General features: G+C 35.3%; 1 protein-coding gene across 2 annotated transcripts; it reads left to right on the top strand.

Moving 5' to 3' along the window:
* The first annotated feature begins 48,346 nt into the window (after positions 1–48,346).
* Positions 48,347–100,641, top strand: LOC124358028 (leucine-rich repeat-containing protein 24-like). Of its 2 annotated transcripts, none has more exons than XM_046810284.1 (9): positions 48,347–48,401; positions 65,652–65,722; positions 80,390–81,325; positions 82,262–82,442; positions 83,648–83,916; positions 89,574–89,772; positions 93,326–93,416; positions 94,105–94,417; positions 96,464–100,641. In XM_046810284.1, the coding sequence occupies exons 3-8, from the start codon at positions 80,392–80,394 to the stop codon at positions 94,414–94,416; spliced, it is 1,986 nt and encodes a 661-aa protein (XP_046666240.1). In that variant the 5' UTR covers positions 48,347–48,401; positions 65,652–65,722; positions 80,390–80,391; the 3' UTR covers position 94,417; positions 96,464–100,641. The 2 variants fall into 2 exon arrangements, with proteins under 2 accessions (XP_046666240.1, XP_046666241.1); XM_046810285.1 differs by lacking the exon at positions 48,347–48,401 and adding an exon at positions 54,845–54,939.
* Positions 100,642–144,179: the final 43,538 nt, after the last annotated feature.

The raw sequence follows: 144,179 nt of genomic DNA, 5'->3' as shown, positions 1-144,179 counted from the left end.
GAAAGAGATTTGCTTATTTTCCAGTACTTATTCTTAGCATCTGTGCCCATTCCGTATAAGACACTCCGATCCGATACGAGTACTTATGTATAGATGCGGGCTTGAACCGTAATATTCGATGAAATTGCAGAACTGGTATAGATTTTCCTCTTCAACATGACAACCGATTTCCTGAAGTGGTTATCAAGTGTGTCCTTACTTCTGTATAACGTCAGAGAGTTTTCAGTTCATCTTTTACCTTCCAACAATAACTAAAGGAACTGGAAAAATATCGTACACTCAGTGGCGGATACAATGGGGGGAAGGGGGGGGGGTATTGCCGTACTGGTCCAATCCAAGATTTTTTTAAAATACGTTTATATTTTGTAGAATAATTACTCCCGTATTGTAACCTTAAAAAAATTCTTTCTAAACATTTTATTGGCTTCTCATCGAAATGCAAAATCACCTGTTGCAGTAAAAATGATGGTAGACTAAAACCAAGGTGTCCCCTTCGAAAATCAGTACTGGATCCACCCTTGGTACAAATAAGTTATCACGATCATTCAACATATGTGTATTTTGAAACATTACGCTGCTATAGATTTGCAAACGAGAATATTGCATTAAATAGAATTCCTGAAGTATCGTGGTGGGAGGTTTGCGTGACAGCCACTTGAAGCAATATTGGAAATCCAAAATATTGCCTTTCAATGAGAAAAGAATTATTTTCCATTTATCTGTCCCCTACTGTGGTATTGTGCAGCTGTCTTAACATTTCAGCAGAACTTTCAAACGATCCTCATTTTTCGAATTATTATTGCTGCAGTTTGCTGCCAAGTTGAGGGAATAATTTTTCTAATAGATTAAGCCCAATTTATACAGTTAAGGAATCAAGTGAGGGGCTTTAATTTACATAGTTCCATTAAGCAGGGCGCCAACGTGCAACAGAGGTCCGCTTAATAGACCGTTGGTGATTGCCTACCTAATCAAGCGTGCAAAATCAATGACCTGGTACCCTCCAACATTCCTGATTTCCCACTGGCGACTCAACATTGGAGACGAGGAATATAAGATTGTTGCGATTTGCTGATGTTCAACATTCACAAACATCATTAGGCCAAAGATCGATATAGTTTAGTGGCTGGTAAAGGACCATCTAAAATTTGTACATACCAAAATTTTTTGGTTTATTTCAAGGCGGGGAAAATCCAGTAAATATTTACATAATGACTATTTTATATCAAGATACTTAATTTCTACTCTTTAACTTTGTCTTCCTATAAAATTTAGGTCACAAATTAAATAGGAGAAAAATTATGAATATTCATTATGTTTACCGTAATTTTTTCCTTGAATAAATGAAAAAGGTCGAAAGAAATATTTTTAGTTTTGTATTGGACTGTAACACTAAGTGTATATTTTGAAAACAGTGTCACATATATGAATATTATTAGATTTGTTGGATGTTTAGCATTAATGTGTAATTATTTGCTAAATTAATTGTTTTTTAATTTGTAAATATTTTCAAAATGTTTTAAGAATACCGTTATCTGATTATATTTAATGAATTTTTAACACAATATCACCGTAAAAACTATATGTTGTTTTATTTCTTTATATTTTTCTTATCTTAACTTTTTCGGGTAATCTTTCAAAAATTAACCTGCCCCAAAGCTCCCCAATCTTAAAAGGGTTAATATTTTGTAACAGAATTATTGCATTGCATTGGTTTTAATTTTTGTTGATATTTTTCACCAATTTTTCCCCAGGGAATACAGAATGAATCAATTGTTGCATTAATGTAGTATAGTTTGATTGTGATTTCATTCGTATAATACAATATATAAATCAGGACTAGCCTGTCTGGCGTTGCATTTAATACCGAAATCTGAAGATTTCATCTGTCTCAGTATATTTTGTTTGTAAATAAATATACTGTTATGTAAATAAATAAACTACCCTCTTCGCTAGTGAGTGATTTTCAACGAACCGTTTTTATACTGATTTACTGTCAGGTTTGACTGTACCATCTTTGAACAGTAACAGGTTGCAAAAACTAGTCCGCCAATGTAAAAGACTCTGGAGTGATAAGAAGGGCAGTATCAGAGAGAAAAGTGTTAGGAAAGCTTCCGGGACAACTAAATAATAAACGATGCAGTGCCCGGGAGACTCGGTACAGAAGTCGAGGGGAGCTGGGCGAGGGGAAATTGCGTTATCGCTTCTCTTTTTCATAACACATTTATGGGCACCAAATAACATCTCAATACCCTCTCACCCCTTGAGCAAGATCTCGCCAATTTGTGATTTAGAAAAATGTACAGAGTGGTCGCAAAAGGGTGTCACAAACTTCTCTGTCTGATAGTACTCATCATTTAAAAAAAAGTCCTGTAAGCGTAGGCCGAGTAATGTTTATTGCCATTTTTTATTTATTTTTTTTTAACAAAATTAATATCTCTTAACTAACATGTCACAGTTGAGAGATATCATACTGATTGTTGCTCCAGGCTTGTACAAGCGTACCTGAAAAGAGGTCTTGCTCGCTGATGCGTACCGTTGGAATAGTTGTTATAAATATTGCAAAATAGTTAGCATTTTGTAGATTCTTTATAACTAATGTAAAACAGCTGATACTTTTCAACTGACAAAATCTGTGTTGCTCCGTGCTTGTCAAAGCATACCTAAAAAGTGTTCGAGCTCGCATATGCGTTGACGGATTCCACCGACAAAAGTACCGTTGCAGTCGTTATAAAAATAAAAAATAGTGGGTAACTTTTACAGTTTTTATAACTATACTGGTTTTATTGGTTATTTGACTTCAGAAATTGTCAACAGGCGCCATTTTGTGAATAAAAAAGCAAATCACACTAATATGTGTATAAAGTTTCCTCTTATTTATTATTTACCTAATGTATGTGCAAAATTTGGTCTATGTAGCTTTACTAAGTCTACAGATATTAATTTTGTTATAAAAAATACAAAATGGCGGCTAGCGGCTAAAATACACGTTGTTCGAACTATATTTATAGGTTTTTTTGTTTGGTATTATGAGTACTACCAGGCACAGAAGTTTTTGACGCGCTATATGAATACTGTGATTTTCAACACGCCTTCGAAAAGAGTCGTTTCAGGTAAAAGAAAGAACTGTAAACACTTTTAAAAATTTGTGTTCAACACTTATAAATATTATAATATTTAACATAATATTTATATTCAGCATCGAAAATATTAAACAATTTTATTAGATTCTTTAATATTACGATTATTTAACAAATGTTAATGTAATTTTGCCAAAACAAAATTACAGAAGCACGAATAACTCGAGTTATATCTAGGTATAGTACTTCGTAAATTGGATAGTATCAGCAAGTATAAATTAAGTTTTATCATGACTTATGCCTATAAATCATATTTTACAAGTGCATTTTTACATAAGTGAGTAAAGTATGAGGTCGGAGTAAAATAGGTTATTCATTTCGTCTCAATAAATAACGTTCAACCTAGTGTTGTCACATTTATGGCACTGTATTCCTCTTTTATTATTCATATTTAAATTGTTATTTTATTTGAGGCAAACATTTTGAAAATACCGGCATTTATAATCTAATAAATGTACTTGTATGTTTTATGTGTTTTGCTAGTAGATAACATGGTTTACACTAAGCTTTCGTTTACTTCTAATGATTAATCGTAATTATAAGAAATGATTTAGATATAATAAATATTCCGAAAACAGAAATATTAGTTTATGGCATTTCACAAGAAGCCATTGCCTCCAAGTATAAGACAATTTTTGGATTTATCTAGTGTATAGGATTCGAAAAGCAGATCGTAATTATTTCACGATAACAGCCTACAATACAATTGTCCTTGTTTTATTTTGGTGGTAACTATATTCATAAAACTTTAAAATGATACTTTATTAACGTACAGATGAACTCCTTTGTTCTGAGCTATGAGATCCACGTGACTTAATACAACTTGACAGTATTTAAAAATAGAAACATCGATATTTAATCACCGAGAGATAAACTGATATCGTCGACATTTTAAATAGTTACTGTTAATTGCTAAACAACGGCGTCAAATTACATCACTGAATCGTGTGTACAGGTCAAGATGAAAGTTCGCACACCGTGCAATCTAGTAATTCTCAGAACACTAAAGCGAATTCCAACGATTATTTCTGCATAACAATCCATTTTGTTTTTATCGTTTTGATTGCATCGTTTAGCACCGTGCGAATTGCAAATTTATTTTAATGGTTTGTTACGGACAAAAGCATTATTCAAACTGTGACGACCGTTATTTTAATTTCAATCTATTCTAATTCGGTTATACTCGGTTGTCGATTACTCGCTTATCCGATTATCAATCCACTCGACAATAATTTATAAAGAAAATGTACACTAAAACTTGTACTTACTCAGTATACTTGGTTAGACTTTTTATAGAAGAAAGATTTTTATATATATAAGATAGTGCTTGCCTTATAAACTGTACGCTACTCATTCACCAAAGTTTATAGATCTAAGAGAAAAGTATTAACTAGCAAATTAATTCTTTGTTTAAAGTTTGTTATTGACGATGGAAGGTTTGAAAGGATTTGAAAGGATAACAGGATTTCGGACATTTGCCATCGTTATAGGTTATAGATCTTATAACACAACGTTTCCAGGATTGGAAGAGCTGACATCGCCATTCTTGTTAGTATCCCACTGTATCCTGTGCTAGTGTGATGTGTGATTGTGATCCTCGTACTTGTGATTTATGCTCGGGACTTGCATCCTGTGCAGTGACAACGCCTGGACTGGACTGCAAGCAGTTTTTGGGTATGTTACAACCCTTTCCCTTTCTTTCCCTTCTTTACTTCATTCCGTTCGTTATTTTTGTATGTATTATTAATACCTCCCCCACCTGACGAAGAGCGTAGATTTAAATCCTCGAAACGTTGTGTTATACATTTAATAACCTATAACGATGGCAAATGTCCGAAATCCTGTTATCATAGCAAATTAATGTTGTGCAATATTCTTAAGTTTATATTCGTAGCTTTTTAAGATAATTTGTCTAAAAATAAAAAAGTATCTAGATCCACGAGGAATTAAGTTTATTTAAAGTAGAAGCAAATTTACTAAAAAAAGACTGAAAATTAAAATGTTAATTTTTGCTGTAAGTACACGAGTTATGATTTGAGGGAGTGATATGTTCTTAAAAGATTTATTACTTAAGAAAATTATATTTACTATATTTTTATATTGTGTATAAGTTAAGGAAATGACTTTTTTTCTTGAGGAAATTATTTTTATAAATAAAAACATGTAATTTCCCTCAGTCATTTTTCGAGACATATTGTAAAATGGTTTTACTCTTATCTTTGGGCCTGATTATAAGATATCTCAAATTTCTACTTCGAATTCACAAAAAAAAACGAAATACAGTAATGATAGTCTGTTTTGGACTCACATACACTCGCACTGACTACACAATTAATAACGTATTAAAAATTTTATTAATTTTGTAAAGGTTACTTCGCTTTCTTTACGTACTTCGTTATCCACAAACATCACTGTTTAATTTTTATTCGATTCCCAGTATTAGGATTAAAATAGGTTGTCTAATGATCAATCAATCACTCTTAACAGAGAAACCTAATAATGTCGGAGTTTAATTGCATTCTTAAATACTTAGAACCTAATCTCCTTACCAAAACACTGCAGTATACAGTGGCCGTTAAGAAAATGTTTAAATTTTGAAACCCACAAGGACAGCCCTTTAGGATTGCCTGAAAAACGGAATTTTCCCCTATTAAAAAAAATCTAAATGTTATGTAGACCTACAGATAACTTGCCACGAATTACAATGCATAAAGGCTAATGAACAATCAAACGATCTTGAACGAAGGCAGGTAACGAACTGACTTCTGACGTCCTCGCGTACGCGACATATACGCTAGACTTCTGAGCGCGTGTCGTCTAGAAGTGACGTCACCGTACCGAACACGATGACACGCAATTGTTCCCGCCCAAGCTATTTCGGTAGCGCTAGGCAGGTAGCGAACTGACTTCTGAGCGCGTGTCGTCTAGAAGTGTCGTGACCGTACCGAACACGATGACACGCAATTGTTCCCGCCCAAGCTATTTCGGTAGCGCTAGGCAGGTAGCGAACTGACTTCTGAGCGCGTGTCGTCTAGAAGTGTCGTGACCGTACCGAACACGATGACACGCAATTGTTCCCGCCCAAGCTATTTCGGTAGCGCTAGGCAGGTAGCGAACTGACTTCTGAGCGCGTGTCGTCTAGAAGTGTCGTGACCGTACCGAACACGATGACACGCAATTGTTCCCGCCCAAGCTATTTCGGTAGCGCTAGGCAGGTAGCGAACTGACTTCTGAGCGCGTGTCGTCTAGAAGTGTCGTGACCGTACCGAACACGATGACACGCAATTGTTCCCGCCCAAGCTATTTCGGTAGCGCTAGGCAGGTAGCGAACTGACTTCTGAGCGCGTGTCGTCTAGAAGTGTCGTGACCGTACCGAACACGATGACACGCAATTGTTCCCGCCCAAGCTATTTCGGTAGCGCTAGGCAGGTAGCGAACTGACTTCTGAGCGCGTGTCGTCTAGAAGTGTCGTGACCGTACCGAACACGATGACACGCAATTGTTCCCGCCCAAGCTATTTCGGTAGCGCTAGGCAGGTAGCGAACTGACTTCTGAGCGCGTGTCGTCTAGAAGTGTCGTGACCGTACCGAACACGATGACACGCAATTGTTCCCGCCCAAGCTATTTCGGTAGCGCTAGGCAGGTAGCGAACTGACTTCTGAGCGCGTGTCGTCTAGAAGTGTCGTGACCGTACCGAACACGATGACACGCAATTGTTCCCGCCCAAGCTATTTCGGTAGCGCTAGGCAGGTAGCGAACTGACTTCTGAGCGCGTGTCGTCTAGAAGTGTCGTGACCGTACCGAACACGATGACACGCAATTGTTCCCGCCCAAGCTATTTCGGTAGCGCTAGATCCGGGTTTGTACATTGAACATCGCCTAGTTAACATTCTCACATTTGTACTATGACGTAATCACCGACGGGAAGCTGTTAACAGGCTGTGCTCCATCCTCGCGTACGCGACATATACGCTAGTCATAATTGTATTTAGTGTGAACGCGCTCATCCTAATTGCTGGCGGAAATGATAAATTTACGCTCGAGGCTTTGCGAGCATTCGGCATAAGAAACAGGGCCATTATTTTTAACAAACGACATAGACCTCATTTATTACATTGGAACACCATTAAATGTGTTGTATAGGCAAAATACATTTATTTCAATCATACAGAATAGAAACAAACCCTTTACAAATGTTTCTGTACAATATAATTAGTTTGAAATAGCACACTATAAAAAGGTCTGCAAACATGATCTTCATTACATTTTTAGAAAGTATTCTACCTTATAAATTAATAATAGTTTTGATCAAAATTGGTCAAGTAGGCCGAATTGAACACAAATATTTTGATTTTGTGCCCCATAAAACAGCACTAAATCATTACAAACATAGTCTTTGTTGTAGCTTTTGCAAGACATGCCAATTCAGTAAAACATGTTATATAAACACACCTAACTTTGCCTTTGCTTTCATAATATCAGTAAAATGTATTAAATTGATAATTTTTGGAAGACATTATAACACAAATACCCAATGAAGAGTTGTATTCAGTGGTGTAACAATTGAAGGGGAAGGCTCTCCGATTAAAGAGCAGAAAATGCAAAATAAATCTCAATTTGAATAAGTTAAATAAGTCTAATTCAAATTAAAACATTTAATGCTGTAGTTCTTTTTAAGGCTCTCGGGGATACCCCCTTCACCCACACCATAGAGACGCCACTGGTCGGATTTGTATAAGTATATTTTCAAAATGGTGCATGTAACAGAACTTTGTGATCACATTTCTGGGTTTGACATAAGTAGCCGTCTCAGTATGGGCAACTTTTAAAGTTGAATTAAAGTAAGTTGGCTAGTTGTGAAGTGACGTGAACTTGGTCACTGTACCTAAGCTTTGCCTTACCGGATAGTTCAGGCTCGATCAATGGCGGCAAACCCTCTGGGAGCTGCCCGTCATTGTTGTTGATTAACATATCCCTCTGGTCACCGAACTGTAGTTTCTAGTCATAGTTACTCCCGTACCGGGTATTATAGCTAAAGGTAAAAGATTATATAGTTTTAACAATGTTTTACATGAGTTACGTCATCGAAACTCGTTAATCCGAATCTCGATTATCCGGACAAACTTTCTTAATAGTTGTGGAATGTCAAGGAATCAAGAAATCACTTAATTCTCCGATGATATTCATATTCAACTTTTTATCCCTTGGTTAATTCAAGTCGGGAGTCAAAATAACTCCTTTGTCAAGTTAACCCTTCACACGGCGACATACAGCAAACTGCCTTTTATAAATTTCAACGTATCTTGATAAAGGTAATCATTTAGTTAATTTATACTGATGAAAGTAACCTTTTTTAATGTAAAAGGCATTTTTTATTCTTCCACAGTTTTTATTTATTTAAAAAGCGCTTTCACCGGTTAAGGCATCATCAGTAAATCAAGGAATCAATGTTGTTCCCCTTGACAGCATTTGATTGATTTGATTGATGATGATGATGCCTTAACCGGCGCGGCGAAAGCGCTTTTGAAATAAATTAAAACTGCGGAAGAATAAAAAATGTCTATCTTAAAACCTGGTGACTTCCATCAAAAATATAAATCAGAAAATGAAAGTAACCTTATTGCGTTGGTTAACTTAACCCATGGCTTAACTAAATCTGGCATTTGGATAACTCCCAAATCTAGCTAACACTGTGATAGTACAGAAAAAACAAAAAATAAAATTAATCAATAATATTTACTGCGTTATATGTATTCCGTACCAATCAAATAGAGCTTTCATGTCTACATCCCAGATAATAACCAACTACACTTCATTACATACTTATGCACATAACTAATTAAATTATAATTCACATCTTTTTACAAACACATACAAATCAATGATAGCGTATTTTGTAGTGATGAATTCCCAAAATATTAAATTTTGTAGAGACTTCCTCGATCGAGATGGTCTCTGTTGAGAATTCATTAAATTGGGCACAAGGAAATGGCGGGATCGATTAACCCGTAAGTGGCCTTTGTAATAGTAGGCAGATCATTATCACTGGAACGGGTGTTATACTGGTGAATTTGAATCTGAACTCCCCCCCTCCACGAGGTTTTGTAAGAGCAACAACCTCAATGAAATTCAGTCAAGTCAGCGACACAGCTGTCGAAAAGAATCTCTGACAGAATCGTACCTCTTCAGGCATCTTAATTACAAAATGACTATTCCGTAAGACTGTTTTGAAGTTGGGCCAAAATAGGATACAGTACCTTAGCTTTGACATAGTGATTGAGAAGTAGATGCTTTTATGAATTTGCAGATTCGTATGTGAAGTAAAAGGACTTAAAACGAAGAACGCATTGGAGGCTTTCTCATATACGGAGTCGGTGTGGGGACCAGCTATGAATATTTATAATATCCAGCACAGACTTGCAAATTCTCGGGAAGTTCGATAGATTTCACAGTATAAATGTTTTTATTTGGTGATACTTTGCATTACAGACATACTGTTGAAATATGCTAAGCGTTTCTCATACATGGTGTTAACGAACTCTCCGGAGATATTTTGAGGATTTGTTTTTATGTTTATTAATTATTACAACAAATCAGTTAATAATTAAAATTGTGCTGTGCATTAAAAAAATACCTAACAGATTTTTTTATGTCATAGTTTGCATTTTTTTTTAAATTTTGTTAATATAAACTAATCTCTTGCAGATGATCATAATCCTATTAGATTTTTACGTTATTGAACTTACAAAACTTCAACTGTCTGTCACCCTAAAACGTGATATGATAATATATAATACATTTTTCCTGGTTTAAGACTGGAAAAAATTTAAAAAGTTTCCAAATTTTTATCGTATTTTGTTTTTTAGTCAGGAAAACGTTAAAATAATGATTTTGGACTCATAATAATAAAAATATTTTTATTATATATTTATTGCCTTCATCCCAAACAACAAATTACAACAGATCTTTTGAAAGTTTTAAAACACCAATGTATACACGATATTTCTAATCTGTTCGTAACATTTAAAACCCGAATAAATAACTAACTATTTTGTATGGCAATTTTGTTTTTAAGAAGTGAAACTAAGAAGAGGTCAGTCTTCTGTTTGTCTTCTGAAACTAAGAGGTCAAGACCAGGGCACCAGCATTTATTATAATTATTTTCAACTGTTCACATATTGTCACTTTATCGTTTGCACACCGGAAAAATGTATAGATATACGTAATAAAGCTACAACATCTTTTAAGAACGTACTGGCTTTGAGTAGCAAAATCGAACGTCTTACTAAAAAATGTGTTTATATAATCACTAAATATCTCAGACAAACGTTTAGTCTTTTACATTTTTCTAATTCGCCACCTACAGTGTATTTATGCCGAGTGCCTGTAAGCAGAGGTCAGCAGAACAGCGTGGCGTTGTGCTGTGGTCATTAGCTGTGAGATAACATGAGCGCGATGGCGATAGGCTTGGCCAACACATTTCCATTAATTACGACCCAGTTCCCGGAAGTATTGTTCACTCTCGGTGACGCCACACTTCCGTCTCCGCTCAATTAAGTTACACTCCGCGATAACGTTTTGTGGCTGGTTTGTAAACATTCCTGCTCGCCGCGCCGGTTTGTTTGTTGTCGCAATTTCTGCCCATTTTACATAAAGAAATAATTTACGTTTAAATAGTTTCCCTGTTTCGAATGCTCTGTTTGTGAAGGCACATCCTTTTAAAATAATAAAAAAGAAAAAATTATACAACTTTTTACATATTTTTGGATTAAAGCCACGTATTTTGTACAATATAAGGAACGTTTCATTTATACTGTAAGGGACATTTTTTGGAGTCCATATACAGGAAAGCCAGTGGTAAAGCGGTATTGAAGAATGCATGTCCTATTTAGAGTGAGTGCTCTCGTTAGGGTTTATTTTTTAATAAAAAAATGTAATTTCAGTAAAATTTTTATTTTTGCTGCATATTTTAGCTACGTTGAGCACAGCTGCATTTGTAATGAATTACACCCTAGAATAAGTAACGCAACGTAATTTGTTATTGTACCAAGCGAAGTTAGGCCTAAGAAGCTTCCTCTCTAACACTTAACCTGGGGACCAACAGCTTAAAGGTGACTTCCGAACCACCACCAATGGCCGGGCAGGCGGGTTGCTTGCAAGGACAGGGTCACTCAGCGGTCACTCATCCAAGCAGCAGCCACGCTCGACGTTGCTTGATTCGGTTGTCTCGCGATAACCGCCGTACCCACTAGACTGCGCCATTGTCAGTACACTAAATGTTGAGACTGCTGAACGGATCTACCTACAGATCAGCTCATCACAAAGAAAATCTCAACAACTAAGTACGATTTTGGCAGATTAAAATCTTCCTGACGTCACAACAGATACAGTTTCCAGGCTAAAAATTATTTACAAAACTCAATGAATGAGGAGAGCGGAAGCGACCAATTTGGCTTAACTGGTGACGTAATTCACCAGAATAGATTGACGAGCGTTTGCTTTTTCAGTGAAGTAATACTTCCAATAGAAAGTAGACTGAACCTGAGTACTAAGGACCTAGAGTATAAAAAGTGCTTTTATTGTATTTTGGTGGCAATTTCGTTGTCTAAATTTTATTAAAATTTTTTTTTAAAGAATTATATAAGCAAATTTGTTTTTGTAATTAGAAAATAATTACAATGGTGTAAAAATTGGACTTTTCATGGGGAGTTACGGGCTGAGATGGGGAATTGTGGGCTCTGACGGGGGTTGTGGCTTCCGTGTTGTGGGAGTTGTGGGACTCGTAGTAGGGGAGTTGTGGGCTCCTGCTGCGGTTATTCTGGAGTTGTATCTTAGCTTCAAAATAAACAAATCTGTTATGGATGTAAAAATATATTGCTCTAAATTTCAAGGCCTGTGTAAGTCCAGTTAAATAGTCTAAAAACTCGAGGTTCCTTTATAGACTGAATATACGTTTGTAAACTAACCCATGCCTTAATATGCAACTCATTGAACTATAGGGAATAACGTGAAGGAAACAGGATTTTTCCGGACATTGCAATCGTTCAATGATACAAAAAATCAGTAGTACTACGTTTCGAGATCTGCAATCTGATCTCTTCTTCAGGTAAATAACTAATGTAACACATAATTACAAACTAGGTTAAAATTTAGAAAATCAAACCAGAGCGTTGTGACACGCCTGTCAGGAATCACAACCACTAACTGATGTCCACTCACTCTAAAACATGCACTTAATGCAGACGTATTGTGACCTGTATTCTGTAGTTCAGTTTTAATAAGTAGTGTTGATGTTTAGTTTTATTAAGTGCATGCACTTAGAGTTAGTGAAGTTGACACAAAGGTTAGTGGTTGTGATACCTGACAGGCGTGTCACAACGCTCTGGTATGATTTTCTAAATTTTAACCTAGTTTGCAATTATGTGTTACATTAGTTATTTACCTGAAGAAGAGATCAGATTGCAGACTCGAAACGTAGTGTTACTGATTTTTGGTATCACTGAACGATGGCAATGTCCGAAAAAATCCCGTTTCTTTCACAATACTATCCATTGTCAAAAATAAACTTCAAACAAAGAACGAGTAATGTATTAATACTCTATTCTTAGTACCTATTATTTTGCTTTATATCAATCTCTTCATATAGACAGTAATAATAAATGCAGCACATTTTGTTAAGAAAATACCAAGGCTGTTTACTCCTCTGGTTATTTACATATCTAAGGGTAAAATATTATAATTTTTTGCTTGGAAGGAATTTAGTGTTTTCAATTAGAATTGTATTTATTCAATGACTGTGTCACCTGGCCAAGAGAACAGTTGCGGTGCCGGTGTAAGGCCAAACTCGGCGAGGCCGCAGGACGCTCAAGTTGACAGTGTTTCAACTTTTTCAATCACAGTTCTCGACTCTCCGTTGGATCTGAAATATTCCCGAGTCGACTACTTCGCGGTGTTTTTCTTTCATTCATCATTTCGGTTAAGTAAACCCGAGTTTCTATTAAAGTCAGCGGCCCTTCGACATTTGCCCTGTCAGCTTCCCGGAGCAACGACACTTTGGCCCAACGACCTCCTTTTCTTTTATATCACCGATCGAAGTAAGGGTGAATATTTATAGGGATTACTGGTTATCAGTATTTTTCCGCGCTCGATTTGAAACAAAGTATTTCAATACTTTCACATTTAGTTTAAATAGGTAGTAGGTCAGGAATGTATGATTAAAATACCTGTTCACTTCTGTTACTACCTATTCAAGTTCCTTGAGGAAATACGAGTATATTTTTTGTGATATTTTATGATAATGTATATTAGAAGTCCTACTCTTTGTAATCATATGTTCATTTTAAATTATGAATGCGTTTACAGAGCACGATTCAAACTAATCAAGTTACTATTAAAGACACATCATCATATTATATTCTTCCAGTTGTAATAGATGTATCGGTCGTATTCATATATTCGTATTGTAATAGATATATCAGACACATATTCGTATTATTGTATTGTAATATATGCATCGGTCATATATATTTATATCTCCCTATTTTAATAGATGCATGGATCATATTCATTCCTTTTATAATATAGACATCGGTCATATTTATATCTTTATATTTTAATATATACGTTGGTCATAATCATATCTTCCTATTGTAATATATAAATTGGTAATATTCATATCTTCCTTTTATATTATAGACGTCGGCCATATTCATATCTTCCTATTGTAATAGATGCATCGGTCATATTCATATATCCCTATTATAACTCTCAACACTCGGTGAATGGATTACAAACTCCCATTCTTGTTGTCTTTAATGTGTCTAATTGTCACGCCGTTGTCCGGTTAATCATGACATAATCAATTTACTTATTTATATACTGTGCCTCTAGATCGTGGAGTATTTTGTGCGAGTTTCTCCTAAGAAACTGAGTTTGAGGTTGGCGTTACATTTGTGATTGCGACAATTCTGCTGCCAATATGACGTTTTAATCGTAATGTTTTGTTGATTTATCAGTTTTCAGCATGTTTTAGGTTTCTTCACCTGAAGAAGTCAACAGATACTAGTTCTCGAAACGTTGCTTCAGTTTCGTACAAATAGCAAATATCCGAAATCTTGTTCCCGTTTTAAATCATCCATCGCCATTTAAAAAAAGGCTTAAGTTCATCCTGAGGTATTCTACCTTACACTTTATGTATAATTCATACATATAGCTCGTTTGAAACTGTCTCTAGTAAAATTATGGTAAGTTGTCAGCTTTGCTCTAAAAGACTTTAATTAAATTTAATTTAATTTCCTGTAAAACTTTAATTGTGTAGTTATGAACTGTAGGAAACGATAGAGGTCTTCTAAGTTAATGTTATTTTGACGCAAGCCTTTTTTAATGTGTTAAAAAAACCCACGACTACCACTATAACTATGTTTAATTATTCAGGTAGAACATAAAGGAAATGGCACGACATTCCATGCTAGGGCTCCTGTTACAATACAACCCCTTGTCTCAGCTCAGTGCAGTCATCTATACAAATAGTCGCCGTCATTTACATCTCCGTAATTGGAAAATGTTATTCCCCAGTTATGTAAAACAAACACGTCCCGTTTAAGCGCAAACAATACCGTTGTCTCTATCCCGCATCTGTTCCACACCACGCGTCTAGTTTGCACAAAACGAGTACGGAACATCGATAACTCGGACCGAGAGTCTAAACGTAACGCGATACATCGGTTTATTCCGGACCCACTTTTACACAACATTGTAGTTATATTGAATGGCCCCGCCTAAGTAGCGCTCCGTGCTGAATAGACTGGGCCCTTTGTTCTTGGATCCGGGTCTGGCCACGCGTCTCGCTGCCTGACAGAAATGCAAGGCTGGTTGTCTTTGTTCACGGAAATGGAACGAGTGTTGAATGGCCAACTGGGATAAAATTGACAGTTAATTTTCGTTTTAAGCTTCCTTTTGCTCCGAAATGGCAACTTTGTTTTGTATGAGAATAAAAAGAACACCTTGTCGTCGAGAAACTAAAGATTTATTTTACAAAATAAATGTGGAGGAAGTTTTATCTGTGACATATTATTAAAAATCCAGGGAAAGATTCCTTACATCAGATGTTTCTTAGTTGGTGATGTAGTGCTGGATATTCAGTAGGAGGGGATTCCTAAACCTTGTAAGAAAATAAGTATCTTTCTTTTACTAATAGCTTAAATAAATCAAATTGCACATAATGTGTGAGTTCAGTTCATATACACGGTGGAAAACGATCATGGAAAGTTCTACCTACGGGTATTATTCAGGTAGTCGCTGTCCTATATGTATAGCTATATAAATGCATTACGAATAAGTTTTTGTGGCCCAGTTTGTCGGTGGTCCTATGAACCTAGAGCTCTAAATGCAAAGTGGTCCAACTTACTCCTCAATTTGTTCAAGATTGTTGGCCACTATTGGATATTTTCCTTGGTGACCAAATTTGTCATGATCCACATATTTGGAAGCTGTCCAAATTTGAAGTGATCCACATATTTGGAAGCTGCCCAAATTTGAAGTGGTCCACATTGTCACCACCCAATCGTGAGAAACCGGATCGCTTGGTTAGTCAAAGAAACGCATAGTGGCCCAAATTACGGTGATCCACGAATTTGGTAGCTGACCCAAATTGGAGAGGTGCAGATTGTCACTCCTCGATGCCTGAGAAACCGGATGGCGTGGATATTCAGGGAACACATAGTGGTCCAATTTACGGTGATCCACGTAATTTGGAAATTGGCCCAAATATATGTGGTCCAGATTGTCGCTCCTTCTTCCCTGAGAAACCAGATATCCTGGTTAGTCAGAGAATACATAGTGGTCCAATTTACGGAGATCCACGTAATTTGGAAGCTGTCCAAAATATAATTGGTCCAGATTGTCACTCCTTAATGCCTGAGAAACCAGATAGCCCGGTTAGTGAAGGAAACACGTAGTGGCCCAATTTACGGTGATCCATGTATTTTTAAGCTGGAACAGTAATCTCCATCTGCCTATTGCCCAGTGGTTCTATTTTATGTGACTAAAGCTCGAAGGGTGTACATATGCATGCATCTCAGCACCGTCTGATGTAAACATGGAGTCCTTGTCACAGTCACTTTGACATCAGGCGGTACAAGTATGTGGTCAATATAATTAATTAGATCAATGATACTTAAGTGCCCTGCAACAAGTGTTAGAAGGACCTGTTGAACAGGCCTGTAATGGGCGGTGAGTTGTGGTCAATGGGCCATTAAATAATTGTCCCTTTCTAAGGATCAGTTGCTCTTGAGTAACAACAACATTATAAATGAGGCCAAACCACGATCTATTCATAATGCGTCTAATACAAGTTTATTTTAAAGTTCCTTTCTTACAATGGAAAGATTTTGAAGATTACAGGGTGTTTTGGACATTTCCCATCGCACAGTAAAACAAGAAATCAGTACCACTACTTTTCAAGATTTGGAATCTGAAATCTTCATCAGGCGAAGAACTAACACATGACTTCAGTCAGGGTTAAAAGGGACAAACCATATCAAAGCGTTGTGACAGGTAAACTTCGCAAATCTAGATATAATAATTTTAAGATATGCTTTTAATAAAATAAACACTAACTAATAAAATCAAAACTGAGAATAGAGACCACAATACATCTGCTCGTGATAACCAACCACTGACAACTTCCCAGTAAATGGTGATCGAATTACCATAGGCTGTTTTATGACTGAATTACTTTATGGAAAACGTCTAAAAATACTACTGGCTTTGGTGAAAGGAAACGTTTTGTTACTTATAATTGCATTTTTTCAGGATAGGACATTTATCGTTATCAAGATTAATGGCTGAGTGTTTCTTGGTGATATCGGTATTTCCTATTAAACCAATAATAATTGTGAAATTTGCCACCCAGGTTTCAAAGGAACCTGGTATCATATACGAGTATATGTACAGGGCAGTCAGTATTGTTTCATTCTTCTCGTCGACCTATAGATTGAAAAATCCACCAACAGCTGCACACCTTTTATGTTTTGATCATTTTGCTAAAATCTACTCTCCCTGTAGCTCGTACAGGAATCCTAAATTAGGATTTGTAATATTTACTGATAATATTAATAATAATAAACCCATTTGAAATCATGGTTTTGTTATCAGAAGTTCATCTAGAATGAACAAATAATCAAAAGATCGCCATTTTCTGTTGGCCTCTGGTCAGTTCTATGTGGTTGGTCGGTGGGTGCAGACCTATTGTGACCTGTATTCAGTAGTTGAGTTTTAATAATTAGTGTTTTGTCTTCATTAAGTGCATATTTTAGAGTCAGTGTGCATGGAGTTGACATTCAACATAGTTGCTGTCATTCCTGACTGCTGTTGTGTCACAACGCTCTGGTATACTTTGTTTATTTTAATTTAGATTTTATCATGTGTTACGTTAGTTATTCACCTGAGGAAGAGATTAGATTGCAGATCTCGAAACGTAGTGTTACCCGAGTATGTATATCACTGAGCGGTGGAAAATGTTGTGAAAAAATCTGTTTCATTCACAATCCTTTAATCGTCTACAATAAACTTCAAACCTTTTGTATTACGTGAATATTAAGAGTGACTTGGGACTTAAACTTTGAGATAGTAGTGTAGGTCATTTTCACGCCATGAATCTACTGCGGTATACTACCATGAAAATTATAGCCCCAAAATTATTTTATTACATACTGGCTGATCATTAGGAAATGAAAGGATTTCGAACATTTACCATCGTTATATTTCACAAAAGGTATAACACTACATTCTGAGGATGTAAGTCATCCCACTTCTTTAGGTGTCAAAGACTTTAATACATAAAACAAGTGGTCCACCTTCATTAGTGCTTGAGGGACACGTTCTTTGCGCTCTCTGCCGCATTTTATTTCTCAGTTTTTTTTTATGTATTAGGGTACCTATTTGACCTGAAGAAAACGGTAGATTTTAACCCTCGAAAATGTTTTGTAACATATAACGATGGAAAATGTCAGAAATCCGACCATCCTCACTAAAGTTACATAGAAATTTGATAACTTGGATATTGGGGACGGTTGGATTTAAAATACGTGACGAGCATCCAAGAGCGGAGTTCGTGAGAGTTTTATGCGGTCGTAACAGCTGCCGTAGAGTTTATCAACTCAAAATAGTAACAGTTCATGGTTGGTGTACAAATTACGTCATTTCCAAAACTACGGAATATTCCAACTTATTTACAATACAGTTCTTGGAAAGTTACAATACGTTTTAACGCACCATTAGCTGAATTGCTCCAAGGAGAAACGAAACCCTGCAAAATTGATACATATGATAAACTACGCACAGCATTAGGCACACGGAGAAAGAGGTAGCAAGGGGTGGAGTTGGGGGGGGGGGGTACATTAGGAGATAAGTTGCTGCGATAGCAATGTTTCATTGATAATGTCCCATGTCTCCACTCCCTACGGCAAATTCTGGCAACGCAGCGAGAGTATGTCGCGTACCACACATTTGTAGTCTTAGTCGTGTTTACCAACTTGGCCTAGTTAGTATGATATTGCCTCTTCCCAATTTTATGTTCCGCTGAAATTACTGTTTGAAAAAAATCAGGTGAACGCAATTGATGTAGGAGTGTAAGATTTCGACCTTTATTGGAAATCACATGGATTATATATCATAAACGCATGCTATAACAAATGTGGTATTAGCTACTAATTTACTATACAATTCATGAGATTTTATCAGTGTTTATTATTGTGTACTAATTCAGCACTGAGTTATTACAATGTTCAATAGTCCAAAACACCTAATGATGTGTTGCAGATAATATCGTATACTACTATAGCTAATGAGATATTTTTAGATAATATTGAATAGTACGACGAGTAAGTTATTATTATTCAAAATCGTATAAACAGTTAATGAGTTATTGTAAATTAACATCGTATACAAACAAATAATTGTCATATAATATTTTATACTACATCTAGTGAGGTTATAGTACAGCTAATTAGTTATTTTCAGTTAAACGAGTATACTACAGCTAGTGAGTTATTGCCATGTAACATAGTACAAGAAATTAACGAGGTGTTGTCATCTAGCTTGTTTACAACTAGTGAGGTATATTACAGCTAATTAGTTATTGTCAGTTAACAGAGTATACTACAGCTAGTGAGTTATTGTCGTAACATAGTACAAGAAATTAACGAGGTGTAATCTAGCTTGTTTACAGGTATAGTACAGCTAATTAGTTATTGTCAGTTAACAGAGTATACTACAGCTAGTGAGTTATTGTCGTAACGTAGTACAAAAAACTAACGAGGTATTGTTATCTAGCTTTTTTACAGGTATAGTACAGCTAATTAGTTATTGTCAGTTAACAGAGTATACTACAGCTAGTGAGTTATTGTCATGTAACATAGTACAAAATAACTAACGAGGTGTTGTCATCTAGCTTGTTTACAGGTATATAGTACAGCTAATTAGTTATTGTCAGTTAACAGAGTATACTACAGCTAGTGAGTTATTGTCCATGTAACATAGTACAAGAAATTAACGAGGTGTTGTCATCTAGCTTGTTTACAACTAGTGAGGTATATTACAGCTAATTAGTTATTGTCAGTTAACAGAGTATACTACAGCTAGTGAGTTATTGTCGTAACATAGTACAAAAACTAACGAGGTATTGTTATCTAGCTTGTTTACAGGTATAGTACAGCTAATTAGTTATTGTCAGTTAACAGAGTATACTACAGCTAGTGAGTTATTGTCATGTAACATAGTACAAGAAATTAACGAGGTGTTGTCATCTAGCTTGTTTACAACTAGTGAGGTATAGTACAGCTAATTAGTTATTGTCAGTTAACAGAGTATACTACAGCTAGTGAGTTATTGTCGTAACATAGTACAAAAAACTAACGAGGTATTGTTATCTAGCTTGTTTACAGGTATAGTACAGCTAATTAGTTATTGTCAGTTAACAGAGTATACTACAGCTAGTGAAAACAAAAAACTAACGAGGTGTTGTAATCTAGCTTGTTTACAACAGCTAGTGAGGTATAGTACAGCTAATTAGTTATTGTCAGCTAACAGAGTTTACTACGGCTAGTGAGTTGATGTCAGATAATCCATGATACGGTATAAGCTGATTACTCGGGTCGTAGGATCCTGCCCAGCATTGTCTAGTAGCGCTCTAGGGGTAATATACCGTTACACCTTAGAAAACTGTCCGCTATGGGCTTCATTTTGATATCTGTTGACTAAACATGGTTATTCCACAGTGATACTGAAAGTTTCAAATATTTAGCCTAATTGTGTAAAGAAAGTTTTTGCCTCAAATATACAGGAAACTTAGATGAACCTCTACCGCGCCACTCAGATATTCTGTACACTTATCCACGGGACATACCGCGTCACTCAGATATTCTGTACACTTATCCACGTGACATACCGCGCCACTCAGATATTCTGTACACTTATCCACGTGACATACCGCGCCACTCAGATATTCTGTACACTTATCCACGTGACATACCGCGCCACTCAGATATTCTGTACACTTATCCAAGTGACATACCGCGCCACTCAGATATTTGTACACTTATCCATGTGACATAACGCGCCACTCAGATATTCTGTACACTTCTCTGTAATAACTAACATTACTAATTAATTCAAGGTGTCAGTACATAATAACATATTACTGGCCATAAACTTGAAAGTTCCTAAATTACTTAGAATCGATCGTGTAGACGTGTTATATCAGAAAACAAAACTGAGGATATCCTTCATTAGTAATTTATTCAGCCAAATTGACAAACGTTGTTGGATTATCTAAACCATTAATAATGTTTGTAAAAATTTAAAAATTGAAAGTCATTATGAATTCAAACAATTATGGACACTGTGAAATACTTGTCAGAAAGATACTTTTTTAGCTGTATTTTTTAAATTTTCGATAGTTTGAATGTTAGGAAGGCTGTTAAAAAGGGTTATGCCATTGTAAAACAGATTGTTTTAGAAAAAGTAGCAGAATGGACAGAAATATTTGTTGTTTGTTCTTAAAGTATGTAAAAGTAGGTTGGATGGATGTAGCCATACCAGCAAGGGGTACCAAGGGGTCCAGATCCCCCAAATTTGTAATTTTCACAATGATTTTTATTATTATTTACATAATTTAGTATTACTTACATGCACTGCTGAAAGATCGTTTTCAGCATTGAAACGGGTCAGGAACCTTTTTAAGGAACAAAATGGGGAATGAGTGGTTGACTGCACTTTCCTTACTTATAATAATAATAATTCTTCTATTACATTTTGGCAATAAAACATTGCATTGCGAAAGTCAGTTTGATATTATTAATTAAAATACCTACTATACACATTCATACTTACAATACACATTCAAACGTACATCTCTTGCCCATTCACGCCAACATTCATTCAACATGATACTCGGAGCTCTAACTAATTAATTTCCATTTAAATTTTGATTCTCCTAGCATCCAGCCATGAACTCTTCGGCAGAATAAAACGCATTTGACACCAATAGGCGCTGTACTTCGGATGACTGTACTTACTGTCCACAACGGAAAAATATCAGTCATCTTGACCCCCCTAAAAAAAAAATAAAAAAAAACTGGCTACGTTCTTGATTGGAGGGTCTCTAAAATAAAAGATACAAGGAACATTTGGGATTTTGATTGAACGGAGTTTAGAAGATTTAAGTTTTCTTAGAGAACAAATAACCCGGTTTGCGTTTTTTGGGACGTGAAGGATAGAAAGAAGCGCCAGCGGGTTCCTTGTGGCCCTCACGGGGGGGGGGGGGAGGCGATAATTTACTTAACGCAGATTGTAATCAGTCGTATTTTTTAATCACTGATAGTGAAGCGTTAACAAAGGTCACATAACGAAGCGTGAGCTGCCCGCCGCACCGCCCAGATTCCTCCACACTAAAGAGAGTTTACGGCTGTTTTAATGGTTCTGGAACGTAAAAGTTTTTGTTGGCGTCTGTAGGGTTCTCGATAGCCGCCCATTATTCAGCGTCTCCAATTAATCCCTTTGTTTAACGAAATATTTCCAGACATTTGTTGTGGCCTTTCGAATAAATGCTCGTAATCGAGGTTCTAATTGGGCCACCGTAATTGGCCGCTTTCGTCTCTTTTCAATTTGAAGTGTTCGCCCTGAATGGATGAATGGAGGGATAAAAAGGGCGCGAACAGCTACTATTGATTCCTAGCTATGACGTACAAAATGGCGAACGGACGCGTAATTAGGCCGTGCAGCACCACCAGCTCTGGTGAGGGCCGGCTGCTGTTGTAAATGACCTTGAGTCTTTTCCCATACCAACAATGTTAAACCCCATGTAGTTTACGCCCCTAGTTTTGATCATAGCGTTATGGGAGATGTCTCATTTAAAAATACAATCAACACGCATCCAAACACTATAGTTTTTTTATTTGTTTTTACTTTCACCCGTAAACTATTCAACCGACTGTTCTGAAATTTCACATGGACATTCTTACAGTACCTGGAATGAATATAGGCTTATTATTAATTGGATATTCCCTCCGGGCTACGCCCCACTGGTCTTCAAAGTAGCGGAAAATCCCATCTTGGTCTCTAAAGTTGTGTAATATTAATTGAATGATCTTGTCAAATGTAATAAACTGTTCTTTTACATTTTGTTTGCAAATTGTTTACATCTGTTGTGAGTAAACGTTCTAATAAGCAACTGAACTGTTTAAGGCATTTTAAATTTAAGTACTAATCTACCTTAGGAAATATCCTATAAAACGTAAGAAGGTCAGAATTTGACTCCTTTAAAAGCAGTCGACAAGAACTATGCTAGATGAAATTTCGCTGGACTGCTGTTTTCAACGAATGTACCAATTCCAGCTATAAATCTTATAAAATACTAAAAAAACCTTTACTATAAATTTACAGACAGGTATAAAACACTTTCTTCTTTCAGAAAACGTTCTCTTTTGACAGAAGTAGGCTTCTCTGATCATTATTATATGTCTTTTTGAACGGAAAACAAAACTAAATCAACTATAGAACAAAACATAGGCTACTAAGAACGAAGTAAATTAGAATGGCCCTAATGATAAACTCTTTGACGTATTTTCTTGACCGTGGCAACAAGGCAAACTCAAAATTGGCTTGCGAGGCTGCGGTAACTGCTAGTTCTTTTTTTATATTTAAATAATAGAGGACATATGCACACCTCGTCCGTACGAATAACCGTACTAAATGCAATCATAGGTGCAACTCGCTATATCGATAACGTAAGTAAATCATAACCATTACAGTGCACAACACAGAAGGATTGTAAAGATGAGATAGAATTTTACAAGCATCTCTGAGGAAGAGGATTGAGTAGGGCACTGAATAGAGACGTGTCTGAGAGGGATGAACTACCAATCACGTGGTGGTGGGGGGTGGGGGGGGTCGAGTTGACATTAGTATGCTGTTTCCTTATTCCTCGGCCAGGTGGCGTGCTGGGGTGGGGTTTACATGGCGTGTGTTATAACTACGGTGTGTTATTGTAATTTGTAATTGTCCTTCATGGCGACAAAAATGCATGGAATTCGAAACACGTGACCTTTGGTTGAACTAGGTTCTTTCCGTCCACTCGACAAAATACGAGTCTACTTTTTTATTTCAGCAATTTTTACGTTAGAAAACCAGAGCATTATAAGACACAAAAAGGACTCTTAAGTAAAGGAAATACGGGAAAACAGTGCTGTATCAAAAACATTTAGCCTGTCCCTTACAGGAGGGAGGCATAGAAAAACTATTTACTGTAGATTATTCTATTTATTATTCTGCTCTACCAGATTGACCTAACTGTGATCTTATGTAGAAATGAAAGTTCTGGTGGAAAATTCTGGTTTTAAATGGGAGTAACTTTTGCTATTTTTTATCTTCCTAAATGGGCGATTTCGGAATTACATGAAAAATGTGCTTTTGGAAATGGAATAAACTGTAACCTAACTTTAAACCGCCAATTTCCAGAAGCTAAAACATATTTATAACGGATCTGCGTGTAAGAGTAAAAAAGAAGGAAGTGTGCAAAAAATACGATAGTTTTATATACATCTTAAATACAATATCTAATATATAACTTCCTAAGCGTACTAGGTTAGTTTAGTTTTCCATTAATGTCATGTATGCAGTCATCTGTAAACTTGATAATTTCATTATTAGTCGGTTTTGTTTCTAACTACTGTGCAATGTACATGTCATATTTTTATTATAAATTTGCTTTTTTATATCTCTCTTGATAGATTTCTTTTTCGCCTTTTCTTTTCTATGATAATCTATTAATATGTAAGTTCCTGCGTTCAAAAAGGACGTTCTATGTCAATAAAGCGTAAAAAATACAAGAGGATCTTCTCCAGAGCGGAAACAATTAATATTCAATACATTAAAATAATAAAATTAATAGTATTTAATTGAAGTTGGTTTCAATATTGTTGAGTATTTTAATGAGCTCAATCACATGCGCATTCAGGCAAAGTTGTTGCTGTTTAAACAGCATATCTATAAGGCTGGATGAATATTCATAAGGCCTTTATTGCCACTTGGTACATGGCCGGTCGTATAAGCTTAATTGTCCTTAAGTCTGTAAACTCGGTATTGACAACTGCTGTGTTTAATTAATGTATGGCTTAAACTCTAAATACTTAAATTTTTAAAAACTCTGCTTTAAAACTGTATTGTAAACTCGGTATTGACAACTGCTGTGGTTAATTATTGTATGGTTTGAACTCTAAATACTTAAGATTTAAAAAAACTTTGCTTTAAAACTGTATTGTAAACTCGGTATTGACAAATTCTGTGGTCAATTAATGCGTAAACACTACTTAAGTTTTTAAAAACTCTGTTTTAAAACTGTATTGTACATTGACAAATTCTGTGGTCAATTAATGCGTGGTTTAAACACTAAATACTTAAGTTTTTAAAAACTCTGTTTTAAAACTGTATTGTAAACTCGGTATTGACAAATTCTGTGGTCAATTAATGCGTGGTTTAAACACTAAATACTTAAGTTTTTTAAAAACTCTGTTTTAAAACTGTATTGTAAACTCGGTATTGACAAATTCTGTGGTCAATTAATGCGTGGTTTAAACACTAAATACTTAAGTTTTTAAAAACTCTGTTTTAAAACTGTATTGTAAACTCGGTATTGACAAATTCTGTGGTCAATTAATGCGTGGTTTAAAACACTAAATACTTAAGTTTTTAAAAACTCTGTTTTAAAACTGTATTGTAAACTCGGTATTGACAAATTCTGTGGTCAATTAATGCGTGGTTTAAACACTAAATACTTAAGTTTTTAAAAACTCTGTTTTAAAACTGTATTGTAAACTCGGTATTGACAAATTCTGTGGTCAATTAATGCGTGGTTTAAACACTAAATACTTAAGTTTTTTAAAAAAACTCTGTTTTAAAACTGTATTGTAAACTCGGTATTGACAACTGCTGTGGTTAATTATTGTATGGTTTGAACTCTAAATACTTAAGATTTAAAAAAACTTTGCTTTAAAACTGTATTGTAAACTCGGTATTGACAACTGCTGTGGTTAATTATTGTATGGTTTGAACTCTAAATACTTAAGATTTAAAAAAACTTTGCTTTAAAACTGTATTGTAAACTCGGTATTGACAAATTCTGTGGTCAATTAATGTATGGTTTAAACTCTAAATACTTAAGTTTTTAAAAACTCTGCTTTAAAACTGTATTTGATATAGAAATTATAAATATATAATATAACATTGAACTTTATTTTAGAAAAAATAACAATTTTATACTATTACTAGCAGTTATAATATAATAAACTAGCAGTTACCCGCAACTTCGCACACAATTTCGGAGGTTTTGCACCAATATGATCACTTCTGGTTGGAGTGAATTATATTCCCAATTCCACTATTCGGTTTGTATTCTTGGCACGATAAAGAAAATATGTTAAAAGTGTATATTTTGGGTATTGTAATTTACTAGTATATTTTGTTCCAAAGTTGTTTTCAATTTTTCTAGATCAAAAAATATATTCATACACAGATCTGAACCTACGTCTGTTTAAAGACAACTGAGATGGATTTAAAATTTATACTATAATTTAGATGATAACTTTGTATTTTATATCTAATTCTTAATATTTGCTAAAATCTACAGTTAAAAGCACTTTACCAATGACACGTCTTTGTCTTTTTACAGACAGAACAAATATGTTTAATATTTTAGAACATTTAGAGCTGGAATGGTACATTAGCTCAAAAGCACAGTTTAGCTAACTGTGTTCTAGTATTTCTTGAAGACTGCTTCAAAGGGACTTTCCGGGGTCAAAATCTGACCAAATTATGTTTGAGAACATTTTATAAGGTAGAGTACTTAACTATTCGCTGAAATTCAAAAACGGGGGGAAAAAACTAATGATTACCCCTTAGAGAATTTACAAACTATATATGTAAACCAATTGAAAACAGTGGTTAAATTAAAATATATGGTTGTGCTGTCATAAAACAATGTTTACACATAACAGTTGATCACATTTGACATGCTCATTCAATTAATATTTCGTATCGAGGAGGGGTTTTTGAAATAAGAGTCGGCCTATATTCGTTCCAAGGACCTTATGAATGTCTTTGTGAAATTTCGGTACAATCCGTTGAATAGTGTACGCGTGAAAGCAAAACAATAGAACAAAGGCACTTAATAATAATAATTTATAATATTATTAGGATTCAATATTGAACATTCTCTTCTCGTCATATGTTATCATTCCTTTTTCTCGCGGTATAAACATTGTTTGATAATATAATACACTCTTAAAATTCCTCTTTGTATATTTGTACTGTACGTTTAAGCCATCTGGCCTCAAAACACATCAGGAGGACGCATTAAAAGCGGTACTATTCTTCTTCCTCTATGGGCGGCCTACTTTTACGCACTTACCCTCAAGGGCCTACAACACACCTGAAGTGTGAAATGAAGCCCTACAGGTTTATACTTTCAGAAATTCTACAAAATGCGGAATACAACCATCCTTATCCACAGTTTTATACATGTCACAATATGGATAGCTTAAATATAGTAGTCCATGAATAAGTACAAGAATAAACAAAAAAACCACAATTTGTATGAATCAGTTAATATAGTCATTACATTTATCAGTTTTCCGGATAACTGACAAATTGCTATAACATGATTCAAAAATAATACTAAAATATGACCAAATAAATATTGATCAAATCTTGCGTACATAGGGAAATTGTCTATGTCTATTTTGAGGCCTGTCATCTCTAAGAATTTCCAAAATTTGTATAGGCATCGTATTTAGTATTGAAGAAAAATGTCTACCATTTCTTAGTTTTTTGTTAAATTTAATTGTAATATTTTTAAAAACTGTATTGGTTAAATTTGATTAACGCATGTGTTAGTCATATAACGTCATTCCTGTTATCACGTTAAATAAGACAAAGATATGTATATTATTTCCATAATTTTAGCCTGAAGACATCTTATTTGCGGACATATTTAGAGTTTTGAAAGTAATGTCCTAGAACGCGGTAGTCAAAAGTGTACTTTATTAGTTTTTTTTTTTTTTTTTTTTACTGGCGGGAATGTCTGTAGAAGGGAATGAGTAGTAAAAAATTAACCAACAAAAAGTATTGTTTTGTTTTTAATTGTATTTTTTTTCTTGGAGGTTTACATTTTTTTAATGTGATTCATTTTCTCAACAAAAATACTATTCGAATTGCAAGAGAATTTTTCTTATTTTTTAAGCATGTTTTCCAGTTTACGAAGTTGTATACTTGTGAAGAATGGACCACTAAAAAACCATGACATCATGAAAATGTATGGGCACAAACAAACGTTGACTGTTAGATGTGAAAAAGGCAATAGGATTTCGGACATTTTCTAGCGTTTTATGTTGTATAAAACATAACACTACGTTTCCAGGATTGAAATCCACCCTCTTCTTTAGGTCTCAAAAACCCTAATACCTCACAAAAAGTAAAAAAGAGCAAGATTTTTATACCTGAAGAAGAGGTTGGATTTCAATCGTCGAAACGTCGTGTTATACTTTATACAATATAAAACGTTCACAAACGTCCGAATTGCTGCTACCCTTTCAAATCATTAGTCGCCAATAACAAACTTTAAACTCTTATATTTGTTGCTTTTTAATAATTTAATTTATGACGTAGTTCAGATGTAACCTTCTCTCTCGCAAGATGAGCTGTAAAAGTGACCTACTAGCAATGTGTCTGGCAAGTTACTGCTTCAATTCAACATTAGAGCCCACAACTCACTCTGGAAAGGACGAAGATTGCTTTGCTACCGAGTTTCGACACGAATGCAGCCGAGAAATTTCCATTACTAAACCATCGCCGCTTCCAACTTTGCAATTCCGGGAACAAAGTTGGCTCAGAGTTTTTAATTTACTTAATTAATTAAGGAGAAAAAAGTCTTGGAGGAAATGTATTGGTAAGCAAATCTGTAGATATCGCAGCACTTCCAACTACTTTAGTACAGTTCGGAACTCATCGATAGTTCCACTAATGGAATTGAACTTCAATTAGCTGAGAATCAAATAAAAATACAATACATTTCTGTCGACCAGTAAAGTTTTGTAGGAATTCTCTCATTGTGGTAGACTGTGTTGAGTGAATATAGCATTACGAAGGAAACTTTAAAAATCTATTCAGGGAATCAAAGCAGAACGAGGCCGTGCCGTCTCCTGGGGATCGCTAAATCAATAAAGTAGCCGAGAATCACTGAAGTTAGTTGCAAACGTTTCAACTCCGTTGATAACGTCGTTCTCTGTCTCTATTGAAGTCAATGTAAGAGTTTACATTGTTGTCGTAGTTAGTGTTGAGATTGTGAATGTAGCATTACGAAGGGAACTTTAAAAATCTATTCAGGAATCAAAGCAGAACGAGGCCTTGCCGTCTCTTGGGGATCGCTAAATCAATAAAGTAGCCGAAAATCACTGAAGTTAGTTGCAAACGTTTCAACTCCGTTGATAACTCCGTCGTTCTCTGTCTCTATTGAAGTCAATGTAAGAGTTTACATTGTTGACGTAGTTAGTGTTCAGATTGTGAATGTTACATTACGAAGGAAACTTTAAAAATCTATTCAGGGAATCAAAGCAGAACGAGGCCGTGCCGTCTCCTGGGGATCGCTAAATCAATAAAGTAGCCGAGAATCACTGAAGTTAGTTGCAAACGTTTCAACTCCGTTGATAACGTCGTTCTCTGTCTGTATTGAAGTCAATGTAAGAGTTTACATTGTTGACGTAGTTAGTGTTCAGATTGTGAATGTTACATTACGAAGGAAACTTTAAAAATCTATTCAGGGAATCAAAGCAGAACGAGGCCGTGCCGTCTCCTGGGGATCGCTAAATCAATAAAGTAGCCGAGAATCACTGAAGTTAGTTGCAAACGTTTCAACTCCGTTGATAACGTCGTTCTCTGTCTCTATTGAAGTCAATGTAAGAGTTTACATTGTTGACGTAGTTAGTGTTCAGATTGTGAATGTTACATTACGAAGGAAACTTTAAAAATCTATTCAGGGAATCAAAGCAGAACGAGGCCTTGCCGTCTCCTGGGGATCGCTAAATCAATAAAGTAGCCGAGAATCACTGAAGTTAGTTGCAAACGTTTCAACTCCGTTGATAACTCCGTCGTTCTCTGTCTCTATTGAAGTCAATGCAAGAGTTTACATTGTTGTCGAGTATGTTTTCCTACCTTCGTGGGGCTTATGTTTTATTCACGGAGCGGTATCGCGGTATTGCGCGGTTATCACAGCGACCTTGACAGATATCACCACAACACGAGCTCGCACGCCACCGCTTTATCTACACAGGTTATCGTGCTGCAATCGGCAACATCTTAGCTTTATATTCAAGTACAAATTGTTATTTCTCTTTCTTTCTTTATTATCTCAGTAAAATATAAATAATATATTTTGCAAGGTCACACTAGTGCTTCGGGTAGTTAGTTGGTGGAATGTTTGGTAGTACCCTTTATATTTGGATCAGGACCAATTTTAAATATGTTGGAGTGTATGAATTTTTGTCTCACAAATATTTAGAGCCACATTTGTTTATGACTGTTTTCATATTGCACCATGTTTCCTCTCTTCTTTTCTTCGCTTTAAGTTGCCTTCCGGGCTAATCTTAATCTTTATTTTACAGACAAATAACGATCTAAAATAATTCCATACATTATTCTTAGCTAATGCCCGTATTGTTCGGGTTTTGAGATAATCGCGAGATAACCGAATCAAGCATCGTCGAGCGTGGCTGCTGCTTGTATGGGTGACCGCTGAGCGATTCTGTCCTTGCAAGTAACCCGCTTGCCCGGCCATTGGTGGTGGTTCGGAAGTCACCTTTAAGCCTTTGGTCCTCAGGTTAATTGTTAGAGAGGGCTTTTTAGCGCCAACTTCACCTAGTAAAATAAGGCATTCTTTACTTTTCTTTTACTCTGTTAAAGATTCCTAAGAATCAGTTGTAAGGCGTTATCAGTGAAACTATCAAATGTCTCATCGCTTTAAAGATAACGAACTTGCAACTGATCAGTCGGGCTTGAAACTCCACCTTTTTCTATAGAATACATTAATGCAAATGATGTATAACCCTTGATTGCTCTCGCTTGCATTTGTTATCAGATTCTATAGAATGTTATTCTGTTAGTGTTATTTTACCGTCTCTAGGAATGTTTTTAGTTTGTCGACATCAGTACGAGACAGTGTCAGAATATGATCTTCTTGCTCCATACTAATGGACGAAAGCTTTTGGGGTAAGCCCATTCGAATTTTATTGAAACTGGTATAATGCCTCTTTTCCTTGGTTTGAATTATTATTTCAGTAATTATAGACAGTTATTTGTATATAGAAAAAGTCAAGATTTATAACAATTTAAAGTTTATTCTTCTAACAGTTCTGGTAACACTCAGCCTTATCATACAAATTAATATGGATACACTAATTAAAGGCAGGTTTTTATAATCGCTTCACTCCACATTTCTTGGCGGTACAAAATTATTTTCCATTTCGGTGGTTCCATACAAAGATAAAGCACAAAGAAATATGGTGACTTGCAAGATATCTAAATTTATTTAAATCTTCCCTGGAAAAGTTTTAGTAACCAGTTTTCTGAATGACAACGCTTTATCATATTCTATGGAATATGAGGTTGTGTATAATATAATATTATATATGTTTATAATATATTATGAATATGATATTTCTATTGTGTAAGTCTTATTACGTATACGGATTTATCAGATCGCCAAAACGCCGCGGCAGCATCCTAAAAAATATGGCGTTATGATTTGTTTCGCTTCAGAGAAAAACTGTCGTATTTCTCTCTCTGGAGAAGAAAGTTTCCAGTGTTTTACGGGTTCCAACAAACTTGTATTTTGTAAAGCCCTCTCAGTCGCTGTCTGTGATCCTTTGACAACTTTTTCTCGCGAGGTATTTCGCCGCCATTTAAGGTTAAATGCTCACTAAAAATTGAATTGTACATAATTCTCATTTATTTCGAGGCACGAGTATCTTTTTGTGCCATATTTCAAATGTTCGGATACTTATACATTTATTACAGTATTAGCAACATACAAGACAAAAGGAGAAGTGACATTTATCTCACAATATTTACTCGTTTTAATTTAGTCAGCCACCACACTTATCGTAAGTAAACCTGACTTACATTACAACATTGATGTTCGTAATTTGTAACCCCCATCGATTCATAGCTACCTCAAAACCCCCTACTAGGTGAGGTAATCCCATCTAGTCCAAACGGCAAAAGAACTTTTTTTAAATGTTTACTTTTCATTTTATTTGTATTATTACTAAACCAGATAGGTTTTCGTGGTGCAGTGTTCACGCCTAAAAGTTTAGTTTAGAAAAAGTCCCTTCCATGACTTCAAAGTCCATTTTGAAAGATTAACGCGTAATATTGCGTTTAATATTAGTGTAGTCTGTTCATAGACGATTATTAATCGTGTAATTAATAATGAAGTGGGTGATGGATTTTAAGTTTTCAATGTTATTGTTGGTTGCGATGGGAAAAAGGTTTTGACAAAGTAGCTATAGATTTGAATTCTTTTATGCGTCGGGTCGTGAATAAAGTTTGAAACAAAATAGACCCGATCACTTATCCCTGTGGTACTCCATTACTTATATTGAGTGTTACTGAATATGAATTATTAAATCAATAATCGTTTGTGTACATTGTGTATGAACTAAATCATATACCGCAAAAATGTTAAATCGTGCTGATTATAAATCCTGAATTAAGTGCTTTACTATAACGTGAAAGAGTTAAAACAGTAACTTATGTGTTGTTTTCACCTTGAGAACGTCATCCGACAACATAACTGTTATTTCATGAAACAACACACAACAAACACACACATGAAACAGTGCACATGTGCAGGATGGAGTCCAGATTTAAAATAATTAGTGGAATAATCAATAATTTGGCTATAAATACCCCTCTAACATTTTATACGGATCAGATATTTAAAATTTGTGCGTGTGTGTGACATTAAATAAAGTGCTCATTTCCAGGTTTTCCTCCTTGTTGGGCGTACTATAATATCCATGAAACAATAAACATGCCCATTCTACCTTTAGCGACGAATTGAAGGGTAAAAGTATAAACATGTTGGAATGTTTCTTGCAAAGTTCTAGGAATTCTCGTGTCTATCATGCCTTTGGAGGTGTTAGTCGTAAAAAAAGGAATATTCTAGCTTTTATGCCGGCCAAATTTGCATACTCCGCGTGAAAACGTTTGTTTATGTACGAAGTGCAACTGGTTATATCTAATAATAAAAGTCGCTCTAGGAACAAATCTCTCAAAAAGTAGTAAAATACTGGAGAGCCGAGTTATTAACGGTGAACGGGTGACGTTTTATTGGCTGTAAAACGATGTTTCTCTCCCGTCGTTGTGTTGTGCTCAGTACAATCCGGCTCGTTTATTGTTTTATGAAAGGGGATGAAACAGATGTTCCCGGAATATGATAAGTTTCTAAGAAATGTTTCTCGGTGGAGGAGATCCTTCGCGTCGGCGGCGCTCGAGAGCGGCTTCTACCCACAAGTGTCAATTAAACCCGCCAAGGTCGGCGAATTAGTGGCTTCATAATACGTTTTTATTGAAATGTAAATGTTGATCCAGAGAGTAAGTTATTAAATGAAACCTCCTTTGTAAATCCGGTGTTCTAAATGAAAATGTCAATCGGGAACTATTTACTTTAAACTGGGACTCTATTTCTGGTAACGCCCAGGGTAAGTTTGCCGCTCTCTGAACAAACCAACTTTTTTAATTAAATGAATATTTATTATTCAGGTGAAGTTCAACGCAAATCTATTTGTGTCGCTAGATAAAGTACAATACAACTTATCAAATTATTATTTTAAAACCGTTTACAATTGCCTTGTGTATACGTAATCAATGTACATTTCGACCGTCGGCCTTATTAAGTTTGTACGGAATCGATAATGATAATATTATAGTTCTGAAAATACACCTACAATCCTACAACAATTTTTGTTGTTCGTTGCATAATTTCAGTGCAAAACTTTAAAAACTAAATGTAATTTATATTAAAACATTAGTTAAAGAAATAACTGACATTTCGTTGAAAATAAAAAGACCTTAACCGTTATTTTTCATATACATACTGCCCAAACTTCGGGCCTAAACCTTCAACCGTCCTAAACTTTAACCGTTTTTTTTTCCTAAAGACTGATTACAATATATCACAAAGCACTATTTTATAGGGCAAATTTTTAAGTTAAATGAATTTTACCCTCAAAAATGTATCTTGCAGGAATGTAAAAGACCTATTTATAAACTGCTTTATAAATTACTCATCCGAGTACAGTTTGCACAATCACTAGGAAGATAAACGAAACAAATGAAAAAAAAAATAATTTCTTCAATCATTTTTCAAACACAAAATGAAAACTCTTCAGCAGTTTACCTGTTGGTTTCATTGCAAGCTCCCCCACATATGTGTTCAATGGTTACAATTTGTCGTGGAATGAATAAAAACTAAATAAAATATTATTCTTGCCCACAGAAAATGTATGTCAAGATCTGCAACAAAATAACTCAAATAAACCACCTTAACTACCAATGGCGTAGTGTAGCGGTTACAGCGGTTATCGCAAGGTAACCGGATCAAGCAACGTCGAGTGTGGCTGCTGCTTGGATGGGTGACCGCTATCCTTGAAAGGAGCCCGGCTGCTCGGCCATTGGTGGTGGTTCGGAAGTCACCTTTAAGCCGTTGGTCTCCAGGTTGAGTTAGAGAGGGATTCTTAGCCCTAACTTCGCCTGGTAGAATAAAACTACTTTACTTTTAACTACACCACACAGAGGTCTTGGGTCTTGGCATAAGGGGCAAAGTTATTGAACATTTGCGGGGAACGTTCCATGGAGCCAGGCTCGAACTTGGGACCTCAGCCGAGCCGCAGCGGACTGCACGGTACCTACAGGATTCTGTTGCACGATGCTTACAAGATTCTGTTGCACGGTGCCTACAGGATTCTGTTGCACGATGCGTACAGGTTTCTATTGCACGGCGCGTACAGGATTCTGTTGCACGATGCTTACAGGATTCTGTTGCACGGTGCGTACAGGATTCTATTGCACGGTGCGTACAGGATTCTGTTGCACGATGCGTACAGGTTTCTATTGCCCGGCGCGTACAGGATTCTGTTGCACGATGCTTACAGGATTCTGTTGCACGATGCTTACAGGATTCTGTTGCACGGTGCGTACAGGATTCTATTGCACGGTGCGTACAGGATTCTGTTGCACGATGCTTACAGGATTCTGTTGCACGGTGCGTACAGGATTCTATTGCACGGTGCCTACATGATTCTGTTGCACGATGCGTACAGGTTTCTATTGCCCGGTGCGTACAGGATTCTGTTGCACGGTGCTTACAGGATTCTGTTGCACGATGCTTACAGGATTCTGTTGCACGGTGCGTACAGGATTCTATTGCACGGTGCGTACAGGATTCTGTTGCACGATGCTTACAGGATTCTGTTGCACGGTGCGTACAGGATTCTATTGCACGGTGCGTACAGGATTCTGTTGCTCGGTTGCCTACAGGATTCTGTTGCACGGTTGCCTACAGGATTCTGTTGCACGGTGCGTACAGGATTCTGTTGGGAGCTGAGCCTCATCAATACTCAACGTCAGCTCGTATATGAAATATTACCTCTGCGAGCAAATTAATAACCACCATCTGCTGCATCGGTGGCAAGATAAGGTGTGGAACTCCCTGCTAGATCCCCCCTCTCGCTCAATTTCCAGGAAGAAACCCACAACTTTCAATGGATGTTTTCTAAAAACCTAAGAAGTTCCAAAGTTTTATCTAAAATACTTTCGCGTAAACAGCAGTAACTTTGTATAAAACACTTAAGTACAGCGTAAACTTTCAAAACAAGACTAACCTTGGTAAATCATTACAGTTGAACAAAGAAACGAGCACCTTAGGACGTTTTAAAGATTTAAGAGATGTTTATAGAAACATTTATTTACTTTTGTTTATACTTTCTTTCCAGTTTATGCAGTCAGTCTTTAAAAAGTAAAAATTATATTTTCATATGTGTATGCCCGGAAGTAGACACTTTTTGACCGAATTAGGCTTCTCAGTCCTAAGTAGGTAAATGTTTTTTCGTCGGACAATGAGGCAAACTCAACTTGGGGACTAGAAATATTTTATGCCTGAATTAGATCACAAAAGCTGGAAATAAGCTATTTTAACCTAAGTAAGTTATATTGTACCTACGTATAAATTTTCTTTTTCAGGACAACAAAGCAAATCCAGATTGGGGACCATAATATTACATCATAAATGTGTTTACTATGAAATCTCCCTTCAATATTGAAATTGGGTGCGAAGCTGCGGATAACTGCTAGTACACAATGAATAGTCAAAATTTGCAAAGGAATCACAAACCTAATGGTAAAAATCTCCAAAGAATGTTTCACACACATAATTAGTTTTTTATTTATCTTTTTTTTATTTTAATGCTCTGTAAAAATTTCTTAAATATTGGTCACCCATAATAAAAAACCCTGTATTTTGGAATATTATTTAAACGTCATCATTATTGGAGAGATTCCAAACGTGTAAAAATATTAAATGGACCGATTCGATGGAAACAAAACCGACTGTTGTGCGAGAAGTGAAAAGTTATAATAATAACAATAATTGTCGGGTTCACTGTTCGAAGTCGTCAACACTTCCGCTGAATTGGACAAACGTTTCCAGTTGCTGACGTTGTGCCGTTATTGTCGCGGCTGTACAATATAAAACCTGCAATTAATTTGACACGGGTTTAATTAAAATTATTCTGGTCCTTTATTACATGTTACTGGTGCGGACCGTGACACGTGAAGTGTCAGAGGATGTTTGTTCTGTGTGACCAGGGAATCGGTTCTGCATAGCTATCACTGAATCCTGTCCTAGTAATTACTGCAAATGCTGGCCGAGTAAGGTGGACCTTGGGTCCGCGTGAAGTGTCAGAGGATGTTTGTTCTGTGTGACCAGGGAATCGGTTCTGCATAGCTATCACTGAATCCTGTCCTAGTAATTACTGCAAATGCTGGCCGAGTAAGGTGGACCTTGGGTCCGCGTGAAGTGTCAGAGGATGTTTGTTCTGTGTGACCGACCACTGGCTCACAGAAATGTGACCACGGAAACTGCTCTGTAAAGCTATCACTGAATCCTGCCCTAGTCAATTACTGCAAATGCTGTTCGTGTAAGGTGGCCCTTGGGTCCGCGTGAAGTGTCAGAGTATGTTTGTTCTGTGTGACCAGGGAATCGGTTCTGCATAGCTATCACTGAATCCTGTCCTAGTCAATTACTGCAAATGCTGGCCGAGTAAGGTGGACCTTGGGTCCGCGTGAAGTGTCAGAGGATGTTTGTTCTGTGTGACCAGGGAAACGGCTCTGTAAAGCTATCACTGAATCCTGCCCGGGTCAATTACTGCATATGCTGTTCGTGTTAGGTGGACCTTGGGTCCGCGTGAAGTGTCAGAGGATGTTTGTTCTGTGTGACCACTGGCTCACAGTAATGTGACCAAGGAATCTGCTCTGCAAATGCTGGACGAGTAAGAAATAACTGGTCTATCACTCAATTTAGTATTAAAATGTCTCACGCTCAGACAGTCACTAATGCAGAAAAGAAATGTTTACTTCTCCGGCAGACAAAGGAGATATTGGTCCAGTCTACTTCGTGATGGTTTTTTGACGTTCAGTAGAACCACATTGATAGACATTCCTATCTGTATATGACGTTTTATGGAAATTTTAAAAGTCTACAAATAAAATACTTCTTTACATATATTGCAGATTTTTAAGATACACATATTTCCATCTCATGTTAGAAATATCTTTTTATTGTACTTAGTTTCTTTTCAAACTTCTCGTAGCCATTATTCTTACTCTATTTGACCAATTTAAACATCTTTTATTTTAATTTTAGACCACAATTTTTTATGTTTGAACCCTTTTATTTCCTTTCTTTTTTTCTTTCTGTTTTTTTTGTATGGTATTAATACCTCCCCTACCTGATGAGGACGATAGATTCCAATCCTCGAAACGTTGTGTTGTAACTTTTGTAACATATAACAATGGCAAATGTCCGAAATCTTGTTATCCTTTAAACCTTCCATCACCAACAACAAACGTTAAACAAAGTGGTGTACTAAAATTTTCTATCAAAATAAAGAATCTAGCTTTTCATTTCAACATCAACCCTGTCCTGATTTGTGTGCGGACGACTGACTCGTACGCATGGGTGACTTTACTGAGGCACCTTCCACTCGACAAAGGCTGAATTAGTTTAACACATATCAAATGCCGAAAGTGGGTTTCACCGAAGTGTGGCTCTTTTTACATACAAAGTGAAATACACTTACGAAAATCCGATCAAACAACGGGACGTAACATATGGATGTGTTCTCTGTGAAAAAAAAACAAAAATAAAGGAATGTTTGTGCTCGATATTTTTAGTATACACTGTCAATGTTGCTTGTGGTTATAAAATAACCGGTGAAACTATCGGATGTCCCTTTTGACAGGTTAAGAATGACAGGGCCGTACCTAGAGTTGGTGGACCCGGGGAAATTTTTTTAGGCACCGCGGAATTTTCATCTTTTTTTTGTAAACATCAATTGATAGTTATCATCTAGCTATGGTGAGATGAAATGATCAATTAAGATGAAATAATTAATAAATCTTTAATATTACAATAATGTTAAATAAACGAGTATATTTGGTAAACAACTCATTTTTACTTAGTTCTTTTGGTTTACAAATGGTACACCTTAGGTTTACGTTTTAAAAGCTTTCGTATCACAAAGTTACAAACAAGTACGATACTATCAGCTGATTATTTATAAAAAGATTATTTCTGTTAAAGTAAAACCTGAAGAGACGTTCTTTTCCCCTTCCCCCCCACCCTCGAGCTGATTTTATACTACCTACTAAAGCTCGGTACAAATATACTTAAAATACAAAACTAAAACAATTTGTTGTAACTACCTAGAATGAATGTGCCATTGTTTTCCAACAGAACGGAAATGTAAGCATCCGCAAGATACTTCCTTTTATTCTATATTGTATAATAGTTGTCATCATAATTTTCTCGCTGCCATCATACTACACATTAAACCAACGTAAAAACGTTCGCTAACGCTCAGCTAATAACTTTTCATTTGATTTTGGACTATAATTTTGCCTTAATTTACTAAAATTTAATCGTATTAAAATTTTACGATAAAATTTTTAAAAACGTTAAAAATAAAACTTAAAACCCCTGTTTTAACCTAATGGCTGTTTCAGAACAAAAAAGTGTTTAAACAAAAGTTGTTTTTTTTTTTTTTGCAATGTACAATATACTTTGTTATTATTTATAAACATAATATATTAGAATTATGAATTTGTATTTGAGCGTAGACATAAAGAAAATCATTTATAAATTATTATTTTACATATAAAAATAACCCTGTATTTATAATCGGCCCACCGCATTTTTTTGCAACAGAGCGGAAATCTAAGTAACCACAAAATACTTCCTTCTATTCTGCTTTATATAATCACAGCTTCTGGTTTCCTTTATTTAATTCACCAGTTGCTTAACTCATCGACAGTTCAGGAACAGATATTTACGCAACGTTGCGTACTATATTACGCATAATGCATGAGGTTGAGCCAAGTAACACCTGCGAGTGACGTTGTGTGTAACAAGTTAATTTCCTAATGCAACAGTTGCACACACTACTTTACCTGTAACTATATACAGTACACTACAAGTCTTTATATCTTTAGCATAATGTCCACGAGAAATATGAAATAATATTACTTAAACATCGTATGATTATTATCGAAATCTTTACGTGAACTTGAAATTATTTAGAAAGAAAGAAATAGTGTATCCATCTTTTAGTATTGATATTCTATTCGTTTTCCATAAATTTGTTTAACTCCATTAGATTCAACATTGTTATAAACATTTTTGCAGTGTGCTAAAGAATGTACTAAGCAACGTAACATTGCTTGGAATTCTGCGGAAGTCGGTCATTGAAATTGATATGCCAGCCCTATTTGATTTTGTATAACATATAGTGCTTGTATAATTGTATATTTAAAAGATTTTATGTCTAACTCTTTAAGCATGTTTATAAATTTTATACTGACTGGAAATTATTGTATATAGCGTTACTTCTGCTGTCCATGAGAAATTAAGGGAGTCATGATCGTGTATCCTTACATGAATCGCGAGATGTCCCTAAACATTTTTGGATCAGTGATGGCCATTGAGAACGTCCACACCCCAGCATATGTTCCTCCACCATTCGGAAATCCTTACTGAACCAATGTTTCTAATAAGAACATGAGAGTGAATATGCAAGAGAATATGTGGTAATCTGTTGTGTTTGGAATCATTATAGATTTAAATCATAACCATTTAAGATTACTTCCCTGAGACAGATAAAAATGAACACTCCACAGCGATTTGCAAATTAATGAAGGAAATGTTTGCAGTCTTATAGCCAACCCGAAATCATCGTTGAAGATAATGTAAAGCGATAATGGTATGCACTCAATATTTTAAGTAATCTGTTTGAATGATTTGTCACTGAAAAACAACATCTGTCTTGAAATGTAATTAAAGGAAATGCACGTTTAAATATTATTTAAAAAGTAAAATACGTCATCATTTCTTTTTATAACATATTTTACAAAATTCATGTCCTTATCATTAACATTAATTTAGGATAAAATGTCTCTAAATTATATTCAAATGCCTTCAGCCATTCTTGGCATTGTTGGATCTTTAATATGTTCTGTCTAACAACAGTATCTTAAAGAGCTGTTACAAATTTGTTCACAAAAAAATGTTCCAACCCAAAAAGGTTTTTAATATTTTAAGCTGTGGTATTATTATTCTCACAAGAATGAGTTAAAACATTTAAATAATATTGAGCTTAATCCCGTAGTAAAATGTAAACCCGTTTTTATAGAACATCCAACCTCGAGGCATCCTACAGGAACATCTTGGGTAGTATGTGTAATAACGAGTTGGATGTAATAAGCAGTTGGTACTCGAGGAAAGTGAATGCACTGTAATTACTGTTGCCATCAGATAAACATTGGAAGTCTAAAGGCCAGTGGCTAGCCTTGGAGCCGGAGAGTAAATCGATTCACACTGAATCAACCTTTCTGATTTATTCCTATGTTTTAACAGCGGTTAAATTTTATTTTACGTTATTTTATAATGTATAAGGTAAGTACATTGAAAAAGCTTTACATTTCTAGTGGTCAAGAAATTTAAATTATATAGTATGTAAAAAAATGTATATGCCACTCACTAAGTGTATTGCAAAATGGTAATGTAAAACTTATTTTAAACGCACGCTAATTTCTAGAAATTTAATTTGGTGACATAACCACACGTCTTTTTTTTAGTGACTCGTTGCGGTCTCGAGTATTTTTACACTTTTAAAAAATGTAGTGTGATACGTGAGGAGTCAATATCATAACTTTTTTACACATTTAGTTAACTTTGTTTATTATGGTTGTTTTCAAAATTAAATTCTCTACAATCTGTATTTGAAAAAACAATTTGTTTATTGGTCATTTAACAATGTTATTCGACATCAAACATTTAAGACGGTATTTTTTTTTATTAGATTTTTGGCAAATTTCATGCTTTTTCTCAAAAAACTGTTCACACTACAACCTCTAGAGTGGTTTTATTTGATTTTTCAGATGATTTTCTTTATACATCCATCTTATTTGAGTTAAAAAGTGAGAACAAAACCTTTCAGAATCACTTAATTTCACCAGGTGAACTGAAAACAAAGCAAAATCTTTCGCCAGCCATTACTCAGTAATGGAGCGTTTCCGGACCTACCTTTATATAACATTTTTTTCTTATTTTTAGCTCTACAATCACGTCTTAAAATATTTTACCATATTTCTGACTCACCCCGTAGTATGTAAAAAAATGTATATGCCACTCACTAAGTGTATTGCAAAATGGTAATGTAAAACTTATTTTGAACGCACGCTAATTTCAAGAAATTTAATTTGGTGACATAACCACACGTCTTTTTTTTTAGTGACTCGTTGCGGTCTCGAGTATTTTTACACTTTTAAATACTGTGCATAAGATGTTATACACTCGTAGTAAAAAAGTGCAAGAATAGAAAAATTAATGTCACTAAGTGTGGCAACACGCCGATGTAAAAATGTATTATGATTTATTATTTACACAACTATATTTAACTCTTTTGACGCAATTCAGCCCCACATATTTTTATATTTTAAAACGTATAAGATAGTACAAAATATCTATGTACTATTCATATTCTTTGTTTAAAGTTTTTTATTGACGATGGAAGGTTTGAAAGGATAACAGGATTTCGGACATTTGTCATCGTTATGGTTACAAAAGGTATAACACAACGTTTCGAGGATCGGAATCTATCCTCTTCGTCAGGTGGAGGATGTACCGTATGACGATAACACAAGGGGGTGGTGACTTCTGAGGTCGTAGTAATAAATACTAGAAATACAATGTTTACTTATAAGTTCAGTTTAATTACGAAAACTTAAAAGCACCACTTTTAGATGGTAAAGGAAAAGTTATGTAATGCCACGTTGCTGCCAATTAGAATATAATAACTAAAAAGTATATCTTCTAGGTGGGCCTAAAATATCCAATGTTCTGTTGAATTATGCGTACGACGTTTTACTTTACAAAACAATAATATTTCACTTCCCTTCGCAATAGGTAGACTCACAACCCGGGTATCGGCGTCTTGGCACGAGACATTGAAGCTGTAGTCTAAGAACGGTTATTTCTAGAAGAGGTGTAGAAGTTGGGAAGTGGTAGCCATCTATTCAAACAACACGTGAGATACATCAGCTACGTAAACTCGCCTAAAACAAATTCGCGACGGTATTAGCCATTTAATGATACAAATTACTATTTATAACAACGTGCTCGTCGCCATAAGGACGACGCCACCATCTTTATCTATCTCCATCAAGCAAATAAAAGATCTTCAAGGGTAAGTTACTTTACTATTCACATCTTTACTTTACGTTAAATTCATTTTATACGTTTGGCATCAAAGGGCTAATTTAATAATACGAAAAGATAAATTTTACTTACGGACAAAGCGCGCGAGGTCTGATCGGTTACGTAGTTGGGCTGCTACAAAGGGTTAGAAGAAAAAATTCATACGCGTGCCAATTAGGTAGTTACTCCGCGCAATAATTTAGTTCCGGAACATTGGATGTAAAATAATATTATATTATACTGGCTGATTAGGTTGCGAAATTTACATTGTATGTAAATTTAATTAACTAATTTACGGTACAAGGAGTAAAGTAAAGGGTTCAAATATACCTAAAAACTGCTTGAAATCTAATTCAGGCGTTATCACTGCAGAGAATGCAAGTCCAGAGCACAAGTCACGAGTACGAGAAACAACCACACATCACACCGGCACGGATGAAAGTGGGATACTTTTTTCTTTCTGTTTTTTATTTTTGTATGTACTGATACCTCCCCCACCTGATGTAGAGGATAGATTCCAATCCTCGAAACGTTGTGTTATACCTTTTGTAACCGTAACGGTGGAGAATGTCCGAAAAGCCTGTTATCCTGACTATTCATATGTTAGTATTTTATCAAGTGTGCTTTGAAGGGAAAGGATTAAAAATAATATATAACTATTTAGGTTGTGTTTGAGGTAGTAAAAACTGTTTTAAAGACTGGAACTTAAATCATTCAAAGCCCAAGGGACTAATAAAAAATGTGGAACTAAAAAAGTGATTGTATTATTAAACTTTGTCTCATTTTTAATAGTACACACGAAAATTTTTTACGCAATTCATAAACTTTTAAGGTAAGGACACTCTTTAACAGATTGAATTGAAGAAGCTATTCAATTATCACTCCAATATAAAATTCTCTCATTTACAATTCATTAATTTACCAAATGGTTGAGACTGAGATGAACACCCTACCTACGTCAGTGCTACGTCTGATGCTGTGCTGAGACGTAATCGTGGTGTGATCTGTAATTTGTATAACCTTTGAAAGGGGAATACATAATGACAGCAATCACAAGTCGAGGGCTGGGCGTTAATAGTTTATCCGTCATAAACCATACAGCCGATTGAAACATGATTTCCCTTGATGTCCGACACGCCCTGTAATTGATGGCCACAAAATCCGTGCGACAGATTCGGGGTATCTCTTGATTGGGCATCTCTTGATTTAGTATCTCTTGACTGAACGCTTCCTTCCAGTGTTCAATTAAATACCAGTTCAAGAAGAGCGTATCCTTTTTAAGTTATTAAGGTGATAAGTACACTGCTATAAAAATCTTAAAATTTGGACGTCCTTAAAAAGTTTTGGATTTAGGATACAGAATAATATGTATCATTTCATATACTAAGTGTATCTGTATAACCAAATATGCTGAGAGCCACCACTTGGACTTTTCTTCAGAGTTATGACCTTCGCCGTAGCGTAATGGTAAGGCTCCAGCCTCCTAAGTGTGGGGTCACGGGTTCGAATCTCGTGGATGTCAGTTTAACTTTGCGATTCGGTTTGGACTGGTTCCCGTTAAATGTGTAGTGTGGTCATCCAAAATTCCATTGACCTACCTCATGTAACATTAAACATGGGGATATATGAACTATGATAAAATAACAACAGCTGACTGTAAAGCAATACAAGTATAGAACTCAATTGGGAAAAAAACCAGTTTTAAAGTATTAGGGGAGGATAAAAGCTCAACGACTTCAAGTTAAAGCTGTACTTACAGTTTTATAACAGTACTAGAGTTGAACTGTTTGTCTTCACTCAGAATCAAGTACATCTCCGATCATTTGGCTTAATGTGGTGTAATCCATTTTGAGGTTTGAAAATATTCTTTATATTAAATTCATAGCACTTTAAGATAACTTCCTTGAATATACAAAAATTAGAAAACTTTTTTACCACTGCCTGTAAAGTTGCAGAATTTAAGGTAAAAAATGGAGGCAGTTTTGTAATCAAGCTCAATTAAAACGGCTGAAGATAAAAATGTGAAATATATACAGTGTGCACATGAAGTATCACTTCGGAGAGTTAAATTCTTTGTATTAATTTACGGCTCAAGGAAATTATATATTTTTTAACGCATGAGGTTTTCTTAATTAATATTATTGCTTTAACGAAATTAATTTTTTTAATGAATACAAAACTGTTCCGTGTAGAATAAAAACATTTGTATATATGTATTTTGTATTCAGATAAATTATGTTAAAAAGCTATGAATTTAACAGAAGAAATATTTTCCAAACTCAAACCTATTGTAGTCTATTTTAAGAACCGACTGTGATGAAACGATCATGAATTTTACCATATACTAACAATTTTACACCTAAGAAACGTTTTATATCCATATTTATGATTGCAGAATTATGTCATATTTAAAATATGGGGCGAATACGCACCCAGTCGTTTTTTAGTTTTTTAATAGTTAAGTAAAAAAAGTGTTTTTACAAAATCGGTAAAAATATTTTTTAATCGAAACAGTTTATAGTTACGTATTAACCGTCTTTATAATGGAGACAATTCCCCATAACTCTAAGACAGCAAATAAGGTTTTTATGGGGATAAAGTCAAGATGGCCGGCTCTTGACCGTCAACAAAGCCGTAACAAAGTAAGGAACAGTTTTATTGACGTTTGTTGTGTCATGCATTGTTTTACATCGCTACTTCCACTTTGATATTCAAATCAGACATGTCTCAATATATCTCGATATATTTATGTGTTCTGTATATTTTTGGGGCACTAGTAAGATACTTTACTTCTTTGTTTTGCAGTTTATTATTATTTCGGGTAATACATGTTTTAACAATCAAAACCGCTTGTAATCCGGATGTTTTTAGAAGGTGGATTTCTGCCCTAAACAAAATGTTTTTCTCTTAGGACAAGAAGCTTATAAATTGCACTTAAACCTATAAGAACCTTAGCGCTGCTTCCGGAGTGACAGGATATTCAGGATGGGTAAGGTTAGGGGGTGGGGACCGCCTCCTATCGATATCCTTGAGGAAGAATTAGGGCACTAATCTTAAAGTCATGTCCTCCCCGGAAAAAGGGGATGCCAGCTCTGAACCAGCCTCTCCAGTCAAAGCAGTCAGGGGCTGGCACACCCTTATATCTAGGCTTTTAGCCTTAGAACCTTTGACACATAGGGAACGAACACCACCAACTCCGTCATTTCCGCAGTAGACTAGACCTATCGAATTACCCTTGCATCCCAGAATCTAGACATTTACGTGATGTGCCGCTCCTGGACATCCATAAAGTTGCCCAGATTTAAGTGACACATCGGTTTTTGCTGTGCCCAGTGGTGGGTTCAACTGGAAGGTATAAACCAGCTAGAAGTGATCCCTGCTGGGTAACCTGGACAATCTTAATATACGTACGTTATCCTAAATTTTTTACTACAAGAACTTCTATTCCAAGCGCTTTGTAAATTCAGAGAGTGACCTTATGTTTATGGTAGGCAGGTAGGACACAGCCTTGCACTGGAAGAATGAAATCACAATTGTATATCTTACTTAATTTGACTTCAGAGTTGTGTCTTGAACCCTGAAATTCCCGGAATCAAGGTCCAGAGCGTGTCAACTCTCGGCTGGCACGGACCTCACACGAACGTTAAGCGTGTCACACTCCAGTCATGCGTGTCACGCGTGGGGCTCACAGAGAGCTCACGTGTTTACACGTGAACTGCATCTCATCAACGCTTAATTGTCGCGGCTAGTGACTATTATGTAAATGGTAATACGCAGTTAATTAGGTGTGTGATGACGTTAAGTTGACTTTTAGTTAACTATTAGTGTTGTATGGCAATTATTTATATACTTAGCAAATAAATTACGTTTATTAAATGTATTTAGTGCAAATATAATTTTATGTAGCGTAATTTTTAATTAATTTGAAAATCCATTTATTAACCACTTAATTTATTTTACCGTTTACGACGACTCAAAATGCATAGTGAATCCTGCCAGTATTTGCTTACTTAGTTTGGTTTTAACTGCAAGTAAGACTTATTAAAATGCATTATCAATCAGAGTCCTTTACACATAAACCCGTGGTTTTCTAATTTTGCAAATATTAAAAATTCAGCCCCATTGCTAACACATTGACCAAAGTTTCCATACAGACAATTCTTAATTTTTTTGTTTAAATTTATATATCTTACGTATATTTATAAAAATTGGTGTAGCAATCACTACAGGTAGTACTAATTGAAACTAATTAACTACGATTTAATACAATTTCTAGTCTTGAATTTCACAAAGGTAAAGTGGTCCTATACTCGTAATGCATACCGATGCATACTCGCCCTCCATCTTATCGATTCATGTTTGACTTGACGTGGCATTTCCTTCTAACCGGATTTCCCGCCGGCTCTGCTCTTACGTGGACTGCTACAGTGCACGACAGTGTAAAACCCAAGAATAGAATATTAGATAACAATATTTGAGTTCATTAGATCCTTCTCGGCTGAGTCGGTTAGTCAGCACTAATATGTGTTACAACTGAAAATCGCTACTGGTCAACTGAAAATCGGTCTAATAGCTACTGGTCATCATTCATCCTGTCCCGTCCAGTGACTAATGATCACAAAGCAATCAGGAAACATGACTTTACAAAAGGCATACTATTCGTAGCCCCGTCTATGATGGTCATCATAAAAATCGCCAGTGATTCGGCACGATTGTGGCCCACTTTGTCGGCAGCTGGACAAAATTGAAGACTCACTTTTGGATTCCTTTTACCCGATAAAATAGACCCATCCCACCCTATAAAATTGGCCTGTAACAATTTAGGTGGTAATTTGTAAAATTGGCTCAATTTGACGGTAGGTGTCCAAAATGTGTGACCAACTTTGCCACCCCCTCCATCCGACAGACGCATTTACTTATAGCTGGGTGGTTACATGGTCCATCTTAAAATCGGCCCAATTTGTTAACAGCTATCCAAAATTAAAGTGGCCTGGATTGTCTGGAATCTTCACTGACAGACAAACTGTTGCATTTAGAGCAAAGTTATCATTTTTAACGGTGGTCCACTTTGCAAACAGCTGTTAAAAATTAAAGCGTCTCGGTTTGTCTGGTCCCATCACAGACAGGCTGATTGTTACATTTAGACCTAAGTGATACATTTTTACGGTGGTCCATTTTGTCAACAACGGTCCAAAGTTTAAGCGGCCCAGTTTGATCATTTCCTCCACCCTCCAGATGGATTGATACTTATAGGTGGCTGGGTTCATGGTTCATTTTCAAATTGGTTTACTTTGACAATAGTTGTCGAAAATGTAAATGGCCAAGATTGACCGGCCTCTCCACCGACAGACAGAGAGTTAATTTAGAGCTAGCAGATTAATTTTGACGGCGGTCCACATTGTCAACTGCTGTCCAAAATCGAACAGTTCCAGATTCTCATGATTATCGGAGAGTTAACTAACGAATACCGGCTACACACTCAGTTGATTAATAATTAAGTTTAAAGACGTCACAAACATTAAAACTATATGGTATATGACATGTTAATGAGTGTATAATGTTTGCTTTTTGTTCCAGGCCGGACAGTCGAACTCGCTCCACTCATGATCCTGTCCTCTCAGACTGCGGTGAGTTTTTACCAATCTGTCTTTGTTATATTTCACTTGTCAAAAGCTCAAGGGATTCAATTTAATACTAAAGTACCGTCCAAGAGACAAGAACTCCGACTATAAGGACCAATCAGACTCTAATTAACCTAATATTTCTCTTCGGGATACCTCGAGGAATTCAATTGATTGTAAAAGTACCGTCCAATAGACAATAACTCCGACTATCAATAACAATCAGACTAATTAACATAATATTTCACTTCGCGATACCTCAAGGAATTCAATTGATTGTAAAAGTACCGTCCAATAGACAATAACTCCGACTATCAATAACAATCAGACTATTTAACATAATATTTCACTTCGCGATACCTCAAGGAATTTAATTGATTGTAAAAGTACCGTTCAAGAGACATTAACTCCAACTATCAATACCAATCAGCTATTTAATATAATATTTCACTTCGCGATACCTCAAGGAATTCAATTGATTGTAAAAGTACCGTTCAAGAGACAATAAATCCGACTATCAATAACAATCAGACTAATTAACATAATATTTCACTTCGCGATACCTCAAGGAATTTAATTGATTGTAAAAGTACCGTCCAAGAGACATTAACTCCAACTAACATACCAATGAGACCTCTAATTAACAGAATATCTCACACCAATTCGCGAATACCTCAAGGAATTTAATGGATTTAAAAGTACCGTGCCAAGAGACAATAACTCCAAGTATCAATACCATCAGCTTTTAACATAATATTTCACTTCGCGATACCTCAAGGAATTTAATTGATTGGTAAAGTACCGTCCAAGAGACACTTCACTCAGAACCAACTATCAATACAATCAGCCTAATTAACATAATATTTCACTTCGCGATACTCAAGGAATTCAATTGATTGTAAAAGTACCGTCCCGAAGAGACATTAACTCCAACTATCAAGACAATCACTATTTAACAAATTATCTCACTCCGATACCTAAAGGAATTTAATTGATTGTAAAAGTACCGTCCCAAGAGACATAACTCCAAACTATTCAATAACCCAATCAGCTATTTAACAATAATATTTCACTCGCTATACCTTCAAGAATTTAATTGATTGTAAAAGTACCGTCCCAAGAGAACAATAACTCCAAGTATCAATAACACTCACTATTTTAACATAATATCTCACTTCGCGATACCTTCAAAGAATTTATTGATTTTAAAAGTACCGTCCAGAGAGACATTAACTCCAACTATCAATACCAAACAGCTATTAACAAATATTTCACTTCGCGATACACTCAAGAATTCAATTGATTGTAAAAGTACCCGTCCAAGAGACATTAACCGTCCAACATCAATAACCAATCGCTATTTAATTAACATATTTCACTTCGCGATACCTCAAGGAATTCATGATTGTAAAAGTACCGTCCAACAGAGACAATAACTCCAACTATCAATACCAATGGAGACTCTAATTACATAATATCTCACTTTCGCGATACTCAGGAATTTTAATTGATTGTCAAAGTACCCGTCCAAGAGACCAATAACTCCAAGTATCAATACCAATCAGCCTTATTTAACATAATATCTCACTTCGCGATACCTCAAGGAATATTAATTGATGTAAAAGTACCGTCCAAGAGACATTAACTCCAACTATCAATACCAATCAGCTATTTAACATAATATTATTTCACTCGCGATTACCTCAAGGAATTTCAATTGGATTGTAAAAGTACCGTCACAAGAGACATTAACTCCAACTAACAATACCAATCACTTATTATAATATAATACTTTCACTTCGCGATACCTCAGGAATTCAATGGAATTGAAAAAGTACCGTCCAAGAGAACATAACGCCACCTATCAATACCAATCAGCTATTTAATAAAATTTCACTCGTCGATACCTCAAGAATTCAATTGATTGTAAAAGTACCGTCCAAGAGACATTAACTCAACTATCCAATACCAATCAGCTATTTAATATAATATTTCACTTCGCGATACCTCACGGAATTTAATTGATTGTAAAAGTACCGTCCAAGAGACATTAAACTCCAACTATCAATACCATGAGACCTCTAATTAACATAAATCTCACTTCGCGATACCTCAAGTGAATTTAATGATGTAAAAGTACCGGCCAAGAGACATTAACTCCAACTAACAATACCAATTAGACTCTAATTTAACATAATACTCACTTCGCGATACTCAAGGGAATTTAATTGATTGTATACAAGTACCGTCCGAAGAGACATTAACTCCAACTATTCAATACCAATCAGCTATTTAATATATAATATTTCACTTCGCGAATACCTCAAGGAATTTAATTGATTGTAAAAGTACCGCCAAGAGACATTAACACCAACTATCAATTTACCAATAGACTCTTATTAACATAATATCTCACTTCGCGATACCCTCAATGAATATTAATTGATTGTAACAGTACCGTCCAAGAGACAATAACTCCAAGTATCAATACCAATCAGCTATTTAACATAATTTTCACTTCGCGATACCTTCACGGAATTTAATTGATTGTAAAAGTACCGTCCAAGAGACATTAACTCCAACACTCAATACCAACTCACTTAAGTTTTTTTTTTGTTTGTTTTATTTGTTTTTTTTTTTTTATTTAACATAAATATTCACGTTCGAGCGATAACCTCAAAGGAATTTAATTGATTGTAAAAGTACCCTCCAAGAGACATTAACTCCAACTATCAATACCAATGAGACTCTAATTAACAGAATATCTCACTTTCGCGAATACCTCAAGGAATTAATTGATTGTAAAAAGTACCGTCCAAGAGACATTAACTCCAACTCTCAATACCAATGAGACCTCTAATTAACATAATATCATCACTTCGCGATACCTCAAGGAATATAATTGATTTGTAAAAGTACCGGTCCAAAGAGACATAACTCCAACTATCATACAAGAACTCTATTAACATAATATCTCACTTTCGCGATAACTCAAGGAATTTAATATGATTGTAAAATACCGTCCAAGAGAACATAAACTCAACTATCAATACAATCACTATTTAACAAATATTTCACTTCGCGATACCTCAAGGAATTCAATTGATATGTATATGTTTGATAATACCGTCCAAGAGACATTAATCTCCAACTATCAATACCAATCAGCTTATTTAACATAAATCACACTTCGCGATACTAAAGTGTAATTTAATTGAATGTAAAAATACGATTACCCCAAGCAGACATTAACTCCCAACCTACAATACCAAATCAGCTATTTAATATAATATTTCACTTCGCGATACCTCAAGGAAATTTAATTGATTGTACACAAAAAAGAAAGTAAAAACACCCGTCCGCAAAGAACATTAACTCCAACTATCCAATACCAATGAGACCTCTAATAACATAATATCTCACTCGCGATACCTCAAGATTTAATTGATTGTAAAAGTACGCCAAAGACATAATTAACTCCAAGTATCACTACCAATCAGCTATTTTAACATAATATTTCACTTCGCGATACCCTCAAGAAATTTAATTTGATTGTAAAAGTTACCGTCCAAGAGACATTAACTCCAACTATCATACCACTCAGCTATTTAACATAATATTTCACTTCGCGATACCTCAAGAATTTAATTGAATTTAAAAGTACCGTCCAAGAGACATTAACACCAACTATCAATACCAATGAGACTCTAATTAACATAATTAGCTCCACTTCGCGATACCTCAAGGAATTTAATTGATGTAAAAGTACCGTCCCAGAGACATTAACTTCCAACTATCTAATAACAATGAACTCTAATTAACATCATATCTCACTTCGCGATACCTCAGGAATTTAATCTGGATTGTAAAATAACCGTCCAAGAGACATAACTCCAACTATCCAATACCAATAGACTCTAGATTAACATAAATATCTCACTTCGCGATACTCAAGTAATTTATTGAATTGAAAAAGTACCGTCCAAAGACATTAACTCCAACTATCAATAAATCAGTACTATTTAACATAATATTTCACTTCGCGATACCCAAGGAATTCAATTGATTGTAAAAGTACCGTCCCAAGAGATCATTAACTCCAAAACTATCAATACCCTCAGCATATTTACATAAAATTTCACTTCGCGATACTTCAAGGAATTCAATTGATTGTAAAAGTACCGTCCAGAGACAATAAATCCGACTATCAATAACAATCAGACTAATTAACATAATATTTCACTTCGCGATACCTCGAGGAATTTCAATTGATTGTAAAAGTACCGTCCAAGAGACAATAAATCCGACTCTCAATAACAATCAGAACTAATTAACATAATATTTCACTTCGCGATACCTCAAGGAATTTAACTGATTGTAAAAGTACCGTCCAAGAGACAATAACTCCAACTATCAATACCAATCAGACTCTAATTAACATAATATTTCACTTCGCGATACCTCAAGGAATTCAATTGATTGTAAAAGTACCGTTCAAGAGACAATAAATCCGACTCTCAATAACAATCAGACTAATTAACATAATATTTCACTTCGCGATACCTCAAGGAATTCAATTGATTGTAAAAGTACCGTCCAATAGACATAACTCCAACCAATACCAATCAATGTCATTTCCAGATAAACCTTTGTGTAGATTTATTATGTCCGAAGTTAAATTACAGGCTCTGGCCAAAAGTGCGAAAGAAGTTGTTTGTTATCTCTTTCTGTTTCTGGGAACAATATTTCCGTTAGAATTTGTTTGAAAAGAGTATAAATAATTCTATTGGAAATTACAAGGCTTTCGCATAAAACAATACTGGCTGACATTTTATAAATTCACTGAGACAACATTACAAAAAGGTTTACGGTCGGAAGGAAACTTCCTTACAGCCTTCAGTTGATTGTGTCGTATCGTCTTTGTTATATTCCGCATAAAACAGTACCACCACCGGTACTTTATAAGTGTAGGTAGACAAATTTACAAACATAAATATTTGTCAGTTATAAATACTATGTAATACCACCAGACAATTCTACAGGTTTACAATAGGACGATAACAGTGACTGAACATTTAATTGATTTTATCTTCTCAACAGTATTATATTCTGTGTAAAACAATACTATGGACATTCACTTCATTTTATATTTTAAACTAGTATTACATTCATTGTAAAACAATACTACGGACTTTCGGTTGATTTCATCTTGTAATCAGTATAATATTCGTAGTAAAACAATACTGCAGATCTTCACTTGATATTATCGTATATTTATCGATATACATCAGTATATTATTCTTTGGGGAAAAAAAAAACTTCAGACAATCACTTAATTTTATCTTATCAGTATTACATTAATTTTAAAACAATACTGTGGACCTTCGCTTGACTTTATCTTGTAATCAGTGTTACATTCAAAGCAAAACAATACTGCGGAACTTTACTTGATTTGATCTTCTTATCAGTACTCCATTCGTTGTAAAACAATACGAGTATTGCGGATCTTAGCTTGATTTTATCTTATCATCATTATTACATTCGAAGCAAAACAATATTACGACCTTTACTTGATTTGATCTTCTTATCAGTATTCTATTCGTTGTAAAACAATATTGCGGATCTTAGCTTGATTTGATCTTATCATCATTATTACACTGTATACTGCAGACTTTTGATCAATTCTCTGAGTCGGTTTGATAAACGGAAGTATGGTTGGACGATAACGTTAACTGGACCTTTACTTGATTTTATATTCTCATCAATGTTCCATTTGTAGTAAAACTACTGGGGACCTTGTATAAAAATTCCTTGGGACAGTTTTATAAAGGATTTGTGGTCAGAAAATTACAGCGAATGGACCTTCACTTGACTTTATTTTCTCATCAGTATTCCAATTGTACTAAAATTACTGGGACCTTGTATAAAAATTCATTGGGACAGTTTTACAAAAGGTTTTTTGGTCATAAAATTACAGCGACTGGACCTTTACTTGATTTTATCTCCTCATCAGTATTACGTACATCATAGAACAACGGCATTGTTCTTTTAGACTTTAATTTCTCAATCAATGGTTAATTACTTGTGTTTTCAGTGGTTCGCGTGTTTCCTTTCATGTCTTATTCATTTAACTAATTATGTAACTGGATTTTACCAGAACTTTCTTTTTTAGTTTGCACTTCAATACAAAAAACAAACTGTTATGTCATCGGAGTACGAGTACGAAGATGGTTGTTGTCCTCCACCTGGCATACCTGAGGTTGAACGCAGCGTCATCAAGAACTTAGTTCTGGTTTAGCCTGTGACCTTGGCCGGCCGCAGAACGACCTGTGAGTGTGTCACCACTCGGCGGCGTGGCGGTGGCGTAGCCCCGGAAGTCGTCGCGACTCCTGAGTCAGCTCGCGGATGACGTCATGCATGTGACGTAGCCGGTGTCACTCTTATCAGTAATGTTACTCAGTGTGCCGTGCGATCAGGCGCGCACCGCTCGTGTCGGGAGTGACAGTGATAGTGACAGTGAGTTGAGAGTTACTCGTATACTTACGTAAGTAGGCGTCTCACTGTACCATTGATCCTCTCGGTTCTGTAGAATAGTCTAGTTGGATTGATTAGTGGCTTATGGAAGGTTTAGTGAATAGACTTAGGAAAGCGAGGTTATAAATTTTGAACAGCCTATTATCATCGATACCCATCAGCACTGGAATGTTTGGGGGGGAGGGGGCGGTTCCCAAGGTATTTTTTAGTGTAGAACATTGTTCCTACTATACATGACAGTGGTAGGGGAGATCTGTGAAATTATTTGGTAAAGACATTAGTTTTTAATGGCAGCCCTAAATGTTCTAACCGCTTTATTTTTAAGGTTTGCAGATGGAATCTAAAGGGATTTTGGCAAAGTTTATAAAAAGAAGGTAATTTGTTTTCAACGTATTACTTGTCGTTAAGATTCGTAGACAAAATTTCAAGTTGTGATTTTTTTGTGATCAATTTGAATTTTTTTATAGTACAAGTATGGAGGATTCTCATTTTATATCATTTCATACATCCAAAGGTTCCTTAGGCATTGTTTCGAATTTGTGCTAATCGTGTGTTTAAAATGGAACACTACCAAAAGTCTGTGGGAAAATAAAATATCAAAATAGAGCGTTTGAAATTTAACATTGCCCTTATGTGGTAGAACTCAGTCCACATTCACTTGTGTGGTTTATCGAACGAAATTGAAAGGAGCCAGTTTACAAACTGAGTAATTTGAATATTAAAATATTCGTACGTACATTGTACTGCATTCATTAAAGTACTAGGGAAGTCTTACTCGCTTTGCTACCCCCCTGTTTGCATGAGAGGTTCTGAATCAGCGTTTCATTTCAGTAGGTTCACCACGTTATCTAAGTTAAATTAAATTAGGTTAGGTTACCAGTATGTTAGGTTAGGTTATGTTACCAGTATGGTAGCTTAGGTTTAGGTTACCAGTATGATATATAGATTATTTTACCAGTATGTTAGGTTAGGTTAAGATAAATTAGGTTAGGTTACCGGTATGTAAGGTTAGGTTACGTCATCAGTATGTTATTTTAGGTAAGGTTAAGTTAGGTTACGTTACTTTTAGGTAGGTTAGGTTAAGTTAAATTATGTTAGGTTACCAAGTATGATAGCTTAGTCTTAGCCATAGAGATGGATTGGTCACAGTTATACTCAAGTACTTTATTAGGACTAGTTGGTTTTTCTTTTTGACCCGTATTAGGGTCTTCCAATTTCGTGTCTTCGTCTTATTTTCAAGAATTGCCAAGAATGGGCAAATCGGCTACATCGCAACATTCGGAAAGCCGCCTAGCGCGGAGACTGGTGCATGTACAATTAACCTAGATGTGTAGCAACTCGCTATTAATCACGATCTTTGCGCAAGGCTTGTTTTCGACCTGAACTGCGCAACGGGTGCTATTTTACTAGCCCATAACTCCTCATGAAATAAAGCACACTTTACTTGTTAAACGTGGCTTCTCATGATATATTGATTTATAATGAATAATACACTATATTATGTTATTAATTTCAAATGAGGCGAAATCAGTCAGTTCGTTGAATAAGTACTTTCCTTACGCTCGTAAAGTAATGTACGCATATTCTGTTAAATAGACATTTTACATACTCTAGTTGGATCCTATTTGATCAATTCTTTTTCCTAAATGAATGTTTTCTAAAGGACCAAATTAGAATTTTAAATCAAAATGTACCAAAGTAAATAATATGTTTAAATATACAGACTCCTTACAGGTATCGTATTTAAAAATCAATAATACAAGAAAATGTTATGGAATGTGAAGTTATAACAAGTTAATTTTTGATCGCCATGGAGACACTCCTTGTCTCCCACATTCCGCTCAAGTTCCATTTCGTTTTTACCCTGTCGATATCCTGACTCTAGTTTCGAACGACATTCTTCACGAATGTTCTTGCCACGTTGACAATTCTGGACTTTCGGTTTCCGACCATGTTACACTCAATCTCGCCTTGTGGACAAAGAAGTACAGAATTCTTGGATATTTTTATGCTCTCAGTTTCCGTTTCTCTTACCAATACCAAACCAAGTTTTATGGTAGATTTACGAATGCTGGCTTTATTTATGTAAGGCTTATTTTCATAAATTAATCCGTAAAAAATTGTATTCCCATTAACTTAGTTTGTACTAAATTTTAAGTATTTAGGTGGATTATCTCATACATACATTTTTAGAAAACGGTTAAAGTTGTGTAAATGTATATATTGTAAATTTACATATATATATATATATATATATATTTAATATTCTTCTGTAAAATTAAGTTGCGAAGGTAGGAATCGGATGCAAGAATAGGAGCCCTTCTAGGGACTCATCGTTCTGCTAGTTAATTCCCACTCGAAGAGATCAGGGCTGACAAAGACAAGTCGGATTGCACACCCCTATAGTAAATTCTAGCACGGAACCGCAATAGTAACTGCCTGTTTTTTTAACTGCCTGTTTTTAAAAGACCAAGTTTATGTGTAGGTTAACGCATAAATACAGGAAGTTTTACACTCCTGGAACTTGACGCACATGACACAAACAAACCATACATAGATGAAAGGGTTCTGGTGAGGAGGATGGGGATGGGGTGGATTGGCTCTTCACAAAATTGATGGTTTCTGTTGCGTTAAATGTCACACATTTACATACACAAATGTGATACTCAATTTGATCGCGTTGCTCTTCCTCGCGTTTGTCAACTTATGTGCCGTCTTTTTGTTGTTGCTTGACACCTTTCCTTTAACAGTCGGTAAACACATGATGGCGAGCAATACTGATGATGAAAGTTCTCTTTAGATGTTTTTGTAATATTTACTGTTCCTAGTAGAACCTGTTTTAATACTTCATTGTCGGTAACATAAAGAGAATCACGGAAAGGAAGGATTTGCAAGAAAGAACAACATGGAAAGGAAGGATAGGCAAGAAAGGGAAACCTTGAAAGGAAGGATTGGCAAGAAAGGGAATCATGGAAAGGAAGGATTGCCAAGAAAGGGAATCATGGGAAGGAAGGATTGGCAAGAAAGGGAAACATGGAAAGGAAGGATTGGCAAGAAAGGGAAACATGGAAAGAAAGGATTGCAAGAAAGGGACACATGGAACATAGAAAGTAAGGATTGCCAAGAAAGGGAAACATGGAAAGGAAGGATTGGCAAGAAAGGGAAACATGGAAAGGAAGAATTGGCAAGAAAGGGAAACATGGAAAGGAAGGATTGGCAAGAAGGTCACGCTGGATGTACTCAGTACCGATCTGTTTCAAATCTTAAACTTTCTCACGTGTTGCGGTATAAATCGACGAACCGGGTGGAACAGCTCTTTTATGGCCAGAAAAGGTCGAGAAAGGGTCCACAAATCCTCTCATCCAAACTACGCCACTTCCACTTTAGTTGAAAGAGCGAAAACCTCGTGTGGAGAATGGACTTTTCTTGTAAGGTCTTTATTGTAATAGTATTGCGTGTAACATTGATGCTGAAGGTTTATATTCTAGTATATCCGTATCCAACCGAAATGTGTAAATGATTTTATGTTCAGTGAAAATCATTGATTGGCCTTAATTATTTAGCACTAATTTTAGAAATATACCTGCTTTGAAATACAACAATAAAAATGTTCTTTATGTAAGCGGCACATATAACTTTAAAATTCGTAAACTAAATTTTTTGAATCAAGAAGGCAAAGCTAATAGATTTTAAAAATAATTTGGGTATCACAATAATTTCAAAAAAAGGTACTTAATGTTATTTAACATTTTACCTGTCTATGTCATAAACATGATTTTCTTAACTGGAAAATATAATTCTCTAAATGGAGGTAACCTTTCTCTCTTCTTATTAGTCAACAAAGACTATGAAGATTTCGTAATTTTCAACAAAACAATATACTATGATTTTCCAATGAAAAAATCTGATTAAATACGACCGCGGCTCCTGAACAAAAGGTATTGAATGTTGAGCCATTACTGGGCAAAAGCCGGACTTCTCTCGCTAAGCGGTATTTTCTGCAAACAGCAGATTCTAATTTCATTTTACCTTAATTTAAATAACAATGGCAACCTTCTCCCCTTTCTGTAAGCCCTCGCCATTCACTCGTTTAGTGTATTCACGTTATCCCTCGGTTATTACTTTCTCTGCTAACTTGATACTATGGGTCGAAAATTGTTGATAATGATAATTTCGCCATAATTGTAACAAGTGTTCTACCTAACCAAGCAGTACTGTTGCAAGGTCTGTCGCTTACATTCCACATCATTAGGGCCCTCTTGATCTAGAGATCTGTTTTAGTAACAATATTAACCAATTAGTTCATAACGAGGTCTAGTTGGCTAATAATTAAACACATCCTGCATCCGGTTTTGAAGTTGAGAACCTCCAAAAATTGTTATCAAGTAATGTATAAATGTTTATTTTTTAATTTGATAACTTTAAATTGTTTCAGATACTATATCATGTTATTTCATTGCTATCGATCTATTTCCAGCAATGTGGTTTTGCTTATTCTTTCTTTTTTAATTGATATTCACACCATAGTAATTTATTAATTTTTTGTTTTCACAATTTGCCGGTAGCCCTCGCGGAATTTCGTCCACCGAATGCTTAGAGGTTAGCTATAGGAAAACGTGGGAATCCTCGAAAACTAGGTATCACATTCTATACAAGTGCTCAACAAAAGCTTCACCTTTTCAAACTACGTTTTCTCATTAAAGATTTAAAAAAAGTTAATGGTTTTATTATAAATAAGGATCTTTTTGTTATTAAAAATATTAACTAGTTTTATAAGTTTTATAAGGTTTAACACAAGCTTGGATTATGTTGTCTTGTACACCAAACAGTTTCAGTTTCATAAATAACATCTACTAATTTGTAGGGTATTCTCTCTTGTATTATACCTTATAAGTTAGGGGAAACGTTATCTCCAGTCTCTCTACTTCTGCGGTGCGTGAAACGTGTAGTGCAGTGTTAGGGTGTCTCCTCATGGTGATCACTCTGGTCATACAGGCATATACTTGTTATTTTAGTAAAAATAAATAAAAGGTGATTTAATTGCTATACTTCCTTTGTTTTTAATTTTGTATCCTTGTTTAACGTTTGACACCTGAGAAAGAGGCTAGATCCTAATTTTCGAAACGTGGTGTTCTACTTTTGTAACGTAGAACGAATTCCAAACATTCCAAATGTTGAAAATCATCCATCGAAAAAAACCAAATAAAGTATACAATCATAATTTTTTTTATTAGTCCATATTTTCACACATAATTGTACAAAGCATATCTACCCCAATGTATTGTAAGATTACATTCTGCGATGAAACAGCCCTCTCGGATCAATCGAGTGACCGCTCTAGGGGTGTTGACGGACGGTAATCAACTCCATTTAAACGTTAATTGACAATCAGCTGGCATTAAATAAACAGTTGTGCGGGGTAAACACTAGTTGTACGAGTATTGTGAGAGTAAATACTAGTTACAATGTGACACGACTGTACCAGAAGTGTGGCGAGTACTGAGTATATTTCACGTTATTGAGGTAATAATCGAATTGTTTTTAATAATTTGCAAATCCAGGATTTCACGAATCAAGAATATTGTCATTGGCATTGGTGACTTCCAGAATAGGCCAGTTGATGATGAGGAATGCCCGGTGTAGTCTTTGTCGAGTGTTGCTGGTACAAAATCCTGACGAAAATTAAACATCTGAGTCATTTTTTTAAGAGCCGACTGTACCGGCGGCCATTTTGATCGTAGCTCCGTAAGCACTATGTACGGTTTTACGACCCCATTTTTATTTAGTATTAGAATTATGGTAGGTGTCTCTTTTAAACATCATATTTTTACGGTCCCAAACGCTTTTTCGTTTTCTTGATATTTAAATTGATCACGCAGGTAAAGTCCCAATTTTTTTCGTACCAAATCGTTTATATATTCGTTATATATAATGTATCAATATATCTTTAATATGAGATATCTTCAATACGGTACGATGAAAATAAGGAAGCAAAAGTGCACGAGGTTTAACATTGTTCTTAAATGAGAAAACTCAAGTTCGTTTCACTATCGAAAAAAGGGGGCTCCCCGAGAATCGAACCCGTTACCTCTTGGTTTGTGAGTCGCAGCGTTAACCCTCCGGTACGGAGAAGGTGAAGCATTGGAATAACAAGATATGAATTGTATATACTTGGGTCGTCCGGAAAGTAAGGTTCGTTTCGCGGTAACTATTCGAGCGGCGAGCGAACAGCGCAATGCGCATGCGCGCCGACTCCCAGCATGCCTTGCGTACGGAATGACGCCATTTGCAGTGAAATCATTGTAGAGTGCTGATTACTGTGCGAATTTAAGATGTTCAAAACAATTGATCAACTCGCCAACTGCGAAATACGATGTTATCCGACAGCAAGGAACGTTCCAGCAGCGGATATCCATAGACAGATAAATGAAGTGTACATTCCTAATGGGATGAGTGAGAGCAAAGTGCGGAAGTGGGTGAGAGCTTTCAAAGATGGACGAGAAAACGTCCATGAAGAACCGCGATCTGGCCGGCCATCAGTGATGATCACGGAAGATTTCGTCAATGTCGTTGATGAAGAGATTCGTGAAGATTGTACAGCCCAGACTTGGCGCCAAGCAACTTTCACTTCTTTCGCTATATAAAGGAGTCCTTCAGTGGTAAGCGCTTCAACACTGACGACGAGGTTAAAGAAGCAGTTATTATTATTATCCTCACAGGTAGCAGACTTCTACGAGATAGGTATTCAAAATCTCGTAGAACGTTATGGACAGTGTTTCACCAAAAATAGAGACTATGTTGAAAAGTTAAGAAAAAGGCCAGGTATGAAATAAAACAAGTTTTTTAAAACATATATTGTTATTTATTTTTTTATAAGAAATTGGACCTTAATTTCCGGATTCTCGTAAGTTAATAGCTGTTCGTTTTAGAGAACTAAACAATGGCCGTCGTTGTTGAATAGGTCCATCCCTCATCATTAATCGAACAAACCTTTTCTTTAACATAATACAAACTATAGCTTAAAAATAGAGGGAGAAATGGCGATATTAAGACAGAGTATTCAGTATAAACAAGCTGTCTAGTTAAGGTGTGATATACCACGTCTATACAATAAAAAGAGTTGAAGAGACGCAGTACAGAGCGAATCAAGCGAGAGCGACCTAATTATCAATTACGGAGATATAACGTTCTTTGTCTGCAAACTTCCAGTGTTATGACTCATTACGCTTTGTACGGGTTATCATTTCCAATGTGATGGTAATTATTAGTGTTATTAATTAGTTTAATGCTGATATCGAAATACAAAGATCAAATCGCGCAGTGACGCTATTGTTCTGTGATTTTTATTTTACGGTTTCTGTTTGTGACAAAGAAGCTGTGTTAGTTCTTTAAATTAGATGAATATATATATATATATATAGAATAAAATATATATTCTATCAGTTGCATATTTACTAATGAATACCTCAGACGCATTATTGTGAGTCGACTGTATAGAAACTATGTTAAGGTTTTCACCAAAAGAACAATCTTAAACTTCTTGCACTTTTGTTTATTTTTGATCGGGACGTCTCATTTTAAATATGTATTTAATGCGCATTAAAACCCTTTTTAGTTAATGTTGTATACCTTTTTAATATTCAAACGGTGAGGTACAAAAAGGTTGAAGAATTTCCCTGCAGAATAACGTATAAAAATAGAAAAACTAAAGTGTTTGAATCAATAAATTATATAAAAATTATGTTTGGTGTTTCCACCGGGGGGGGGGGCTTTGAAGTATGGAATAACCCCCCCCCAAGCATAAAGTAGGGTCAGGGCCCTCCCCCTGGGCAATCGTTTTATAATAGTACACTAAAAGTAGCCATTTAACTATTCAATATGCTGAAAAAGTTCTATAGAAAAAGCTATTATTACAACCAAATCTAATGGTCTGCAGATTTATATATCTTATTTTAAAAGATTTGTTGCCCTGGCAAGTTTTGTGCTTTAGTAAGCTAACTTATTTATTCAATATAGTTAAATACATATAATTTACGAAAACATTTTACACCGTATTAGTGTGTTTTTCACACACCAATCATCCGATTTATAGCTCTGAATCTGATTCAAACTAATAAGGTGAAGATTTTACATTTTTATTGTTTTGCGAAGAAGTACAGACATGATATGAACTCCAGATATTGAGTAATAATTTTTCCCCAAACCATTAGTCCTAAAAATACTGTTTTTATACAAACATTTCCTCGTTTATTATTATCTAGGCACTGTTTTCCTCGTAATGTAGACTATTTATAAAAGCTAAACACCATTTGGCTGAATCATCACGAGATTTCCAAGACTACAGAACGGATTGACGTGTATGTAAACAGTGTACAGATAATCGTCCTACTTCTTATGTGCTCGTTAAGAAACGGGTTTGAAAACTTTGTAGTCTACAAAGACTACATCTACAAAATACGAAGATCCACAAAAACCGTGATACTTTTAATGAGAATGTTTTTATTATATTCAGAGACGTTGAAACATTAAAATGACCATTTTGGTCCCATATCAAATCAAATCAAAATCAAATTTATTTCAAAATTTGCAAACAAGCACAGTACACATAATATAAATGAAATTAGTCCCACATGGGCCATATAGGCTTGTGCGTGGTGACGAGTCAGTTTCTAGTTGCTGTGCACAGCGGTATCATACATAATAGTTATCCCTAATAACAATAAATTATTTTATATCTATTTTCAAAACAATTATTAAGTATGAAATCTGAAATAATCTGTGTAATTTGTAGGCCACAGACAACATTAATTATGCCACAATACCCAATAGTCTAATTATTTGATATAAAAGATCATATAAAAATAAGGTATGTTATTTGCTATAGTGCAAATAATTAAAATGGAACAAAATTAATTACTAACGATACTTAGGTCAAATTTGGTTTATTAGAGGTGTTCAAATCCATCGGAGAGGCGAAACGGCGCAAGACGGCCATCGCAACAATAGTGAAAAACAGTTTGTTGCGTGTAGTAAAGTAAGTTAGTCCAGTAAATAAACGTGATCATATATTTTAGTCTAGTATATAGATGAGAGCAGCGACTCAGCGTGTTCAGCGCCGACCTCCAACAGCCAGTTAGAGACAAGATTTCTGTATGCGGACAGCGGGACCTGCAGGTCCCTTATGTGTTGCGGAATATTTCTGAGTAGGAAATTTGCAATGTAATAAGGATTGGTGTAATTATACGATTTTACTACTCGGGGAACCTGCAGGCCCACGCTAACAGCATTCCTTGTAAAATATCTATGTGTGACAGGGGTGACTATCTCTTGCCTGTGAGATGTGTGGGTGACTATATCAATTCTGTTTGTATATACAAGACTTTGTATGTTTCATAACCAATCGCGAGAACTCGTGAAAACCTTGATAATACTCTTCGTAAATATTGGATACTGAGAATTGAAATATGAAGTATAGTTTTCCTTGGGTAATACGTTTATTTACACACTAATAAACTATTTGAAACATTTCCCAAACTGGTGGTGGAAATTTGGGGAAAACGCGATATATAATAGAATGATAATTCCAATTATATCTTACATTTAAATTTGCGACCACTTTTGTCACGCCTTTATAGTCAATCGTGAGAACTCAATGAAAAACCCGAAATACCCGTTCATTACATCACAGAACCTCCACCACTATTGGACTCTAACACTGAAAAACGCATTTGGACATAAGTAATTTATTAACAAGCAAAACGTAAACGTCTTTTGATACGGATTTGGACATAAGTGATCACTGAAAAACAAAATTTGTTTTAATTCGGATTGAGACATAAGTAAATACTAGCAAGTAATATTTGAAATTTCGCGATGGAATCTTAATAACACTTGCAACCCCTTCAACTTATAGCCAATTTGTTGGCATTTTGATGCATTTCAAAAGACTGAAAAATAACATTATGATATTTAGTGAGTTGAATCCCAGATAGATTATTCAAATTTTTAAATGATTGTATATCTATAAAAAATTTAATTATTAACAAACAAATCCAAAACTTAAAAAGTAGTTTACCTGTTGTAAATTACTCTGTTCACTGAGAAAAATGTCAAAAACTGATCCACATACCTTCTTGTAATATGTTTACTAAATTAAGGGAAAAACTACATTTAACTTTGGCCCCTAGAGTTGCAAATTAGCCTAATTTTAAGGAAATTTTTTTTTGAAAAATAAAAATATTAGTTTTTAGATAGTTTGCAAGGCAAGGAGGTATTGAGTACTTAATAGAAGCCAGTGATAAAAAAATCTACAAATAAAGACTCGGTTAAACATACTTTCCATTTTTTGAATCAATATAAACGATGATTCCACAATGGCCTCCGAACAATGGGCGATTTCTCCAAAGGAAGATCATATCACAAGTCAATAGCGTGACAGAGTTTGGATGACGGTCGCATCCGATTCGGAGCTTGATGAATGAAGATGACTGGGATGACTGAGATGACAGGCCCGTTGTGCCGCTGTCATCCCCTCGTTGACACAATAATGATACAACACTGCGGCGAGCGGCGACTGTACCGCGGTCCCGTATTGATGAACCATAGCGTGATACAATATGAACCGTGGTACAATACAATATGCAGCAACATTTCCAATCACTGCACTACATTGTAGATTCCATCTATAAATACACGTTTTAATAAATCTTGTTTTATTTCCAGATCTGTACCTGCATGAAGTATTTCTTCCATCGAACTATTAAACTTAAGAAGGAGCTATAAGCGAAGATTAGGTGAGTGTTTCGAATGCTTCATTAACTGCATGATTCTTTTGTTCGGTGAATGTAAAATAAGAAATGTGACTTCACAATGCATGACGTCATCGGTAGAGTGAAGGAAGTGATACATGTTCATGTAAGAATATGTGCACACGTGTTGTTACCAGGAAGGCTTTAAAACTCCAAACGTACCAGTTTCCTCATTGTGATTCTTCAATTGTTCCAACCCAATGAGGAAAGGCCAGACCGATTTAGTGTTTCCTCAAAACTGAACCGGTTTTCTGTCAGCTCATACGAAACCTTTCTATAGGTTTTTATACATTGTAATATTTTATGTCTCTCTCAGCCATTAGTGAGCAGACACTGTACAATATTCTGTCTCGTAATAGTCACTATATGGAGTGGTGTTTTTCTTCTTCCATTATCAGTACACATTTCGCACTTGTGTCCGGATGCATTTGTGGATAAGATAATACAGGAACTTTGCTTAACCGCAATTCCTGTAAAATAAGGTAAATTATACTTCACACGGGATATAATATCTTCTATAAGAATTTGCAAGTTATTTTGTGGCATAAAGAATAGATTCATGTTCTTTCTACGTTAAATTTACATTAAACATTATGAGCAAATATTAATACTTAACATTTTTATAAATATTAATACTTAATATTAACAAATTTAAAATGGATAAATAAATTATTACCCCACTAAAGTACCTAATATTTAAAATTTCATTTTCTGTTTGAAGCTATCGTATGGGTGTTCCATGTAGTGAAAATTCTGGCTATTTTGTTAATTGGTATTTTTTTTATTATCGAGACAAAGTATGTAAAGATCATGTAAAATTTGTTCTGTCTGCATGTTTTTAAAGTGTCAATTTATGACACGCTTAAAAAAAATCAATTTATAGTAAATATTTATGTTCACTAAAAGAATATGTTCACAGAATGTTGTTGGTGATGGCTTAATTTAAATATGGCTTTACGAATCTTAACCTATTTAAGCATTTCCGAGCAGCAGGTGGTCACATGGGCTTCGTTTATTAAAAAGTTTAATTTGGTTATGAAAAACTATTGTAATCTTTAGCCATTATTATAAAAAAATCGCCTATATTTCATACTTAAATTGTATTTGTTTTTTCACATTGAATGATAGAAACAGTTTCGTACTTATTGTGTCTCTTAAAGGACCATGAATTTATCACACAAAAAAACTTTCTCCAAATTCAGAGTAGATTGCACTACCTTAAAGGAGTTTGTGATTAAATAATCCTCAAATAATCATCGTTGAAGTCTGCGATCAAGCAGAAAGATTTGTGTTATCGCTCCACGTAAAACGGTAATTTAAAGTAGGATGTTTATAAAGATTTAAATCACCATAGTAATTATCAATACATATAATGTTCTTAAATTGTATGGAATTAACAAATTATTGTAAAGCCATAAATGTATAAAATATATATTTCACTCCCTGTTTACTTCTTTTTCGGTACTGAGGGAAGTTTTGAGTGTTATGTATTTATCATAAAAATTAATTTCCCAAACCCAAAACCAATTGCTCTACCTTAAAGGCATTTGATCAAATGATGTTCAAAATGATGCAACTTTTAAAAATCAAACGATCAGGAAAAAATGTTGAAAATTAAATTAAACAAAACAAAACCCAAGGTCGTTTCAGTAGAGCTTTTAACCCATTCATACATTCAATTTATTCAAAACGCAGCTGTGGTGGGGAGGGTTGATTCAATGCAAATGTTGAGTATAGCCTCTTTGATGAGGAAAGAGGAAGGTAAACTGGAGCTTAACTAAGCATTCGCACTAAATTTAATATTTCGTTATTTCTTTTTATAAATGTTTACATTATTACCGACACGGTTTACTGTTCCGATAACAAGATCCCAACTACACTTCCACCCCATTACGTATGTCCACTGCGATAAAGGTGTGCGGCGCTCGCTTATACAGAAGTAGAATGGTTCCCACAGCTGCAACTGCACCGATACCGTATATGGCCACGTGTGGGTAGAGATGTGACTCACACACCACACTCGTGTGCTCGGTCAGCTCGAGTCGGACTGCGGATGTTTAGTCGACTCTTGTTTCTCTTGTTCTCCCGATGTTGATGTTGCCGACCTCCTCATTAAATCACACTAAACAAGCCAATTCTCAACACAACGCGGTTAACACGTCACCACGCTGTGCACATTTCTGCTGTTGTCACGGAACTAACGTCTCTGTTATGAGTTACTAATGTAGCAGGAAGTTGTTGGCCGTTGATGATTGTTTTTTTTTCTCGGAACGTTCTTTCGTCAGTACAGGCGCGTATGGTGAGGCATCGGTGGTGCAATCGTGTTTGGGTTTGGAATTTTTTTTTAATTTATAGCACTTCCCTAAATACAAAAAAAGTAGTAAAACTTGTTTATAATCACTCCACGTGAAGTTTTCGGGATTTAAAGTAAATAATATACACATTTTTTAATCAGGCCCAAATACAAATTGTTGAAGACTAACATTTATAATTTTTGCAGCATCTACATGAGTTATAGCTTTATTTTTTATTGATTACAAAAATAATTTCGTTTAGAAAAATATTGATAAATAGTCAATTCTCTTAAGTTAGATTTAGTTTAAAAATATAATTTTTTAACGAATAAAAATATGCCACTCCCTGAATACCTCATATATATATATTTGTGTGTGTGTGTGTGTGTGTGTGTGTGTGTAGACAAAATTGATAAAATAAATAAAGACTTATATATTTTACAGTTTTATATTTTCGCCCATATTTATGGTATATTTTTCCCGTTTAATATCGTGTTGTAAAGAATCTTAATTTTTTTAGTTTTTTTTTAAATTTTTAAGTCATTTAAAATAATCATTCCATCCTAAACTAAAATTTTATTAGGGATGCCTACAGTTCTTCCAAGAAAACTTAAATTTTTTCTAGTTTTTATGGATTGTATATGACTAAAAAATATTTAAAACGTTAAAAAAGGTTGTACCAAACGAATACGATAACACTACCTTAAAATTGTTATTTGGCTATCTCGACACACTAGGTCATTGGTAATTATTTTGAGGATAAGTATTTAGTAATAAAGTATTTTATGCTCCTCTCAGAACTAAATACGACCTACATCATTGCGTGTTGAAGTAGGCGTGTTGTCAGATATCATGTAGTATATCAGAACATACGGCACAGCATTGATATACACCCTATCAGTACATTGATATACCACCAGCGTCGTCAATACCGTAGTCTTAACCTTAATGAGACCGAGTCGCTGCCAAGTTTGTAGCACGCGCCGGTCTTATTGGATCTGTGATATCCATACAGTATTACTTGGCCGTGCTTCGTTAGTACCGTAGTCTTAACCTTAATGAGACCGAGTCGCTGCCAAGTTTGTAGCACTCGTGAGTGTTATTGGATCTGTGATATCCATACAGTATTACTTGGCCGTGCTTCGTTAGTACCGTAGTCCTTAACCTCAATGAGACCGAGTCGCTGCCAAGTTTGTAGCACGCGCCGGTCTTATTGGATCTGTGATATCCATACAGTATTACTTGGCCGTGCTTCGTTAGTACCGTAGTCTTAACCTTAATGAGACCGAGTCGCTGCCAAGTTTGTAGCACGCGCCGGTCTTATTGGATCTGTGATATCCATACAGTATTACTTGGCCGTGCTTCGTTAGTACCGTAGTCTTAACCTTAATGAGACCGAGTCGCTGCCAAGTTTGTAGCACTCGTGGGTGTTATTGGATCTGTGATATCCATACAGTATTACTTGGCCGTGCTTCGTTAGTACCGTAGTCTTAACCTTAATGAGACCGAGTCGCTGCCAAGTTTGTAGCACGCGCCGGTCTTATTGGATCTGTGATATCCATACAGTATTACTTTGCCGTGCTTCGTCAATACCGTAGTCTTAACCTTAATGATACCGAGTCGCTGCCAAGTTTGTAGCACGCGCCGGTGTTATTGGATCTGTGATATCCATACGGTATTACTTTGCCGTGCTTCGTCAATACCGTAGTCTTAACCTTAATGAGACCGAGTCGCTGCCAAGTTTGTAGCACGCGTGGGTGTTATTGGATCTGTGATATCCATACAGTATTACTTTGCCGTGCTTCGTCAATACCGTAGTCTTAACCTTAATGAGACCGAGTCGCTGCCAAGTTTGTAGCACGCGTGGGTGTTATTGGATCTGTGATATCCATACAGTATTACTTTGCCGTGCTTCGTTAGTACCGTAGTCTTAACCTTAATGAGATCGAGTCGCTGCCAAGTTTGTAGCACGCGTGGGTGTTATTGGATCTGTGATATCCATACAGTATTACTTTGCCGTGCTTCGTCAATACCGTAGTCTTAACCTTAATGAGACCGAGTCGCTGCCAAGTTTGTAGCACGCGCCGGTCTTATTGGATCTGTGATATCCATACAGTATTACTTTACTTGGCCGTGCTTCGTTAGTAACCGTAGTCTTAACCTTAATGAGACCGAGTCGCTGCCAAGTTTGTAGCACGCGTGGTGTTATTGGATCTGTGATATCCATACAGTATTACTTTGCCGTGCTTCGTCAATACCGTAGTCTTAACCTTAATGAGACCGAGTCGCTGCCAAGTTTGTAGCACGCGTGGGTGTTATTGGATCTGTGATATCCATACAGTATTACTTTTGCCGTGCTTCGTTAGTACCGTAAGTCTTAACCTTAATGAGACCGAGTCGCTGCCAAGTTTGTAGCACGCGTGGGTGTTATTGGATCTGTGATATCCATACAGTATTACTTTGCCGTGCTTCGTCAATACCGTAGTCTAACCTTAATGAGACCGAGTCACTGCCAAGTTTGTAGCACGCGTTGGGTGTTATTGGATCTGTGATATCCATACAGTATTACTTGGCCGTGCTTCGTTTAGTACCGTAGTCTTAACCTTAATGAGACCGAGTCGCTGCCAAGTTTTGTAGCACTCGTGGGTTGTTATTGGATCTGTGATATCCATACAGTATTACTTGGCCGTGCTTCGTTAGTACCGTAGTCTTAACCTTAATGAGACCGAGTCGCTGCCAAGTTTGTAGCACGCGCAGGTCTTATTGGATCTGTGATATCCATACAGTTATTACTTTGCCGTGCTTCGTCAATACCGTAGTCTTAAACCTTAATGATACCGAGTCGCTGCCAAGTTTGTAGCACGCGTGGGTGTTATTGGATCTGTGATATCCATACGGTATTACTTTGCCGTGCTTCGTCAATACCGTAGTCTTAAACCTTAATGAGACCGAGTCGCTGCCAAGTTTGTTAGCACGCGTGGGTGTTATTGGATCTGTGATATCCATACAGTATTACTTTGCCGTGCTTCGTCAATACCGTAGTCTTAACCCTAATGAGACCGAGTCGCTGCCAAGTTTGTAGCACGCGTGGGTGTTATTGGATCTGTGATATCCATACAGTATTACTTTGCCGTGCTTCGTCAATACCGTAGTCTTAACCTTAATGAGACCGAGTCGCTGCCAAGTTTGTAGCACGCGTGGGTGTTATTGGATCTGTGATATCCATACAGTATTACTTTGCCGTGCTTCGTCAATACCGTAGTCTTAACCTTAATGAGACCGAGTCGCTGCCAAGTTTGTAGCACGCGTGGGTGTTTATTGGATCTGTGATATCCATACAGTATTACTTTGCCGTGCTTCGTCAATACCGTAGTCTTAACCTTAATGAGACCGAGTCGCTGCCAAGTTTGTAGCACGCGTGGGTGTTATTGGATCTGTGATATCCATACAGTATTACTTTGCCGTGCTTCGTCAATACCGTAGTCTTAACCTTAATGAGACCGAGTCGCTGCCAAAGTTTGTAGCACGCGTGGGTGTTATTGGATCTGTGATATCCATACAGTATTACTTTGCCGTGCTTCGTCAATACCGTAGTCTTAACCTTAATGAGACCGAGTCGCTGCCAAGTTTGTAGCACGCGTGGGTGTTATTGGATCTGTGATATCCATACAGTATTACTTGGCCGTGCTTCGTTAGTACCGTAGTCTTAACCTTAATGAGAACCGAGTCGCTGCCAAGTTTGTAGCACTCGTGGGTGTTATTGGATCTGTGATATCCATACAGTATTACTTGGCGTGCTTCGTTAGTACCGTAGTCTTAACCTTAATGAGACCGAGTCGCTGCCAAGTTTGTAGCACGCGCAGGTCTTATTGGATCTGTGATATCCATACAGTATTACTTTGCCGTGCTTCGTCAATACCGTAGTCTTAACCTTAATGATACCGAGTCGCTGCCAAGTTTGTAGCACGCGCCCGGTGTTATTGGATCTGTGATATCCATACGGTATTACTTTGCCGTGCTTCGTCAATACCGTAGTCTTAACCTTAATAAGACCGAGTCGCTGCTGCCAAGTTTGTAGCACGCGTGGGTGTTATTGGATCTGTGATATCCATACAGTATTACTTTGCCGTGCTTCGTCAATACCGTAGTCTTACCTTAATGAGACCTAGTCGCCTGCCAAGTTTGTAGCACGCGTGGGTGTTATTGGATCTGTGATATCCATACAGTATTACTTTGCCGTGCTTCGTCAATACCGTAGTCTTAACCTTAATGAGACCGAGGTCGCTGCCAAGTTTGTAGCACGCGTGGGTGTTATTGGATCTGTGATATCCATACAGTATTACTTTGCCGTGCTTCGTCAATACCGTAGTCTTAACCTTAATGAGACCGAGTCGCTGCCAAGTTTGTAGCACGCGTGGGTGTTATTGGATCTGTGATATCCATACAGTATTACTTTGCCGTGCTTCGTCAATACCGTAGTCTTAACCTTAATGATACCGAGTCGCTGCCAAGTTTGTAGCACGCGTGGGTGTTATTGGATCTGTGATATCCATACAGTATTACTTTGCCGTGCTTCGTCAATACCGTAGTCTTAACCTTAATGAGACCGAGTCGCTGCAAGTTTGTAGCACGCGTGGGTGTTATTGGATCTGTGATATCCATACAGTATTACTTTGCCGTGCTTCGTCAATACCGTAGTCTTAACCTTAATGAGACCGAGTCGCTGCCAAGTTTGTAGCACGCGTGGGTGTTATTGGATCTGTGATATCCATACAGTATTACTTTGCCGTGCTTCGTCAATACCGTAGTCTTAACCTTAATGAGACCGAGTCGCTGCCAAGTTTGTAGCACGCGTGGGTGTTATTGGATCTGTGATATCCATTACAGTATTACTTTGCCGTGCTTCGTCAATACCGTAGTCTTAACCTTAATGAGACCGATCGCTGCCAAGTTTGTAGCACGCGTGGGTGTTATTGGATCTGTGATATCCATACAGTATTACTTGGCCGTGCTTCGTTAGTACCGTAGTCTTAACCTTAATGGAGACCTAGTCGCTGCCAAGTTTGTAGCACGCGTGGGTGTTATTGGATCTGTGATATCCATACAGTATTACTTTGCCGTGCTTCGTCAATACCGTAGTCTTAACCTTAATGAGACCGAGTCGCTGCCAAGTTTGTAGCACGCGCAGGTCTTATTGGATCTGTGATATCCATACAGTAATTACTTTGCCGTTGCTTCGTCAATACCGTAGTCTTAACCTTAATGATACCGAGTCGCTGCCAAGTTTGTAGCACGCGCCGGTGTTATTGGATCTGTGATATCCATACGGTATTAACTTTGCCGTGCTTCGTCAATACCGTAGTCTTAACCTTAATGAGACCGAGTCGCTGCCAAGTTTGTAGCACGCGTGGGTGTTATTGGATCTGTGATATCCATACAGTATTACTTTGCCGTGCTTCGTCAATACCGTAGTCTTAACCTTAATGAGACCGAGTCGCTGCCAAGTTTGTAGCACGCGCCGGTGTTATTGGATCTGTGATACACATACAGTATTACTTTGCCGTGCTTCGTCGATACCGTAGTTGTTGAATCTACGATATGCATTCAGTGAGATTAAAGATTGTACTTATATCATTCTTTAATCTTTAGGATACTTTTCTAAAATAAATTAGAATTAGATCGTGAAAAGTTTATATATGGACAAATTAAGATAATGATAGAAATGGTACGGCAGATGATTCTAATCATATGGCAATCAATACAGTTCAAGAATTTTTCACCCTTGGCCTCTCCTAGAGATGTTAATGAATTTGTACACTCATTCATTAAAGGACAGTTTTTGTTTTAAAATATTCTTGAACACTAACCTGGCATAATAAATTTCTCCAAGATTTAAAGTAAAAATCCAGCTAATTTCCAGAAGCAGTTAACTGTGTAGAAGGGCTCGAGAGTGGGCCGTAATTAAGGCCGCGATCACAAACCCGTTGTTTTCCAATTATCTTTGAAAAATAAAAGAAAGAAGAAACAACACCGCGACTGTTATATTTTCTCATGCGTTAAACTTTCTGCTCTAAAGTTGTTTGAATATTTCAGAAGTAAACGGAACTTTTTAATTGCTTCCTGGTCTGTTTGAACTCTGGAGCATTATTTGTGAGCGACCCCGGAGTGAAGGCAATTAATTCCCCGTTTATTGCGACCCCGAGAATTAATAAAGGAACAATGGACGGGGAACATAAAAATCGTTATTTCAATAAGGAGGAGTTAAAGAGCCAGTCAGCATTGAGTTATGGCGTAATATCCAGCTGCCGCTAACGAGTGATTCAATAAAGGAAATTCCTCGTTTAATGAGGACGTCGTGAATATTCGTTTAGTGCGCAGTCGTTCGCTTTATAACCGACAATCGTCCGTGTCGTTTTGTCATCAGCCGCAGGCCCAGTCATGTGTGAGGGGCAACAAAACTTTTAGTTACCGGACTTTCATTTCTTCATCGAGAGAAGTAACCCAAGCTTCGTTGTCTTTAGCTCGAAAATTTCAAGTCTTTAGTTCATTTCCTTTTCACTCTCCGGATAGACAAGCAGACAATCGCACGGAAAAGAATCGCAAGTTTTTTACCTGGCAGACAAAAGTTTAATTGTATCAGCCTACTGCCAAATTCCATGGTTGTATGCACCATTATATACCTCATTTTTGCGTATGCAAAAGTTAGATTAATTACAAATTAAATAGCTCTCGAAATATCATAAAATTGTGTACATTAAATAAACACCATTAAGTCACCAAAAGATTGTATATGTGTTGAAGTGGTTAAGCCACATGTGTTAATATGTCTAGTGTTAGAATCTCATGGTTGTAGTTAGTTTGTTTATAGAATTATTCCGCTATTGTCTTTGTACCCGTAAAACCAATTTAAAAATTCGCTAACGCTCAGCCCAATCCCATAAAGTGATTGCACTGAACTTAGCATTGCTCATATAGAAATGAAGCTTCAATCAAAATTTCGATTCTGTAGGTGATTTCGTTTTGGAGAAACCGTGTGAACTGACGGACACAAATGAAATTTCCAGCCTCTCTCGTATCAGACTTCGCTAACGCTCAGCTAATTACAATAATAATGGACTTGAAAAGACGCTTTTACTATTGTTGGAGTAACCTCATTGTGTTTGTATGAAAGCAACTTTCACTCTTTGGTCAGTCTAAATCATTACAATTAACGCCCAGAGGTCAGAGTCTGAAAATGAGGAAGCACTGAATGGCTGAGAATTATACTGTTATACATTATTATTTTTGTTTCTTTAAAAGTCGCCAGTAATAGTAGCCATTTGTTTTTTTTTTTTTTTTTTTTTTTTTTTTTTTTTTTTTTTTTTTTTTTTTTTTTTTTTTTTTTTTTTTTTTGCCTAAAAGGAACGATACTAAATCTTGTCTGATATTTAAGTTTTCATTAATGAATTACGAACACTAATAAGTTTTGTTTATCCTGTTGTTCTTTAAACATCGGGGTTTTCATTATTTTAGAATAAAACAATCCAATTTTTATTTTTGCAAGGCCTTTCGCTTTCAATGAAAGTATCATCAGACCCACATATTGAATACAATATGTCTTATCGATTAATTTTCCATGAAAATTCTCAAATAAAATATAAATGTTTTTTATGAAAAATTTTGTTCACAAAAGAAACAACAGGATGCGTATAGGCTGTGTACATTAAAATTGAGAAACTCTACGACCGATGTACGTACAAATTGATCTTGGGTCAACACTTAATTGGGGTTTTAGTAATATTTTTACGATAATTGGCAGTTTTAACTGATTAAAAGGATTTTCAGAAAATTTAGGGTGATGAAGTTTACACATTTTTGTAAGATGGCCACGTGAAAAGGGGTAAGCGTCAACTCGAGTTCTTCCGTAGAAACAGCGGTGAGTTTTAAGTTTACACGTGAAATAATAATTACTACCTGATATGATATGGTCTGCATTCCAAATACGCTCAGGGAAGTCCTAACTTGTCAACAGGTTGATTACTTTTTTATTGCTATCGACATAGCGTTTGAAAAAGTTGAGAATCATCTGCCAGATGGCTCGGAGACAAACAAGCCGTTATGGCAGAGTTGTAGTAACGAGTAGATCTAGCCGCTGATAACGTTACTGTCATTGTTACACAAGTAAATATACATGTTCTAACTATGCTCTTATCGCTAAATCATATAGATTTATGAATTATAAAGGTGTTGTCATCGCTTAGGTGTTCTAATCTTATCAAACAATTGTATATTTATCAAGTAATTCTGACAGTGCTGCATCGCGAAGTTAGGATTATCCAATCTAGATTTAATAAATCGTGTAGAAACTGCTTCATTGTAGAGTTAGCCATCCTGACAGTGGAAGGATCGTGTACGTAGCTGATCCTACTTTGCTCTAATCGCGTAGTTACGTAGAGTTAGCCATACTGACAGTGGAGATATCGTGTACGTAGCTGATCCAGCTTTGCTCTAATCGCGTAGTTACTTAGAGTTAGCCATACTGACAGTGGAGAGATTGTGTACGTAGCTGATCCAACTTTGCTCTATTCGCGTAGTTACGTAGAGTTAGCCATACTGACAGTGGAGAGATCGTGTACGTAGCTGATCCTACTTTGCTCTAATCGCGTAGTTACGTAGAGTTAGCCATGCTGACAGTGGAGATATCGTGTACGTAGCTGATCCAACTTTGCTCTATTCGCGTAGTTACGTAGAGATAGCCCATGCTGACAGTGGAGAGATCGTGTAGTAGCTGATCCAACTTTGCTCTAATCGCTTAGTTACGTAGAGATAGCCATGCTGACAGTGGAGAGATCGTGTACGTAGCTGATCCAACTTTGCTCTAATCGCGTAGTTACGTAGAGTTAGCCATGCTGACAGTGGAGAGATCGTGTACGTAGCTGATCCAACTTTGCTCTAATCGTGTAGTTACGTAGAGTTAGCCATACTGACAGTGGAGAGATCGTGCACGTAGCTGACCCAACTTTGCTCTAATCGCGTAGTTACGTAGAGTTAGCCATGCTGACAGTGGAGAGACCGTTTACATAGCTGATCCTACGTTTGCTCTAATAGCGTAGTTACGTAGAGATAGCCATGCTGACAGTGGAGAGATCGTTTACGTAGCTGATCCATCTTTGCTCTAATAGCGTTAGTTACGTAGAGTTAGCCATACTGACAGTGGAGAGATCGTGCACGTAGCTGATCCAACTTTGCTCTAATCGCGTGGTTACGTAGAGTTAGCCATGCTGACAGTGGAGAGATCGTGTACGTAGCAGATCCATCTTTGCTGTAATCGCGTAGTTACGTAGAGTTAACCATACTGACAGTGGAGAGATCGTGTACGTAGCAGATCTATCTTTGCTCTAATCGTGTAGTTACGTAGAGTTAACCATACTGACAGTGGAGAGATCGTGTACGTAGCAGATCTATCTTTGCTCTAATCGTGTAGTTACGTAGAGTTAGCCATACTGACAGTGGAGAGATCGTGCACGTAGCTGACCCAACTTTGCTCTAATCGCGTAGTTACGTAGAGTTAGCCATACTGACAATGGAGAGATCGTGTACGTAGCAGATCCATCTTCACTCTAGTCGCCTAGTAAGATATAGTCAGTCAGCCTACACCGTGTAGTCTGATGGTCACTCTCAATTAACGAACCATCAGATATCTCGCATTATCGGCAGTTAGTTGAGCGTGGTGTTGTAAGGTCACCTTGACACTATCAGCCAGGCCTCGGGTGACATCTCTGACATGAGTAATGGTCATCTGATAACGGTATAAATAACATCTGCCCATATTCCCTCGACCGGTTGCGCAACATTCTTGTTAAATATTGAGGACTCTCGGTTAGTTGCTGCTGTTTTTTTTTTTTTTTTTTTTAATATATATTCACGTTATAGCTTCTTTTATACATATGTTGTTGACAGTGTTGTTTTTTTTAACATATTACCTTAAGGACAGACACACGGATTCGCAAAAAAAAAAAAAAAAACTAATGCAACGCAGTATCGGAGAACCCGACAAGGCGTGACGAAAAGGTCACAGATGGGCAAACAAACGGAGGGACTGATCTAAACCTTTTGACTCAAAAATCAACAGAGTGCTTTATTGGACCAAGAGGACAGCTTTGTACAAGTGTAAATTGTCTATGACCTTACTACTAAGAGTTATCGCAAAGAATGACTGCTGGACGTTTGTCTCTATGACATTTCTATCTAGAGTTATCGCAAAAAAGAGCTGGAGGACAGTGGGAACGGACTCCAAAGCAATTTTGTTACATTGGCCAAAACATTTTGTTACACTTTAGCTCCAAAATCAATAGGGTTCTTACTTGGAACAAGAGGATCTATCTGGCAAGTTTCAACTTTCTACGAAGAAGTTATCGCACAAATGGGAAAAATGACGATGTCATGAAGGCCCTGTTGGTCCTTAATAAACTTTACTCAAATGGACGGAGTACGTGCGATAGTCCATTAAGACTTTACGTTCCACCAATCCATATTCTGAGGAATCCACTAGAATAGTCAGGAGAAAATAACAAAACCACTTAGAAAATGTGCGTATACTAATGATTCAAGTATTAAATCGAGTTGTACATTTGATGCAACTATTACCATTGACTGAAATTCTTTCTATGTGCTTTCACTTAAATAAATGCTGTGAAAAGAAAAGTAGTGAGCGATTTACCTCAAAGTCCTGCATCAGGAGCAGTGGGTAAAATTTATCCATCGTAACACTCAAAATTTTGTTTTTTATTTCATTATGTGATGATAACTCATTTTTTAATAAACCTGTTAGATACTTTATTTTGGGAACCATAAGAAATCAAATTATTACTAATAGGTCTGTCTTTGTTAGCTAAAGCATTTCCCTGTTTGTAAAATGAACATAGAAAAGTTAAGCTTAGGAATTCCTATTAGTTATGGAAAATGGAGACAGGTTTTACCGGAAAGGACGTACACGTTTGAAATTTTCCTATGAGACTTGGAAGTAAGTTCTAATTATAACATTCTATTAAATTGCCGTATGAAATAAAATGTTTTGTTTGCAGCTACGTAAATACACTTTAAATTTATGTATACATTAGAGGTGTTTAATTTCTAATGATGCACTGTACTATTAAACTTCATAAAAAGATTCTGCCGCATGTTGGTACTTCCCAAGTCGCTTCCTTCACCCCTCAATTTTTCCCTACTGCGCCGCGGCAAATATACACCTACACAACACTTACTGGCAGACACTGTTCTCAAGAGAAAATTGAGGCAACTTTCTTATGTAAAACCGATCCACGGCACACAGACTACAGTAATGGCCAAACAAACAACGATCGCTCGGCACGCAATATGTATTACACTTTGTTCTCTTGGTGAAGAGACGGATGATCCAACTTCAGTACTTGCGTGTAACCTACTTCTCCCTAGAGCTGTACTTATTTTATAACTGGACGTGATATTATTTATTGTTTACCTCAGTTAAATGGAAAAGGGCTTTTATCTGTGTGTTTAAGTACCGGTAACTCACTCCTTTGTCTCGAAATCGTCCCTTATTGACGTTGTTTTCCTTTACCTCGATTCCCTCTCGTCCGTTTTTCGTTTGGTATTTACTGTCCTGCTTATAGAATTGTTCTGGTGTTGATAGGGGAAATTAATGAAATGATCCAGGAATATTCAGTGAAAGTAATCAACGTAATTTAATTGTTAGCGTTTTGATGATATTTTTTTCTGTCTTAGGAACATTAATAAAGAATTACACATTCATAAGTTTTATAATATCAGATGTCCATTCTGACATGTTTTATCGTCTTATACTGAAGCTCTTCGTACATTTGTAAAGAGTCCTAATTTTCATCTGTTTTTCTAAGTTATGTCACTATTGCCTTTCCATTTTAACCCTTCCAAGAATTCAATATGATATCTCTTATACTGTTTCTTACTCGAGGATATAAAAAGGTGTTCTTGGATATAAATTAAATTTCAATTAAAGACTGTCTACACCCATACTTTTAACTGAGAATAATAATGAAGTTAATGATAAGGACCAGTCAACATGATGCGCGATGGGTGACCTGCCAACAGTAGTCCTAGGTCTGGCCATCGAATCGCGCTATCAACTTATGTGATTAATATTTTCTGCGATTTTGGTCCTTCACTTTTCCTTGTGATTATATTTATTATAACTTTCCACTCAATCGCCTCCTAGTGTTTTGTAACTCCACCTTCTTCAAATTTGTTATTTTCCGATGGGTTTACAGTCACACTTGACCTTTCACTTTAAGCGGACCCTCTTACAAGTTTTACCACACCATTGAATACTACTTTGAGTAGCTGAAGTTCTCTTGTGTTGCAGAAATGAAGGTGTGTTGGTGGCTGCTGGTGCTAGCGCTGGGCCTGACCCGAGGCGACACAGACTGGAGCAGTAACTGCCCCAGCATCTGCAAGTGCAAGTGGAACTCGGGCAAGAAAGTGGCGGAATGTACAAGTCAAGGACTGTCCACGGTCCCGGACCGTCTCAGCCCCGAGGTGCAGTCGATAGACTTGTCGGGCAACACACTGCACTCTCTGCCCAGCGAGGCCTTCAGGGCCGTGGGTCTGGTAAACCTGCACAAGATATACCTCCGCGAGTGCGGCATCGTGGAACTGCACAAGGACGCTTTCAAAGGTCTCGAGATCCTGATAGAACTGGACATCTCGAACAACAGGATACACAGTCTCCACCCGGGAACGTTCCGGGACAACGTGCGTCTCAGGATACTGATGATGCACCACAACCCCATCACCAAGCTGGAGGACGGTCTGTTCACCAACATGACGTACCTGCAGACGATAGACGTCACCAACTGCCACCTCTCCCACATCGGCCACAAGACTTTCGTCAACGTACCGGTGCTGCACAACCTGCTGTTGGCGGACAACGGTCTGGTCCATATGAAGGTGGCGGTGGTCGAACCCCTGACGCGGCTCGTAAGTCTCGACCTCCGCAACAACCCCTGGCGCTGCGACTGCCACCTCAAGGCTTTCCGCGACTGGACCATGGAGAAGAACCTCTACGCGGACCCGACCACGTGTGCCGAACCCTCCTACCTTGCCAACCAGAAGTGGTCCGAGATCGAACCCTCCAAGTTCGCTTGCAAACCGCAGATCATCTACCCGCCACCGGACAAGACCACGACGGTCGAGGCCCTCGGGGAAGAAGTGACGTTGAGCTGCAAGGTGGCAGGCAACCCTCAGCCTGAGGTCTACTGGGTTGTCAACTCCAGGATCATCTCCAACAGTACCAGATCTAGTAAGTTGACATTGCTACAAATAGGGAAATAAAGCACAGTTCAATTTAAACTTAACCCCTACACATGCACACACTTGCATACACGTCTTTGTGGTTTTCAATCTAGTTTGAAATTATTAGAAGTGATACCAGTAAGAAGGAAACAAGATTTTTTCCGGACATTTGCCATCGTTCAGTGAAACAAAAAATCAATAACACTACGTTTCTAGATCTGCAATCTGATCTATTTTTCAGGTAAATAACTAACCTAACACATAATTACCAATGTCCTATTGTTTTTAGAAACATTCGACATTCAAACTATAACTGAAATACACTTAAGGAACCAATTTCGTATAAAACTTTTTTGGTGAATTTTTACTTTCGTATATAATACTTGCTTATGCTTAACCTTATGATTGGGAATTTGACAATGCAAATGAGCATATATCCACTTTGTGTCTCATATTGTGTATTAGTTAACGATGGCAAATATTGGTTAAACCATCAAAACATTTATTGTTACTAATGAACTTAAAAGGAACAATTAACCATTTCATTAAAATTCATCCACTATTTAAGTACGAAACGATTGCGTAATGGCTTTTGTAATGCAGATTATCAAAGAGACTTTTCTTGTCACATTTTTATTCATAGATTCCTGTATAAACTCTGAATCTGCTTTAATCGCCGTTGCAGTTTTCTTCCACGACTGTTAAGCGTACAAGTTTTGCCACCGTGAATTGCGTGTGGCCTTTGCCTTGAGATGCAGGCTCTAATTGGTTCATTTACATAAGGCTCGTTTTAGCTCTGTAGACCGTGTCTAAATCACGCTATTTCAGCACTTGCTGCTGTTTGTGAACATTTCCAGAGAGCTGTTTAGACATAAACAGTATAATCTAGTTTTGTGTGCGTTCTGTAGTGAGTAGTTAGTTTCTAACGGTGGTATCTGTCAAGGTTATGGAGATTCGAGGTACACTGTTCGCGAAGGCGGCGGCTGGGTTAACTTGACTCTCGGCAGAGTTCGAGTCCAGGACCGTGGAGAACTGACCTGCGTGGCTAAGAGTCCAGGGGGTGTGGACGAGCGCAATGTCACCCTACTCGTCCCTCCAGGCTCCGGACATCCCCACTCCTCCAGGTAAGTGTGGCGAGCCACCTGATTAACATTTAGTTTTCACGAAATTTTAAACTAGAATTTAGAATAACTTTTGGATTTCGTAAAAATCATCAAGCAATTACTTTGTTTAATTTATTAAGATAGGCAATGAAGAACATCGTCTGCTTTCCACAATATACTATATTTATTAGTCTTTTTATATCAGTATATGGTCCATGCTATCCAGGAAAATTGTAAGCTTTATTTAAAATAATAAAAACATTGTATTGTAAGTAACTACAGCATCAGTTGAAAGTCATGCTTGTAAACCAAATTTGTAATGTTGAGTTAACGCTGTAACAAAAGGTGTTTATAGTATTAACTCTTCTAAAGCAGTACACACCAGAATAGTCCAACGACATATGAGGTGGTGTTGTTTCTGTATCGCTGACCATCAGCTGATCCTCGATGTTGAGCCAGATCAGTCAGTACTCAAACACGTAAAAGTGGCAATAGTGTTATGCGCGGGTTGTAGAGGGAACATTAAAACTGATCGCACTGCTGGTCGTGGTGCTGGTGCTGTTGTTAATGCCCTGGTATATGATCTATAGAGGTGGAGAGAACTGGCCACTGATCCTGGGATTGATCACGGGTCTGATCGTACTGCTGGTCGTGGTGGTGGTGCTGTGCTGTTGTTAATGTCCTGGTATATGATCTATAGAGGTGGAGAGAACTGGCCACTGATCCTGGGATTGATCACGGGTCCGATCACTCTGTTTGCCGTGGTGCTGTTGTTAATCCCTGGTATATGATCTATAGGGGTGGAGAGAACTGGCCACTGATCCTGGGATTGATCACGGGTCTGATCGCACTGCTGGTCGTGGTGGTGGTGCTGTGCTGTTGTTAATGCCTTGGTATATGATCTATAGAGGTGGAGAGAACTGGCCACTGATCCTGGGATTGATCACGGGTACGATCACTCTGTTTGCCGTGGTGCTGTTGTTAATCCCTGGTATATGATCTATAGGGGTGGAGAGAACTGGCCACTGATCCTGGGATTGATTACGGGTCTGATCGCACTGCTGGTCGTGGTGGTGGTGCTGTGCTGTTGTTAATGTACTGGTATATGATCTATAGAGGTGGAGAGAACTGGCTACTGATCCTGGGATTGATTACGGGTCTGATCGCACTGCTGGTCGTGGTGATGGTGCTGTGCTGTTGTTAATGTCCTGGTATATGATCTGTAGAGGTGGAGAGAACTGGCCACTGATCCTGGGACTGATCACGGGTCTGATCGCACTGCTGGTCGTGGTGCTGGTGCTGTGTTGCTGCCTCTGCCGCAGGAGTCGCCGCCGCCCTCCACCCAAGAAGATGCCCGACGCCCCGAACGGCGATCTCGCACACCCAGAGAAGAGCCTGCTCACGGTGGTAAATCCTGTGCAGAAGCCACCGCGTCGCTACGAGGACAGACCGGCTGAACTGGCCGAGGTCAACCGAAACCTGCTGGACGACACGGGTAAAGCGCTTATCTTATCTCCTTATTTCTGTTGAACTTCAAAACATTAAATGTAAGATGAGATAAGATAAAGGCTAAAACAGTTTCTTATCTCCCTATTTCTGTTAAATTTCAAAACATTAAATGTAAGATGAGATAAGATAAAGGAGTTCTTATCGGCACAGTAAAAGAAAGATCCACAGTACTACTGGACAGTAACACTGTAGTTTTACCTGTTTTATCACACATTATAAAACTTAAGTCTCGCAAACGGAATTTTTCCTGAAAGTTTAAAACTAAGCATAGTCGTCCCCATTTTTAAAAATAATTCAAGCAAAAAAATTGATAACCTCCGCCCAATTAGTCTTTTGTCAGTTTTTTTCAAAAATATTTGAGAAGATTATGAAAGTGCGATTAGTTAGTTCAGTATCTTAATAGTATAAATTTTTTTAGCACTAAGCAATATGGTTTTCACAAAGGGAAAGTCTACTGAAGACGCTCTTATCAATGTAACAAATTTTATTTACAATAGTTTTTAACGAAGGTGAAAAAGATTACGGGATTATTCATAGATTTTAAAAAAAGCGTTTGATTTAGTAAATCACAAAATACTTTTATGCAAATTAGAATCAATAGGAGTAAGGGGAAGTGCTCTAAAAATGGTTTGAAACATTTCTAACTGGAAGGAAGCAGCGTGTAAAAATACAAAAACTCTTTAAGTAGGCCCTACTGTTGTCAGAGCTGGAGTGCCCCAAGGTTCCATGTTGTCTGCTACTCTTTTTTTAATATTTATAAACGATTTACTAGAATCAAATTTTCTGTGGAATTCCAAGCGCTTTTGCCGATGACATAGCTATTTTTTATTCTAAAAAAAATATTCAGGATATATTCGTTAACATCTCAAATGATTTGCAACTTTTGAGGCTTTGGTGTTATAATAATAAAATGGAATTAAATGTAAAAAAAAGACAAAATATGTAAATTTTCATTTTAATGATTCAGTTTCTTGTCAAATTTAAAGTACCACAAAATTAGACTGCGTTGACATAAATTGTGACTGCTTGGTCATAAATAAAGAATTTAGTTTCAAATATCTTGGAGTTATTTTAGATGAAAGACTTACATGGGAAAAACATGTACATTCGATACTTACCACAACTGAAACCAGCTTTGAGAAAATTCTATTTTTTGAAAAAACTTTTGTAATGAAGTTTTATTGAGAACTCTTTTATTTTGCGTTAATACATTCAAAATTACAGTACGGGATTCAATGCTGGGGAGGAACTTTTAAGTATAAAATTGAAAAAATACGTGTTCTTCAAAACTATTTTATAAGAATAATTCTTAGAAAAACAAAAGAGAGAAAGTTCTTTTCCATTATACCATCAATTAAAAATTTTACCAGTACAGCACCTGTTTGTTTACAAGGTTCTACGCTTGTTTTTACATTAAAAGTGGTGACACAGGAACAAACCAACTTTTTTACAGTACAAGAAGTTGCAGTAATAATGTTTTTAGAGTGCCTAGAGTTAGAAAATCACTATTCAGACAATCTTTTATTTATGTGGGCCCAAAATATTTCAATAAACTACCAATTAATATAAAAGTATGTTCAAATATTAGAGCTTTTTCTCGGGAGGTGAAATACTGGCTGTTTGGTTACGATGACTTAAATTTTCTAAACAATGTGATTATGTAAGATAAATATAGGCTACGTTTTGTTAAAAGGAAAAAATGGAAGATTCGGCAGTTATATGATTACTTTAAATTTTGTTTTTGTTTTCTAATATTAATAATGTTTTAGTTGTAGAATGTATAGAATAAGTAATTTTAAGTTCTCAATTATGTATGCAATCTTCACACAGTTGGTGTAGCATAGTGTATATAGTGTATAGTGAGCACAGACGGCACAGAGCGTGGTGCTGCTCTTATCAAAGGACAGTTACTTTGCTGGACTGAACAATATTCATGTTTTTGTTTGTGTAGCGCTGCCACGCTACTTGAAACTGTGGCAGTGTAATTCCTGTCTACAACTCTGTAAAATACCTGTATTTATTCTGGAATAAATCATTATTATTATTATTATTATTATATTTATTATTATTATTATAGTACAAAAATATTAGTGAATCACTAATGTGCAATAAAATAGTGCCAAGATGTGGGGCACATGTTTAACATAAAAACACTAGCTTTTTTTAGTTCAATTACACTGAAACCATTTTAATTTGTTGTAGATCGTTAATCTTATCAACCTCTAATTGAACTTATCTTCTTGAAGCCATTATCCTTAGTTTAGTGGTCTCCTTAATTTCTTCAGGAGAATAAAACATTGTTGCTGCTTTAATGGCCACATCCATATAGCAGACTATTCAATTCTAAGGTTTTATTATTTTATTTATTGGTATGTCCATATTCTTTTTCAGTTCATCACAATTACAATAATTTACAATGCTCATATGGCATTATTATTGTAAAGATTGAATCCACTGTTTAAAATATCATCAGTTAGAAGATCTATCAAACAACTTGAAACAATAAGATAGCCAACACAACAAAACATGGTGTAATGCACTTAACAAAGCAACTGCGAACTATATAACAGTGTAGTTATAACTCATAGTTTAGACACCAAGAACCAATTTGTACTGTATAAACAAAACAATCAAGTTTTCATGAAATCAATAAAGGAATTTCTTTAAGTGCAAGTCAATCACTTAAAGATTGTTATAAGCACACTAGGTTGGTTGTGAGTTGAAATGGGATAGTATCAAAAAGAGAAAGGAGTTAAAAATATCAAACAACAATTTTTCCTCAGATCTTAATTTTTAAACTAGACACACTTAATACAAATTCTCTGACTCTTAAATAAAATGTTAATCAGTGCCAATAACCATATGAAGACCATGACTTTCATCTCTTTATCCCATTTGCTGACGGGTTGTATAATGGTTTTATGTGCCATAGGGTTAATTTTAAGTGTTTTAAGCTGAAAAAATATGATCTGAGAAAAAGTCCTTTTATATATTTTTTAACCCTTTTGATACATTTCTGTTTTGACCTTCAGCAAAACTATAAAGTCTTTTGATTGGCTTCTTTCTTAAGAGAAATTCCTTTATTGATTTCATGAAAACTAGGTTGTTTTGTTTATACAATGCAAATTGGCATTCAGCTCCTAGACTATCCAGCTGAAATAGCTTTTGTTCATGAATTTATATTGGTTATATCTACAGGCACTTCATGGAGAAAATGTCTTAACAGCTGTTGAGGTGGCGTTCATCTAAAAAATTCTAAGAATTGGAATTAAGACTGTTATTTATTTAAACAATGAACATTTTATAATGCAAATATGAGAACTATATCTCACACATGTTTAATTATGATGAAGCCATGCATTTTCATGTTGTTGCAACAGCACAACAACAAATTTTAATTTAAGATTTTGAATAATTTTAGATTTTGCTTAACATATGTTATTAAGATTATGAATTTTAACTGGATTTATTTAAAAAATTTTGCTCATCAAACTATTGCGCATTTTATCACAAACTTCTTATTATGTAGTTTGTTTTAGGATGTTAGTATTCACATACATATTCATTTTGATTTTTATTGGCTGAGCGTTAGCAAAGCTAATTGCTAGAGGGACTGAAAATATTTTACTTCTGACTGTCTGTAGCCTAACTTATAAGATATTGTGAGAAGGATTTCGTCTGTATACATTATATGTTACATGAAACTTTATTTCTACATAAGGAAGAATGAAGTTGGTGATGAGATTTGGCTGAGCATCAAAGAAGCTTATCACACAGTAGGAGGCACAATATCTCTTCTGTCTGTCTGTCTGTGGATTGTAAATATTTCTTTTCTGAATAATTATCTGTCTATCCATTGGACATCTCAAGAACAAAAGGAGCTGTGAATTTCAAATGTTAGCCTTTTCGGAATTTGGAATATTCCTACATTGTAGTATTTTGAGAACAAAGAATGATTCTTTACATGCCTAGAATTGTAACTACCTGACTATTCATTATCTTCTTCTTATAAGTATCACTGTTATTTATTCAAGGTAAAAGTAAACATGAATGAATCATCTTTTCTTCTTGGAAGAACAATACTTTGATAACCCATATTAGTCACTTTTTATTCTTAGTGACTGAGTTATCAAAACGTAAACATTGCTCTCATTCTCATCTCTTGCAGACTTCAGAAATGACACACTTGCTATAAACACCTGTTTTGACAACACTCAAATAAATCATGATAAGAGACTGTGTAGATATTCCTGCTTGTCATAATTTATCTTGCTATTTTATAAACGTTTTAAGAAGACTTCAAAGACTTCGGTGTTAAAAATTCCTGAAAATTAAAATTCTGATGTAGCCAAGAATCTACATCTTTGTTTTCGTAGAATTTTTGAAGCAAATAAAATAATGGCAAAGTAATTTTTCCTGTTTTTTTGTTGTTGTGGATCTTCTTAGAGATCTGAGATGTAGAATTTGAGAGTAAGAATCAGGGAGTTAAGTCTTTGGATTTCATTGTAGATCTTATTTTATTTATGGAATAAAAGAGTTGGGGTCTTCAAATAATTCATTAAATGATGCAGATACTAGCTCAGGATCACCTTTAGCCTGGATGACATTGTTTTATTTCTTGTCCTGACTGGCAAAGATAAGATAGAGACCTTGGGTGAATTCTCTTATTTCCCAAACATCTGCTTCTAGAGAATAACATTATCTTGATCTTTATTTCGAGACAAGTCGGTACCAAAGAAAATGGGTGAGAATAATCACTTGTATATTGTGGGTGAGAAAATGAAGGGTTCTTTGAATCCCAGCACTTCACAATTTCCCAAGCTCTTTCCTCGTCTTCATTATAATTTTGAACGAGAAGTCATAATTTTACTGAAATTTAAACAGAATTTTACTGTCATAAAAGATTAAGTGGATCACTTTGTTTATTCATCTATTGATGACTTCAGCTACCCTAAGATGTCCTTTACTGGCTTTCACTACAGTGCACCTGGTGGGATGAGATCTCCCCTTTCTTTGATGGTGACTGCAAATTTTGTATCGTCATTATCCCCATCTATTACAGTTGTTTGTGATTATGGATGGGTTGAGAAGCAATTGTTTTGGATAAAAATGCCATTATTTTCTACAGTGGATAACTATTTACTAAATACATGCTGAAGTGATGGATTTCTGAACACTTCACTGTTTAACAAATGGTTTGGAACTGAGGGAGAGTAATTCTTAGCTCGTCAACAGCCTGAGTGGACTTGATTACCTTGGAAACCCAAGTTGGAAATATGTTTAATTTAGCAGATTCAAATTAACCAAAATAACAACAAGATATACTTCCTGTAATTGTCCAGAGCAAAGCCGGATAAACACCACAAGAATATTATTATGAGGCAGCTACATGAACAACATGATCATCAGAAGTTCTAAGTGAACAAAATATGTGGTCTTGGAGTATAAAGGCACAACCAATTTCCATGTACTGGTGTTAAGGATGACTTTGAGGTACAGTTCCTTGTCTGGTGTCTCCTCCTGACATTCTGATCTTCCGTGGAGGTTTGAACGATTTACCACATTTAGCCTGAAACATTTTCAATAGTATACCACATTCTAGATCTCAGTCACCTGGAGTATCACAACTCAAACATGTTACAGGTACCAGTGTTGGGGGTGACTTCGAGGACAGGTCCACTGAGTCCGCAGCCACAACTCCCTGCGTGGAACCTCCCCACTACCCTCCCGACTTGTTGGCCTTTCCTCGAGGCATGAGCAGTCCGCCACACCTCTCTTCACCCACCCACGGCACATTGCCATACTCCAGGTCTCAGTCACCGTTCTCACCCACACGTCCCGGGTAAGTCATCTTTGGTTATGAGATCACTTTGAAATGCTATGATGTATTCATTGATATAGAAGTTTGTAGGGAGTTACTCATCTCTCAGTTTCGTTCCCATGCAGATTTGGGAAGGGTCAATATTAGAGCACTCAACACTTAATATAACCCTCTCAAACAAGCTTTTTGTTGGGCTCGGTACTTATCGTTAAGCAACTAAGTGTTTGTGAGAACAAGTTTGTGGTGTTCATGCCATCAACTAGGCTAGTAACAACTTACTTGTGTAACTAGTTAGCGTACCACTAGCAGTTTACTGTTCTCTTCATTATCCCCATATTGAACATTCATGGTTTTATTTCAAAAGTAAGGGTGGCAAAAATATTATGATAGTAACAATTTAATTTTAATCCTCAGGTAAAATGTTGGTTTTGGATATTTTCAAAAAAGTATGTCTGATAAATATTTTTCCACGTATTAAAGTACTGTCTGTATAACCAAATTAAAAAATAAACATTCATCTAATTTGTCACGTTAAAAACGTTTTATTAATTTATGAATATTTTAAATTCTACTTCCTACCCCTTCCAAAACTGTGCACAATTAACCACTTTAACCATTAAAATGGTTTTCATTACTTAAAATCTTATCTGCGTACTGTAAGGACACAAATTGCATATTTCAAAAAAACATAAAAAAAAAATAAAAGGTTGAATTTTTTATAAAATGTAACTGTATACTTAGTACAGCGACAGGAGATAATACAGGATATTTCTTTTTTTTTAAACTTTTAACATGTAAATGAATTAATAAACACCACTGATATACCTTTTTATCACATTCATTGTGGCTATATACTGAGTTGTGTTGTCAAGCTTTAAAAGGATCGCACCTTAAGGTTTCTGTCACAGTCAGTGTTATTTTTAACTTTGAAGGTTTTAAAACCCAACAACTCATGTTGATTTAATTGAAATAACAAAACCCTTTTAAAAAATACATTTTTACACTTTTTTATTGACATTTTAAACGCGATTTATTTCACTTAGTTAAGTGTAATGTAAGAATTATTCATTTTTAATGTAACTCAGAATTATCTACCTCAAAATCTATCCTGAAGTGAATTACAAGAAATGATGCAAACTCGAAGTTATTTATTTATAGGTTAGTTTTTGCAGCTTTCAATATGCCATTACTTATCCAGTAATGCTTTATCTCCCTCATAAAAATGTAAAAGTTAGTAGTAGATAAAGCCTGTGTAAAGAAGTGTTTCACTATGCGGTTATGTCATTAGGCGGTTATTGACAAAATTAAACACCCTTGGCTCGTAACACCGATGATGTTTATGAGGAACATTTCCCCTCTCATAATAGTTACATTCCTGGCTGCATTTACAGCTTTATGGGCATTACTCTGGGCTGTGGACCAAAACTACTTGGTGGGCCAACTGTTGTGGGTTACTGCTGGCAAACACACACAAACAATCTGCCTTGTGTAGAGGGGGGGGGGAGAAGGGGCAGTTAAAACTGCACCAATTACAGACTGAAGAACAGACTGGCTAAAGGCTGAAATAATACAAATTTTTATCCAAAAGAAGTCAGTCCTTTGCGTTTTGAAAGTCATGCCAAATAGTCTATTAAAATTTTGTTGTAGACCAAAACTAAAATAGATTTACTTAGTAAATCTGCTAACCCTACAAGCTAAAAATCGGTTTTAGTTTTACCCTAGAATTGACAATTCTAAACTTACACATTGGGGAGCATTTGTTATGCTTCTTCACAGGCTCTATTTAAAACAATGTATAAATACTATAGTAGGTTTACTTTGCCATTTTCTACATTGATTGCTTCACAATTAGTTTGATTTTCAAGTTTGACACAATATTGTGGTCCTATAATAGGGTAGTGTATCTATATAGGACTATTTATGTAAAATATGCATTTGTCCAAAAGAATTTCTTTTACCAACTCTTGGATAAAAATACCCAATTTTTATTTTTAAGAATGTATTAATTCCTTTAAGAAAGTAGTAATCAATTATCAGCTACACTAATTTTGGGAGGAGTCAAAGTGTGATGGTAGTTAAAGGGTTAAACATACCAAATGAACATTTTGCACGTAATTTTTCTATGTTGATAAACTTAAAACCAACCATCAGACAATTGGTGGGTTGGTGGTACGTGGTTGGTATATCAACAAAATAAAGAGATTGAAAACGTTGAGGTTTGTCATTTTCAGTCCCTTTATCTTTGATTCCAATCATACAATCATATTTGTTGTGTTAGAACAGCATTGTGGTAGTAGAATAGGAATAATTTATTACTTTCATGTTCACTCAGAGATATATTCTCTCTCTCAATGAAATCCCAGCTTTAGCCTGTTTGCAAAACACTTCAATTTCTCTAAAGTTTAATTTAATTGCTTATAATTGATTTTATGTCATTTCCGTTTTATGATTTAAATCTGTATAAACATCAATTTTGTAATGTACAGCTATAACGATTATTCTGATTAGCTTCCTCTAGCACTAGTAAAATATTACTGACAACTATCAGGATCAAACTGATAACCATGCTGACACTTATAAGATATAACTGACAACTATCAGGATCAAACTGATAACCCTCCTGACACTTATAAGATATAACTGACAACTATCAGGATCAAACTGATAACCATCCTGACACTTATAAAATATAACTGACAACTATCAGGATCAAACTGATAACCATGCTGACACTTATAAGACATAACTGACAACTATCAGGATCAAACTGATAACCCTCCTGACACTTATAAGATATAATTGACAACTATCAGGATCAAACTGATAACCCTCCTGACACGTATAAGATATAACTGACAACTATCAGGATCAAACTGATAACCATCCCATAAGATATAACTGACAACTATCAGGATCAAACTGATAACCATCCTGACACTAATAAGATATAACTGACATCAGGATCAAACTGATAACCATGCTGACACTTATAAGACATAACTGACAACTATCAGGATCAAACCGATAACCATCCTGACACTTATAAGATATAACTGACAACTATCAGGATCAAACTGATAACCATGCTGACACTTATAAGATATAACTGACAACTATCAGGATCAAACTGATAACCATGCTGACACATAAGATATAACTGACAACTATCAGGATCAAACTGATAACCATCCTGACACTTATAAGATATAACTGACAACTATCAGGATCAAACTGATAACCATCCTGACACTTATAAGATATAACTGACAACTATCAGGATCAAACTAAACTGATAACCATGCTGACACTTATAAGACATAACTGACAACTATCAGGATCAAACTGATAACCATCCTGACACTTATAAGATATAACTGACAACTATCAGGATCAAACTGATAACCATCCTGACACTTATAAGATATAACTGACAACTATCAGGATCAAACTGATAACCCTCCTGACACTTATAAGATATTACTGACACCACACTTGACCATACAGGAATCCATCTCCCCAATCACCAACTTTTGCCACAATCCCTGGTGAGTGATGTGTGATTTGTTGTGTGCAGGTATGTAACCATACCCAGGAGGCCCAGGGTGCCCAGCTGGTCCAGTGCTCCCACCCCGACACTACTGGAAGATCCCCTGGGACTACTTAAGGTAAGGAAGGGTTAGACATTGTACCGACTTGGGTCAGGCTCACTTTAGAATATAGCCTCAGAGAAGAAGAGTGATCCGATCCTCTCTTTGTCTGGGTCATCAATATTTCTGATAGAACACAATGAAATTATTATAAGAACTTAGTTTTTCAACTTTCAATATATTTTGTCTCAAAACTGCTAGAATTTGTTAGTATTTTATGTACAGTGCTAGCAGATGAAAACAAAGCCTTGTTATCAGATCATTTAGTTAAAGTTGATTCTAACAAATACATTCTTCAGTTACAAAGAAAAAAAGTTAAAATAATTGAGTTTTAAGTTTATCATTTTGGGGTTAATGTTTCTCATACAAATTGTATCACTTTTAGATGGAAACATTGTGAACACACAAATGGAAATAGTGTTTCTCAACCTCGTTTGTGATCTAATTACACAATATGATGCCAGTACTGGAACGTCTTACTACTATTACTTCAGTACTATTAAATGTAGCATTCAACAGCACACGATACATTTTGGGATTAAACTCATTACGATACATTCTGTATAAGCTGTTTGAGTTGCAGAGCTCATGTTGCTGGTAACAGTTGGAACCCTGGCACACGATACATTTTTGATGTTAGTTAAACTCATTACGATACATTCTGTATAAGATGTTTGAGCTAAAGAGGTTGTGTTGTTGTTAACAGTTGGAGCCGGTGTACGACAACCTGGGTCCTCGCACCACGGCAGATGGCAGCTCTGTGTTGAGTCTTAACAAGAGTGTGGCAGAGCCTCAAGCCAGGCCTCGACCTCAGGTCCCACCTCAACACTGCAGTACTCTGCCCACCCCGCGCAAGGTGCCCCGCCAGGCCCCCGAGGGTGCCCCGCTCCCACGCACAGTGTCTGCTGAGGGTCCGCTCTCACCTACTAGGCCCAAGGTGCCGCCCAAACCTCCGCCAAAGCCCAAGAAAAACGGACCCCTGTACGAGGACGAGGGAGAAGATGGCACAGAAGTCTGAGGTATTTCTTCTTATGTTGCTCTTTTTAGAATTTAAAAAGCTACATGAAGAGCTGTTATATGTATATAAGTGATATTTTTACTATATTAATTATTTTCTTTTAAGAAACACTGAATGAAAGATTAATTACCAGAGTGACTGTCATGTTACATCCACTCTGCATGGAATTACTTTAGCCCCCTCCTTTTATACACCCCTGACTGCCACTAATAGGGTTAAAGTAAACTTAAAGATTTTGTTCTACTCCAGTTGTGTGATTGGAGTTAAATACATTAATAATGCATTTAATCAGAAAGTTGATGATAACTTTACCATGGAACATTGTGAGTTTGAGAGAAAATGTTTAGTAGGTACGCCTTCATAAGGGTTTAAGTTTTAATTTATGTTGCTTGAACTATCACAAGAATATATATGATTCCTTCTAAGCAGACTGTATCTGATTTTTTTACTTAAAAAAGTATTTAAAGGAAATCAATATTGTTTTAGTTCGTATTCTATTGAATACTAAAACATCATAAAAATCTAAACACTAAAATATTATATTGTGTTTCTCGATACATAATATTATTATAATGCTTTTCTCGATAATTTATATTGTTACAGTATTCTTCTCGATACACAATACGGTAGCATTATATTTCTCAGTACATAACATGACATTATCTTTCTCTATACATAATATTGTTACATTATCTTTCTTGATACATAGTATTGTTACATTATCTTTCTCGATACATAATATTGTTACATTATCTTTCTTGGTACATAATATTGTATATATATTTCAATTATAAAATCGGAAATATATAAAAATAACGGTTATGACCATCAATTAATTTATTCTGGTGAGATGTTTTGTTCTGGCAAAGTCTATATACTAGAGTTATAAAATTCTGTCATTTTCTATGTGACACAAACTACTTTTCTTTTCAAGAATTTGAACAATGGGCCACTTTGTGTTCCCAAAATAGAAATTTTACTGGCTTGGATTAGTTTTAGAAAACACTGTTTGTTGGGTATTGTTTCAAAGCACATATACAGTATATAAAGTGGCCAAAAAAATGTTTGTGTCCATTTTTATTGTTTACATTTTTCAGATATTTTTTGCTGCAATATGTTCCAAACTATCTCTAATATGAACAGTACCTAATGTTGAAATTTCCATAGATTACAAATTTAAGACTCTTATGTTTCTGTAAAACCCTGTTGTTGCTAAAATAAAAATAAGATTCTTCAGTACTGGAAAAGCATTTTGAATAATTGTTTTAAATAAAACAGAAGTTTACTCATCCAAATTCACCAAACACTACACTACGTGTTGTATTTCTACATCTAGATGTTAATATGAAACACCTCCATGTATGAGAAACATCAGTGGAAACATTGTCTCAGTAAAATTATTATAATATTACGTTTAAAAAAAACACAGTATAAAATATTAAAAGTGCAATTTTCAGTTTAATATTTCAAAATATCACCTGGATGACAAAAAGTGTATAACATGTAATATCTGTCTTCATGGAAATTTGGATGAGGTAACTTATGTTTTTATTTGTCATACAGTTTTGGAGACTCGTAATTGAACAATGTTCCAAGCATTTTTTTGCTAGAGGATAGTGGACGGGTGGTTTGATATGCTGTACGTGAATGTTGAGTTTAGCTCCAGTTCACCTTCCTCTTAGTGCATCATCTGGAATCTGAAGCTGTCACAGACTTGACTCCTGGAATCTATTGTCATTTCATCTGAAGAGATGAAAAACAACAATAATTAACAGCTCTCTGTAGTTCAATTTGAGCTTCTTCGTCGTGACTTTTTTTGGATCACTTCAGATGAACATGACTCCAGGTCCCAGGAGTCGAGTCCGTTACAGTGTCAGATTCCAGATGCTGCACTAAGAGGAAGGTGAACTGGAGCTAAACTCAACATTGACATTGAATTAACCCTTCCTAACATAGCTACATTATATGTAGATCACTCTAAATGGTTTTCGTTACTATTTATAATCTCTGAAGATCTATCTCTATTTTCCGTTTGTTGTTGTGGCAGGTCTGGTGTTTCCTCGTCTGGGTAGCTGGCAGATAGCAGCTGTGTTCCTGGCCTGAGGGGTGGCACTGTGCCGGGGGTGTGAATAGTTACGACAGGGTACAAGAAACATGACATTTGTGTTAGGATTACGGCAGCTAATTATTCCGGAAGTCTCATCAACCTTATGGCGTCGTAAGATTTCCGTGATGTAGTCGAGTATGAAACTTTTACTGCATCGGTAGCTAGACCTTTCCCGTGCACTATGAGGTGGTTCATCGGAAAGCAGCTCACCTACTTTTAGTGCAGACAAACGAATAGCAAAATAGTGTAAAATATTCTCTACTGAAATGATCTATTTGATGACAACAAATACTTGTGTTGTTTCTGAGAACCATGACTTTTCAATCAGTATTAACTGGGTGCATGTTTCAAGGTTCTTCTTCAGAGTATAGAATGCAGTTGGGAAATTGTTTTCAGATTATCTGCTCCAAGTTTGTTTACTTTGTAAATAGTTCCCCTCAGAGATAAAGATCTCACTCAGACAAATGTACCAACTGCATTTCTTACTTGGAATAACCTTTGTGTGAGCTGCTTGTAAATGAACCATTTAAATTGATATTATATAATTTCTAATTCCTTCAGAAGTTAAAAACTGTGTTTTTCAACTTTCTAATATTTATCTTTAGATTCGTTTAAATTTCTAGGTGCTTTGAAGTTTTAATTAAACCGTTAGTAAACAGTAAAATAAGTAGTAAAACTTGACGAACAAGCATTGAGTTTTAATTTACTTGTTAGGTGTATGTTGGTTGATACCAGTTAGAAAATTTATCACGGTGCCTCTGTTTGGTGACAAAATCTACTTTTAGATTTGGAGTTAGATAATATATGTATGTTGTAGCATAAAATGACATAGTTTTTAATTTTCTTCTCGTATTAAAGTGTTAGTTTCACCATTTTTGCATAAGTGATTCAAAAAATTGCCAATGATTTTCACTTGCTGGGTGCTAGCTTAAAACGAAACAGAGTATGATGAGCTACATTATAAAACAATGTGGCTTGCTAGAAAAAAACCACATTTATTCCAAAGCATGTATGTCCTTTAACATCACTAAAATATTTTATTTTGTAAAATCTGATCAAAGATTTCTGAATAACTCAAAAATAAGAGTCGAAAAGAGAGAGTGGTTTGTTGTTGTTAAACTATTAAGTTTAATGAAATTGTTTAGCCCTTTTTCATTTCCAAATACCGTACACGGTATTAAATCAAAACGTTTTAAATACAACTACTGAGTAAATATAAAAAAACAACTCTATCTTCTATACTACAATTTCTCTTGAATGTTACTACGACTCGTAATAAAAACATAAGTGCAGTGTAAATGTAACTTCCATTCTGAATCAAACTAGCGAAGTTGAATGAAACATGAAATATATTAGAAGTGGGAGCTGGGGTTAGTCCCTTTGATTGATGTATTGATTGTTATGGAACATTATAAATAAATGAGGTTAATACAACATAATGCAGATGGTAATGTTGGGGTTGATCTCTTTCAATTTACATGACGCTACGTAATTGATCAACAACGATTTGTTGCTGTAAGTCAGTATAAAAATTCAGTTCCATGCGAACAATTACAGTACTATATATGTTTTCACAACATTTAATTCAGGTAGATTTGGCTGATCCTAAAAAATGGACAGGCTATTGTTGTTGTTGTTTGTGTAATGGTAGCAATTTTAATTACAGTCAAACTCCATAAAATTAGGAACACATCAGTAATTCTGTGATGATCAAATATAGCACAAGTACAATCCGTGGTTCACAATAATATGAATTAATTCTAGAATCATCAGTTTTAAAGAGATTTTATGTCTCTGTAATACTAAACTTAATATGAAGGCATTGCACAGAAATTTGATCTTTTTGTTCTTAGGCTTACGCGGCGTGTCATAATTAACACGAAAGTCTTCCGGTTCACACCGGGTCAAAACATTGCTTACGCGATCTAATACTCAAAATATTTTGGCCTCGTTGTCGTAAGCCATGATCAGTCAACAGATATTGAACCGAAACACACTCGCCTCTGAAATATTTTAAGAATGTGATTATTGTGTAAGCAATGTTTCGACGTGGTGTGAACTAAGAAGACTTTAGTATTTGATTTTTGACCTAGACAGGACATTTTTAAATCCGTGTTGTATGTCTATCTGTTTGTACGATAATACTTGATAAAAAGGTCTGAAAAACTTGGTACTTAGGTTTCACATGGTCTAAACAAGAACCTTATTGATTTTGGGATCAAAAGGTCAAAATCAAAGGTAAAAATAAAACTAAAAATTTTTATATTAGTCTCATGAATAGCCATAATTGCACCAGAAAATGCAAATAAAATAAAATTGATATTAAAAACCAAGTGCAATCATATGAGTTGTATCATGTGACGCAGTTACTTTGTTGGATTGTTTGGGCTTGTTACATTCTTCGATACTCCGTTGTTTGGTACGTTAATAAATTGTTCATTATTAAATTACTTAAAAACTGAACAAGGAATCAAACCAGTAAAACTTACCCTGCAAATTCCATAATCTTGTAAAATAAATTTGAAAAACTGCTGTTGCTATTTGTTTTTATCTGATATGATTGACTCTTTAGTACATTTGATTTTTATTTTACTCTAGCTTAAGTTGGTACACTGGTTAGCTATTGGATGCTCATCTGAGGCTTCGCTTTAACATGGAGCTAAAGTTTAAAAATGCCTAATAAATAGGAATTTGTCTCAAATCCTTAAATTTTCTATTTTAGACATGTTTATAAATTATTTTCAATATAGAGTTTCTTATTGGAAAATCTATACTAAATATAAATTACAAACAGTATTAACAAATGACCGTAGTTTTTACAATTCATGATAATGGAGATACAAAATCTCACTTTCTACATTGAAGAATTTTGGATTTGACACGAACTTTAGCCCCATGTTAAAAAGCAGAGCCTCAGATGCGTGGTTGACAGCTAACTAAACTACCTTTCCCTCTTAAGCTTAATCAGTGGGTTGTACAACCAATAGTAATTCACAACAACAATTGTTGTTGTCATGGTAGTTATTTTTCTATCAAGGGAAGAAAGTGTAATTTTACATTATATGCGATTTCTCTTTACCCTACGAACAATTTATGTGACTAAACTTTACATTTATGTCTGTAATCTGAACCACTATAATTTTAGATAACACTAATTTACGTCTCCTCAGTAGCTAAAGAATATTTTTTTGGTGCTTGTGTAATTATAATGGCTGTTTTACTTTATCCACAGGGAGACAAAATTACTTCGCTATGGAGTAATTAAACCTATTTATTTAAGTTTTTTAATTACCTAAATTTAATTATAGTTCGATTTAAACCCTTGCTCTAAATGTGCTCCTGTATTTATTAATTGGTAATCTCATACTTGCCATTATATTTAAATAATCTAGGAGTCTACGGATAAATACAGCATTTTAAGTGTGTAATACAGTAAAAGATTGTGTGCGTTAATCTGTAAGGTATCTGTAAATGTTGTGTAGAGGCTTAGGTGCAATTGTGGATATGTTTAATTTATATACAGGCACAGTGTAATAGAATACAGAGTTGATGAGACTTCCTCTCTGGCATGTAAAACTGTACAGAAGTATCGCTTCAGATAAATATGTGTATTTTATAAGTTAACAAAATGAACAAGTTTCCATTATTTTTTATATACGCTTCCAAAATGGAACTTTCAGTGCCTTCTTAATGAATTGTACATAAAAGATGTAAATACATAATTTTATATTGTAAATAACGAGTCTCATAGTTATGTTTATTTTTGTGAAGTCGTTCCTTTTATGTTAAGACTGATATTGTTTTGGTTTATGTGGGACCACACCTCTGTTACTCGTTTGGACTTGAGAGCAAAATAATCGTGTTAATTTGTGTAAATAGGATTTTATCGTATGTATTATACTTGTCTCTGTTGGCAACGATTGTCAGTTTACTGTAAAATCGTATGTAAATAAGGATTATATCACAGTTATCCTGCTAATAAGTCAATATTTATATACATTAGGAATCTTCTTTTTCATGTTTATTCCATTTTGAAACATAAAGTACCTTATTTGTGTCGACCGAACGCAAATTGTGAAACATTCATCAGATAATAAAAGCTTTTTGATTGCCAAACACTGTAGAGTGATTTTATTTTTGCCTTATTTATCTGCTTTAATCCTTGGTATGTTCTCACTGGTACATAGTGATCCACTCCAGTCATCCTATAATAGTTATTTAGCACTCTAAAGGTTTAAAAATAGTTTAATACCAGTTGGTGAAAAAGGACTCCTTGTTATGAAAATTCATAAGAACAGTACTTGTTAAATGGGAATAATAATTCTTTGGCTCTGTTGAGCATACTGTTAAGTTTTATTCTTGTAAGTTGTACACCTGTTTGACCTAGAGCGCAACAATATTGCAACTGCCAGGACACTCGACTGTCGATGCAATGACTACTCCACAGCAGAAAGTACACGTCACTTGGTTTTTGTTTCTCTTAGGACAAGAAGCTTAGAAATTACTTTGTCCTAAACGGACCTTTGCACTGCTTCCGGAGTGTCAGGATATTCTTGATGAGTACGGTTGGGGGTTAGAGGCCACCTCCTGTCAAGATCCATGAGCAAGGATTTTGGACATTAATCTCAGTCATGTCTCCAAGGTAGAAGGGAAAGCCAGCTCTGTATCAGCCTCTCCAATCAAAGCAAGCAGAGCTGGCATGCCCTTATGTCTTGACTAGCAAGAACCTTTAACACTTAGGGAGCCCCACCAACTCCCAACAGTCATCTCCCGCAGTAGACTAGCCCTATTGATCTACCCTTGCACCCCAAATCACGACATTTACGGTTACTGATGTGCTGCTCCTGGACATCCATAAGATTGCCCAGATCTAAGTGACACATCAGTTTTTGCTGCACCTAGTGTAGGTTAAACTGGAAAGTATAAACCAGCCAGAATTGAACCCTACTTGGGGAATGGTAGTCAGGTTGGTACACCTGTTTGACCTAAAGTGCAACAATATTCCAACTTGTGCCACACTCAACTCTTGACAGTCAGTGAAATGACTGCTCCACAGCATAAAGAACAATGTATCGTTTGGTTAGTGGAAACAAATTCTGTTACTGTTGTGCAGCGTAACTTCAGACGTGAATATGGTGTTAATGCACCTGGTCTTAAGTCAATTCATGGTTGCTTAAAACACTATAAAGAGTTTGGTAATGTTTTAAAAGGAAAGTCACAGAGAAGCCCAATTGTTCAGAGTTTCATGTTCTCGCAGCCTTAAGAAGTTACTAATGTGACGTAGTCTACAATTGGGATTATGGAAATGTACTGTTTATGATGTGGTATGTAAAAGGCTTAAATTACATGCGTACAAAATTGAATGGTTTATGAAATGAAACCAAAAGAATAAATGCTTAAGGCTAGATTTTGCTTTTAAAATTCTCAACAGAGTTGATGATAATCCAGATTACACATAACGTAGCTAAGGTGGGATGGGTTGATTCAATGTGAATGTTGAGCTCAGCTCCAGTTCACCTTCCCTTTGGGCAGAGTAGGAAATCTGACTTCACAGACTCAACTCCTGGAACCCGGAGTCATGCTCTTCTGAAGAGATCCCAAAAAAGTCGGCAACAAAGAAGCTCAAATTGTGCACCAATAGAGACGATAAGAATATCTCTTTAACTAGATTACACCATATTTTTATATTAGTAGTCGTGGTGTTACTGATGTTCAAACAATGAAAAGAGTTTGTAAACAGCAACAATTGTCGAGTTTGGAGGTCTGAGAAAGGTCCGAAAATTGTTCAATACCAACAAGACTTGCAAAGTGTGGTCAGCCGCAAAGAACAACGAATTTTCGAATTTTCGTAACTTTTATCTTTGCAGATAAGACTATAAATGGGGATATCTACTAACTTGGTGATAACTAAACTGTAGAAGTTTTCTCAGTTGGATGACATTAAATCAAGAAGGATGGGTAGAAGGCTGGTCGTGTGGGTTCCAAGAAATCTAGATATAACTCCACTGAACTTTATTCATGGGGTTATATCTAGAACTCGGTGTAAGCAGAAAAGGGATATCAAGTACCTGTTGGATATCTGCAGGGCTACAAATGGATCACAATCCAAATGTATTAGTGTTAAAAAACCAGATTATTCCCTCTTTCATCTCATTTATTAGTCAGAAATATGTAAATTCTACATTAAGTAACAGTTATTAAAAACCAGGGAGTTCTTTTTCGGACACCCGGTATAGTAAGAAAAATATTGTCATTTAACATTTGGTATGGTTTAAGGAGACTATCTGACACATGTAATCCTTTCCAGTCACCCAAAAATAGTTATTTTGTGTTCTAAATTTAACATTCTATGATACAAGTTAAGTATTGTTAGATAATTGTTGTTATTGTACTATTTTGTCTTCCTAACGGCGAAAATCAGTCAGGGTCTGATAAGATTTGAACCCGTGCTTTGTCTAACTCAGACCCAAAGTCTAGATTGTAGCCTTAATCTAAGGAAGTAAAAATGAGAAGGAACTAGCAAATAATATAGAATAAACTAGCATTTTCTTCAAGTAGAAAATGTCTTGCACAACAGTTTTCAAATGTTATAATTATCTGTATATCTCTTTTTAATGGAAAATTTATAAAATAGTAGAATTTCAGAGGCTTTTTGAATCTTGTTTGGTAAGGCTTTTGCTCAGTCAGATTCTAATGGAAGTAAAAACAAATCATTCAGAAACAGTGAATGCTCATTCATAGGTTTTCAAATTTACAAGAATTATCTGAAATATTTACAAAATAATTCAGTAACAGTACTTTGTGTGATGATGGGACACTGAAAGATAATGGTTCTGACTAGAAATACTACTAAGTTTTAAAGCTGGGAAAGCAAAAAAAACTGGACAACAACCGTACAAAAAGTTACAAGTTACGTTTGACTTTAAATCAGTGTTGAATAAAAATTTTAATTTGGGTCGATTTGTAATTCAATGTATTTAAATCAAATTCCAAAATTCAATTTGTTAGTTATTCAATGTTGATTTTCTCTTAGGATTTCAGGAGGCATCTAGCAAATTAAAAAGGCTTCAAAACAGTAAAATTAGAATAAAGTGGAAACAAAACGAAAAGTCTGAAATTCTTACTTTTAGAGTGGCAGTCAACTTGAGTACTAAAACAATCATAGTTAAGTACGATAGATCTACCGCCACTTTTAATAATGAATCAGACTTTGACGAAAGACAATTTGTATGATCACTATGGCGAATGGACATTGTACATATAAGAGTAAGAAAAGGTATGAAATTACAGATTAAAATTTAACATTACACTAGAAATTAACAATCAGTACTTTGTTTAAAAAGATGGAAAATACCTTTCCAAAGCCTAAAAAGGAAAAAAAAGAAGAGAACTAAAAACATCAGACTGTACCAGATACAATTAAAATTAGTTGTATTGGGTCTAAGTATTGCATTCATTAACATGGAGCTGATCAAAAGGCTCATGCATTCAGACATAAAGATGTGAACGAAATATTATACACATAACAAATAAATAATACATGACCAAGACCTGCAGTAAATGTTTTGAAGGTTTCCATACATCTGCATCTCTAGAAAAAAGGTCTACTGTGATGAATACATACGCATGTCAAATGTAGGAACATGAAAAGTAATATTGTTACTACAAAGCACAAACGAATTGAGGATTGCCAGTGGAAGGAGTATTACCAAGGTAAGAAAATTAATTGTACTCATTCTACTCATTTTGTCGTCTGCTTCGGAAATGGCAGATTTTGGTCACAGCCGCAAGTAAAAATGGATTAAAAATAACTGAGAAAATTTTTATTATTGTAGAATCGCATTTCAGTGAACTTACATAAAATATATTTTTAGTTCATTTAACCAGAGTATGAATAAGAAGCTAACAAACCTTTTTGGAACTTTTTACATCATGATAATTTTTTGTATCATGCATTTCATAAAATTTAGCTTGTAAAGTTTGATATGGCCACTATTTCAATGCAGGAAATATATATTTTGCATTGTTTCTGTGCTATTAAAGCAAATGCCCTTGCAAAATACTGTAAGATGGACCTTTTATAATTTATGGAACTGAAAAATAAACATGGAAGTTTATGAAAACTTAATCAGTGCACCCCTATTTTAATGTCAAGTATATTTGCTGAATCAAGAGTGCCAAACATGTTTTAGAAAGTTTCGGGACCTTCTGTATAACCATTTAGAAGTTTTAATCGGAAACAGAGTAATTAGTTATAAATAAATCGATGTAATGCATACGAAAGTGAAAGTGGCGAGAGTGGTTTAACAGATCTGGTTGAGAGATAAATTATTATTGTAGTGAACCATGATTGTTGCGTGAATGTAGAGGATTAGTGGGGAAATAGCTAGGGAATTAATACGCGAGTCATTGTTATACTTGTGAATGATAATTAATTGGTTTACATAAATTTATACACACAACTGTCAATTTTTATGTTGCCTCACCCAACTGTGTTGATGCTATTTTATGTAAGTAAATCTACGCTTGGATTTTCTATTACTTTCTCACCAACATAAATTGAAACAAAAGTAAAATAATATGCATAGGAAGAAAAAGAATGGAATGATGGAAGTCAGTAGCTATGATGGTCTTACATGAAATTGATGTCCAAATATCCTGATCTTCAGTACAACCTGCAGCTCTGGTGACTTTTTTCTGTCCTAAAGTTCGTACATTAGAGAGCCATGAGCCAATTTGAATAAACATAACCTAGTTTACCGTGAAATCAGTAGACAAAGTTTACCTGAGAAAGATATCAGTCGTTAGAGAATGGATCATGATGGCAGTGGACAGTGAAGACGATTTGTGCGGCGAGTGCAATATTTAATGATTAAAAATAGTGACCAAGTGCTAATTTGTGCTGGATTTTGTAAATGTAAGTTTAATTCGGTGTGTGGAAATATAGATGGCGGTAAATTTCAAGTCTGCAGTTTGTAGAGTATAGTGTAATGTAGATGTGTGAGCAGTGCATCATGAAGCTCACAACATATTTTCCCAATTTGTGAACGCGGATGATTATTTAAATCTGCATGAGATGACGAGAAGACTTCTTGTATTGGTGAAAGGATTCATCATTGATAATAGTTTATTAAATAAGAGAGTTAACTCAATAGAAGTAAATTTTAGGTTAGCCCATGACGGCATAATCGTGGTTGCAGACGACAACCTAGAAGACACACAGGATGCAGGTTTACCATCCGTGCCAAGAACACGTCGCTAAAATACATGTTCAAAGTCAAGGACTAATAGACAAAACTATTCAAACTTACATACCGACAAGTCTAATTATGTTGAAATAAATCTATCGAAACAAGGAAAAGTCGATTGCAACAATCGAAACAACGGAAAATATCAGAAGAAAAGAACAACCATAAAAATGACGACATGAAGGAAATTTCGAGGAAACAGGCCTGTGCTTTGGAAGAAAACAACAATATTCTTTTGAAGACAGAGTGTGAGACATACCAGTAAGTACGCCGGGGCGGCAAATCACGAATTTGACGTTACCAACGTATTCTGCTCACCCTCCTGAACAAAAAAATATATAGTACTATGGGGTGCAAATGACAAATAACATGATTTTAGGGGGTATATTGATAAGTGGTTAAGTTCCTAATGTTTTAATGTTCAGTTTGTGTGCTGTGTCTGGATAATATGTTTACTTAAATATTATCTGCGGCCGGGACTGATAGCAGCCTGATAACGTACCTGTTATCTGAGTTCTCCGGGGCATGGGACAATGATGAATCAACCATCCACTAGTTCAACCAACCCTAGTGAATTGTGTGTGTCGGAGTGTTTCGTAGGGCACGTAAAGAGTTTTTAACCGAAACGAAATTATCTCTTTTTTTAATTGAACATGTAATTTTTAAAAATGAGTGTATGTGTTCGTCGTGCGGTCGAGTGGTGTTTTTAAACCGGGAGACTTTGTCGTTTCGTTGTGATAGACGACTTTTTTGTTGCTGTTGCTACAGCTGTACAAAACACTAATGGTATGTGTTCTCTGATCCATCTATATATTTGAGTTTTTCATGATTTATTTAGTTTTTTAACTTTACATAATTGCCTTTGCATTACATTTCAATTTATATTTTTGATCAGCCCCTCCAGTATTTTATATTTTACTGATAGGTACTATCTCGAGGAATGTTTTTCTTTTATTGACATCAGCGCGGGCTTCGGCAGCACCGAAGGATGGCCGGAGGCACTCGTAATTAATTTTTTTCTCGAAATTAAGAAAAACATTATTTATTTTGATAAAAATTCTGCTCATTTCTGTATTATTTTTCATTTACGTTTGCAAAGATGGCGGCGCAACCGATGATGTCATCACGAGATTCAATCATTGGCCACAAAAGGTCACGTGACGCTAGACGTTGATGTAGAACATGGAGATATTACTGAAAGTTATTTAATTTTTTCATTTTCTAGAACTTCGTTATTTCTCATTTCCACCCCATCAAACCTTATACTTTTTGTTCTATATGACGATTCCAATAAGTTTTTAACGCAAAACTCGTATTTTTCCGCCCCGGCCGTTAATATGATAATTACCGAGTGAGATACTTGAAATAGTGGAAAATATATCTAGAAAATATCGCTGAGGAAACTGCACCTGATGTATCACTGCAGAGTGTCATCACGTACGCCGGTTGTAATAAAGGTGGAGAATGGACGGAAGTCAAGAATCCGAAAAATTGAAGGAAAACTATAGTACTACTCTTAAAAGCAACCACACAAACAGCGGAAGCAATGGTGGACGAGATCATGGAGGCGCTGCATCAAACATTCCCAATCATAGATAGCACTATGACAGCAAACAACATAACCTCAATCTTGTATCAAAGCCGAATTCTGCTAGTAGGAAAAGGTAAGACTGTGTTGTGGGCAGTGGTGAAGCAAATTCCTTATTAAGTGGAGATATACGTGCTTGGTTTCGTCTTGAGAAGTTGAAGAGAGGAATAACCTACCTTGACCCCTCCAAATCTCCCCATTCTCGTTCCGACAGTTGACCTGTTAAGTTACGAGTGAGAGTTTTGTGCGATGTCTCAAGATCAAGGCGAAGGATACCCCTCCCAGAATAGTTGGAAGTGGAGAAGGTAAGTAAATTTAATTATTTGTACTTACTTTAATAGGTAATTAATAAGTTAGGCAATTAATTTATTATATAGTGCTGAGAAGAATGGTTTGAACTAATATGTAGGAAATTCTTGTTGTAGATCAGGGGTAGGGTACGATAAGCGGACCCGGTTTTTTATATCGAAGAATGTAGTCTTCGATACCTAATATTCGTATCTCAAATCCTAGACTATCAATCGATATAAAAGTATCTATAGTCCTCAATAACAATCATATGTTTTAAATTAAAATATGAATTTAATATTTACAGTGATCAAACAAATTATTAAAACAAAAATTAGGAAAACTGAAGACGACCATATTTGCTCCTCTCACAGTCATAGTTGTCTCTTTGCCACAAATTTTACGTAATGGGGTTTTCGGTACGAGTTCAACATGTTGAAGCCACATAAACAATATATTTTATTTATGTCTCATCATCTTTCAAAGCAATGTCGTGTAGTTTTCTAAAATTGACTGCCATTTTTAATAATTAAAATTACTTATGTAAAATTGAAATATTACCCAACGTGTATTATTTTAAAGTGTTTACAGCTGTTGATATAGACTATTATCTTAATAATTCAAAATAATTAATCAGTATCGATTGATTATATCGATGGTTATGATTAAGTAATTACGTTTACCAATTTCGATATAAAAAACCGGATCCGCTTATCGTACCCTACCCTAGATCAGAGGTTATCAAAGTCAACCGTATCATGGACCCTACCTAAAAAATCCACAAGCTACATAAACCACATAATGCTAATTACGTACATTGAATGGTAATACCTATATCTGACAAATATTCTTTTAGTTTTATTTCATGTAAAAACGCCCTAAAACGTGGAATCTCTGTAACGAACATTGTTATTTTATACAATAGAAGGGATTCATTTTGAGTTGCGTTCGTAAATCCTTGGTAATTTACACTGAGGAAAATACAGTAAACGCAAACTGTTATGTATGCATAAACTTTAACAACTATTTCGAATTCAAATTGTAGGGTTATATTTATCTAGGAAATTGCAAACTAAGCAAATAATTTCTATTGGTTTAAATCTATGAATAAGAATTAGTGTTAATTTTCTTTTCACTTAATTATTGAATGAATGGAGAATATGAATCCAAGCCTTGCAGACAGCCGCTAATCAGACACAGCTAAAGAATCGCAAACCTTAGAAGCGACTATTAATTAGAAATGTGATACTCTCAAGGAAACAATCCCGCCGCATTAAAAACAAAAGAAGCTACTGCCAGTATCGGGCTATAAAGACGGAATATTTCCCTTCGCGTACTTCAATTGTTACAAGTTAGGATTTACCAAGCACTCGAACACATTCAGAAAAAAACACCCCACGAATCCAAAGTTTTTTGTCAGCTAACGATTTTGCTCCAAGTAGCAGTCCGTATAATTGTCTTTATGGAATGAAGGTCAAACTATACGAGCTACGATAGTCCCGCCCCTAGTAGCTACAAGGCGCAACGTAATCCACTTTCTGGATATTCTGTTATTTCCTACTTCAAGATACCACGTTGACAACGATGTTTTGTAAACGGTACATTAAGTATCTTTGTAGGGTTAAATGGTATCGCTTCATTTACGCAAAGTTGTACAACAAACAATAATAATACTCTTCTTATTTCGAGGAATGTGCCCCTCTATGGGCATTACCTCTGACGACATTCACAATTCAGAACTGATGATGCCCTAACCGGCGAAAGCGCTTTTCATTTTTTTAAATTAAATATGTGTTCGCTATTAAGGTATTCACAATTTCGTCAACGCTGTAGCACAAGTAGATTTGTTTGGTGCCACAGCATTAGTAACGGAGCGCTACTTATCAATAAGTCCCAACCTTCCTTGATACTCAACAAAAATAAGTAGTGTTCACACTTCTAATGCACAGCTTATTTTAATCAATCTACAACTGGATAAATGTTGGTAATTTAAGGAGTCGTCTTTGACACTATACGTTTTGCGATGTAACAATTAAAACTTACTTCTTCCAGCAATATCCATCCAATAATCAAAATTCCAATAAAAGAGAAAACAATATCTTAAAACTAATTTGTTAACGGGCAGTCTAACTCGAATTTATTTAATTTTTTTCTATTTTTGTTTTTTTGTTGATTATTATTCTTTGAAAGTTTCTAAATCCAATGATGTATAACACATGGTACTAATAAATTTATAACCCAACTTAAAAATATTTTTAAACAAGCACCTAGTGCACGATATCTCAGCGTGGATTTTGCCAGCTCTTACGACTTTTTGTCACAGGAACTTCTTATAATAACAAAGTCCCTGCAGAATATGTTTATGCTTTATACAGCTGGCAACACTGTCTGTTTACTAACTTGTGTTTACTTTTGTGGTTATGCTTCTGCTTGTTGTCAGTTGTGTTGAAAGTGAATAATACAGTAATCTGAGTTACCTAGTTTGAGTTATTTTACATTTTGTGTTAGTTCACATTGTTTGTTTGTGAATTGGTTTAGTGAATATTACTGTTTTATTTTGTATTAGTTATGGGTAACCAAAAGAAAAGTGGTTCCCGCTATTCGGCTTTCAAAGTCAGGAAGAATGTTGGTAAGCCTAAGCCTAGGCCTAGGCCTTACAACAAATGTGTATTTAGTAATGAAACTTATGACCACTCACAGCACTTTCATCTTCCAGAAGCCATTATGCTAGAAATTAAGCCTATTTTCCAAGCCCTGTCAGATCCTGAGTTGCTAAAAAAGTGCTTGAAGGGGAAGTCCCAAAACCCCAACGAGTCGCTAAACAACGTCATATGGGCCCGTCTACCAAAGAGAACATTTGTAGCTATTGATACTGGGGTGGGGGGGGGGGGGGGTGGGGGGGGGGGGGGGTGGGGGGGGGGGGGGGTGGGGGGGGGGGGGGGTGGGGGGGGGGGGGGGTGGGGGGGGGGGGGGGTTGTTTTATTACTTCGTTCTTTATTTTCGATGGCCGCCTTGAAAAGGTAGTTGGATTCCTGACATTTGGCATCATTATATTTCAAGCCCATTGCCGCACTTTCTAATTTTATTGTAATTTAATTCCTTTCTAATTATCCTATCAGCTGACGAAGAGGATAAATTTCAATCCTCGAAACGTTGTGTTATAAACTTTGTAACATATAACGATGGCAAATATTCGCAATTCTATTATCCTTTCAATAGAAGGAATAGAATAGAATTCTTTAGAATAGAATTGCGGAAATAATTACGAACACTATAATTGCTGTAATTTCTAGCTGATTGAAAGTAAACTTTATATTAATACACAAAGTAGAGTAGTTACAGTTGCTTGACTAAGTTCATTAGCAGTCTTGGGCAATAAACAATTTTTGTGTTGGAAGGTTTCCAAATATTTTAAATTGTCACAGTAAATTAACATTTCAACATGGACAGTAACATTACCAACAGTTTTTTGAAAATTAAACGCATAAAACAAATAATACATAATTAGTTTGAGATTTCTTGATAACAGCTTCACATAAAATCTACCATTATTCCGACTAAGCCGAAAGGAGAATTAAATTTTTAACAACTATTAATAATTATACGAACATACACGAATTTAAAAAAAAAAAAACAAGTTTTAAAATGTTCGATCGTGTGCTCATGGAATGGAGTACGTAATAAGTTTCGTTGAGGAATTCCGTAACATCGTGGTTTGGAAACGTTCTGTAGTAGCTATAATTCTTTATGGATTTAAAAATGCAAAAATGCAGTTATGGTATTTTTTATATTTTTAACACATGAGTTATTTTGAAAAAATAAAAGAGAATAATCTTATAACTCATATATAATTACGTTAGAAGAACGTACAGAGATAATGTATTGTGTGAATATTTATATAACAAAATTACAGAATATTCCATAGCGATTTCATTACAAGAGAAAGGTTACTTTATCATATATTTTCTGGGTAGTGGTTATCATAACTACACTTAAGCTGAACACTCAGCATACATTTTTATTACTGTTTTAATTTAGTGTAAACAACCATTTTTGGAAAATTATGACAAAATATGTATGTTTATTAAAGAATAAATTTGAAATGTAATTTTACAAAATATGGGTTATGATAACAACCGCAACGTAATTAGCATGTTTGTTTATAATGGGAAATGCATTAACGAAGTTGTGTTTTCCTAGAACAACCTCGTCTGTTATAAACCTCTTATAACGAAGTTTCTCGCTCTAGCATAACTTGTAGCCTCATGTGAGGCATTTCCTTGATTCTAACCAAAATCATTTTTCTTACTACTCCGTTCTCGGCAACCACAACAACACACACGGGTACAACCATATTTACATTTATGAGCCACTCCTATGATACCCCGCTTTTGACATGGGGTTCACGTTGAAAACTACCTTATAAATAGTGATTTGTCTCAAATCCATAATTTCTACTATATGAACTTAGATTTTAGTGATAAATGCTCATGCTCACGATATGTTTAATAAGGTTAAGTACAACTAGACCTCTATATCAACTATAAAGACAAAAACTTGCCATTTGTAGATGTCTCAGGAATAGGCCTAGCCTGGCCCAATCTCCACTAGCCTGCACCGACATTCCACTACACTGCACCACGCTCAAAACTATTTTCATTACACAGATTCACTATCACTGTACTAGACTGTTGTTTATTCACACTACTTTATCGGCTGACCACGAAAAAGCTATCAAATCTACTTCACTCAGTGAGCAAACTTAACATAAACATAACCCAAAAACAAAACATAACCTAACTACACACGATTAGCAGAAACTGTTTCGACCAGACGACACTACTGCACACAACTGGAGACAGACAAAGAGGAACAAAATCAAACATGTATGCACGTATCACACAACACTGAACTCCTAGAAGAACATATTGTTATTATTATTAGAAGAATCATTATCAAATATCAAACCATGTTATTGTAATTTATATTGTTTTCGTTATGTAATCGTTATATTATTTTATTGTTATTGTCATTGTTATATTAAGTTCTAATCTTATTCATACAATTTCCAAATACCGGGTGGGTCAAAGTGGACTCCCTGATTTGATCGGTTAACTGTATAAAAACCATACAAGATTATTACAAAAGCTTTTTATTTCTGAAATCTACATACAATGCCATTTATTTTTATTAAGTTTTAAAAATGATATCGTCCAGGTGACGACCTTGACGAGCGATGCACATATTCAGCCGTTCAATGAAGTTTTCAAAAACTCTACGCAGCATATCTGGCGTTATTCCAGTGATAACATCAAAAATTGCTTCCTTAAGGGCTTCCAAGGTCCTTGGTCGAACTTTGTAAACCTCAGATTTGAGGTAACCCCAAAGAAAATAATCGCATGGGCTTAGATTGGGGGAGCGAGGGGGCCATGAAACATCCCCTCGTAATGAGATCAAGCGGCCGGGAAACTGTTCTTGCAGAAGTTGGCGAGAGCGACGGGCGGTATGAGCCGTGGCACCATCCTGTTGAAACCGGCTTGCACCATAATCTTCAATTCTGGGGAAGAAAATGTTCTCCAACATCTCACAATAGCGTACAGCGTTCACAGTAACGGTTGCACCTTCCGATTCAAAAAAGTAGGGGCCAATTATGCCTTGGAGGACACAGCACACCACACAGTCACTTTTGGTGAATGAAGAGGTTTTTGATGAAGAGTTCGTGGGTTTTCAGCTGCCCAGTAACGAAAGTTTTGCTTATTTACTGTGCCCGAGAGGTGAAAATGTGCCTCATCACTAGACCACAGAATAGTGCCGGGTTGTAAAGAAGCCAGTATTGCTTTGCAAGCATCTGTACGTTTAACAAAATCTGCTGGCATCAATTCTTGAACAAACATCATCTTATACGGGTGTAAATGAAGGTCTGAGTGTAAAATTCGCCTCACCGTTCTTTTCCAAGAGCAGCAAGCATGTTTCCGCGCAGAGCGCGATGGAGATTGTTCAATAGACGCTCTCACCGCCATTATGTTCTCTGGTGTCCTCACACTCTTTGGTTGTCCGACTGGTTTTCTAGGCAGTGCAGATCCTGTCGCCCATACACTTGTAATCTATTTCCTTATGGTTTTAGCATCAGGAACACTATCATGACGTATAAATAGAAAAATGATGCCTGCACTAAACCGAAAATAAATCATCATTAGTATTTTCATTTAGTGAATCGATTTAAGCGATACAACTTATTAAAGACATTATTACCAGTAGAAGTGGAACAGTAGAAGTAAGGAAATATCGCTGGACCTCGCCGACAAGTTTTTTATGTAACTTGGCGAGGCCAAACTGTATAAAACAACGTAATTGAATAAATAAATAAATAAATAGTACTATTCTTGAGGGAATTCCTTATCAATAGTCAATATTAACAGATAATAGTGTTTTTTTGTACTATTCGTGAGAACTGTCACTTATATCAAAGTTTCTGTAATATGTATGCATTTGAGACGAGTTCCTATTTATAACGCTGTTTTTATTTTTAGCTCCATCTCAAAGGCAGAGGTTCAGTTGTGCGGTCGGCTGCTCTTTATCGTTCCTTCCAATAAAACTTCTTGAGGAATATTTATTCTTTATTCTTCTAATTCTGCACATTCTGCAGTTATTAACCCTTGATATGAACGTTTCATTTTATTCGTCTCGTTATTCTTAAGAAAAATCACGCGCGTGACTCTTTCAGAGAATTCTAAAAATTATTGGAATAGTTGAAACAACGACTCAGAACATCTTCATAGCATTGAAAGTTACGTATTAAATGGTTGCTATGAGTTATCTACTACTAGTTAAACCAGGTCAGTGTGGGTAGCTTCACATTCCCCTCTTAGTAGACAAGGTCTTGGCCCGGAGACCTACTCCCAGTGGTCGGGGATGAGTATACAACTCTTTAAGATAACTACGAAAGATTCTTGCTAGCCTAGACATAATGGAGGGACACTCCTGCCTGCTTTGATAGAGAGACTGATTTAGAGTTGGCTTCCCCTTCTTTCGAGACGACATGGTTAAGATTGATGCCCTAAATTCTTCCTCTAGGATTTGAAAGGGTGCAGCCCCTACTCACAACCTTACCCATCCAGAATATCCTGCCACTCCGGAAGCAGCGCAAAGGTCCTTTTAGGACTAGGTGCAGTTTCTAAGCTTCTTGTCCTAAAAGAACAAAATTATATAACTATGCTGAAATACTTAGCTAATGGAATCGGACGGATATCTATTTCCAGAGGTAGCTCGAAACTTTACAAAACGTAGCATTTTAAACTACAGTCGAACCTAGATAACTCGAATGTCGACTTCCGTTTTGCTCAGGATTAGGTATAGTTCGATTTATGGATTGTCAAACAAACTTTCGCAATTATAATATGTATTATCACATGAATTTTTAACAATTGGTCAGTGACAGTTACGCAGTTTTATTACCTGACGGTAATATAGAAACGGTTAAATTTAAAAGGAAATATTTCTGCGTATATAATTTGGGTTTGTCTAAACGACACTAACCTTATAGTATTGACTGGAGAATTTATGAATTATGATTTTCTCAGTGTCTACGAGCTCCATAAGTTGGATGAACTGTTTAGCCAATGATCAACACACTCAGGTAAGAGGCTCAGATTCCCTAGAGCTTGCGTATCGACAGCGGTGAGCTGAATAATTAAAGAGTCAATACGGGTGAAACATAATCTAGAAGAGTTAAACTGACCTCCGCTCGCTCTCTCTTGGTTCATGTCGAACTCTATAAGTTGGATGAACTGTTTGGCCAATGATCAACACACTCAGGTAAGAGGCTCAGATTCCCTAGAGCTTGCGTATCGACAGCGGTGAGCTGAATAATTAAAGAGTCAATACGGGTGAAACATAATCTAGAAGAGTTAACTGACCTCCGCTCGCTCTCTCTTGGTTCATGTCGAACTCTATAAGTTGGATGAACTGTTTGGCCAATGATCAACACACTCAGGTAAGAGGCTCAGATTCCCTAGAGCTTGCGTATCGACAGCGGTGAGCTGAATAATTAAAGAGTCAATACGGGTGAAACATAATCTAGAAGAGTTAACTGACCTCCGCTCGCTCTCTCTTGGTTCATGTCGAACTCTATAAGTTAGATGAACTGTTTGACTAATGATCAGCACACTCAGGTAAGAGGCTCAGATTCCCTAGAGCTTGCGTATCGACAGCGGTGAGCTGAATAATTAAAGAGTCAATACGGGTGAAACATAATCTAGAAGAGTTAACTGACCTCCGCTCGCTCTCTCTTGGTTCATGTCGAACTCTATAAGTTAGATGAACTGTTTGACTAATGATCAGCACACTCAGGTAAGAGGCTCAGATTCCCTAGAGCTTGCGTATCGACAGCGGTGAGCTGAATAATTAAAGAGTCAATACGGGTGAAACATAATCTAGAAGAGTTAAATGACCTCCGCTCGCTCTCTCTTGGTTCATGTCGAACTCTCAAACTCCAAACTTCTTTGATTCATTCGGAATTTTTCTAAACGTAAACGTTCAAGTTTCAGCCTTGTACTTTACCCACGTAACCGAAAATGTATATAAAGTATTACAAATATAATTTAAGTAATTACTCATTGCGTAGACCAATTTCTTGTATGCAGAGAGGTGTTCATAAACAAATGATATGTATTGACTTTTTTAAATTTTCCTGAAAAAATCTGTTTTGTTTGTAATTAAAATTACAACTTTAGGTGAAATAAAAATACATTGTACGCATACCTTACACTTTTGAAATCTAGAGTTGTGTACATTTTCTCATATTAGTATATTTCATTTTCACAACGAATCTTTCCGTGCTCACAGGAAATTGTTGCAATAATTAATAATTAACGCCAACTTAATAAAAAAAGTTGCAAAAAAGTAAACGTAATATGATTACTTATTTTATTTTACTTAATAAAAATCAAACTCATACAAATTACGTTGTAAAACAGTTAAGCAATGTGAATAAACGCACGACGAATTTTAGATTCAATAACTAGAAAAACACCACGAGTAAAATAAAATTGGTTCAATTTTTAAATAAATATATAATATATATTTATATTAAATATAATTATAAAATAATTATATTTAATGCCTATATATTTCCGTGATAAAGCAAAAAAATTAATTTCTCCATCGCATCGATATCCATCAATCGCTCATGTAGTCTGCGATCGGTCAAAATATTATGAGTTTGATATTAGAAAGAAAAAACAATGATTAGAAAAGAACACTATTATTGGATCTGAAACGAAAAGCGAAGTTCGGCAGTAAAGATAACAAACTGAAAGTGTTTACGGTTCTTATTTTCTTGATTTACATAAGCTCCTTGCTGGGGGAAGTTCCTAAGTCCCGGAGATGTTATAAATTAATTAGTGTAGTTCAAAGACCAGAAAGTGTAAGTGGTGTCCGTGTTTAGTGTAACAATTTCTTGTTAGACGCGGATTACGCAGACCAGGAAAATGTTACACAAAACCTTACACGTAAGGAAACTGTTAATCAATGTTATGTACTTCCAATAGACATAGAAGGTAAAAATGTTGCGATCAGTTTTTTCACATGTAAGATAATGAGAAATTTAAAAGGTGATAAAAAGTTACTGGAAATATTATTTATTTTGGAAGTCAATATTAGGACATTATGCATTTCCAATAGACATAGAAGGTAAATATGTTGCAATCAGTTTTCACATGTAAGATAATGAGAAATTTAAAAGGTGATAAGAAGTTACTGGAAATATTATTTATCTTGGAAGTCAAGATTAGGACATTATGCACTTCTAATAGACATAGAAGGTAAATATGTTGCAATCAGTTTTTCACATGTAAGATAGTGAGAAATTTAAAAGGTGATAAAAAGGTACTCGGAAATATTATTTATGTTGGAAGGTAAGATTAGGACATTATGCACTTCCAATAGACATAGAAGGTAAATATGTTTGCAATCAGTTTTAAAACATGTAAGATAATGAGAAATTTAAAAGGTGATAAAATGTTACAATAAATATTATTTATGTTGGAAGTAAAGATTAGGACATTATGCACTTCCAGTAGACATAGAAGGTAAATATGTTGCAATCAGTTTTTCACATGTAAGATAGTGAGAAATTTAAAAGGTGATAAAATGTTACTGGAAATATTATTTTATGTTAAAAAGGTAAGATTAGGATATTATGCACTTCCAATAGACATAGAAGGTAAATATGTTGCAATCAGTTTTCACATGTAAGATAATGAGAATTTAAAAGGTGATAAAATGTTACAATAAATATTATTTATGTTTGGAAGTAAAGATTAGGACATTATGCACTTCCAGTAGACAATAGAAGGAAAAGATGTTGCAATCAGTTTTTCACATGTAAGATAATGAGAAATTTAAAAGGTGATAAAATGTTACTGGGAAATATTATTTATGTTGGAAGTCAAGATTAGGACATTATGCACTTCCAATAGACATAGAAGGTAAATATGTTGCAAATCATTTTTTCACATGTAATATAGTGAGAAATTAAAAAGGTGATAAAATGTTACTGAAATATTATTTATGTTGGAAGTAAAGGTTAGGACATTATGCACTTCCAGTAGACATAGAAGGAAAAATGTTGCAAATCAGTTTTTCACATGTAAGATAATGAGAAAATTTAAAAGGTGATAAAATGTTACTGGAAATATTATTTATGTTGGAAGTCAAGATTAGGACATTATGCACTTCCAATAGACATAGAAGGTAAATATGTTTGCAATCAGTTTTCACATGTAAGATAATGAGAAATTTAAAAGGTGATAAAATGTTACAATAAATATTATTTATGTTGGAAGTAAAGATTAGGACATTATGCACTTCCAGTAGACATAGAAGGTAAATATGTTGCAATCAGTTTTTCACATGTAAGATAGTGAGAAATTTAAAAGGTGATAAAATGTTACTGGAAATATTATTTATGTTAAAAAGGTAAGATTAGGACATTATTCACTTCCAATAGATATAGAAGGTAAATATGTTGCAATCAGTTTTTCACATGTAAGATAGTGAGAAATTTAAAAGGTGATAAAATGTTACTGGAAATATTATTTATGTTGGAAGTCAAGATTAGGACATTATGCACTTCCAATAGACATAGAAGGTAAATATGTTGCAATCAGTTTTTCACATGTAAGATAGTGAGAAATTTAAAAGGTGATAAAAAAGTTACTGGAAATATTATTTATGTTGGAAGTCAAGATTAGGACATTATGCACTTCCCAATAGACATAGAAGGGTAAATATGTTGCAATCATTTTTCACATGTAATATAGTGAGAAATTAAAAAGGTGATAAAATGTTACTGGAAATATTATTTATGTTGGAAGTAAAGGTTAGGACATTATGCACTTCCAGTAGACATTAAAAGGAAAAAATGTTTGCAATCAGTTTTTCACATGTAAGATAATGAGAAATTTAAAAGGTGATAAAATGTTACTGGAAATATTATTTATGTTGGAAGTCAAGATTAGGACATTATGCACTTCCAATAGACATAGAAGGTAAATATGTTGCAATCAGTTTTTCACATGTAAGATAATGAGAAATTTAAAAGGTGATAAGAAGTTACTGGAAATATTATTTATGTTGGAAGGTAAGATTAGGACATTATGCACTTCCAATAGACATAGAAGGTAAATATGTTTGCAATCATTTTCACATGTAAGATAGTGAGAAATTTAAAAGGTGATAAAATGTTACTGGAAATATATTTATGTTGGAAGTCAAGATTAGGACATTATGCACTTCCAATAGACATAGAAGGTAAATGTGTTGCAATCAGTTTTCACATGTAAGATAGTGAGAAAATTTAAAAAGGTGATAAAATGTTACAATAAATATTATTTATGTTGGAAGTAAAGATTAGGACATTATGCACTTCCAGTAGACATAGAAGGTAAATATGTTGCAATCATTTTTTCACATGTAAGATAGTGAGAAATTTAAAAGGTGATAAAATGTTACTGGAAATATTATTTATGTTAAAAAGGTAAGATTAGGATATTATGCACTTCCAATAGACATAGAAGGTAAATATGTTGCAATCAGTTTTCACATGTAAGATAATGAGAATTTAAAAGGTGATAAAATGTTACAATAAATATTATTTTATGTTGGAAGTAAAGATTAGGACATTATGCACTCTCCAGTAGACATAGAAGGAAAACAAAGATGTTGCAATCAGTTTTTCACATGTAAGATAATGAGAAATTTAAAAGGTGATAAAAAGTTACTGGAAATATTATTTATGTTGGAAGTCAAGATTAGGACATTATGCACTTCCAATAGACATAGAAGGTAAATATGTTGCAATCATTTTCTCACATGTAATATAGTGAGAAATTAAAAAGGTGATAAAATGTTACTGGAAATATTATTTATGTTGGAAGTAAAGGTTAGGACATTATGCACTTCCAGTAGACATAGAAGGAAAAATGTTGCAATCATTTTTTCACATGTAAGATAATGAGAAATTTAAAAGGTGATAAAATGTTACTGGGAAATATTTATTTATGTTGGAAGTCAAGATTAGGACATTATGCACTTCCAATAGACATAGAAGGTAAATATGTTGCAATCAGTTTTTCACATGTAAGATAATGAGAAATTTAAAAGGTGATAAGAAGTTACTGGAAATATTATTTATGTTGGAAGGTAAGATTAGGACATTATGCACTTCCAATAGACATAGAAGGTAAATATGTTGCAATCAGTTTTTCACATGTAAGATAGTGAGAAATTTAAAAGGTGATAAAATGTTACTGGAAATATTATTTATGTTGGAAGTCAAGATTAGGACATTATGCACTTCCAATAGACATAGAAGGTAAATGTGTTGCAATCAGTTTTTCACATGTAAGATAGTGAGAAATTTAAAAGGTGATAAAATGTTACTGGAAATATTATTTATGTTGGAAGTCAAGATTAGGACATTATGCACTTCCAATAGACATAGAAGGTAAATATGTTGCAATCAGTTTTTCACATGTAAGATAGTGAGAAATTTAAAAGGTGATAAAATGTTACTGGAAATATTATTTATGTTGGAAGGTAAGATTAGGACATTAGTATTATTTCTATTATACTCACTATTTATTATATTATTTTTTACTATACTCAACCTGAAATAAAATTTAAAATATATTTTTTACAGATAAAAAAAATCAAATGTTACGAAAAAAGTACAAAAGTAATGTTAAATATATTTTGCAATAACTACTGAATATAATTCCATAATTAATATTATTAAATTCCATGCTTAATTATGTTAAGAAACTGAATGCCTTTTTGGTCTGTGTAACAAAACGTGACTAAAGTTTCAACTTTTGCATTGTCATCGTCAAATATAATGAGATAAAGCATGTGTCGTTAAAACTGCTAAAAATGTACAAATTCTGCAACTAATAAATTATTACTAAATGATTTAAACAGGAAACGATTAACTTGCAGATCAATTTCTCGCCTGCCGGTACTCGTAAATTATATTTAAGGTCTTTATTATTTATTAAATCTGTATTAAGAATGTGATACAAGAAATTTTAATTACTTTTTCATACTTAAAACTTTAAATATTTCCCTAAAATTTTATTTTTTATTTTGCAATCATAATATGTGCACTTGAAGTATTGAAAATGTAGTTACACTTCATGCTTCATGAACTAAAGAGACTATTCAGGTCTCAGATTTTGAATTAATATTAATCTTTTATATTAATCAATTCTTTTGCGGTAGTACGTACTGGAGAGAATAATATTTAAAAACCTTGTAGTATTATTGATTAAAATTTAATATGTTTGGAGTTTGCATAAGATCTAAAAATAATGAAAACAATGAAATGGATTCTCAGAGATCAAAGCTCCGTATTCTAATCTGGGACCAAGAGAAGCTGGCCCAGTTTAATTACTGATACAAGACAGAAGCCATAGCGGGATCTGCCGCCCCGCGATGTGACTGTCTAGTATCTGTCATACTTTGTGAAGGATTGTTCTTCAAAGTCAATGGAGGGAAGGAGACTTCTGATAGAGACCCATATCTGGGGAAACGCTCTGTATCCTCAGGCGTTCTGGGGAAAAAATGAGCGACCATGAGTATGTGTTATACCCTACACAATATGCCTCACAAAATCCAAGATGTGTGTACTTTTATTGTACTTCAGTGTTCAACGACACTATTTATGATAGGTAGTAAAGGGGAGCAAATTGATTCTTCCCGTAACAAAAAACACATGTCACACCTGGTGCGGAAGGTAGAAAACATGTTCTTGTGTCTTGTTTCTGTGGATTGACATTGCTTGGGTTCTTTTTCACCAGTCTGTTGGAACCACATGCTGTTAGTGTACCAATTGGGCATTTCATGATATTTTGATGCAAACACATTATTTTACTTTGTTTAGTTTAGTCTGTGGCAAGTTCTTTACCGCAATTATTTAGTTTTTAAGTAGTTTGTGCACGTTTTACCTTATTTATTAAGAGTTTTTCCAACTGAGGAAAAAGGACAGATAACTGTATAACTTCTGTAACATATAACGATGGCAAATCTTATCCGGAATCGCATTATCAATACCGCCAATTTTAGACAGGCATATGACTATTTTAGGTAAAGAAAACTTCACTTATCATAATGACTTTAAGAACAGAAAAACATCGGGCTAGGTTGAAGTCAGGCGTACCAGGAATATGTACACGTGACTCATTACATCCCTAGTCACATATGCGACTCACTCTATCACTAGCGTTGAATGTAGCTAACTTGAATTGTTAGTGACACATGTGATTCTTTATATAACTGTTAATGTAATAAAATATTGTTGGTTACTTTTGGTTCCTTCGTAGCCCATATAAATGTTTTTTATCTTATTTCATTAAGTTTCTGGTTAGTAATGTTTTTTTACTCTTTGCATTATTTCTAACTATTGAATATGTTAGATGTAACTTAAATAATGTTGATTACATAACGTTATAACTGACGTTTCTCATTGGCCAGAAAGAGAAGTACCAGATACATGAGAACTTATAACTCGACAACTGATAAGCTAATGTGAGCGAACAAGCAGAACTTGTCACTGTCAGCGCTCAAGTTAATTATACAACTTGTGAACATCTTTCCTGGTGTATTAAGTTTGTAATTAAAAATAAATAATAAGGGTTTTTGAATTTTTAATTTCATATACAACGTAATGTTGTACCAATTACTCTTGTTAAATTGATGAATCGCCGACACCAATTCAGGCAGAATGGAAGAGGCTCAAGAAACTTTCCCAGGTAATGCTTTTACCCGTGTTGACTCATTAATTATTCAACTCATCGCCATCGATACAGAAGCCTAGGGAATCTAAACCTCTTACTTGAAAATGTTGATTTTTGGCCCAAGAGATCATCCAACCGTTGTTCTTCCTGGTGTCTGTTATACAACGTTTACCTAAATAAATTATTGAATAAATCCTCCATAGTATTAAATATTGTGTAAAGCCAATTTATTTACAGTATTTTACAAATTGTGTACACGTTTTAATATTTAATCTTGTTGAGTAAGTACAAAAATCTCATATATTTTATAAATCAATTCGAAATTGAAAGAAAGTGACCTTGACCAATGGTTTTAATTACTAATTTACAACTTAAAAAATAATTTTAAAAAGTTTTTATGAAAGTAGAAGCCAACGCTAGAGCTTTTGTATCTGTATTTATTAGAAAACACTTATTGTAGATTCTATATATTTTATTTCTTTCTTTTACGTTAATGTTATTAGAAGAGATATTTTTAATTAAAAATGAATAATATTATTGGATGTGAACTCGAATAGGATGTTTGGTACTAAAAGGGAAGGTAGTAAACTGAAAGCATTCACGCGTCTTGTTTTTCTTATTTACGTCAGCTTCTTGCTGGAGGGAATGTTCCAAAGTCCTGGATATGTTATAAATTAACTAGTAATAAAATTAATTATACTGGTTTAATGACCAGAAGTTTAAAGAAAGTCCGCGTTTAGTGTTACAAGCTGTTGTTAGAAGAGAATTTGGCAGACGAGGAAAACGTTATACAAAACCGAGGATAATAAATTAACACCGAACAAATGGTTTTTATTCATTATGCAACCATTTGTCAGACAGACAAAATATGTCAACAATTTTTAATCTACAAGGTAAACTTAAAATGTCATCAATATTATTTTATAAGCTTAACTGATTTACTTTTTAGTAAAACTTTTTCATTAGTTTATAAAACCAACTCCTTGACATTCGAAACTTAATATTGGTGGTAGAGCGCAAATATTTCTAATTTACACAATGTTTACAACGATTTTCAAGTTTAAGATGTATTATAAAATGAATAAAAGACAAAAGAGGTTTCCGATATAATCATTAATTATCTTTGCTTTTTGTAACATATTTCTGCTTGTATTGTACTATAAAATTAATGTCGTGAGTAGTTAGTTACAGTATGTAAATATTTACAAGGAACACGCCTACTTCTATGTTAAAGTTTTGACGAAACATGTATATCAATTATGGTAATTTAAAAAGAATATTGATACTATATTCCCCAATTTCTATCTAATTATTAAATTAATACAATTCCAAAAAAAGTCAAAATCATAATGCTCAGTTTTTTGCTTGTGTCAATTGCAAAATCACTTAGAAAATGTAGTTTTATAGTGGAATTGATTAAATATTTACACGGTTGGGTATTCTTTCACAATCTAAAATAAATCAAACCAGAGAAATAATTTCCTTGAGATCAAAGCTCTGTGTTTTCTAATCTAGAACCGAAAGAAGCAGATCCAGTTTAATTACGGATAATACAAGAGAGAAGACATAATGGAATCTCACGCCGCGCGGCTTTTATCTGTTATAATACTTTGTGGAGGATTATTCTCCAAAGTCAATGGAGGGGAAGAGCAGTTCTGTTAGAGACCAAATGTTATCTTGGCGCTGTTTATGTCTTGAGACGATCTCAGGTACTGAACCAACACATTCACAAACTACAATAAACTAAATTGTGGCCTAACTTTATATATTCAACAATGGTAATTTGTTGAATATATAGGTCCGCTAGTTTGTTATAATTATTTTGATTATTATTTATTGGGAAATATGTGAATCTTGTTCCTAGCAACGTTCTAATTCATGATAGTTTGTTTAATTTGTAGGTCTACTAGTTGGTTATAATTATACTGATTTAGATTTATTAGCAAATATGTGATTTTTGTTCCTAGTAATCGTACGAGTTACTTTGAAATCGCTATGTTAAAAAATCTTAAATGTTTCAAGAAACGGACATATGCTATCATCCAGAAGAAGATTCTCGTATACGATATGATCGCTTGGGGATTTGACTATATTTTAACTGATCAGGTGTCATACCACATTATAACTAGTTAGTTTGCATTATATATTTTAGCCAATCAGGATTTATTCTGTATTTTAAACCCGTCAGGTTGTATTCTATACAGGAACTAGCCAGTTTCTATCCTATATTTTTATTTTTAAGTAGTCAAGTCTAGTTGTTATTTTAGTTAACAAAGTTCTATTCTAAGTATTCTAATCAGGTATTGTAAACGAGGCATCAGGAAATCTGAAGCTACGGTAGAGATGTATTTAAAACCTTGTTTATAGTTTTATCTATCTCCTATATACTTAGTAACAGGCGATATAAGTATTTTATAATTTAACTGTATGAAACCCCTTAAAACCGCGGACATTTTCAATCACAAAATAGTTCTTTTGTTAGTTCTTTATTAGATTTTCCCTATACAGATATGAGGCTTCATGCATAATTTCAAGTCTACAAGTCGAAGTTCGTTTACCGGATGTCTAGCGGACACACAAACAGAAGTATAATTTCCAGCTTATCTAGTGATAGGCTTCCCTAACGCTCAGCCAAGAAGAGGCAAGCAACGAAAATGGCGGTCTACCCTTCTGTGACCTAAAATTTGCATAGTTTACGAAAACTATAGATTTGTTTCTATAATTTTAAGAAGCAGAAGAAACTCCCCTTAACCCGAATTACTTCCCTTGTTTGCTGTAGTATCTCCGTGTTTGTGAATGGTAGGCTGTTGGTGTTTTCCATTCCTGCATACCTGGATTAGTAAAGACGGTGTATGGAGATCAGTAAATCTTGAGTAGTTGAATCAGAACTACCTCCGGCTTGAGTCAAATTTGCCTGGAAAATTAAAAGTTACTACCCATTCACCGTAAAGTTTACAGTATTAATCTTACTAACCCGAGGAGAGGAGAGTGTCTTGTAATGGCCACCCAGGAAAGACGCTTTAGAAATATCTTTTATGTACGTCGGATTTATAAAGTGGTGAGAAAGTATTAAGCGACAAGTTAGATCAGTAAAGGACATCAATGTGCCTGACTCAGCAAGTAGGGCAGTTAATAAATAAGCAAGATACATATTCGCGTGACCAGGAACTCAGTAATCACGTCCAGTCTGTCTCCTAAATCCTGCATTTCTGTGTGGAATTATTGTAACCACTCTGATTTTCTGGAACTCGTCTATCGTACTTGTGTTTTCTACACTTATTTTTTATAAATTATTATTTTTCTATATTCTGTAATCTTTTATTACTGTTTCAGTTGAAACTCACAAAATCGTGATTTCGGGAGAACCTTTAAATCCCATTGTTGTTTTATTGTTTATGTAATTTTAAAACAATAGTGACTGTAATTTGAATAAAATATAATTTGTATTTTCTATTTCGGCATTAAATGCGCTTGCGTACGTTTTTGTAAGTGTGCGATGCGTCAGTGCAAGGCAGTTGACCGTATCAATACGTTAAGACCGGTCCGTACCTGATTTGTCGTACATTTAATGAATGAATACCCAGACATTTTACGTTGCAATGTGTATACTGTTAACTGCAAATTCACGTTTGAGCAATCAACAAACTTATGAAACTTCTCTGCCCATTTAGATAATTTTTATTATTACAAATGTAACATTAGCGTAATTTTAACAAACCGGAACTAAACCAATTGTCTTAAATTTGCTGCCCAAAAGATATAATAGATTAAATTTAAGTCTTCAGCCATGTACATTTTACAAAATCCTAGTGACCGTCGGGTTTTTGACGCTCTATATTTGGCATTCTGTCCATTTTATAAACACATCCCGTGATTCTATTAAATTTAAATATTTGTGAAATGTCTAGGAGTGTACTCACGATAGGATGAAAAACCGATGGAATGGAAAATCGAAGGATACATAAATCTGTAAGCAAACTGATTATCCTATTATTAAATTTTATTATCTAAATATTAACATAAGCTGTTTTGAAAATTTTGCAAACAAACTGCGCAAGCCTGTTAAGCGACGCGGTGTGGGTACTCACACCTTGTTGTAACTCACATGTGTCTGTAAACTATTGCGACCACGAAGACTAAAAACAGTCAATACACAATACCACAGTGTTCTATATAGGTACCAGTTGGATAATATAATTTCAGCAGTTTTTTCTGAATTTTTATACACAACACATCAGCTTGTATAAAAGTCCTCGAAAATGTTTTATTTGGATTTATTATCCAACTGCAATTGCTACTATGACGTCACGACCCGCACCTTGCAGCACTCCTGTGGGTGTGGACTGTGGACACGGCAGAAGACAAAGTCTAATACTTGGAAGGAAGTTCTGCACACTATTCTGGCATTATTTACCCTAATATTAGCTTATAAGTATTTCACTGAAATGTTGCTTTGCCTTTAAAGACAAAATAAGATAAACATTGTATTTATAATTATAAGTACCCTTTAATTAAGTAGATGATAATGAGCCTTTGTAAATCAAGACCGATGAAACTGGGAATATAATGACAGACAACTCGGTTATAATTAGCTCAGGTGTGACGATAGCCCGGCTATTGCAGCAAGAAGTGGTTATTATTAACTGGGAGAACTGACAGTTTGTAAACTTTTCTTTGCTTCCTCTCAGTTTCTGTAATTATCACCCCAGCTCTTGATGACAAACAGCGTAATTGGCTACAAATAATTTGTTTTCGTAACATTTACACATTTTCAATCAATATATTGTAATCTCCATTCGAATCGACTGTCGAATATTTAAAGTAAAATACCTTATGCTTTGCAATCGATACTTTTCGATAGTTAACGAATGTTAGAATTATTCGTAATATAGTATAAATGTCAAACACAATAAAGGAGCGTAGCGGCATTTGATTGCACAATAACATCATAATTGACCTAGTGTACAGTTATTACTGTAATATTATATTGTGACTAACACTAATATGTCAAATGCAAATGATAAAACTTAAAAAATTGATTGGGCTTACAAGCATCACAATCTTTAAATATTATTTCTAAAAGAATATCACAAGGAATTTCAAAATTAGTATACGATTTTTCCATTTATTGTCTTCCTGAACCCTCAGTTCGATATTAAAATTAATTTCTGAGCGATATGAGCCAAAAATATAACAACGATGTAATGCGATACCCCTCGATAAGCTGACTTCTGTGGTATGAATTCACCTGCCACCGATGTAATTGGGAGACATGTAATAGAGGAGTACCGAGAACAGTTTTGTGTTATGTAAACACACAACCAGGTTTTCTTAAAATGGATAAAGGAATTTCCTCTAAGTAAGAAATCAATCGTCGCTATCCTGGAGAAGTCGGAATAGAAGGGTATCAAAAGGGTTACAAATGTAAAGCGATGTTTTTTTTGGATCATATGTTTTTGTTAGAAAATAAATGTTAAACCAGCGCCAGATAACTATAACTATACCGATAATTAGGATGAAAGGGAGGAATATACCAATACTTCCCTCGATTAACTATAAATATACCGATAATTAGGATGAAAGGGATGAATATACCGATACTTACCTCGATTACCTATAAATATACCGACAATTAGGGTGAAAGGGATGAATATACCGATACTTCCCTCGATTAACTATAAATATACCGATAATTAGGATGAAAGGGATGAATATATACCGATACTTCCCTCGATTAACTATAAATATACCGATAATTAGGATGAAAGGGATGAATATACCGATACTTCCCTCGATTAACTATAAATATACCGATAATTAGGATGAAAGGGATGAATATACCGATACTTCCCTCGATTAACTATAAAATATACCGATAATTAGGATGAAAGGGATGAATATACCGATACTTCCCTAGATCAACTATAAATATACTGATAATTAGGATGAAAGGAATGAATTTATATCTCCGAAGTATTATTTACTAGCTGTTACCTGCGACTTCGCACGAAATTTTTCAAAATTGAAGTCCTTATACTACTTAGTAAAAGCACTTATCATGTAATATGATGGTGTCCTATAAAATTTTACAAACATGAGTAAGAATACATGAGATAAATATTATTGTAATGTTGACGGTTTATGAGGATCAGAGTTTTTTTATGGTCTTACTTCTTGTTTAGCACATGTAGGAGGATATCTGGTTCGAATTAATTATACAGTATTTCCGACGCCATAGCTGGATTTGTTGTCATATCAAGAAAATACAAATACATAGGTGTCGGAAACATACGTCGGTGTGATTCTGGCCCTCGTCATATGCTTCCTGTCCATGACATATCTGGTGCCATATTTGTAAATGACGTCTTGTAGTCACGATGAAGTAAATATAATATACATAATCGGCACTGATAAAGGCCAATTGTAACGATTAGTGTATTGGATTTGTACAGAATTTGCTGTTGGAATACTGGTTAGAGCAGACCAGCGCGGTATCATACGAGTTAAATTGAATTTTGGGTGTAGCTTCCAGTTCACCTTCAATTTATTTCAGCATCCGGTATCTGATGCTGTCTCAGACTTAAATCCTGGAATCTGGAGTCATGATCGCCTGAAGATATAAAGTCTGAGACAGTGTCAGATAACAGATGCTCCAATAAAAGGATGATAAACTGGAGCTGAACTCAAAATTCAATTGAATCAACCTTTCCTACAAAAGCTACGTGATGTGTAAAAAAACTCGGTTGCTCCACCGTGCTTAGAGATCGTGTCTATCACATCGTAGTGCACTCAATTTTCCACCTGATGACGCAATGACTCTGCCATTTCACATATTTATAGGTTCTCTGATGTCGAAACGATGTAAATGTTTCCTTTTGAGTTTCTTCATTGTCTACTTACTTTGAATCTCTTCAGACGAACATAATGTAATGTTATTATATTTGGTTTTTAATGACAAAAAATAATTAAATTTTTGAATGGTTTGATAATCAACTATAAAAAATTCTTTATTTTAACATAAAGAATTATTTAATAAAAAAAATATATATAAGTAAACTATATACTAACTAATATTTAGAAAATTAATACTTAAATTTTATTGTAAAAATGCATACTATCATATAAAAAATAGTCATTGCTACATAATAGTAAATAGTATTTTTGTAATAACTATTATTCTCTCAAAATATAATTAACAATAAGTGAGTAAGAGAAACTGTATAGCGTTTGTAAAGGTTTGTACAGGTTATTGGCTGGCGAACACAAACGGTTTCTGTAACACGTTTCGCAGACGTGTTTTATCAATTAAATTATAAACACGACCCTTTGTAGTCTATTATACACTCGGGGCAGGGTTATCGTATCCGTTTATAATCATTTTAAAATGACAGCCTTTGACCGTTTTCCAGTTCAGCATGTAATTGACATGATGCGGTGTGACGTGAACTGATCAGACATGGCTAACTGTAGTATTACGTCACACTGCAAGTTAGATTCGTTACCTGCCATTGTTCATAATTGTTTACCATATTTGTTGTCCCGACGAGGGCAAAATGTAGATTACTAATGAGATAGTTAAAGAACAAAGCAAGAATGGACGGGAGTTGGGTTTTGATCCATTCTGTTGGGCTTGATTAATGAACGCCCAACAGGAAGCAGTGTTCTCTAGAGACAAGGCTGGGTGCCACCTCTCTCCGAATTCCAATACTGGAATACATTTGCATGACTGTATTGTTTATTCTGGAGGAGATACATTATACATTACTTGGGCCGGTAGGCTCGTATATCAACTGCTATGGTCTGGAAAGAAAATATCGACATTCTTTCGTTTGTTTACTGACTGCCTTAACCGAGCAAAACATCAAACTGTTTTACAAACGATGTGCTCTTCTCTAGAATGACAACAGAACTTTTTATATTACTAGAAACTTAAAGGAAAAGTGGGTAAAGGATAGAGCAGGAGACGAAACAATGAAGGACAGTACTAAAGTAATATCAATTACTCAAGTTCCACAAGTAAAACCCTTATCTCACCTAGACTACTAAAGGTTGGCTAAAACAGCGTTTCCCAAAACTTTCACAGGTTAAACATATTTAATAGTGAAATGTTAAGTATAGTGAAAACAACATAAGATTTAAAGCTTTACATTTATAAAGAAGGAGGTCGAGGTTTCTCAATCCTCAATATTAGAGTTCTTTGAATTCTGTACTCCAGAATCAGAGAAATAATTTGCAGGGATTACGATTTCTTCCAATCATTTTGACTTAGTTCTAAGGCAAATTTCACAGCTAATTTTACTGTTGCGAATGACAATAATATTTGGTGAGAAGCTCGCAGGCTCTTATATTACCAAAACTCCAAGAATATTAAAAGAGTAGTCAATTAAATTTCCAGAAAATTTTCTTAGACCTTCAGTTTTATCTTATAATTGCTTATAATAAGAAATTGTTTCGTTTTGCAACTTCAAGCTTCCGTAAAAATGTTTCATTGAATTACTTAACGACTTGTAAGAGGTTTTGCCATTCTTCGCAATATTCCCATGAACAGTATTTGAAGTCATTATGACCAAACTGTTATACAAACCCATTTGGATCGTCAAATGACGCTCCTGTTGTAATGTGGGAAATGGGAAGGAAACCACTGGTAACTGCCAGTAATACATTAGTTTGGGAGTAAAATATTATCGTGTAGGAATTCTAATTAAGTCATTATATTTGTATATATTTTGCAATTTTCCCAAATATTTATTTACCGTAAAGTTTCTGAGTTTCTCACGTTTAGCATCAAGATCTACCATATTGTAAAGGAATACAGTCCATCCAACAATATTAAAAAGTAATTAATTACATTTCTTGGAATTTTGCATACACCTTCATTTTTTATTTTATAATTGGTTAATAAGAAATTGTTTCATTTTGCAACTTGAAGCTTACGTAAAACTGTCCAACTGAATTATTCAACGACTTGTAAGAGGTTTTGCCACTCTTTGCAATTTGCCCATTAATACTATTTGGGGTCATTATGGCCATTAGACGTTCTTGCTGTAATGTGGAAAATGGGAACGAAGCCTTTGGTAACAGCCAGTAATACATGTGTTTAGGAGTTAGATTTTATCGTGCAGGAATTCTAATTGAGTCATTATGTCTGTATAAACTTGGTATTTCATCCAAAATATTTATTTACCTAAATGTTCTGAGTTTCTCACGTTTAGCTTCAAGATCTACCACATTGTAAAGGAATACATTCCTCGTAATCCATCTACATTTTCCACTTTTTCCTCAACTGCAAAGAAAGGCGACGGTAAATCAATGAATCCTGAAAACGCTGAGTGGACAATTCAGTTGAAATTAATAAGAAGAAAGGGATAGTTACGGGAACGCAATTAGAGTTATTGACAAAATGAAATTTCTCCGAGTTTCACTTTACTTAGAGAATGGGTTTAATTAATTCTCATTACCGTAACTGTAATACAGTTAGACTGAGCTTTGTTCAAGCGTTTTCCACTCAACTTCATTTTATATTTTTATAAGACGCAGCTTTGTTGGAAATTTAATATTAATAGTAGCTGCAGGCGTGGACTATTATGATCAATATTGGTGTTGGATTCAATATTAAAAGTGTATTTATCACTTTGAAACAATGAAGTAGCTCATATTTCTTATTGAGGTATCTTATCCTTTTGATTCTTCAGTACAGGATTAAGAAGCCCAAGAGGATCGAAATAGACGAGTCCTCAATCACTAAGGTGAGCTATATCCACTTGAAGGAAATTCCTACATGAGAATTATTATACTTCCCTATTACTAATTATAATTTATAAGTAACTAAAAATAATCTTTAACAGAATTATGGTGTGCAACTAATTTATATTACTTTATTTTTTACTACAAACAGCTATTTTAATGGCCAGGAAATACTTCATTGTAAAAACTGACAATTGATTAAAAGTGGAAATAGCTTATGAAATATAATTTAAATAATCTTCAATTGAATAAAAAAATTTTAAGGTGATTTGAAGTCAATAATTGTCTTAATAGTGTTAAACTATTATATACCACATGATATTATGGTGATTTTTCACATAATAAAGTATTACGAAAATACAACGATATCTTTTTCAGTTTTTTGTGTTAAATCATCGGTTATTTGTTTACTCCAATACCAGGACGATTCATTCAACACAGCTCATAGTAATACACATGTTACGCAGTAAAATTATGGGCGACAAGGTTCAGTCTTATTTCCTATTTTGTTGAGTTGCACTAATGTACGCAAATCCTCGAATGACCGCTAACATGAGAATTGAGGGTAGACCTGTCACTTAGCCAATACAATCAGACCAATGCCTAAGAGGGTTGGTAACCCACGCTAGCAATGGGTCTCACAGCTGTTCCTGTCACTAGGCTATTCATTTGTGGCCATTTATAAGATTAGTCGACTTTATATTGTAATAGCCTATATTGCGAATACTTTTTTATTTCATTTTGCTCATCTAATAACACATTACGATATGTTCAATTTTTTTTTTAGTATTACACAAGAAATAACTCATTCAATACAAATTGGGGTACGTCAAAATTGAGAGGTAAGACTGCTCTCTGTGGAGTTTAAAGGTCAGGTAGAAAATATTTGAACGGTAACAATAAAAAATACGTGGTGACGTAGTTTTCTCCATACCTAGGTCAGACCTCAGCACTAACTGAAACAATCCCTGAGCCTTAGCAAACGTCCCCCGTGTAACTAATACTATAAAAATTAACATTCTTAACAACAATTTGTAATCAGCTATTTTCTTTTCCTTACCAGAATCAAAAGAAAAATATTTTATGTAAAATTTATTGTTAAAGTTATGATTCATAGAATATTTTGACAAAGTTTAACACAATCAAGAAAATTAGGGGTTTTCCTAAGAAACTTCAGGGATGATCGTCATAATGGAAAATGCCAACTAAATTTTAAAAACTTTTAACTACGTCATTATAATGAGAAAAAAAGCGTAGTTTTTCCAATTTAAAGTTTGCTGTATTTTTTTTTTTGCGTTGGGGTGGATTCACAGATCCTCACACGTCAACCTGAGCTTATTGTGTGCCCCTTTGATGTTAGAGGGGTAAGCCTATCTTTGTGCCCTTAATTAGGCTAAGAAGCTTTTCCCCGATATTAGCATCTGGTTCGTCGCCTGGTTGTTTATCACCGAAAAGAGCCCTTCTCCTTGCTCCCAGTCTCTCACAGTCCAGTATTATGTGTTTTGCAGTCTCTTCAGACTTATTGCAGAGTCTACACTCCGAGTCCTCATTTCGTAAACCTAGAGTGTTTAGGTGTTTCCTGAAGTGGCCGTGTCCAGTGATCAAGGCAATCACTTGCTTAACCCGATCCCTGCCCAGCCCCATCAGCCACCTGGTGAAGCCAAAGCTAGAATCAGCAAGTTTGCTGTAAATATAATACTATCCTACATCTTAATGTTGGCCACTTTTAGTTGATCACGCTGTATAGTTACAAGTAGATTGCTTTACATTGACTTCACTAATAACAAATTGTTGTTTATGTGATCAACACTATAAATAATTGTAACCTATTATATTAATATCGTTTTTAAACCTTTCATATTTTTATATCAGGTTACTGGTATATATTTGGTTATTTTAGCTTGCCAACATTAATTCATATGCAGCTAGTATTTTTTTTAATGAATAAAGTTATTTCTTGAACCTGTGTATCAAGATTCAAATCGCCAGGAGCTTCCTGTCAAGTTTTATCCCACAAACAATGACACGATTTTAAGGATCTATCGAATCCTTACGGAGGCGTAAACACAATACAATACTGTGCCAATGGCGCGGGGCAGTGGGTACGACGGTTACCGCGAGATAACCGGATCAAGCAACGTCGAGCATGGCTGCTGCTTGGATGGGTGGCCGCTGAGCGATCCTGTCCTTGCAAGCAGCCCGCCTGCACGGCCATTGATGGTGGTTCGGAAGTCACCTTTAAGCCGTTGATCCCCGGTTTAAGTGTTAGAGAGGGCTTCTTAGTCCTAAATTCACCTGGTAAAATAACAGGTGCTCTTCTCTAGAATGACAACAGAACTTTTTATATTACTAGAAACTTAAAGGAAAAGTGGGTAAAGGATAGAGCAGGAGACGAAACAATGAAGGACAGTACTAAAGTAATATCAATTACTCAAGTTCCACAAGTAAAACCCTTATCTCACCTAGACTACTAAAGTTGGCTAAAACAGCGTTTCCCAAAACTTTCACAGGTTAAACATATTTAATAGTGAAATGTTAAGTATAGTGAAAACAACATAAGATTTAAAGCTTTACATTTATAAAGAAGGAGGTCGAGGTTTCTCAATCCTCAATATTAGAGTTCTTTGAATTCTGTACTCCAGAATCAGAGAAATAATTTGCAGGGATTACGATTTCTTCCAATCATTTTGACTTAGTTCTAAAGCAAATTTCACAGCTAATTTTACTGTTGCGAATGACAATAATATTTGGTGAGAAGCTCGCAGGCTCTTATATTACCAAAACTCCAAGAATATTAAAAGAGTAGTCAATTAAATTTCCAGAAAATTTTCTTAGACCTTCAGTTTTATCTTATAATTGCTTATAATAAAGAAATTGTTTCGTTTTGCAACTTCAAGCTTCCGTAAAAATGTTTCATTGAATTACTTAACGACTTGTAAGAGGTTTTGCCATTCTTCGCAATATTCCCATGAACAGTATTTGAAAGTCATTATGACCAAACTGTTATACAAACCCATTTGGATCGTCAAATGACGCTCCTGTTGTAATGTGGGAAATGGGAAGGAAACCACTGGTAACTGCCAGTAATACATTAGTTTGGGAGTAAAATATTATCGTGTAGGAATTCTAATTAAGTCATTATATTTGTATATATTTTGCAATTTTCCCAAATATTTATTTACCGTAAAGTTTCTGAGTTTCTCACGTTTAGCATCAAGATCTACCATATTGTAAAGGAATACAGTCCATCCAACAATATTAAAAAGTAATTAATTACATTTCTTGGAATTTTGCATACACCTTCATTTTTTATTTTATAATTGGTTAATAAGAAATTGTTTCATTTTGCAACTTGAAGCTTACGTAAAACTGTCCAACTGAATTATTCAACGACTTGTAAGAGGTTTTGCCACTCTTTGCAATTTGCCCATTAATACTATTTGGGGTCATTATGGCCATTAGACGTTCTTGCTGTAATGTGGAAAATGGGAACGAAGCCTTTGGTAACAGCCAGTAATACATGTGTTTAGGAGTTAGATTTTATCGTGCAGGAATTCTAATTGAGTCATTATGTCTGTATAAACTTGGTATTTCATCCAAAATATTTATTTACCTAAATGTTCTGAGTTTCTCACGTTTAGCTTCAAGATCTACCACATTGTAAAGGAATACATTCCTCGTAATCCATCTACATTTTTCCACTTTTTCCTCAACTGCAAAGAAAGGCGACGGTAAATCAATGAATCCTGAAAACGCTGAGTGGACAATTCAGTTGAAATTAATAAGAAGAAAGGGATAGTTACGGGAACGCAATTAGAGTTATTGACAAAATGAAATTTCTCCGAGTTTCACTTTACTTAGAGAATGGGTTTAATTAATTCTCATTACCGTAACTGTAATACAGTTAGACTGAGCTTTGTTCAAGCGTTTTCCACTCAACTTCATTTTATATTTTTATAAGACGCAGCTTTGTTGGAAATTTAATATTACGCTGCAGGCGTGGACTATTATGATCAATATTGGTGTTGGATTCAATATGAAAAGTGTATTTATCACTTTGAAACAATGAAGTAGCTCATATTTCTTATTGAGGTATCTTATCCTTTTGATTCTTCAGTACAGGATTAAGAAGCCCAAGAGGATCGAAATAGACGAGTCCTCAATCACTAAGGTGAGCTATATCCACTTGAAGGAAATTCCTACATGAGAATTATTATACTTCCCTATTACTAATTATAATTTATAAGTAACTAAAAATAATCTTTAACAGAATTATGGTGTGCAACTAATTTATATTACTTTATTTTTTACTACAAACAGCTATTTTAATGGCCAGGAAATACTTCATTGTAAAAACTGACAATTGATTAAAAGTGGAAATAGCTTATGAAATATAATTTAAATAATCTTCAATTGAATAAAAAAATTTTAAGGTGATTTGAAGTCAATAATTGTCTTAATAGTGTTAAACTATTATATACCACATGATATTATGGTGATTTTTCACATAATAAAGTATTACGAAAATACAACGATATCTTTTTCAGTTTTTTGTGTTAAATCATCGGTTATTTGTTTACTCCAATACCAGGACGATTCATTCAACACAGCTCATAGTAATACACATGTTACGCAGATAAAATTATGGGCGACAAGGTTCAGTCTTATTTCCTATTTTGTTGAGTTGCACTAATGTACGCAAATCCTCGAATGACCGCTAACATGAGAATTGAGGGTAGACCTGTCACTTAGCCAATACAATCAGACCAATGCCTAAGAGGGTTGGTAACCCACGCTAGCAATGGGTCTCACAGCTGTTCCTGTCACTAGGCTATTCATTTGTGGCCATTTATAAGATTAGTCGACTTTATATTGTAATAGCCTATATTGCGAATACTTTTTTATTTCATTTTGCTCATCTAATAACACATTACGATATGTTCAATTTTTTTTTTAGTGGTTTGTGTTACACAAGAAATAACTCATTCAATACAAATTGGGGTACGTCAAAATTGAGAGGTAAGACTGCTCTCTGTGGAGTTTAAAGGTCAGGTAGAAAATATTTGAACGGTAACAATAAAAAATACGTGGTGACGTAGTTTTCTCCATACCTAGGTCAGACCTCAGCACTAACTGAAACAATCCCTGAGCCTTAGCAAACGTCCCCCGTGTAACTAATACTATAAAAATTAACATTCTTAACAACAATTTGTAATCAGCTATTTTCTTTTCCTTACCAGAATCAAAAGAAAAATATTTTATGTAAAATTTATTGTTAAAGTTATGATTCATAGAATATTTTGACAAAGTTTAACACAATCAAGAAAATTAGGGGTTTTTCCTAAGAAACTTCAGGGATGATCGTCATAATGGAAAATGCCAACTAAATTTTAAAACTTTAACTACGTCATTATAATGAGAAAAAAAGCGTAGTTTCCAATTTAAAGTTTGCTGTATTTTTTTTTTTGCGTTGGGGTGGATTCACAGATCCTCACACGTCAACCTGAGCTTATTGTGTGCCCCTTTGATGTTAGAGGGGTAAGCCTATCTTTGTGCCCTTAATTAGGCTAAGAAGCTTTTCCCCGATATTAGCATCTGGTTCGTCGCCTGGTTGTTTATCACCGAAAAGAGCCCTTCTCCTTGCTCCCAGTCTCTCACAGTCCAGTATTATGTGTTTTGCAGTCTCTTCAGACTTATTGCAGAGTCTACACTCCGAGTCCTCATTTCGTAAACCTAGAGTGTTTAGGTGTTTCCTGAAGTGGCCGTGTCCAGTGATCAAGGCAATCACTTGCTTAACCCGATCCCTGCCCAGCCCCATCAGCCACCTGGTGAAGCCAAAGCTAGAATCAGCAAGTTTGCTGTAAATATAATACTATCCTACATCTTAATGTTGGCCACTTTTAGTTGATCACGCTGTATAGTTACAAGTAGATTGCTTTACATTGACTTCACTAATAACAAATTGTTGTTTATGTGATCAACACTATAAATAATTGTAACCTATTATATTAATATCGTTTTTAAACCTTTCATATTTTTATATCAGGTTACTGGTATATATTTGGTTATTTTAGCTTGCCAACATTAATTCATATGCAGCTAGTATTTTTTTTAATGAATAAAGTTATTTCTTGAACCTGTGTATCAAGATTCAAATTGCCAGGAGCTTCCTGTCAAGTTTTATCCCACAAACAATGACACGATTTTAAGGATCTATCGAATCCTTACGGAGGCGTAACACAATACAATACTGTGCCAATGGCGCGGGGCAGTGGGTACGACGGTTTACCGCGAGATAACCGGATCAAGCAACGTCGAGCATGGCTGCTGCTTGGATGGGTGGCCGCTGAGCGATCCTGTCCTTGCAAGCAGCCCGCCTGCACGGCCATTGATGGTGGTTCGGAAGTCACCTTTAAGCCGTTGATCCCCGGTTTAAGTGTTAGAGAGGGCTTCTTAGTCCTAAATTCACCTGGTAAAATAAAAACATCTTACTTTACACTACTAAAAATGTTAAGTCAAACGCAATTCATAAAAGGAACTATTAAACATTCGAGTAAACCGGGTCCACGCGAATCGTGACGTAGGGTTTAGCGTGATGTAAAGTAACATCACGTGATGTAAAGTAACATCACGAGAGGTGAAGCAATGCACGACGCGGAGCCCTACCCCACTGCGTGTTTACGTCTGTTAAAACCGAATAAAGTTGTTCTCGCTCGTATTTAGATGCCGCCTGTTTCATGACCGATAAATCGTCTGCGAGTTCAGATTTCCTCTTCTTCTACGAGCTCTGATCCTCCGTATCACGACCGTAATCCCTTATCCACTCCACCCCAACCCAAGAACCGTAACTATTTACTTCCGGGAGTACACATAAACAGCTGTTTTATTGTTATAACTATTAGATCATCACTGTAAACAAATTCACGGGTGGTACAAACATATTACTTTTACAGTATAAATCAGTCCTATTCTTGGTACTGTCGATGGAAAATATAAATGTGTCTAGAACATTAATAAAATTAATACTGTATAATATAAAGAAGTCTCCAGTTGGAGTTTTGTGTTTTCTCATAGTTTGTTCAGTTTAGAAGTTGGCACAAATAAAATATCTGTCATTATGCTCTCATGGCTCTAATTCTATAAATTTTATTGTACCTCCACAGCAAGGACTGTTAACACAAGTAACGTTAAATCTTATTAAATGAATCTAACCTTCGCAGAAAAATTTTACTGGGTGAGAATTATACCTCTAAAACTCTTACAAAGGTAGTATAAAAATGTGAATGTAGGAGATTGAATATGCCCTTATTGATGGAACGGGCCAATAAACCTTTAAAAATTAATAATTTAAAGGTTTTATTATATAGGTGGTATTTTTACAGCAGTGGAGTTATCAATTTTTATTTTACTAAATATTTTACTACATGTTACTGTCAAATCATTTACATATTTTTATTGAATTGACTTGAAATCGAACTTGTGAAGTCACGGTAAGAGAGCTAGTCTTACGCCAAGGTTATTGTGAATTCTAAGTTTAAAGCTAAGTTCTAGCATTCTGAATCAGATTTTAAGACCAACTAATTAGTTGTATGGCAATTACCAAACATTATACCTTTGAAACTGTATAGACATTTTATAAAATACTAAAGTATGTTTACAAAAGCTGTTCTACAATCCATCTTACAGTCTTATTTTTAGAGTTACTTGTATTTTACGAGTATCTCCAGACTCATATTGTTCTAGGAAATAATACACGGTTTTTGCGAAATTGCTCAAAAACTAATGACACACAGTAGAAAGCCATTATATTCCAAAAATATACACTTATGTCATGAAATTATATTTCATGTATTTAACCTTTTTTAAGCACATTATTTCATGTAGGGATTTATATACGTGTAAAAATGCTAAATTTTCTTGGAGTATTAAAAAAAAATAATTTATTATATAGAATGTTGTTGCTCCGTGGACCTACTGAATTCGTTGCCTATGTTTTAAAGTGTGAATTTTATCTGAGCTCACAACAAAAGTTTTTTTTGCTAAGTTTTACATAAATATCATAGAAACGTCAATCATTTTTTTAAGGCCAAAAAACTGGACTTAAAAATGTTCCAGGATAAATATATTTCTTATTTGGCAGTAAAGGATGTTTAAGTACCGCCGGCTCTTATCTCGACCACCTGGTATACTGCAGAATAAACCGTATGTCATAGAAAGCAGAAAGAGCTAAGAAAAGTCTAGTTTATGTGTTAAATCTCCTGTTTGGTTTAATAAACTGTAAACATAGAATAACCCTTATATCAAAATAAGAGTATATTTTCTGAGAAAAGACGGAATTGAATATTAATTAGAATACATGTATTGAAATGCAGGATAGGAATCTGTTATAATTTTAACAAAGGTTTTATGAATGTGGATAAATATAGGAAAAGCCTCAGTTCATTTTAAAAGCAAATTTATGCAAGTGATGTACTAGAATATTTTTCTAGTGACGTTAGAAATCTATGGAACCTACGGGATTTGGATTAGGATAGTCCGGTAGGTGTTTTGAGAGATAGAGCAAAGATATAACATTGTTAAAATAGGATAGTAAAACTAAATCATTTTAAACTAGAGGAATCTATTTGTTCCACTGGCGACCTTTATTGACCTTCCTCCTTGCTAAGACACTGCCCTCACATCACACCGTCTTCACTTCAGCTACCACTTCGACGATACTAAATACTAGTATCTATATATTTACTAATTTCCTTTTTTAACATGGCCTCTTCCATTCCTATGTATCGTGGTGGTGAGTCTGTCCTATTTTCCTTTCCTACTGTTCAGCGTAGTTCTTTGAAGTAGGAATCTTCAGCTCTATTTGAAGTATAGCGGAAATTCAAGTATGCTTCGGGATTCACTTAATATTTTCATAGGTCTTACGCGTTTCTTTTCTTTCTTTAAAGTTTAGCAGGCAATGTTTTTAAAACTAGATCGTGTTGTGAAATTTTCCATGTTCTCTCTCATGAGTCTAACAATTTACTTACTATTCGGTTTGATTCGCAATATTTACTAAACATTACATTTCTAAACATTCCTGAGAAATACGATATTTTTTGTTATTTAAATACTTTAAATTAAGTAGCTAAATAACATTTTAGAAAGCAAACGTGCAGGGTAAAAAGTAGACAAGTGTCTCAGAATTTGTATTTGGGGTTCATAAGTAGTTAAAATCTTAAAAATATTATTAATCTTTATAATTTTTACTATTAAATTATGACAGACGAGTACGTAGATTCAATATTTCTTATACTTAGTGAAAGAAAAAAATTTACGTGACGAATCAACAAAAATCTCTTCCGATAAACGAGCGGTAGGAGTTGACTGTTAAATTTATTCATTTCACTGACGGGCCTCCCACATGAAACCAAAACTTCACATTCTTGCAGCGAACACAACTCACAGTCCCGACCCGACTGCTACCAAATCCAGCAGCAACTTTTCGCTGTTCGATTTATACCCCTCATCTAAAACTCCGTAACCGAAACAAGATTACAGTTAAAAGGGTAGAAGTTCGCAAACTGTATTTCACTTCTGTGTGGGCGGCTCAACTTCCTGTACTATTTGGCGTTTGGTTACATGATTCCCCAGAGTTTTAGGTGTAGATTTGATTAATATCGTCATAAATTAAATGTTACTTGTGTTCATTTAATTAACACTTGGTTAGAAACCAAGTTCCCTTGCTATGGCGTGGTTTCTATGCGGGGGATTCAAGAAAACTATGGTTTATTGATAAGTGTGGGGTTTATTTGTATCTTTTTAGACTGCCGTGGACTCCAGATTTTGATTTCAGGCATGAAGTCAACGACAGCGTCACATTTCAGACGCTGGACTAATCGGAAGATGAAGGTGAACTCAAATTTCTCATTACACACTCATTCTTGTATTTAATTAGTTTCCTTTGCAAAGGATCTGTGGTTTGTGTAATGATGTATTATAATGATGTTATACAGTCACTTATTTTTAACTGCATTTTTTTTATTTTTATCATGCACACCTTGAGTTCTACCATTTACTTCTAAACCGTTAAAGGTTCAATTTCTCTCAAATAATTCTCCATGCGGTTAGATATTTTATTCCAGATGTTTAATTAAAAAAAACTTTCCCTCTCTCATCATTTGGTTACTTTTAAACCTAGGTCTAGGCATTACTCAGTTTTTTGACTTTCTGTGATTCTTATACTCTTAGATACATCGTTAAGGCTCTTCTGTGTTACGATCCTCGCTGCTCTGTTACCTTTCTCTATCCTCCTCTGATGAAAATTTAACTCTCTGAACTTTTGCTCAAGCTCCTTTTATTCACTAACTGTCTTATCATTTTTCTTTAACTTAAAGTTTTATGTTTCCATTATCCTATTTTTACAATGTTCTATCTTTGCTATGCCTCTTAAAACACCTACTGGACTATTAACAGGATAAAAAATCCCAAACAGTCTCCATAAATTTTTTATGCCACTAGAAAACAATTCTAGTTCATCTCTCCCATAAATTTGCCTTGAAAGTTTTACAGGGGCTGTTTCTTCATTTATACATGCTCTTAAAATCTTTGTTAAATTTACTACCATATTCCTATCCTGTAACTCATTGTATATATTCTAATTAATATAAACTCCGTCTTTTCTTAGTCTTAAATCTCATCTCAGTGGGAACTATTCAAAATTCCCCCCTGAAATGAAAGCCCCTGGAAACCTGAAATTTTGAAGCTCAATGTTCTGTTTGTATGGGCATAAGACCATGGGATCTTTAAAGGTTAAGAGGAGGAAGCTGTTGTTGTTACTTTCAAAATGCCAACAACCCAACAAGAGATAAATACATTCAGTAAGAAGCCTGAATTTGTGAAATGCTACAATACCACAAAAGGAACAGTAAATACTCTCTATCAAAGGTCTTGTAATAGTAAGAGAAACATGATCGTTGTGTGTACGCTGTGACATATCGTACATTTCTTGTCATTTACGTACGCAACAAATCTTGAAAGGGAGAAACTCCACTTTCTAGGTGTAACTTCGGCAAGGAATTGCACTGGACTATGAACTTCACCTTGATTGGAGCGCCCGCATGCAAATTTAGCGCTGCAGTTAGTAGCGGCCATTTCACATTGTGAGAGTCCAGTCAACAACAACATACATCAGTGCAATAATGCGGGATGAAAAATTGTTCAATTCTGCCCAACCAGTAAATGTGATGTCATATTTTACCGGACGGAGTTAGGGCTCTCTTTAACACCTAACCTGGGGAACCACGGTTCAAAGGTGACTTCCAAACCACCACTAATTGACACGCAGGCGAATTAACAATTTTTAAATGTGTTTATTTTTTAGTTATTTACTACCTGCGAAATGTTAGGAATAACGCATTTCCAAACAGCGTTCAGATTCTAGAATTTTAAAGTGTAATTCTAATTTTATAAGTGAATGGTTTTGATGTTTTATACTCTGCAACTACTACGATTCAAAA

The sequence above is a fragment of the Homalodisca vitripennis genome, chromosome 3 (assembly GCF_021130785.1).
Source record: "Homalodisca vitripennis isolate AUS2020 chromosome 3, UT_GWSS_2.1, whole genome shotgun sequence".
In the NCBI taxonomy this organism is placed as follows: domain Eukaryota; kingdom Metazoa; phylum Arthropoda; class Insecta; order Hemiptera; family Cicadellidae; genus Homalodisca; species Homalodisca vitripennis.
This window is presented reverse-complemented; position numbering and strand designations above follow the sequence as displayed.

Bases quoted from the DNA above. Each gene is read 5' to 3' on its own strand.
- LOC124358028 (XM_046810284.1), top strand. From the start codon at position 80,392: ATGAAGGTGTGTTGGTGGCTGCTGGTGCTAGCGCTGGGCCTGACCCGA. The intron at 81,326-82,261 runs GTAAGTTGACAT...GTATCTGTCAAG, and splicing joins CTCCAACAGTACCAGATCTA to GTTATGGAGATTCGAGGTAC. The intron at 93,417-94,104 runs GTAAGGAAGGGT...TGTTGTTAACAG, and splicing joins ATCCCCTGGGACTACTTAAG to TTGGAGCCGGTGTACGACAA.